A 143,588-nucleotide genomic window follows, 5' to 3' on the forward strand; every position below is an offset into this window, starting at 1 on the left:
TTTGCTATGGAATGAGTGGGTTAAATTTTGAGGAGTTGGATATAAATTCAAGGAAAAACCAGTAGCTGAAGACTGAAACTCTGTAGGGCTTGAGGTTTTCCGAGGTTTATATGAAATGGCGTATATCTTCATGGAATATGGAATATTGGTGAACTTAAGAAACAATTTCATAAACGTTTCGCATCTAAACTGGATTGCAAATGTAGGGAACTGCTTGCCGTGACAAATTAAATCGCTCTTTTCCAATAATCGGGAAGGTATATTATGGGTCGTCAAGCCCTGTGTAATTGTCAGCAGGGAAAACAAGGACCACCTTAGAAGAGGGAAGACTGGAGGAAATGTGATCGAGCAATCCGGAAAGCAAATGTGATCGAGCAATCCCGAAAGCAAAAGTCGTTCCAGAGGCACTACCTCGTCTTTTTAAGAAGACCCAAGAGCAGATGAACAGGTCAAAAGGGGTTTAATGCACATGCATCTGATAACTCTTGAAGGTAAAAAGGTTGTACAATGTCTTGAAGGTAAAAAGGTTGTACAATGTTTTGGACTTTTGGGTAGTGTTGAGTGCACTTCTTTCATCATATTGATTTTAGCTCAAACAGAAACAATGGTAGCTGAGTGCTTGGTTAGAACTTATAATAACTCCAAGGCTAGAAAGGTTGATTGGTTGGAACTTCCAGACGAAATTATATATCTGATAGCAATTTATTGTATTGTGCTCATAGTTTGGGATTTCGGAATTCTCGGAATTCCAGTAAATCCAAAAACCGAAATCCAGTAAATTTCGACCCTATAGAATTTAGAATTTCAAATTCTTTTGGAATTTCGATTATTTCGACACTATATTTAAAATTTTGATTTTTTAAAACCGAAATTCCGAGCGGAATTCCGGAGTTTCGTTCGGAATCACGAACTATGATTGTGCTATTCACTCTTGTGCCTGTGCCACAGAATTCTGGCTGGTTTAAGGCTGGAGAATGAACAAAAGAGGGGACAAACAATCCCCTTGTTTAAGCCCTCTTTCCATTTCCTTCTTGTCTTTTTAATACAATTTCGATAGGAAATTAAAAATTCATTATACAATTTGATGTTCTTTGTATATTTATACGTTATCAATACAACTTGCTCACTTAGCTAAAAAAAAGAAGCCCCTTATTCTATTAAACTAATAAGCTTAGAAGTTAGAACCAGAAATCTAAAACTATGCTGACCGGGGATTAGTAGCTGTTTTTTTTAGCTGAATTGAAATAGTGTTGGTCCTCAGATATATATTATAGCTATACCCTCTTGGCTTTATTTTTCAAGGCTTCACATAGTCTCCAATTTGTTGTAAATTCTAATACTAATTATGATAAAAAAAAAAAATTCCAAATCCTTAGATATATACTAGCCATTTGGCCCGGCCCATGGCCGGACTTGCTACATAGATATCTAAAGACCCGAGCCAAACTTCTCTCAGTGCTCGGACAAATTACACAATAGAATAGCATCCAACAGAGGAAAATAAAATCCAAACACATTGGCTTCAATCCAGATTGTGATGAACTAATTCTATTTAGTGTTACAGAATCATCCAATCAACTCAATTAATCTAATTTAACATTACTCCTCATTAAAATCTATTAATCAATGCACTTTCTCAATATTGAGATCCAAATATAATCGATTCATTAGCACAAAACCTATACTCCAATTATCCAATATACCCAATTTAAATTGAAAAGAACAACACCCAAAATGCATTACAGTAAAAACTTCAATACATAAATAAAAATATGCATATGAATCTAATAATTAAAAGGGTGTACTTGGTTAATGACCACCATGTTCTAGCTTGGGCATGTGCAGGATGACTACCAAGAGAAAATCATCCTACCGAAACAAACACGTAAAATAGACTCCTAAAAAAAATGTTTCATTGGTTTCTTCACCACATCTTCTTTGATGATAGCTTCGCAAACAACAAACTTGCCTCGACCTTCAATCCAGTTGACAATCAATTCTCGTGCAGAATGTGCACTTAAAATCTGCTTAATAGTGGCATGAGTTTGATTATGCGAAGACTTAGGCCTTGTTGTTACATCAGTTGGTGGTGACCGAGTATCAAGGATTTAAGCTCATCAAGGATTTAAGCTACTTTTTGGAGTTGCTTCTTTAAGATGGAGGGCTTTGAGATGTTCTCGATGGTACAAAAAGCCGCTTTAGCTCAATCTGCTTTTATTCTGCGACAACATCAATTGATGGTAACTGAGTATAAAGTTCTTCCAGTATTTCCTGAGTTGTTTTTTTTAAGTTGGACCGCTTTCAACTCTTGAGATATATAGTACAAGTGTCGTTTCAACTCCATCTGTTTAATTGTGTAGATGAAAGTGTCCCATGACAATTGGAGCAATGCAAAGTTGCAAACTGTAAAGAAAAAATATATTTCAAACCGTACCTCGTGACCTCAATAGCATTCAAGGGGCAGAGCCCAACAAGTTTCCTGTCATGATAACTCATGTTTGATCTTGTTGTTAGGAGCTCAGACTGTAACTTCCTCTCACTGCTAATGATCTCATCATATTTATGGCTCAGCCCCAGAAGGCAACCAGTTCTATTCTAGACATCCTTTCCCATGCGTAGATGGAGAGCTATGTAGGTGCCCTTGCTCCTCATCCTTTCTGCTAGTTTGTTTCCAAGTTCTACAATTGGTGTGGTAAATTGCATGACCTCAAACGCCACCTATCAAACAATGTAATGCTACATATATTACTCTGAACATTTCATATATATCAAAGTGAAGGGCCAACTCAGTTTCCATCCAAAAATAAAAAACCAAAGTGTTTGATCTTTGGATCAAAACACTCTCTTTCTAGATTCTACTGAATCTATTAGAGAACTATAAAATACGGATGCCTCTCATACATGTATTTGAAATCAAATTAGATGTTAAACATGTTAAGCAAAGGCTCTTAATTAGTACTAAAAAAAAAATTGATGGTTATATATACTTATGGAAGTGAGTATATAAGACTGGAACTTACCTTGCATCGAAGCTTTTGAAGGTCTGAAGGGAGATCCTTGGAGAGCCTAGAGTCCAGAATGCGTAATAGCAAGACACCATCTCTGTTTAGTTGCAAAAAATTAAAACAAAACAAAACAAAACAAAAAAAGTCAAATATGGCATCGACAACTTCATTATTAATGAAAACATGCAAACCAATCAGACACATTTGTAGGCAAACTTATCAAACACACTTGTAGAAAAATAACAACAATGATTGAAATTGAATGGCCTCAATTTTAATAAATACAATTAGGAAGCAATGCTTAACCAAATACCAACATAAGCAGAACAATAATATGTGCAAACAATTGATTTTGTGTATTTGGTCCACAAAGAAGTCCAAGACATTCATTTTAGATCAAATTCTATTACCAATGAAAACAATGACTAGACTTATTTGGTCCAATTAATTCATGTGTCTGACAACTCTTGCCTACATCTTGTCTAATTGGACTGGACGGTCTGTTCTCCTTATGTCCGAGTAAAATGACACAGATACATTCAGATGGGCAACATACAGTCATCACCGGTTGTGTTCTATATGGCCGTTAACGTTGCACTTGATAAAAGCAGACTAGGATCAATTAAAATTTATCAGAAACTGTAATGCAGCAACACTTTCTCATAGACACAAAGGCAAGATCTAGAAGATGTTAAAAAATCATTTTTTAAAATATTACTCGCCCTCTGGCCTCAAAGGAAAAATGAAAAATTTGTTAAAGCACCAATTTACCTCTTCGAGTTGGTGTATAGTGTATACAAATGTTTCTTGAAAGAGATTTCCTTGCACTATTCTAAATTTTTAATTTAAAAATCTCCGATACAAAATACTAATAGGCTCGAATATTTTAGATTTTTCAAGCGCCTCATACCAAATACAGGAATCCATCATAAAAAAATCTCTTAAGTTATATTTAAAAAATCAAAGTAGCATTTAGTCAATCAGACAGTCAACAGAATGAAACTTGAGTAGATAACACCTTCTTTTCCCCTCATACACTACGGATATGATTTTAAACTAAAAGAAACAAAAGGAATCAAATATGATAAGAAATAAAGTACTCCTAGGAATGTGTTTGCCTACGCATTAATCAATATCGGTATTGAAATGATCAGGTATTAAGTGTTGGATTAAGAAGAATTCCAAAAACTGGACAAATGAACTCGGTAATAAATTTTACACAATCTAATAAAATACTATATTTGACGGGTTATATTATGGAGTATACTATGATAGACATCAAATGATCTTAAAAAAGGAACCAAAACACCGTGCACATAGCCTATGAAAGATTGTGCAAAGATAGCTCATGAGCATATGCTATTAATGAAACCACGCACATACCCCCGTTGTTGGGGTCACCAAGATATCAACCTCCTTGAATATCTCCATGTGATAATGCATAATCCTTCGCATGCATAATTAGATAGAGGAAGGTTGTTGGAATGAACATCTTATTATTTTAATTTTGAATGCTAAAAATGATCTAGATGAAAAGACAAAAATACTTCATTGTGATAATGATCAACTTTACTAAATAAGCGTCGGTAGGTGGAACTATGAACATGCATGTTTCATCTTTTGATATTATAAGATATTTATGTATATCTAATAATATGCAGATAATATATATCAATTATCATTCGTGGTTCCTTTTAGAGGACCAATCTAGTAGCCCTTCCTCCAGTGGGGGTCGCCGGTGAATAAAAAGCGGTATGTAACACCTTCATTGCCCAAAATAATGGTGGACTTTGGACAATTTGCACTATTCTTGAAAATTTAGAATTAGCCCTCCTTGTTCCAATTATAATTAAAGACATTTTCTATTACAAGAGTAATAAGATCTTCAAAGTTCAACCAAAACTAATTTTCTCAGATTCAAATTCGAAGATGTGTTTCTTTCTCTATTCAAATTCGGAGACAAATAAGTTTATCCGGGCCAAGCTTAACTTTATATGTTAAAAGATTCTCAGGACACTATACATTTACTATGACAGGACTACTCAATACTATACTCAAAATCAAGCAGGAAACCTACTGAACAAAATTTGGTTGCACCAAATGATATAAAAATGGAAAAGACCATATGCTATTTCTCAAATATGTACTCAATAACCACCACCTATCTCTGCAAAGTGTTTCTTCATTGCCTGATCCTTCCGATAACCACCACCTCTTTTTCCATGCCCCTCAAGCTAGCTGGTCTCCCTCTTTAAGCCTACCTCAATAACATCGACGCCCGATCCTTTGCTCATTAGACATCAATTTTTTAAAAGACCCAGATGGGAGGTTTCCACCACATCCGAGACCATTAATTACTTCCTTCGATTTGATTGGTGGCGAGTCGCTTCTCTAGAATCTGCCACAAAGAATCGATCCCCGAAACTTTGTAATCTGTAGTTCTTCCCATCCTTCACATAAAACTGAGGTCCCTTCCTTGAGTTCCATCTTGGACCAGATTTATTGGGAGCGATGCTTTCTCGCCGACCCCGATGATTTCATGGGAGCTGATTTAATCCTATCACCCAAATTTTCATCATCTTCAAATCCAGATTCCACAACATTCAGACCCGGATCATCAAATGAGTCATTGTACTTCGTCTTCGTTACTCATATTGAGATGCAAGAATTGCAATTTTTGCAGAATGCCCATCACCTCTCGAAGTTCGGGCCTTTGAAGTGGGCAAGTCATGTTTGGTCTTTCTTGTATAACGCCTCAGGGCAATGATGAAGATGACAATGAGGAAGAGGTCCCCTCAATTTGTCTCTCCATCACTGTCAAACCACTTTTGATGGTGATGTAATTTCTACCAATCCTTTTCCATTATCATTCCTACTTGAAGATGAGGAAGACTTGGGTGGTGGAATCTTATCCAGTGAAATATCCATAGACTGCAGTTCCTTGTGCAGAGTGAACCCATAAGCATTACATATTCTTCCAACAACCTCTCATGGCAATATTACAACATTTGAGTTCACAAATCCGAATTTTCAGTCCTAGACTCCTAACCACATGCAACCAATTTATGAAATGAACAATCTGAACATAGTCTAAATAAATGAAAAATTCAACCTCTCACCAAACAGTATATTACTATTGGATAATAATGATAGAAACTAATCAAATTTATATTAAACAAACACGGAAAGTAAACACATAGAATAGAACATAAAACTTTACTTGGGACCAGTACAACCCATGGTTGTTCCCAAGTCTCCATTAAGCAACAAAACAACCAGTTTGTCCAAAAGCTTTCTAGTCTCCGTAGGATCTGAAATTTATAAAAAATAAACCGAAACAATTAAATAAGCATTATCAGAAATAACCTGCATTGTTGTCTTTCTCATATTTCTCTAAGTAGTCTGCTAAGAGAGAAACCTGACCACAATGAAATAAATCATAAGATCTCTAAGTAGACAACATTTATGGTAAGTGAATTGATTGAACATACCACTTTGGCTGAAATGACATTCAACTGACGGGGTCTGTTCAAGGTGATCAACCTCACATGGTTTACTTTTTCAGCAATAACAACCTAGTAAGTCAAATGACACAGTAAGTGATTTAACACACTTTGCATTGCAAGAAAAACCAAATTGAAAAAAAAATAAGGGAAGTACCTGATCATCTGGGAATGCAATATCTTATGCCATTGGGACAACCCAAAACAGTTTCAAGCAAACAAATCTCTGCAAGGAAGAAAAGGGTTCTAGTTTTGAAGATAAATGTGGTGGAACTGATGAGGTTGGTTGCAATGAGAATGCTCAAGGCTGTAATGTCAAGTGCTTTCCACCTACCACCACACCCAACTTACCACTCACTATTCCTTGCTTTGTTGGGGGGTAGGTTTGGACTTAGGACCAGGTGACTAAGTGTAAGTTATCAACTACTAAAGTAACTAACAACTACCAAGTAACCAACCAATTTTCTGTTCTTGGTTTTACTACAACACATCGCACTTTTTCAGAATATATGAAAAAATTGGGTAGATGCTCTCAGTAGTTGCAATCTCTCCTTCTTCTCTTCGCCCCAAACTCAAAACTCTCTCCCTCTTAGGCCCAACTGATTCTTATACCTTTCTAACTTGAATATTAATACGCATAGCAATTTTTAATACACATAGCCGTGAGAATTTGGTTGGAAGCCACAGTTGGAACTTGGAAGTTATATTCTATCGAGATACAAATGAAATGGCTAGCTAGAAACAACGTTGGATGGAAAACACAATTGCAAGTCACGTTCCATCCAGATGCAAATGAAATGAGCCAGTTAGAAACAATTAATTGTATCAAATAATCAAAATAACAAAATGTGGATATCAAATATCAATCAATTCTTCAAAAACATATATGATTACCTTCGGGAGTAGGTTTCAAGGTATCATAAGGAACAACAACTTCATCGGTTGGAGTCTTAATCTTACTCCACTCTACATGTTGTGCTTCTCCTTTTTTTTTGTTTTGGAGAAAAAAGGTGAGAGACGATTGGGCGAGTTGACTGATTATCAATGAAAAGAGAGAATGGAGCTAGTTTTTTTTTTTTTTTTTTTTTTTTTGTTGTTGTAAAAGTTGGGAAGAAGAGAAGAATAAGAGAGAGGGTTTGAAGAGATGATTTTTTTTCAAAGAAGAGAAGAATAATAGAGAGGGTTTGAAGAGATGATTTTTTGTTTTGCAGAGTTGGGAGTGTTTTGTAGAATTGAAAAAAGAGTATGGAAAGAGGTTTTTATCTATTTTGGGTTCCGAACAATTGAAATCCGCAAAAAAGAGCGTAGAATTCCCTTTTTTATGCCGAATTATTGTAAAATCTGATGTGTCAGTCTCAGAGAAAAAAGGAGAGCTGACGTGGGTCACTGGGAGCATTCTCAACTACTCAGTATTAATGCTCTTTGATTATAGTTATACTCTCACCAATCTAATTTTTGGAGCACTCACATAGACTCCAGTTTTTTTCTAAACTCTATTACTAATTACGAACAAGTAGGATATAAATAAAGAACCAATCCTATCTAGAGTTTCACAGAGTCTCCAATTTTTCCTACACAATATAGCTAATTACGGGGAAAAAAAGAGACAAAAAACTAAATTGCTAAAAACAATAGTTTTAGCCAAAAACAATTTTCTTAAAACTCTTAAGCCACAATGAATAGTTTTCACACTAATCTCATGTGAAGTTTAACATAATAAAATTTCTTTCTAGAAAATAACAATGAAACTATGAAAGGACAAAGGAAAAAATAAATGGAGTTGCTTGAACATTTACTTTATGCATTTGTTAACCACACATGTGAATGAGAAAAAAGGAAAAAAAAAAATAAACTAATCATAAAATAAGTAACAGTACGGGTGTACACCCAAAACAAATAAAATTGTATTATATGCACTATATATATGGGCCTAACAAATAAAGTTGGATCAATTTGATGTATCATCCACGGTGGGATTTAGACATTTAGTCATAGTTAAGAATTTCAAAAACTACAATTCCAGCAACAATAGTTATGATATATTCCAATTAAATTTATGAATTTTATAATTTCCAATTTTAGCGTAATAACGAGATTCAATTAAAGCGGACGTTGACTTAAATAAATTATATAACTATTGATTTAGTTAAAGTGGACGTTGGGCTTAAATAAATTATATACCAAACCAAACTAAAACAAATTACAAGTGGAAAACTAAATTATACAAAAAATAACATCACAAAATATATAATAGAAAATGAAAAAAAAAATAACGGCAAACCAATAATGACAAATATTTTAAAATATATATAATACTGTATGAAACTAACTTCAAAGAACAATTAACGAGAAATATAAAACTAGATATAAATGCATCGAACTAACCTCAAATAATATTTAACGGGAAATCAGAAATTGGATGCACATGCAAGTATTAAACTAATCTTAAAAAGTAATTAATGGATAATCGGAATATAGATACAACTGCATTAAACTAACCTCAAAGAATAATTAATGGAAAATCAAAACTTGGATATAAATACATCGAACTAACATCAAAAAATAATTGTCAGGAAATCGGAAACTGGATGCAAATGCATTAAACTAACCCTCAGAGATTAAATTAATGGGAAATCGGAAAATAGATGCAACTGTATTGAACTAACGTAAAAAAAATTAACTATAAATTGGAAACATGATGCAAATGCATGAAACTAATCTTAAAAAATAATTAACCAGAAATCGGAAACCGGATGCAACTACACTGAACTAATTTTAAAAAATAAACTGGATGCAAATGCATTGAACTAACCTCAAGAAATAATTAACGACAAATCAGAAACTGGATATGATGCAAATTCATTGAACTAACCTCAAACAATAATTAAAGGGAAATCAGAAAGTAGATGCAAATGCAACCTCATCAAATAATAAACGAGAAATCGAAAACTGGATGCAAATGTATTAAACTAATCTCAAAGAATGATTAACGGGAAATCGGAAACTGGATGCAAATGCATTGAACTGACCTCAAAGAACAATTAACAGGAAATTGGAAATTGGATGTAAATGCATTGAACTAACTGCAAAGAATAATTAACAAAAAATTAGAAACTGGATGCAACTGCATTGAACTAGCTAACATCAAAAAATAAATAACATAAAATTAGAAACTGGATGCAAATACATTGAACTAACCTCAAAATATAGTTGTGTTATATGTTGTGGGAATGTCTCGATAAGTATATATAGTTTTGCATTTAAAACGGTGTTTATCTTATCTTTTTTCTTATGATTGGGAATACCTTGCTATTCGAGTAGCTTCAATATGAACTTCGTCTTATTAGACAATCTCACAAACCTTAAATCAAACTTCTATTATTAAATAACAAAATGAAGTTGAAAGGTTTTATCAATGGCGAGTTATTTTTTTTTACTAGAGAGTACGTGGGGGTTTCATGTTATAAGAAATTTGGATGAATGATCAATACAATATTTGTATATAATAGTTCTGCATATATAGTTGCATATATTTTTCAGAATAATTAATGTGACAGGACCCGTTTGTAGATAATCTTTGAAGATCCCACATAGTGAGTCAGGTGTAATTTAAAAAATAATTAACGGAAAATCGAGAACTGAATAATCTTTGATGATCCCATATAGTAAATCAAGCATAATTTATTTTTATGTCATGTTTGCAAAGACACTACAGATGAATCAGTAGAAAGTTGATATTATACACCACATTGGATAGTTAAAAGGAAATTGAAAATTGGATTCAAATACATTGAACTGAGCTCAAAGAGTAATTAACGGAAAATCGGAAACTTTATGCAAATACAATAAACTAAACTTAAAAAGTAATTAATTAGAAGCCGGAAACTGACTGCAACTGCATTAAACTAACGTCAGAGAATAACTAACGGGAAATTAGAAATTGGATGTAAATTCTTGAAAAATATTTAACGGGAAATCAGAAACAGTATGCAAAAATGCATCAAACAAACCTCAAATAATAATTAACAGGGAATCGGAAACTGGATGCAAATTCATTGAATTAACCTCAAAAAATAATTAACAGGAAATCAAAAACCGAATGCAACTGCATTGAACTAACCTCATAGAATAATTGGCGGGAAATAAAAAACTAGATACAAATGCATTGAAATAACATCACAGAATAGTTAACGGGAAATCAGAAATCGGGATGAAATTACATCGAACTAACCTCAAAGCATAAATAATAAGAAATTATAAACTAGATGCAGATGTATTGAACTAACCTCAAAGAGTTATTAATGAGAAATTGGAAACTAGATGCAAATGTAATAAAGTAATCTAAAGACTAATTAACGAATCATTGAAAAATGGATGCAACTACACTGAACTAACCTTAATGAATAATTAACGGGAAATCATAAATTTGATACAACTGCATTGAACAAATAAACCTAAAAAAACTAATTAACGGGAGATCGAAAACTTGCTGCAAATGCATTGAACTAACCTCAAAGAATAATTAACGGAAAATCGAAAATTGGATGCAACTGCATTGAACTAACCTCAAAGAATAATTAACGGAAAATCGAAAACTAGATGCAATTGTATTAAACTAAAATCATATATTAACTAATAAGCCGAGAAATTAGAAATTGGATACAATATCCTTGATGAATATTTAATGAAAAATCGGGAACTGGATGCAAATGTATTGAAATAACCTCAAAGAATAGTTAATTGGAAATCGGAAACCGGATGTAACTACATCGAACTACCCTCAAAGCATAAATAACCAGAAATTGGAAGCTAGATGCGAACTAACCTTGAGAAATAATTAATGGAAAATCAGAAACTGGTTGCAGATGTATTGAACTAACCTCAAAGAGTAATTAACGGGAAATTGAAACACGGATGCAAATGCAATGAACTAATCTCAAAGAGTAATTAACAAAACATTGAAAACTAGATGCAACTGCACTGAATTAACCTCAATGAATAATTAACGGGAAATCAGAAACTTGATACAACTACATTGAATTAACCTCAAAGAGTGATTAATGAAACAATGAAAACTAGATGCAACTGCAATTGAATTAACCTTAATTAATAATTAACGGGAAATAAAAAACTTGATACAATTACATTGAATTAATCTCAAAGAATAATTAATGGGAAATCGGAAACTAGATGCAACTACATTGAACTAGCATCAAAGAATAATTAACGTAAAATCGAAAACTTGATGCAAATGTATTGAACTAACCCCGAAACATAGTTGTATTATATGTAGGGAGAATATAATGTCTCGATAAGTATAGTTTTGCATTTTAAGTAGTGTTTATTACAATTCTTTTATTATGATTGGGAATGTCTTGCTATTCAAGTAGCTTCAATATCATCTTCGCCACATTGGGCATTCTCACAAAATTTCAATAAAACTTCTATTATTAAATAACCTAATAACAAAAATTTATCGATGAGTTTTATCAAGGTTTGGTACTTTCTTTTTATAGAGAGTGTCGCAAGAAAATTGAATGAGTGATTAATATAATTTCCATATCTCATAGCTGTGCATAATTGCTAATATTATTTAGAATAATTTAATATAACGACAGCTATTCGTAGGACGGGTTCGAAAGCTAGTGTAGTGTTAATAGTGGATTGGGGACTCTGAGTAGAGTGAAAGTGTTTGCGGAGAAAGTGAACATGGGTGGAAGTAGGGGTGGGAATTTGGCCCTAACGACCCTAACCCGGCCCTGACCGACCCGACCCTAAGCCCTATAAAGCCCTCACAACAAAAGCCCTCACAGAGTTTAGGGCAGGGCCGGCCCGGCCCTAATGCATTCTAAGACAGGGCTAGGGCTAAGGTTCTGAAACATAGGCCGGCCCTAATTCAGCCCTAATTAGCCCTAACCAAGCCCTAGTTATATATATAAAAAAATTATCAACCTAATTTTTCTCTCTCTCCGGAACTCCCAATCTAAAATCTAACCTATCAGGCTAGCAACCAAGAAAAACAATGGGCACCATTACGAATTAAATCTCCTGATCCCTTCTACTCTACTCTCTCACTCTCTCAAAAAGGTATCTCTCTCACCATTATAATGATCAAAGGAAAAGGTATCTCTCTCACCAGTCACCACTCACCATTACGAACAATGAGCACCATTGTAACGAGCACCATTACAATGAGCCTAATAAAAAATAAAACTTTATTCATCAAATCTCCTGATCCCTTCTACTCTACTCTCTCACTCTCTCAAAAAGGTCTCTCTCACTTATTTCCCACTTACTTCTGCATAGAAACCAAAAAACAAAAAACAACCTTTGTCATTTGTTATGTGTTATGGTATTGTTGATTGATTATTATGCTAATTCATTTGTGTACAGGCTTCAGTAGCATTTCTTCCCTTGTGATATACGTGTTGCGCGTTTTCAAGGTTTGCTGGTTTCTGATTTTACTCAAATTTTTGTTCATTGATTTGTCATGAATGTTGATGTTGATAATATCGGTATCGATGTTGATATGGGTGTTGCTGAGGAACCAAATGTTGAACCTGTGGTTCAAATTCCACCTGAATTATCTACTAAGAAGACGTCAATTGTTTGGAAACAATTTGACCAAGTTTCTGAGAAAGACAAGGACGGAGTTGTGATTAAAAAACCTAATGGGAAAGCCTTAATGAAGGCCGTTTGCAAAATTTGTAGTTCAAAACTGGTTTTTGGGGGTTCTAGTGGGACAACCCACCTTAAGAGACATATGATCCGGTGTGTGAAGCGAACTGAATGTGTTGGGGGACAGACCATAGTAGGCAGAACTGAAACTGGTGGGATTTATTCTTTTACCTTTAATCAAGAAAGAGCTCGGAAAGAAACTGTTAGGTACATCATTCGTGAAGAATTGCCTTTCAATAAAGTTGACAAACCTGCTTTTAAAAGGTATATGCTGAAGGCATTTGGCCCTCAGTTCAAGCCTATTAGTCGTAAAACCTTAAGAGCTGATATGTTTGAAATGTTTTCAAAAGGAAAAGATGATCTAAAAGAGCTTTTGAAAAATATCCCTGGTAAGGTCTGTTTCACATCTGATATGTGGACTTCAAATCAGGTTTTAGGGTATGTGTGTCTTACTGCCCATTTTATTACTGAAGACTGGAAGTTACACAAGAGAATTATTAGTTTCTCTATGCTGCCTTCACCTCATACGGGTAAAGCAATCGGTGATGCCATCTATGCTAACTTGTTAGCGTGGAATCTATGTGACAAGATAGGGACTATAACATTGGATAATGCTTCCAATAATGATTTGTGTGTGTCTAGACTCATGGGTTCGCTTTTTAGAAATGATAAGGTGGGTAGAGAGTTGTTCCATCAACGCTGTTGTGCACATATTTTAAACCTGTTAGTGAAAGATGGATTGAAATTTGTTGAGAGCTCTCTTCATAATATAAGAGAAAGTGTGAGACATGCCAAGTCTTCTCAATCGAAGCTTGAGAAGTTCTTCGATGCTTGTGAAAGTTCCAACATGAAAAAACGAAGGTTGCCCATTGATATTCAAACAAGATGGAATTCGACTTACCTCATGTTGTTAGCTGCTGCACCATACAAGGGTACATTTGAACTGTTTTTTTATGATTCAGATTTTGTGAATATACCTTCTGATACTGATTGGCATAATGCAGCTGTCATTCGAGACTTTTTGAAACCATTTTATGAGTCGACTAAGGCGTTTCGGGATGAAATATGTCACCTCTAGTGTTTTTGCTTTCAAATTGACTAAGATTGCAATGCTTTTGAAAAGGTATGAACATGAACCTAGCTTTAGGAATCATGGTGAAAGCATAAAATTGAAGTATGACAAATATTGGAAGGACATTCCAAAGGTTCTTGGCTTAGCTTCTTGCATGGACCCTCGTTATAAGCTCACAGTCTTAGAGTTGTGCTTGGACCTTAATTATAACTATGTTGCCCCTCCTGTTACCGAAGTTAATCCTATTCCTAAAGAGAATCCAAAACTGAAAGATTATAGAGTTACGTTGTATGAACTCTTTGAGGAGTATTCACGAAAGATGAATCAAGATGGGAGTGTTGTGACTGAAGCAACTACCAGTTCTGTTGGAGATGATAACATGGTCTTTGCCTTGTTATCAAAGCGTAGGGAGTTGGCTGTTAAGACATGCAAATCTGATTTGCAGCGTTACTTAGACCAACCGACTATTGTTGATTCTAGCGAATCATTTGATGTTCTGGAATGGTGGAAGACCCAGGGAACTGCGTATCCTATTCTTGCTGCAATGGCACGTGATTTATTAACTATACCGGTATCTACTGTACCGTCTGAATCAGTATTCAGTGCAAGTGAACGTGTCGTGAGCAAATGTCGAAGTTCTTTGTTACCTGAAACAGTTGAGGCATTAATTTGTTTAAAAGACTGGTTTCAAGCTGAGGAAGGGTTACAAGATGAAGATTTGGAAGACTTCGAGGCACACATGTTAATGGAAGATCAGGACCTGTAATTTTGTATGTGCAGCGATCCTTTTTTGCGTAGGAGAATCTTTTGGACTTGGAACTTATTTATTTTGTAGCTATTTCACAAGGTTCTCCCACTTTTTGTGACTCTGTTTTGGCAGTGGAGGAATTATGAAGATTCACTTCCTTGATATTATTTTGGAGGTGAGCAATACTCTACTGATTAATTGTTTATAACTTGTAAGAATTTATGTTTATTTTATTCATGATTCATCTCATTTAATTCTTATATCCTTTATGTTATATAATCTAGTAATAATCTCATTTTCTGCTTTTCTTCTTATTATATGTTGATTTATGTTTTCTTATAACTGTTGCAGGTACTTTCTTTCACTTGGCCATGTTGCTTATTTGTTTCCTGGAATGTTTTGTACAGAGTTAGTTTCTTTATTTTCTGAAATTTTCACTGCTGCAACTCTTCGCTTAATCAATGGTGTCTTGGCTGTCATCTGTAGCCTTCTTGTATATGAGATTCTCACCCTGTCAAGACCATAGTGCTTGCTATGTACCTTGCTTGTCTGAAACAGCATTTTCAGCTTAGTGCACTGGTAAAGTGGTAAATGCAACATTCTTTATTCCCTTGGAAACATGGATAGTATACTTGTTTCATTTGTGAAGGATTAAGAACTTTCTATATAAAAAAAAAATCAAGTTCCTTCTTGTTATGCAGAAGTATGGTTATATTGGGGAGTTTGAGTATGTCGATGATCACAGATCTGGAAAGATTGTGGTTGAACTCAATGGGCGACTTAACAAGTGTGGAGTCATTAGTCCTCGTTTTGATGTTGGCGTTAAAGACATTGAGCCCTGTACTACAAGGTTGCTTCCATCTAGACAGGTTAGTCTGATCCTCTTGTTTAGTCCTTTAGTTTTAAATGAAGTTACATGTGCTGTTTCCATCTAGAGTCTAGACAAGTTATGAGTTCCTTGCATGAGCCATTAACAATACAGTGACAGAATGCTCTAGATCATGCTGTATGTGAAGCGTCTAAAATTGTTTGTCTGTTGGACACTACAGTTTGGATATATTGCGCTGACAACTTATGCTGGCATCATGGATCATGAAGAGGTCAGAAGGAAGAATGTTGGTGGTAAAGTACTTGGATTCTTTTACTAGGTGGAGTCTGTCTGAGTTTTGTTCTGGATTGGTATTGCTGTTGGAAAAGATCTTGGAGTTTTGTGGAACTCAAGTTACTTTCAGTTTATGTATTTTGCTGTAACCTTTCTGGAGATGCCCAAATTTAATTAAAGGGGTGCGAACTTATTCTTAAGAAAAAAAGAACTTTCTATATAATATCCTAAAAGCATCAAAGATGGATGGTATACTTAATTAATTTTGATTATTTTCTATAATATATATTATCCTAGTTCATTAAGGGGATCTCAAGTCTCTGTTGTTGTATTAACAGTCAACGAATTTTCCTTTAGCAGAGTGTAACTTGTCCTCTGACAAGCTCTAGCAATATTCAGTCACTTTGTTAAACTAGGCTTTCCTTTTGTCTTTGCATAGTGAAGTAGGTCATCTATTTTTTTTTTTAACGTTTAACATCACTTTACATTCAGTAATGAATCACTGTTACATTCATTGTCTAGTATGACATTGTGCGCAAATGCAAATGTCAACATTCACTGTCAAACCACGCTGGAATTGGTTAAGACCGTCGCTTTCGATCATCATCATCTTCCTCGTCAGAATCACCACTCTCCCGAAAATGTGGATTCTTTTCCGGTCTAGAATCATGATCTGAGGCTCGCCGAATTTCATTTTCAGGGAATCTTCTGGACTTCTGAGGTGCACGGCGATCGTCTCTTTGACGCTTGCGATGATAATCTCTATTCTGTCTGTGAGGAACCCCATGCCCATGGTCTCCACCTCGCCCACCATATTGAGATGGCATAAATTGCTGGAAAGAGCCCAACGATCCTGTACCATAATCTACTAGCTGCCTCTGTGTTTCTAGCTCTTTCTGTACCAACTTTCCGTAACCACCTCTACCAGGATCGTAGTCAGTGCAATATTCATCACGCACCTGTCCACCACTTCGACCACGACCCCATTGCCTTCCTTCTTGGAAACCCCAATCAAAATCAACACGAATGGGACGATCATCCAGGATTGTTCCACTAACATACTTTACTGAGTCTTCAGCATCATCTCTTGAGTAGTATAAGACAAAGCAAAATCCACAGGGAGTTTTGGTGTTCTTAATCAAACCCATTATTATTTTCTTTATCTCTCCAGCTCGAGAGAATAGCTCATAAACCTGTTCTTCTGTCGTGTAGAACGACATATTTCCAAGATAAACAGTCGTTGAGGTTTGAAGTGCATTTTCAAAATCCTCTTGTGATCCAGGAAATCTTCTATCCCGATAAGCAGAAAGCTTATTAGGGTCCTTAAACAGAGAAGCCATTTTTTTAACTTCTCAATTCCAGAAATTTGAGGCCTTTCCTCTTTTTTCCCTTCTTTCTTTTACTTAGGCCAACAGGCTGGAATCTAATAACATTTTGTAACTATCAACGAAGATAAAAATTATCTTTGGATGGATATAGATTGTAAGATTTTATATTGTGCATTTTAAATTATTGAATAAAAAGAATAAAATATAAAGGCCCGGCCCTAAAGCCCGACCCTAAAGCCCGGCCCTAAAGCCTTTAAAGAGGGCTTAGGGCAGGGTAAGGGCTTGAAGTTTAGACTTGTGACCCGGCCCGACCCGGCCCTATGCTGACTTTAGGGCCGGGCCGACCCGGCCCTAATATTTAAAGGGCTTTAAATGTTTAGGGCCGGGCTAGCCCGGCCCGGCCCATTGCCCACCCCTAGGTGGAACCCAATCAAAGTATCAAACAATTTAGAAATAGGCCCATACCAAGTTTTAGTTTTTGGCATGGGTGTCCATATAGTTGGATCCGCAGCCCCACCCACAAAAACTTGTTCAGTCCGTAGTTTATTTGGGGAAGAGAGAGAGATAAAGAGAAGAAGAAGAAGAGAGGAGAGAAGTCTTAATTCCATATTAGCCTTGCAATTATGTACACACTTCTGACTTGTATAAATCTAAATCGATTGCTTCGTCACAGGTCTTCTTACTAACAACAATGAGAATTCCAAAAAGAAGCACAAAAGCATCAGTCCCCGTGAATAATCTCCCAGACGACGTGATCCGATGCATCTTTTCGAAGATTCCCTTTATAAGGTATGTCATCTAACTTGTCCGTTCAAAGAGATCTATCATTAAGTGTATGTAATTGAGGGCTTTATCTTCAATCCATGCAGTTTTCATCATTCAGTCCACCGATACCTCACTAAAGCAGGCATGGTTGACTCGGCAAAGATCTTTCAGAAAGAGGCCAACCTCCCTTCTATAGTTCTATCCCTCATAATTTATTTGGTGCTCTTAGTTCTGACGCAGAATAAATACTAATTTACTTTTTCTACGACAGATGGACATAAGGACGATGCCCTACAATTTTTAATATCTGTTCAGAAGAACCCTAGCAGCAAGCTTATGCTTACGCAGGTATATATAACCTCCAATGTACCTAACCTCCTTTATTTTTTCCAACTACTGGATTGATTGTTCTTTATTTATACTATAATTTTGTTTTAGAGGGAAGTCGTTCTTCAAAAAGTTCTTTCCATAAGCGACTGCGGCATGGCTATCAATGGAGCAAAACCATGTTTACTGATTCCAAAAAGTAGCAAGCTACAAACACTTTTTCCACTGGTTTCAGATGCTGGAATTGAGCTTCCAATTCAAGATGAGCAAGGACAGACCTACACATTTCTGTTTTGTTATAAACAAAACAAAGTGACTTACACTATTCGTGGAAATGATTGGGTCCAATATGTAGCTCGTTACAAACTTAAGAAAGGAGATGTTGTCACCATAGAATGTGATCTAAGAGACTCGTTATTCATTGCATGTCGCCAAGTTGGTCGTCCGAGAGACTGAGAAACCCTTACTTTTGTTTGTCTTCGATCTTTTTTTGATCAGTAGCTTCTGTTTGGATGTCCCGTGCTATACAAGGAGATATTTATAAGACATTATTAAATGCATTTGTGATTGAATATTCTGTAAGTTTCTTCAACACAATGCCAGACTATGGTTTATAGTTTCGTACTATTTTATGACATGCAAAATATTCTAGAAGCATGGTAGTTGTTTCACCTAGAAGTTGCACTAGCGATCACAAGTATTTTAGCAATTTTAATAACTACGACAGAAACTCAGAAAGTACTAGTAATATTGTACACATGACTCGATTGTTTAAGAAAAAACATAGACAAAAACAAGATAGATTGCTTAAGAAATTTAGTTTAAGGAATCATAATAAAGTAAATTAAAAACTCCGCATATGAGGACCTTTCAAGTTGTTGCTAATAATGCTTTTAGCCCTCTTTTAAGTCTTCGTTAGAGAATGATTTTTTTTTTCTTTTGCTAAAAGGTAATTAATAGTAATAGCAATAGCATTTACAATTAGTAATAGCAATAGCATTTACAATTCTGGATTGGGAATTAAAATTCCCATGTTTACACTATCTCAGAATTGTATAGTAATTAGGCAAATTTTGGATTTTCGAGCTTGTTGAACCAACATGCATGGTTGTTTATGATCCCACCATTATTTACAACCGTTACCTAGTGAAGTTCCTTTGTTTGCGCGCGGCAAAGTTAACTTCCCTCCATGAACTTGTGAAATGTAACCAAACTGAACAGTGCTTGATCTTGTCCCAAAGGGCTCTAGCTTTCCAATACACATTGTCTGACTGAAATGCTTTAGCCGCAGCTGCTGAGTCTGTATCGCAATTACAAGAGTACGATAAGCAAAAGAGTGTGTTTGGTTATAGATGGTTTTTTATATGCCTTGTGAATTCCTCTATCACAAATCGGTCTAAACTCTGAACACAACGTTTGATCGAGTAGAAGGTTCCATTATCTTGATCCTGTGCGTCTTTTAGTTTAAAGCCCAACTTGATAACATTTTCCCGCTGGCAAATCGATATTTTCCCTTAAACCAGTATTTTTTCCCACTCCAAACGGGAAATAATAATCCAAGTCGGGGCTGGATATATTTTCCCACTTCAACATACGATTGGCAAATCATAATCTCTCAATTGTCGATGAGTTCTCTCAATTTTTCTTATTCAAACTAATGTTTTTTCATGTTTATGTAGATTGAATTAGATTTTGAGTTGTTCGAGTAGATCGATATGTTTTCTTTATCAAATTAATGATTTCGAGCTGTTGATTGATACTCTGCTGTGTAGGTATGTAACATTCACATTTCATATTTATTTCATTTCGTTTGTTCGATTGGGTTATTTCAATTATTTCGATTGAATAATTTTAGTTTAATCTCTGTGAGATGCTACTATTGCTAGTTGAAACAGTATAACTATATGCTTTGCATGGATTGACTGTTATTGTTAGTTGTCTGGACACTTAACTTTGAACTTTTGAATCTAGCCATACATTCTACTCTCCAATTTGATGAATCTTCCATATCAATGCCCTGATTTTGTGCCTTAATGATTTATTGCTTCATCGCTCTTAAATCCATAAAATATGGGCGCTTCGATTAAGTAGAATGTCCTGTCTTTTTATGTTTCGATTTCTTCCGTGTTGCTAAGTTAGTACTTTAAATCCATTTATATTTATCACCAACTTATGTGTAGTAGCACAAACTTTATGTTTTTCAATTTGGGGTTAAAAGGACATGTATGTGGTTGACATTTTTTTCTTTGAAGGAATTAAAGTTGGTTCATTTGTGAGTTTGATTTGTTTGTTTGGGATAAGTTCGACCTGTTTTTGTTTTAGCTTGATGTTAAGATCATTCAAACCATGTGCTAAGGGTGTGTTTATAGTTTATTAATGACTTGTTTTAATATGTAATAATTAGAGCTAAAATGGGCAATTAAAACATGCCTTGCAGTAATGATTAATCAATGGCAAACTTAGTCATGGGTTTTATCAAAGGAAGAATCATTGGTAAATGGAAGTAGTGTGTTTTTTTTCAGTGTTATGGAAATCGGTAAAAAGGTGTCAGTGTCAGTGTGTCACCATACTTACGTAATTACTTACTCATTCAACATTGTTGGTGGTGAAAATATTTTACACACCGAAGCGTTAGCCATGGATCGGATCACGGATAACGGGGTTTGGGGTTTTTCTTGTGAATTATACTTTGTTTTACCAGTTTTAAATTTAAAACAGAAAAATAGAAAATGAATAAAAACAGCAAAGAAAAAGGAAAACAGATATCAGAAATGGAAGAGACACGGTGTAAATGAGGGACAGGTGGCCTGGAAATCCTCCCGGGTACCTGCCACATGATGAACCTGTGTCTTGGCAGTGTCCATTTTCTGCCATAAGCTTTACATGTGACACAATGCATGCAGACACAAACCTTAGAACCAGAAATGTGCGCCCAGTTTTCATGGTTAGTGTGGTGAGCTGTTTATTGCTTCTGATGATATTAGGTACTTTTCTTATAGGGATTGTGACTTTGTGAGCATCATGCTTAGTTGATGGTTTCCTTGGTTCGTAAATGACAAAGAAAGTACAACCAATTATCCCTGTAATAGGTGGCTTTTTACTGTTATTTATAATATGGTGAGTGATTAATTACTTATTTTGATATTGAGTACCTTTCTTACAGGGATTGTGAGCATGATGGTTAGTGGATAGTTGCTTGCAGTAATCCCTTAAAGAAGGATTAGGGGTGAGCTGAGTTATTCAAATTTCTTTTCTATAGGGGTAGTCCTAATTCAGTTGTTAGTGCTTATAGCTGATTGGCCTTATTATTTTTGTTAGACAGATTTGTGACATGACACAAGATATTTAAAGGCCGGTGTGCAAATACTCCTTGAGCTGGATAGAACATACCTCTGGAATGATTGTAGGTTATTAGTTGCGATTACTTCAAGATTAAAATCTACATCATAGCTAGAGTTGTAGGCAATATATATGGTTGAGTTGATGGGGCATTCTTGCAATTGACATAGTTACCTACTTATTCCTTTATTGAGACCAATCAACTTATTTGATAACCCTTGCATCATGAGCTACTTTTGGTTGTGCTTACATAGTATATTAACTTTACTTATTTTAGAACTCATAGCTTCACTTCAAAACTAATCAATTTTGTGTGAATAATATTTTTTAGAAGGTTTTGGCTGTACGTGTAACATGGATGGTATTGTCATAGACTCATAGTTAATTAGAACCTGAAAGTTGCATAAGATTTTTCGTATTGCATATTGTTTCTCAGTTGCTACTTGTACTATTCCTTGATTAGTTTGTCTATGTTTGGTCTGTGAAATACAGTGGATCTATAAGCTCAAAATGACAAGAGCGCTCACATGATTGAGAGGTTGATGGTTCGAGTCTATCTGAATCCAATTAGTTTTTCTTTATTGATTTAATTAATTCTATTTTAATTTGGATATTCTGATTTGGTACTGACAAAAGTAATAGCCTCTCCAAATCTAATTTAATTATTGATTCGAATTAAAATCATAAAGAGATGAATCCTGCCTCTCCAAATTTGTCTAATTGAAATTGAAATCATAGTTAAAATGGATGGTTTTCTTTTTTATATATACAAAATTAAAAGAGAGAGAGGGAAATAGAGTTGCGGCGGCTAACCTTGGCAGAGAGAGTGAGAGAAGCAAATGAGTTGCAAATAGGGTTGAAATTGATCAAATTAAAATTATTTGCTGATGGCAAATTTTGGTGTTATCAAGCACCGGGAAACCTGGCAAATGACATTTGTCAACATTTTCCAGTTGATGCAATTTGTGTAAACAAGCAGCGACAAAAAATTATTTTCCCACTAGGTATATTCCCAACAAATTTTTAAGTGGGAAATTATTTTCCTACTATCTATTTACCCACCAAGTGAAATTTTTTATCAAGCAGGTCCTAAGAAAAAAACGAGTACGCTCGGGTCTCCTAAGAGGCTAAGACACACTCACCAAATGCTCTGACATCTCCAACGCCGAATCAGCTCCGTTTCTCTCCAGCTCTGTTTCTCTCCTCATGTGAGGGATAACACCAACAATCTCCCCCTCCCGAACAGTGAGGAGAATACCTCCATGCAATTTCCAAATCAACAGGAGGAGTCTGCTACCATTCCGGCGGTAGCACAACAAATATCAAACTTACCTTTCGGTAAGACTTTGGTCATCATATCCGATCCGTTCTTGTCGGTATGGATCTTCTCGATGCACAAATGCTTGTCTTCGAGTACTTCTCTAATACAATGATAACGCACGTGTATGTGCTTGGATCTAGAATGAAAACTCGGATTCTTGCTCAAGTGGATGGCGCTCTGACTGTCACATAGAACTACAAACTGTTTCTGCTTTAGCCCTAGTTCGTTGAAGAACCTCTTCATCCATAGCATCTCTTTGCAACACTCAGTGGCTGCAATATACTCGGCTTCTGTAGTGGAGAGGGCAACACACTTTTGCAACTTAGATTGCCAAGAAACTGCTCCCCCTGCAAAAGTAACCAGATAACCGGAAGTGGACTTCATCGAGTCTACATCACCTGCCATGTCTGCATTAGTGTAGCCTTCAAGTAAGGGCTTACTTCCACCAAAGCACAAACACGATTTGAAAGTGCCCTTGAGATATCTCAATATCCACTTAACACCTTCCCAATGTTCTTTACCCGGATTTGACAGAAATCTGCTTACAACCCCAACGGCGAAAGCAATATCCGGTCTAGTACACACCATAACATACATCAAACTGCCCACTGCGGATGCATAAGGAATCTTTTCCATCTGACTCTGCTCATGCTCACCCTTAGGACACATCTCTTTGGTCATGTGGAACTGGCCACCAAGCGGACAACTGACTGGCTTCGCTTGATCCAAGTTGAATCTCTTCAACACCTTCTCAATGTAGCTTTCTTGAGAAAGCCACAACTTCCCACTCTTTCTGTCACGAGTGATCCGCATCCCAAGTATCTGTTTTGCTTGACCCAAATCCTTCATCTCAAAGGACTTACTCAAGTCTTTCTTTAGCTTGGATATCTTGTTGATGTTTGGGCCAACTATCAACATATCATCCACATACAGCAAGCACTATGAAATCCTCATCTGGAAATCTCTGAACAAACACACAATGATCGGAAGCAGGCTTCTTGTATCCTTGCTTCGCCATAAAGGAGTCAAACTTTATGTACCACTGTCTCGGTGTTTACTTCAACCCATACAAGCTCTTTATCAGCTTGCATACTAGGTGCTCCTTGCCTTTGACCTCAAACCCCTCTGGCTGGTCCATGTAGACATCTTCTTCAAGGTCTCCATGAAGAAAAGCTGTCTTAACATCTAGTTGCTCAACCTCTAGGTTTATACTTGCGGCCATACCCAATACCACCCAGATAGAAGTCATCTTCACTACAGGAGAGAAAATCTCATCAAAGTCAATCCCTTTCCTTTGACCGAATCCCTTCACAACAAGGCGAGCTTTATGCCTTGGGTGAGGATTGTTCTCCTCATGCTTGACTTTGTATATCCACTTATTCTTGAGAACTTTTCTCCCTGTGGGTTTCTCAACTAACTCATAAGTGTGATTCTTATGCAAAGAATCCATCTCATCATGCATGGCCTTCAACCACTTTTCTTTGTCTGTACCTTCAAGTGCCTCTTGATAGTACATATGTTCTCCACCATCCGATAGTAACACGTACGTATGTAGTGGATACCTGGTTGAAGCTAGTCTCCCTCTGTCAGACCTCCTTGCCCCATCTGCTGGTGCCTCAGGAGGTTGCACTTCTGCTTGCTCTGGCGGTGGTTCATGCATTTCATCTGCATCTTCTATACCAATATGTTCTATCCCATCATGAGTAATAAGATTCTCATCATGAGCTTCAAACTCATGGTTCTCTGCATTCTCAATGCCTTCTGCACGTTCCACAGTAGGAACTTCTGGTTCTGAATCAACAAGATCATTGGTGAAAGCCTGTAGCTTCTCACCCTCCTCAAAGTCTGCTATGGTTTGGTCTTCTAAGAACACAACATCTCGACTTCGGATTACCTTCTTGTTAATCGGATCATAGAGTTTGAAACCAAACTTTTCATCTCCATAACCCGAAAAAATGCACCGTTTGGCTTTGTCATCAAGCTTGAATCTCTCATCCTTCGAATATGCACAAATGCCCCGCACCCAAATACCACAAGTATCCATAATCAACATCTCTCGCCACCATACTCTCTCGGATAATCACTATTCGTAGGCTTTTCCGGCGACAGGTTGATCACATGCACCAGATGCATTGCTTCTACCCAAGAGGCTTCTAAGTAGCTTAGAGTGAGATAGCATGCATCTCATCCTCTCTACAATGGTGCGGTTCATTCTCTCTATTCTATTCCATTCTGTTTGCGGTGTCTTGAGAACGGTCCCGCTCATGACGGAATCCCATGACTCTGGCAATACTCTTCAAATGGCCCAATGTACTCACCCCCATTATCTGAGCGAATACACTTTAACAACTTCCCAGTCTCTCTTTCCACCATGCTGTGGAATTTCTCAAACACGCCAAGTACTTCATCCTTGGTCTTTAGACTATAGGCCCATATCTTTCTTGACGCATCATCAATGAATGTCAAGAAGTACGAAGCTCCCTGGTGGGACTTTACTCTCATAGGACCACATAAGTCCGTATGCACTAGTTCAAGGACAGTGTCCTTTTCGTGAGAGACGGAATCTTTGGAAAGACACCACGTGTGTTGCTTTCCTACCAAACGATGAGTACATGTATTTAAAAGTGTACCTTTAATGTTTGGCACGACCTTTTGCTTAGCAAGAACTTCCATCCCTTTTATGCCCATGTGACCGCGGTCTCTTGTGCCACACGATTCGGATGAAGCTTCTTCTTCGCGCGTTAAACTTCGCTTTACATAAACTAGCCTGTGTTTTGTAAAGAGAGCAAGTTTTCTTTCCTCTGGCTGCTACAATGGAACCTCTGCTCAGTTTCCATACCCCGTTACCAAACGAGTTTACAAAACCATCGTCATCTAATTTCCCAGCCGAAATTAGGCTTAACCGTATGTCAGGGACATGCCTTACATCCTTGAGTGTCAAGGTGTAGCCGACATTGGTTTCTACATGAACATCTTCAATGCCTATAATTTTTGAGACTCCACTGTTACCCATCCTTACTTCACCATATTCACCACAGCTGTAGGTAGTGAAGAATCCCCTGTGCGGTGTGACGTGATAGGATGCTCCTCAGATCTATCACCCACTCACAGATTCCCGACATGAGGTACTAAGACAACACACACCACAATTTAACATAATTCCCACTAGGTCGTCGACTAGTGCGGTAGTATCTCTGCATGTGTTTCCGTTCCTCTGCACCATGTCTTCATGTACACAGTTATTCTTCTCATCCCTCTTCAGTGTTCTGCACTCATATTTGAAGTGGCCTTTGGTGGCACAATAGTAACATTGCCTCTCTGCCTTAGGAGTTCTAGCTTCACCCCTAGATTTACTTCTGTCATCACCTCTAGAACGAGATGGTTTTCTGTTTCGACCTCTCCCCCGTTTCTTTGTGAAAAGGATCTCTGAGTGAGAGGAGATGCTTCTTCCACTCCTTCTAGTCTCCTCATTCAACAAAGGCATGGTAGCTATCTCCATGGTAACAATTCCATCCTTGGTTGCTCTATGTAGAGAAACTGCTAATGTCTCCCAACTTTTGGGTAGAGAGCCTAATAGAAACAAAGCCTCAACTTCGTCTCCCAAATTGATCTTCATCAAATGCATCTGATTGATGATATTCTGTACTTCATTAAGATGCTCAGACATTGAAGAACCTTCTTGGTACTTCGTGTCTGCAAACTTCTTAACGACTAGCACTTTGTTTCCATCCGACTTCTTCTCATAAAGGTCTTCAAGTTTCTTCCACAGACTGAAGGCTGTAGTCTCTTGGGACACATGATGAAAGACACTGTCGTCAATCCACTGTCGAATGTATCCAATCGCTTTTCTGTCAAAAACTTTTTCCACTTTCGGCCCTCATCGATTCTTTTTGGTTTTACTCCCTCATTCTCAATGGGAAGTGCCAAGTCCTTGCAGTATAGCAAGTCTTCCATCTTGGCTTTCCAGATGGTGTAGTTCTTCCTATTCAGACTCATCATGCGAGTGTTCACAGAATGATCCATCTCTACAAGTTATTTAACCTCAAATCTTCTCTCAGGAATTTCGTCAAACACCTTCTGACCAAGATTCGGATAACACCCTAGGCTATTCCAACCTGGCTCTGATACCACTTGTTGGGGATTATACCAATACCAATCGATTCCCCTCTACACAGATAACTTGTATGAACACACTTCAACTCCAGACAAATTCTAAATATCACCAACTACTTACACTAACATGCCCAACTCGCTAAACAACTATCAACAACAAATAATAATGTAAAGCAGTAAAGGCAAACCACAACACAAATATTTACCGTGGTTCGGCCAATGATGCCTACTTCCACAAGAGCCAGTTCTTTATAAAGTGGGAAGGAAGATTACAATCTCTCCTTTCAGTCTCTCACCTTACTAGATCACTCTTATCTCTTTACAGGGTTGTATCTCTGTAAAGGTTATCTCTCAATCTTGATAGCTTTCAAGATTTGGTTTCTCTCTTTTTGTTTTAGTATGGATTCCAATCCTTCTGACTTGGTTGGTTAGGTTTTCCAAAACCTTGATTTTGGTTTTATCTCCAAAAACCAAATTTCAGCGTTATCTTGTAAGCGAAGCCCACGAAAATTAGACACGCGCTGGGGGTGTTTGAGCGCTGGTCGTCGGCAAACACATCGGAGCTATGAGCGGGTCGCTCAACTCTGGACTGATTCAAAGGCACGAGCGCAGGTGCGCTTACTCCGGCCTTGGTAGCTCGACATCTCCAACGCCGAATCAGCTCCTTTTCTCTCTAGCTCTGTTTCTCTCCTCATGTGAGGGATAACACCAACAATTCCTTCATTGAGACCAATCAACTTATTTGATAACCCTTGCATCATGAGCTACTTTTGTTTGTGCTTACATAGTATATTAACTTTACTTATTTTAGAACTCATAGCTTCACTTCAAAACTGATCAATTTTGTGTGAATAATATATTTTAGAAGGTTTTGGTTGTACGTGTAACATGGATGGTATTGCCATAGTTAATTAGAACTTGAAAGTTGCATAAGATTTTTAGTATTGCATATTGTTTCTCATTTGCTACTTGTACTATTCCTTGATTAGTTTGTCTATGTATGGTCTGTGAAATACAGTGGATCCATAAGCTCAAAATGGCAAGAGCGCTCACATAATTGAGAGGTTGATGGTTCGAGTCCATCTGAATCCAATTAGTTTTTCTTTATTGATTTAATTAATTCTATTTTAATTTGGATATTCTGATTTGGTACTGACAAAAGTAATAGCCTCTCCAAATCTGATTTAATTATTGATTCGAATTAAAATCATAAAGAGATGAATCCTGCCTCTCCAAATTTGTCTAATTGAAATTGAAATCATAGTTAAAATGGATGGTTTTCTTTTTTATATATATAAAATTAAAAGAGAGAGAGAGAGGGAAATAGAGTTGCAGCGGCTAACCTTGGCAGAGAGAGTGAGAGAAGCAAATGAGTTGCAAATAGGGTTGAAATTGATCAAATTAAAATTATTTGCCGATGGCAAATTTTGGTGTTATCAAGCACCGGGAAACCTGGCAAATGACATTTGTCAACATTTTCCAGTTGATGCAATTTGTGCAAACAAGCAGCGACAAAAAATTATTTTCCCACTAGGTATATTCCCGGCAAATTTTTAAGTGGGAAATTATTTTCCTACTATCTATTTACCCACCAAGTGAAATTTTTTATCAAGCAGGCCCTAAGAAAAAAACAAGTACGCTCGGGTCTCCTAAGAGGCTAAGACACACTCACCAATGTTCTAAAAATCAGTCTAGGCGGGCGCCTAGGCGGTCTCTAGGCGCCGTTGTTAGCAATTCGTCAAATTATTCGCGAATCGAATTTTTGAAGGGCAATACGTATAATAATTCCGAATGTTTCAAAGATTCGGAATAATTCACGATTTTTTACTTTGAAACGAATAATTCGGTTTTTGGTGAATTTTTCAAAAATTCGGCTAAAAAAAAAATAATGAAAATTCAGTTGCACTTTTGTTATTTTTTTATGTATTTTATATCCTCACTCTTACTTTAAGTAGCCCACTCTTACATTCTTAGTGATAAATTAATCCAAAACCTTTGCTTTTATACTTTTTGGGCAATATTTAAATTGTCATGTGATGGTGTGTGTATTTTAGAACAAATAAATGAAGGTACCTATGTAGACCGTTTAATTGGTTTCAATTTTTTCGTAGCTAAATTGCTTGGATATGTTTGTTATGTTGTAAAGAATGACAACTATTATTAATATTTACTAACATAATATCACGATTTTTTAACTTCCGAATTTTTGCAACAAAACGTTTAAAACGCGTATTAATTAAACACCGCATAATTGTCGTATTGCGAATTTTTGACCGAATATTTGACCGTAGCATTTTTTTGAGTCGCCGAATAATTCTTGAATTATTCCCGTACCGAATTTTTGTCGTATCTCGAATTGCTAACAAGGCTAGGCACTAGGCGGTGCCCAACCGACTTGCCCAGGCCCAAGTCGTTTAAAAAATCGGTGAACCAACTAGGCGAGTCTAGGCGGTCCAGTCAAGTTTGTTTTGTTTTTTTTTTGAATGATTAAATGTCGAAAATTAAAGACTCGTGTAGGCTTAAGATTTGAATGAGTTTAAAAGACTAAAGTCTAATGTAAATTATATGCCACTATAACAAAGAGTATGTTTTTATATAAAGTCGATATTCTTTAACTATTACGCATTTTTGTAATAAGTATTTTTGTTTGTATTTATTTTTTGAGTTATGGTAAATGATTTTCTTCATTTCTTACAGTATAGGTGTGTATTACTATATATATTAGGAAAAAAAAAACCACCTAGCGCCTACTCGCCTAGCCCGTCTAGGCACTGCCTAGAAGGCCTAGGTGCTCTCCTACCGCTTAGTGTTTTTTAGAACACTGACAGTCACACAGGTGACAGGCCCATTCAAATTACGCTATTTCCAATTGTAATCAAATTTTCCCTCCCTTAACTCTCTCTCTCTCTCTCTCTCTCTCTCATCCTCCCAGTATATGAGGTAGTGAAGAAATCGAAGTCTATAAACAACAGACTTTTCCAAATAAGTTTACTTGTATTTAGGTTAACGCTTCACAGAAAAACAAGAAATATACTTTTCGTTCGGTTGGTTATACTGTTCTCAGAAACCTACCTTATTTGCATCTCCCTAGTTTATCTTTGTTTTTTTTTCTTTGCTGCAACTTCGTGATGGATTATGAGAGGCTCCTTATAACATTGTAAGTCATTTTTAACCCTTTATTTTTAGCATCTTGTCTTTGTTTTGTTAGATTTGTACATTTTTTTTTTATTAGATAGTAAAACTAATCGAAACATGTAATTTTTCGTTGTTCACACATGTAGTTCCCACATGTACTTGTATGCATATATGAAAGAGAAGGGGTGGCATGAAACTGCATAGACTTTCAAACGAGACGCTGGTGTTCGTGGATCTGGAGATTTTATACTCTTCCATAAGAATCCTGATATTTTCTTCCCTTTTTTATTTGTCTATATGTAACCTTCATGTGTTGGGAAGTTTTGTTCTTCTTGTTTTACTTACCTTCATGAGTTGGGAAGTTTTGTTCTTATTTTACTTTTATGGGTCTACTTTTATGGAAGGATATATGTAGAAGCTCAAAATATTTGTAATATATGTCTATCCATAATTACATGTTTCATTTGTTTTCCATGAATATTGACATTGAATATGTCAAGCCTCATATCAATCCAAATACAATATGTTGATTCCGTTAAGATATGACACAAATTTTAACATAACATATTGGGCGAAATCATGCATTTATAGTAACATCAAATATGCCACAAAAAGTTGGATTATACAAGTATGCAGCTGATAGTAGCATACATTTTTGACTTTACTCATCCACATAGTAGAACGGTTATAACCAACATATTATATTAATGTGGTGTTTCCAGTATTCCACTCACGTGTTCATTTGACTTGGTGGTCATGAACTCCTATTAACTAGACGCAATGACAAGTTCACTAGAGTCAAATTACGACTATGTTTATGCGTTCAAGTTACCTTATTCCAATATGTTTACGGTTGTGTTTACACTTTCAAATTACCTTATTCCAATATGTTTATGGCTATATTTCAAAGATTCTTATTCCAATATAGCTTTACCAGTTTGCCATCACAAACAACTCATAATACTAATTCAATTCATTTTTTATGTAGTAAACTACAATATGTCATTTGTTCTTGGATACTAAATTATATGCTACATATCGTGGTTTAATGAGAGTATGCTACATGTAGTGGTTCAATTCATTTTTCATGTAGTACACTTAGGGTGACTTCGGATCGGATCGATCAATCAAGGGCTTTCGGAAAAAAAATTCTAATTTTTTTTCGGATGACAATATCCTTTCCAATTCCGATCCAATTTTTTTTCGAATGTGTAATTTTTTTTTCCGAATTTGGAAATTTCGGAAAATAATTTGCAAAATTCAAAAATTTAAACCGTATAATCGGATTCTCTTTTTGGAAAACCATCTTTATTAAGTTAATATATAATTATTTTGAACTAGTTAATGTAATTAATTCCATAAACAACTTAGACCTTTTAACACGTTCATTCAACATGCCTCTCTAATATGTTAATGTATTAATTAAGTAAATAGAGATGAGAGAGCAAGAGAGACACGTACAAAAATGACGGTCTATATTTCTTGAAGGTGTGAGAGAAAAGGCAAGGTTCTACTTGGTTTGGTTGATAACCTATTTGTGGTTCTGATTTAGTAATTATATATAAAATTGACTATAATATGTGTTAAAAATTCAGAAATCGGATCGGATTTTGAAAACACATCCAATTCCTATCCAATTATTTTTCGAAAAATTCGGATATCAAAATTTCAGAAATCGGAACACAAATATCCTTGCCAAATTCGGAAAAATATCGGATCGAATCTCGGGAAAAAATAGCACCCCTAAGTACACTATGATAAGAATTAAATCGGACGTCACTCTAACTCACACTTATATCAATTACCTTACTCTCAAATTATGTTGAAAGATAGCTCGAGTAAAGGTATCGTCCCATGCCTAACATTGAAGCATGTGTTGGTTTACAACTTAGCTAGACTAATCACAAGAAACCTTTAAGGAGAGAAGGCTTTTGGTGAATTTTTTTACACTACACTTACTTTTAATTCACTTTCAAATTACAATCAAACAAATTTATTCTAAAATTACTTAGAGAAGATAGAAGAGAGAAAGTTGTGGAGGTTTGATTTACCATGTGATTCAAACTACTATTAATGAAAGAAATATTTCAATTGTTAGTTTTTATATTCACTTTGATTCATAGACAAATCAAAGTGAATATTAAACTTTGATCCCTAGTAGAATGTCTAAATCTCTAAAGATATTCTACTAGCATGAGGGATTAAATTAGCACCCTATCTCTAGAGCACTTTTTCAACCTTTAGTTTGTTTTCCACTTCAACTATTTTGTAATTGAAGTAAAAATCAAACTTGTTAAATTTTAAGCAATTGAATTACATCTTCATTAGTAGAGTTATCCTCACATGGGTTTATCTAACCCTCCATAAGGGAGGAGTTAGCTCATGGTGAGATAACTACAACTAATAAAAATAAAGAAGAAGAAGAAAAAGAAGAAGAAGTTTTATTACTAAAATTATAGCTACTTCTACAACTACTTTAATCCTACTCCTATTTCCTAATTTAGAGAAGAAGAAGAAGAAGAAGAATAGAGTGAAGGGCTACAAGGCCACAAATCACAAGTGAATTGGCAAGTTTATTTAGAGCATCACCCCTCCTATTTATAGTTTCATAGGAGTGAGATGGGTGGCGAAGATTACATCTTACATTTTTAATCCAAATGTTACAAATTAATCTACTTTTATAATAGAATTTATTTAATCTAAGTGGAAAAAAGTGGGTGAAATAGTAATTCCCATTACAAGATAAATAATTAGGAGTGATTTGTGCACTTATTAAGTGGAGAAAGTGGTGATTACATAAGCTTCCACTTAATGGCATCATGATGAATAATAATTAGATTTTTACTTTGTCTTGGTTCGGACCTGTTTCAACTCCTAGTCCAGTAAATTGATGGAAGCTATATACTATTATGCAGAGCTTGTTACGCTAATCATTTTGACAGGTCACATGCCCAAAACGGAGTTCGGAATCAAAAGATATGATTTTCCGAAGTTTCGCTGATTTTTCTACAAGATTTGACCCGGAATTGACCATTTTGACCAGGCTTGCTTCATGGGCTTGATTTAAGCTTCCAATGGGCTTCTTTTGAACTTGATAAAAAGGTTTTGTTTCCAATTAGCATATTCACCTTGTTTCCATGCCAAAATACCGGTTTTGTTGAAATTTCATCGTTTATGTGTCGACACCTGCAAAAACATGGAAATACAATTATTTTGCATTTATTACACACATAATTAACCAATATGTAATGTCTCTATGGGGTTTATATTATAGTTTTGGATACTTATCAACCACCGTACCCCCAAACAACACTTTGCTTGTCCTCAAGCAAAGACAACACTAAACAGATAAGTGGCAAAAAATGTGTAGTCTACGCTAATTCTCGTTTTGCAGAGTGCGATTACATTGACCGTATTCAACAAGGCCTTAAACCACTAGGAGTTCCCTAGTGGACGAGTTATAGCCTCATGAGAGTTTTCCAGAGAAGATACTCACAAACTTCACTTATACTACAACGACTTAATAACAAGGGCTTGTTCCCTTAGTTGATCTCAGATATCTATACATCTCATTAGCGGGGAACAAGAACTAATTCCATTGAAACTTAAGTTAATAAATTCACAATAATTAAAACATCTACATATGATCATGCATGTAGTGAATTTTTACAATGAACTATACAAGCAAGGCCGTTTCTAGATCCTTTGGAGAGCGTCCTTAAGTAGGTTCTCACAGGTATGTGTCGAAACACAAGTTCTCTCATAATTTTTCCACTCAAGTTTTGCTAATTAACTCCGGTGTGTAGTAGGCACACGTTTCCTCACATACTCAATGACATTCAGAAGAGTCGAGGTCGATCGATCACAACTACTACTTATTATTACACTACCCTACTCCTAGTTGAGATAGAGGTCTTTAATAGGAATTATGGGGCTTAGGCGATAGTGTAGAAGAAAATGGAATAGAAAATATGACAAGTATGAGAGGACAGGGTCTTCAAAAAATTTAACACTAGAGAAATCCTTTGTTTGCTGCTTCTAAAATATATTTTCCATGCTTTGCCCTTTTTGGCTTATTAACTCATTTTGATTTGATCTTTGGGAGTTCTAACTATGACTTTTTACTTGAAATTTTATTTCTATTTCTCTTTTCCTTTTCTTTTTGAAGCAAATAACTGATTTTTGTTTGAACAAGTCTTTCTCTTCACTTTTCTGCATTCATCCTATTTCTCATACTCATCAAATAGATGGGTTTATTTTATTTTGGGGTTAATAGATGGGTAAAGAAATATTGATGAAAATGAAAATGGCTAAATGAAAGGTTCAGTGGGGGCGACTAGCGGTAAAATTTGTACATATATATATTTAGGGTTTATTCGATTTTGGCCCCACTTTTAATAGGGTATTCAGCGTTTGGCTCCTGTAAGTTGCTTAATTCGTTTTTGGCCCCAGTTCTGTCAGTTGACTGAGTCAACTTTAACGGTTCCGTGTCATATTTTCATAATGGCAATTTTACCCTTCACGTGACTTGCACATGGAACTTGTAAATTTCAGTTTCGATTTATTTCGATCTTGAATTTCAATACAATTCCATTTCGTTGATTTCGATTTAAATGACCATCTAAATTAAAAAATCAACGGCTTGGATGTTAGTTTTTACATATCACGAGAAGTCAAGGAGTTAGTTTATAATTAGGGTACTAAAATTACTAATTAATAATTACCCTAACAATTAGGGTTTAAGGTTACTTACAAAATTTGGGGGTTTTTTCCAATTATAATTTATTTGTAAAATTGAACATAAATTGGCCCAAATTATACTATATAAATTGGGGCTTTTGTCAAATTAGACTTCTATTGTGCATATTGTACATTAATTGGCCCAAATTACATGTACACAAATAGGGGCTTTCGTCAAATTATGGTTATATTGTGTATATTATTGAAGATAAATTGACCCTAATTACACGTAACAAATTAGGTGTTTTATCCAATTAGGGTTCTATTTTGCAAAGTGAACACTATTGAATTGTGGGATTTTAGTATATTTTTTTTAAAATTATTCAATTTAAATATATTTTTATTTTTGGCCCTCTTTTAACAAAACTTTTAAGCTTTTAGCCCCTCCTCCATTAAAGGACTATGGGAGCAACATTCAAAACTCCAACAACTAGTAGCTAATAACCCTTGGATGCTAACCGTAAGATTTCGACATGTGTCATTTTGTTTTGTTTCAAAAAAAGTCACGTGGGCACATGTGAGGGTATTTCGCCATTTTGAAATTATGAAGAGCAAAACATACTAAATAGTTAAAGTTGACTCACCAACCCATTTAACCGAGCCAAAATGAATTAAGCAACTTAAAGGAGCCAAACGCTGAATACCTATTAAAAGTGGGGCCAAAATCGAATAAACCCATATATTTATGGCTATATTGATCAAAAGAAGGCCTAAATTCTTTTCTAGGATTGGGATGGTGATCAAGTAAGTAAACATGTGATTTCTCTACTCGAAATAACTACTCTTCTGTATCAATAATTCATAAATCACTCCTGTCACGGCTTTTAGGCTAGATTCTCACTGGATTTGAAATTAAGTAGTCTAACCATGAGTCCCAGAAACTTACTGCTAAGTACAGTCAATGATACTCATTGCATGAATGTTCATGAAAAGATGTAAAAACTATTGCCTACGTATTAACCTAAGTTTCAAGGAACAAATTCTCATCCTAGTGCTAAGGTGAGATTTCTAGACAATTTTCATCACAGAAAAGGAAACAAAACTTTGTCACTAAATATGTTGAAAAGAAAAGAAAGAAAGAAAAAACTATAAACAAGCTAATAATATGCTAAATTTTTGCAAAAAAAAAAAAGGTTCTTACCACCCCCAAACAGAAGGACACTTTGTCCTCAAAGTGTAAGAGAGAGAAAGAAAATACCTGAGAAGCTTGAGCAAAGATTTAGCGAACAAACTGTAACAAAATGGTATTCGAGCACAATATACAATATACCAAAAGAAAACTGAAAATATCACACTAAGCAAAGAAAACAAACAACAAACAAAGAAACAAACAAATATCACACAACAAAAAGGGAAAAACACACCAAATACATATATATACAGCCCAATATCAGACGACATTTATATCCAGTTTTGAAATAGAGTTGTTCTGGACTAAGGCTCCGACGCTTGCAACCACATACTCCAAGAAAGAAAAGAAATGAGGGCTCGGGTACCAATATGGTGCACTCCCTTTAAATAATTAAGAATGGAATGGAGTGCACCAAAAGACAAGATGAGTCGTTTATAGTAAGATACTCGAGACTACATAGGGGGTCTTTTTAAGTCAGATTCCCTAAGACTGTGCACACCTTGAGGTGGCACTGGATGGATGATATTTTGTCAACTATACACTAATAGTCGAAAGAGTTGGTGGTCTAGCCATAAAAATATAATATAGCATGCACCCCCAAACAAGAAGAAATGGTGTCCTTGAATTTTACGGTGAATAGTAACAAAGATAAACTTATTCCACCCATCATAGAACTTATGCAAGATCTCGTCATGCAATACATCATGTTGTAGTTGATCAAGAGAGTGAGAATGTCCCAAAAGATGAACTTGTGATATTTGAGATGAGAGAGAATGGAAGTGAGGTTGTAGTTGTTCTTCATGAGACTTAGTTGATGAAAGAGTGGACAAAATAGGTTCCCCAAAATACTCAGGCAAAACTTGTCTCTCAACTATAGGTACAATGGACTCATGGGTATGTGGGCTAGGAAAAGATTTGTCACCGTGAGGATTGAAAAAGTTATACAGGACCTTTGAGGCAAAAGGCTCAAGTGCAAATTGGAGATTCATTCGAAAAGATCAAGAGATGGAATGCTTGATAGAATTTACATTTCCTACGTCAGACACCTCAATTTCGACTTGCATCAGTTTAGAATCAGTGGTCTCGATTTCCTTACCATTTTCCTATGGAATTGTAACAAGTTCCATTATAACATTATCAAAATGTTCTAGTTTGGCTATGTCATTGTCCTTTCTTCCTATAACTTCAAAATTTTCCTCAATGGGTTCGTCCATATGTGTCGATTCATTTTCCAATCCAAGGCCTAAAAAGTCCTCTGCAGGAATTTCCTCATTCATGAGAGCAGTGTGTTTTTCCAAGTGAGAAGGTTCACATTGACCAAAATCTGATGTTTCATAGTTTGTGGTTAACATGTCAATGATGAAATGTAAGGGTGATGGTGCACTAGGGTGAATGAGAGACGCTAAATTTTGAGGCATATAGTCATCATTAGAGGCTGTAGAGTTCACACAATAGTCAAATGGAGGGTCATGGGGTTGTGGTTGTTCAGCAAATGTTTTATTTATGGTAACACTTTGGTCCACTTGTTCGTTGTGGCTTGGACTAGTTGGAAGAATATTAGTCTCAGGTGGGGCATATGTTGAAGTGGATTGTAACAAAAACAAGGACTGTGTTATTTCTTGAAGTGTTTTTGCATGATTGGTCATTGCTTGCTGAATCAGGTCTGTGAAAGGTGGCGGAGCGGAAGGTGGATTGTATGGTTCTTCCCACTGAGTAGGTGTATTGTCAGTGTTGGCCAGTGCTTCTGTTGGGTATTGAAATGGATAGTCATGGCAACTGGTAAACTGATTAAACATGAATTTAGTGGGTGATTGTGTATGGAAGGATGGAATGGGCATGGAATAGGAATTGGGTAGGGGTTGCGAATTTAGCTGGGAGTTCGGTACTTCCCACTGAGTAGATGTAATGTTACTTGGGAAGTTGCTCAATATTTGGGATTGTTGGGTCATTAGTCTAGAGAATTCATGGGATTGACTTTCTGTGAACCCGTAATCGGATTGCCCAGGTGTAGACATGAATGGTCGTTGACTATTTGTGGTTGAACTCCATGAATTGTTGGGATGACTATAAAACTCTTGAGGGAATGTGGTACTACGAAAATTGGAATGTTTAGACCCAAAATTGTACGATTATCCCATAGTATTCTCAAACTCTTGATATGTTGGGCATTGAGAAGCTCAATGGTAATGACTACCACAACAAGAACAAGATTCTGAATGTGAATAGTTATTCTAGGAGGGATGTTGCGCATAATGATTGGCCATAACTACGGTAGTTACTGGCAACGGTTAGGCTTGTGCGAATTGTAGCAGTTAAGCTAGAATCGAATGCGCATATACCAACAGGCAGGGCACTTGTTAGAGTTGATGGAGGTTTTTTGTGCTTGCACGTTCCTTAATTGGATAACCTCAATCAAGCAAGTGTCCCTAGACACTGTTTGTATATGATTTTTTTTTTCAAGTGCATAAACTAACAGGCAAGTCACAGAAAAGATATGAGGGAGGGTTCCGTGCAAGCACGGTCCTAATTAAGTAACCTCAACTTTCAAGTTTCCTAAACACCGTTAGAATATGATTAAGATTTATGGGAGTCCCCGCTTTTACGTACAAAGACTATAATACACACTATTATACATATACAAGGTCTAAACAGGTTATATCATGCAAAAAGTTACTCCTCTAGCAAGTGAGTCGAGGAGTGGTAGAAAACGGAACCTGAAAAGCATCCCGCAACTCCACCTTATAGATATAGAAATGATGTCGGAACTTTCTCGCAAGATATGGAACCTGTGACAAAAAAAAACAAAACAAAAGTTATAAAATAATAGTAGACAAAAATAAAAAAAATAAAAAATAAAGAGAAAAAATGGAAGGGAGAGAAGAGGGGGGATTCCCCGTGATGTAGACGAGCTCTGTTGTCGCACTTCGGTAGATGTCAGGACGACATTGACGCCATTTGAGAAGAGTAAAATTGAAATAGCTTTTCCCCGACAGCGGCGCCATTTGATAAGAATTTTGCAGTTTTATGGAAACGTGAATGAAATGACAAACCCGACCGCAGCGGCGCCATTTGATGTTGAGTATTTTGGTGAGGGACATCGAACACGCTCAAAACAAGTGGAAAAGAAATCAAGTTGAAGACAAATAGTTGGGGATGAGAGAATTATTTTTTGTGGTTTGTTTTATACTACTTTAAACTAAAAAGATAATACATCTAATTACTAAAAAGAAAATAAAAGAAGGTGGTCTAGATTAAGGAAAGTGATAGAGATTGGAGAAATTAAACTCCACCACAAGATTCTTTCAAATGCAATAAATATTACTAATTTGATTTCAATAACTAATCATAGATAACTAGTTATAATTGATCCCTTGTAGTTGTGTTAACATCTCTACTAACCAACTACAAGCATATGGAATTCCATTAACATCATAACTATATGTATGCAATGAAATCCCTAGAATTTCTATGAGTAAAATAAAATCTCTTTTAGTTTCAAAAATAAAAATGCCATAATTCCTAATGAAATCAAACTAGCTAAATCTATTACATCAAACTTCCTCTTTTGGTTTCATTTAACTCTCCAATTGAGAGTATTACCCCATTGTTATTGGAAGTTAATGAATAACAAATGAAGAACATAAAAAGATAATAAGAATAGAAGAAGAAGAAGTGAGTTTTATCACTAAAATTACAACTATTTCTATAACTAATTTAATCCTACTCCTACTTGCTAATTTAGAGAAGAAGAAGAGAGTGATGGGCTATAAGGCAACAAATCACAAGTGAATTGGCAAGTTTATTTAGAGCACCACCCCTCCTATTTATAGTTTCAAAAGAGTGAGATGGTAGCCAAGATTATATCTTACATTTTCAATCCAAATGTTACAAATTAATCTACTTTTATAATGGAATTTATTTAATCTAAGTGGAGAAAAATGGGTGAAATAGTAATTTCCATTACAAGATAAATAATTAGGAGTGGTTTGTGCACTTATTAAGTGGAGAAAGTGGGTGATTACATAAGCTTCCACTTAATGACATCATGATGAATAGTAATTGAATTTTTACTTTGTTTTGGTTAGGACCTGTTTTAACTCCTAGTCTAGTAAATTGATGGAAGCTATATACCATTGTGTAGAGCTTGTTATGCTGATCGTTTTGACAGGTCACACGTCCAAAACGGAGTTCGGAGTCAAAATATATGATTTTCCGAAGTTTTGCTGATTTTTCTGCAAGATTTGACCCGGAATTGACCATTTTGACCATGCTTGCTTCATGGGCTTGATTTAAGCTTCCAATGGGCTTCTTTTGGACTTGATAAAAAGGTTTTGTTTCCAATTAACATATTCACCTTGTTTCCATGCCAAAATACCGATTTTGTTGAAATTTCATCGTTTATGTGTCGACACCTGCAAAAGCATGGAAATACAATTATTTTGCATTTATTACACACATAATTAACCAATATATAATGTCTCTACGGGGTTTATATTATAGTTTTGGATACTTATCAACCACCCCCAAACAGCACTTTGCTTGTCCTCAAGCAAAGAAGAGACACTAAACAGATAAGTGGCAAAAAATGTGTAGTCTACGCTAATTCTCGTTTTGTAGAGTGCGATTGCATTGACCGTATGCAGAGTTCCCTAGTGGACGAGTTATAGCCTCGTGAGAGTTTTCCAGAGAAGATACTCACAAACTTCACTTATACTACAACGACTTAGTAACTAGGGCTTGTTCCCTTAGTTGATCTCAGATATCTATACATCTCATTAGCGGGGAACAAGAACTAATTCCTATGAAACTTAAGTTAATAAATTCACAATAATTAAAATATCTACATATGATAATGCATGTCGTGAATTTTTACAATGAACTGTACAAGCAGGGCCGTTTCTGGATCCTTTGAAAAGCGTCCTTAAGTAGGTTCTCACAGGTATGTGTCAAAACACAAATTCTCTCATAATTTTTCCACTCAAGTTTTGCTAACTCCAGTGTGCAGTGGGCACACGTTTCCTCACATACTCAATGACATTCAGAATAGTCGAGGTCGATCGATCACAACTACTACTTATTATCACACTACCCTACTCCTAGTTGAGCTAGAGGTCTTTAATAGGAATTATGGGGCTTAGGTGATAGTGTAGAAGAAAATGGAATGGAAAATCAAAAATATGATAAGTATGAGAGAATAGGGTTAACACTAGAGAAATCCTTTGGTCTTTCTGCTTCTAACTTATGTTTCCATACTTAGCCCTTTTTGGCTTTGTGACTTGCTTTGATTTGACTTTGAGAGTTCTAACTTTCTTTTTCTTTTCTTTTTGGAAACTTATTTCTATTTTTCTTTTATTTTCCTTTCTGAAGCAAGTAACTGATTTTTGTTTGGACAAGTCTTTCTCTTCACTTTTTTGCATTCATCCTATTTCTCATACTCATCAAATAGGTGGGTTTATTTTATTTTGGGGTTAATAGATGGGTAAGGAAATGTTGGTGAAAAACGAAAAATGGCTAAATGAAAGGTTCAATGGGGCGACTAGAGGTAAAATTTGTATTGGTATGTATTTATAGCTATATCGATCCAAAGAAAGCCTAAATTCTCTTCTAGGATTCGGATGGTGATCAAGTAAGTAGATGTGTGATTTCTCTCCTCGAAATAACTACTCTTTTGTGTCATTACTCATAAATCACTCCTGTCGAGGCTTTTATGCTAGATTCTCACTGGATTTGAAATTAAGTAGTTTAACCGTGGGTCCCATAAACTTACTGCTTAATCTCTATTTCAGAACTGAGTATAAATGTCTTCTGATATTCGAGCAAACATTAATTCTGGTACAAGATGGATGCCCAAAAATTTCCCTCCTTCCTTCTCCACTCTTTTCTACTCTCTTCCAACTGACATTCAGCTAATCATTTGGTGTATATCTCAGCCATCTCTGATAGGTCAAGATAGTAGCTCTTTTGCTCGTAAACAACGTGCACGAAGGATGGGATGGTGTATGCTTTGTCAGACGCCTTCCTGCCCCGGTCTTCAACCACTGGGAGATGCTTGCCAGTACAAGGTGTACACTTGCCTCACACTAGCGGAGCGAGATCAACTTCGCCGCCGCGTTGTTCCTCCCATAGGATGGGAATTGTCTTGAGGATCTGACGTTAAAAGACTCACCCTATATATATATTTGGTGTGCTCCTCCCTTTTTGTTGTGTGATATATATATATATATATATATTTCTTTGTATGTTGTTTGTTTTCTTTGCTTTGTGTGATAATTTCAGTTTTCTTTTGGTCTATTGTATGTATATTGTGCTCGAATAACTTTTTGTTGCAGTTTGTTCGCTGAATTTTTACTCACGTTTCTCAGGTAATTTCTCTCCTTATCTCTCTTGATACTTTGAGGACAAAACATCCTTCTGTTTGGGGGTGGGAGAGAAATATTTTGCAAAAATTAGGCATTTTTAGGTTATTTATTTTTTTGAATTTCTAAAAAAAATCAAAAAAATAAAATAAAATAAAAAATAAATAAAATTAGTTAGTCGTATTTAGTAATAAAGGTCTTGTTTTATTTTATATGATGAAAATTGTCTAGAAATATCACATTAGCATTAGAATTAGGATTGGTTCTTAGAAACTTGTGTTAATACGTACGCAATAGTTTTTACATCTTTTCATGAATTTTCATGCAATGAGTGTCAATGACTATACATAACAATAAGTTTCTGGGACCCACGGTTAGAATACTTAAATTCCAAATCCAGTGAGAATCTAGCCAAAAAGCCTCAACATAAGTGTATCTGAGTAATGACCCAAGGATGAAGCAATTCCGAGTAGAAAAAAATTCACACGTCTACTTGCTTGATCACTATACCATATCCTAGGCGAGAATTTAGGCATTTTTTTGACCGATATAGCCAAATAAAAAATATACAAACCCAAAAAAATGTATTTCCCGTAGTTTTCCCTGTTGAGCCTTTATATTAGCCATTTCATTTTTCAACCATTATTTCCTTATCCATATCCATATTTGATGAGTTTGAGAAATATGATGAAGAGCATAAAAGAGAAGGGAAAGACCTATACAAATATGAAAATTCGTTCTATCAGTTGGCGCCGATTGATGAATCCAGTTAGCTGTGTCAAAACCAAGAAAAAGTAAATTCGATGAAAGAAAAAAAAATCAAAGTTATAAACTCCAAAAATAAAATCAAATGGAGTAGAAAGCCAAAAAGGGCAAAGTATGGAACGGTTTTGAAACAGAAGAACACTAGGTTTTCTCCAGTAATTTTATATTTGAAGACCATATTTTCTCTAACTTATTGTTTTGTTATCCATTATATTCCTTCTAAACCATTTCCTAATCCCCGTAATACCTAATAAAAGTCATCTAGCTCAATTAGGATAGGTTAGTGAGATAGTAAGTGGTAGACGTGATTGATCGACCTCGGCTTCCTTGGATGTCATTGAGAATGTGAGGAAACGTGTGCCCACTGCACACTAGAGTAAGCAAAACCTGAGTGGTAAAAATTATGAGAGAATTTATGTTTCGACACATACCTGTGAGAACCTACTTAAGGACGCTTTCCAAAAGATCCAGAAACGGCCCTACTTGTACATTTCATTGTAAAGTTCACTGCATGCATATTCATATGTAGATGTTTTAATTATTGTACATTTATTAACATAGGTTTCAAAGGAATTAATCTTCGTTCTTCGCTAGTAAGATGTATAGATATATGATATCTAATTTAGGGAACAAGCCTTTGTTACTGAGTCATTATGAAGTTTGTGGGTATCTTCTCTGGAAAACTCTCACGAGGCTATAACTCGTCCACTAGGGAATTCCTAGTGGTTTAAGGCCTTGTTGCATACGGTCAATGCAATCCCACTCTGTGAAACGAGAATTAGCTTAGGACTACACATTTTTGGCCACTTATCTGTTTTAGTGTCTCTTCTTTGCTTGAGGACAAGCAAAGTGCTGTTTAGTGCTGTTTGGGGGTGGTTGATAAGTATCAAAAACTGTGTTTTAAACCCCATAGAGACATTATATTTGGGTCAATTATGTGTTTAATAAATGTAAATTAATCGTATTTTCATGTTTTCACAGGTTTCAATAGACAAAGATAAAATACACACAGAACCTGCATTTTATCATGAAATACAACCTAATAAAGCTTGGATTTGAAATCTTCAGTATCAGCCCATTTAAAGCTCCAAACTGCCAGCAAATCTCATGGACTCAAAGAACCATGAAACAAGTTGAAGAATCCAAACTTGAGTCCCTAAGCCAGCTAAAGAAGAGATTTTGGTCAAACTGACCTAAATCAGCTCGAAAGTCAGGAGAAAACTTCAAACGGCCGTATCATCCGTCTCCTAACTCTGATTCAAGCATTCGACCAAATTAAAATGATCGGTATGAAAACTCTAATGCATAGCGGTATCTAGCTTCCAAAAAATGGTCGTACGGTTTGGAATATGAAGATAATGTCAAAGTCTGTTACTATTTAGTCTAACCCCATTACTATTCCAGAGAATATTCTCTGAGATATTATATTTTATTTGTAACCGTTAGATTTAGATTAGATGGATTGAATCTAGACCGTCAGAAAAACTATAAATAGAAGGTTCTAGTTTTAGTTTTTCGGATGGAATGGTTAACATTCCATCAGTAGGAGTAAAGTAATGAATAATTTCTTTTCCTAGAGTTGTAATGCAGAATTTCATTTGAGCCGTCCGATCTCGCCCTCTAGATCTGAAGATCTAATTCACCCAATTTACCGATATTTCAAAATTTTGGTTTATTTCAAAATAAAAAAAACGAAAATACCAAAAACACGAAATTGGGTTGGGTTCTCTCTCTCTACGGCTCTAGGCTTCTTCTTCTCATCATTTGGCAATTCGGTTTCTTCATTTGGCTTCTTCTTCTCTGACAGGTATCATTTGGCAATTCAACTATAGTGCACTTTTGGTTATGGTGCTTGCATATTGGAACGTTTTAATTGACACTTGGATTGTCATTATACCATAAAAACTTGAATTTTGATTTAATTTAGGTTGCTATGATTATAGTTATGATTGATACCCTCGTTTAAAGACGGGCGACAATTTCGGTGAACTCGTCGATTCTTCATTCTCAGATTCGTCGAGTTTTGAACTCTGTCGAGTTCGATGAACTCTATCGAGTTTTGAACTCTTCGAGTTCGGTGAACTCTGTCGTATTCTTCATGCCGTGATTCGCCGTCAGAGTTTTGAACTCTTTTCATAGTTTGGTGAACTCGTCAGATTCTCGGCCGAACTTCGTTGAAGTAGCATATTCGGTAAACTCTGGTCAGATTCTTCGAGTTTTGAACTCTTTTCGAGTTTTGAACTCTGTCGTACTCTTCATGCCTATCGAGTTTTGAACTCGTTAGAGTTCGGTGAACTCTATCGAGTTTTGAACTCTGTCAGAGTTCGGTGAAGTAGCATATTCGGTGAACTCTGTCAGAGTTTTGAACTCTGTCGTATTCTTCATGCCGTGATTCGTCGCCGAGTTTTGAACTCTGTCAGAGTTCGGTGAACTCTGTCAGAGTTTTGAACTCTTTAGAGTTCGGTGAACTATGTCGTATTCTTCATGCCGTATTCTGTCAGAGTTTTGAACTCTTTCAGAGTTTGGTGAAGTAGCATATTCGGTGAACTCGCCGAGTTTTGAACTCTACGTCGTATTCTTCATGCCGTTTTGAACTCTGGCCGAGTTCGTGAGTTTTGAACTTCATGCCGTATTCTATCGAGTTTTGAACTCTGAAGTTCGATGAAGCATATTCGGTGAACTCTCGCCGAGTTTTGAACTCGTCGTATTCTTCATGCCGATTCTCGTCGTGAGTTTTGAACTCGTCGAGTTTGGTGAACTCTATCGAGTTTTGAACTCTTTCGAAACTCTTCGGTGAAGTAGCATATTCGGTGAACTCGTCGAGTTTTTGAACTCTGTTAGAGTTCGGTGAACTCTATCGAGTTTTGAACTCACTGAACCTAGCATATTCGGTGAACTTTGTCAGAGTTTTGAACTCTGTCAGAGTTCAGTGAACTGACAGAGTTTAGTGAACTAGCATATTCGGTGAACTCTGTCAGAGTTTTGAACTCTGTCAGAGTTCGGTGAACTTTGTCAGAGTTTTGATGTTTGAGTTATTTACACTGTTTATGTACATTGGGATTTTTGACTATTTAAGTTATTTATATTTTTAATTTTTTCGATTTATAGAAATGGAGACAGAGACATCAATCAATATCGAAGAAGACGTGGTTGGGTCTTCGCCTACTAAAGCCCCTCGCTCAAGGCACGCAAACATTAGTCTGCTCCTTATATAGGAATGACTTTTACAAGTGTTGACGAGGCAAAGACTTATTACAAAGAGTATGGTCAACAAGAGGGATTTGAGACTCTTGTTCGGACGACTTCCAAGCAACAAAATCAGGTGGATTTGGTTAGTGGTTGTTTACCGGTTTGCTCAATGCGGAAGGGGTTAACAAGAGAGATGAAGTCCGATCAAGAAATACATCAACTATCCGTGTGGTTGCCAAGCTAGAATTCAGATTAAGAAAAGAATGCATGAAGAGATATATGAGGTCAGCATTGCTCATAATGACCATAGTCACGGTCTGGTGACCCCATCAAAGAGAATTTGCATGAAAACTAACAAACATATGCCTGAAGCAGCGAAGTGCTTGACCGAGATATTTAGTGATAACAGTTTATCTGTTGGGAAAGTGGCATCTGTTTTCCATGGAGAGGAAGTTGGGTTTACATAGAAAGATTGTTAGAACCATTATTATGGTTTGACCAGAAAGATGCCTAAAGAAGGTGATGCAACTGCCGTGCTGCAATATTTTATGCAGAATAGTGCTGAGGATCCCCGGTTCTATTACGCTATTGATTTAGATGAAAATGGGACTCAAGGTGAACTTTTTTCTCGGGTTCATGGGAGGTCTCGATGCCGATGAATATTTCGGGATGTTGTGTCTTTGATACCACATATCGCATCCAATGCATATTCCATGCCTTTTGCCCCTTTTACCGAGTCAACCATCATTATCGGTCGATTCAGTTTGGTTGCGCATTGTTGCTTGATGAGACAGAAGATACATTCATATGGCTATTTAAGGCCTGGCTTGCAGCCATGGGTGGTCGTGCGCCAACTGCAATCATCACTGACCAGGATAGAGCGATGACATCAGCCATTGCCAAAGTGTTTCCTAATACTCGTCATCGTTACTGTCTTTGGCATATTATGCAGAAATTCCAAGAGAAGATGTCATTTACCAAATTTGAGACATTGGTAACTGAGTTGAAGAACACTATTTCTTTTTCGTATAGGATTGTTGATTTTGAGAGAAGATGGTTGATAACCGTAAAAATAATAGAATCCTAAATATTAATGCTACAAGAACACTAATACGTAATCCTACCGTTCTTACGTTTAAATCAATATTACTTACTCTCAAAACATAATCATGCAATACAACGAGTAAGGATTTCGTTCCACTCTCAATCTATCAAGACTAAATAGAATTCAACTACTCAAACCCAAAAGGAACAATGGTGAGAGTGATGTGTTTGGTGTGAACTTTCTATACTACCATTCTCAACACAAGAACAATAATAACAATAAGACATAATTAAATTAATTGAATTTAAAACTAAGATTGTGAATAAAGATAATTAACTTTATTGATCTAATAAAAAATAACAATGATATGATTGAATGAATAACAACTATTTTATTTATCTAATGAATGATATTCAATGATTTAAATAACTAATCTAAAACAAAGAATGAAACTAATTAATGGAATGAAAACTAAGTAATTAACTAATCTAGATCTAACTTTTTCTAACCCTAAACTCCATTAACATTAGCTTCCTAACCTAACTGCCATTAACAAAGATTCAAGCTTTTGTTTTTATACTTCCAGATCCAAAAATCGTGCATGGGCTTGGAGCCATGTTTTGGGCCGGAAAATCGGGCCCAAAACCCAATTTCTTTAGTCCAAAATGGGCTCTTCAGCTGCAGTTGGCTTCGACAGATGTTTCGTCCACTTCTGCTCCTCTGATTGGGTCAAGGCTTGGACCATTGCAAAGCTCTTTCCGAGCCGGTCGTTTTGACGTAAGGTAGGCCCAATTCCGAGGTCTGAGTCCAAAGATATGGCACTTGGAAGTTCTGCTGACTTTTGCTCCTTTATCTCGCTAAAGTGGGCACATTTCTCGCACATAATGGACTTTGAAGCCCCAAATGTATAAAAACACGTGTCGGTATTAACTCTTACTTATTATTCACATAATTGGTCTAACAAGATGATTATTAAGGGTTAAAACTACAGTTTTGGGCTCTTATCAAACCACCCCCCAAACAAAGATTTTGCTTGTCCTCGAAGCAAAGATGAGAAATTAGAATAAGTGACCAAAATGGAGTTCTAACTACTCTCTTTACTGAGTGGTGCATTGACCATATGCAACAAGGCCTTAAACCACTAGGAATTCCCTAGTGGGACGAGTTATAGCCTCGTGAGAGTTTTCCAGTGAAGGTACTCACAAACTTCATCTATACTACAACGACTAAGAAAATAAAACTATTGTTTCCTTATTCATGCTCAACTATCTATACATCTCTAGCAATTACATAAGAATAACCCAAATCAAACCCTAAGCTAATATATGCATAATAATCAATCATCTAAAATAAACATATAACAATGAGTAATACTATGAAATGTAATAGCGAGTCCGTTTAAAACTTCTAATAGCGTCCTTAAGTAGGTCCTCACATAAATGTCAAGACAAAACCACTCTGATTTTTCCACTCAAGTTTCTACTCCGAAGTGCGGTGGGCACACTTTTACCTTACAATCTCAATGACAACAAGGAAGCCGGGTCGATCAAACACATCCGCCACTTACTATCACACTAACCTATTCCTAATTGAGCTAGAGGTCTTTATTAGGTGTTCATGGGGATTAGGAGATGGTTTAAGAAGGAAGGAAATGGATATTCTAGAGGACAAGTCTGAGATAATAGAGTCTTCATATTATGTAACTAGAGAAAACTTGTTATTTACTTTTGCTTCTACACTTTGTTTCCATCCTTAGCCATATTTTTCTTTTCTTCGCCTTTGACTCCTTTTATTCTATTTTTTTGGAGTTTTTATTTATTTCTATTTTTTTTTTTTTTTTTTTTTTTTTCTTTTCTCTTTGGATGGAAACTTCTTTCTTTATTTTCTTGAAGCAACTAACTAATTTTTGTTTACACGTGTTTTTCTTCTTCTTTCTTCCTCATTCTATTCTCGGACTTATTCTAAATTGGGTAGGTTGATTTTTTTTATTTTTTTTTTTTGTTTTGTAACAGTGGGTAAAGGAATTGTGGTTTATGGAAGGCTAAAGAAAGGCTCGAGGGGCTTAACTAGCGAAAATAATTCATAGGTTTGAATTTCTCGCTATATCGATCCAAAGAGGGCCTAAATTCTCGCCAGGATATGGTTTAGTGATCAAGCAAAGTGGACGTGTGATTTCTCTATCCGGATTTTACTTCTCCTCTTGTGTCATTTCTCAAATGTTTGTCATATAAGGCTTTAGGCTATATTCTCACAGGATTTGTAGAATAAGTACTCTAGCCTAGATTTCAGAAACTTATCGCTAACAATCATAGATACTCATGTAATAAATTTATAGATAGATGCAAAGATTATTACCTACATATTAACCTAAGTTTCTAACAATTATTCCGATGCAACAAATACGGAGACTTCTAGATTGTTAAGAGCATGGAGAAAGAAAACAATACCAATATCCCTAAGTGTATAACATACTTTTTTATTTATATTTTTGAATTTTTGAAATTTTAACTAGAAAACAAGTGCATATTATACATATCTATATCCTAACAGATGTCTTAATTACACGCGTTTCTATGCCCCCCAAACAAAAGCATGCTTTGTCCTCAAAGCATTTAAATAAAGAGGGTAGAAAAATACCATGGAAATGCGTGAAATTCGGAACATCCGCAAAAACAAGGTGAGAACATACTAATATAGGAAATTAAAAAAAGCGACGCGAACTCTATAAGAGTTCCACCCATTATGGGGTTAGCGTAATTAAATTGCTTGGGACATAAGCGCACACTAATTGAAATTAAAACTACCTCCACTCCAAATATGTTTTCATCATCATCCTCCTCTTCTATAAAGAAGTGAGGTTCCTTTGCATCCCCGCCATGCCATTATAATTTGCCAAGCTTGCCGCCATTTATCATCTACGGATCCTAACTCGTTAAAAGCCACTTGGTCGAATGGGGTGTAAGGTGCAACCCCGATGAGGTTGTATCCTCCACCCTTGCCAAGTCATTGCACGGAAAGATCGAATAATAGAATTGGTGGGTCTCACAATGTCGACCCCAACCCAACCCGCGGAAACGGGCACAAAAACAGGGAAGAAACATAGTATAATACGGCAAACTAATATAGGCATAAGAAGATACTTATGCCTCATGCTATGGGCTCGTGCTAAACTAGACATTAAGGTCTTAGGAAGGTCATATAGCAGGCGTTCCTCAGCTAAAGCAAGGAAAACATCGCATAGTGGCATCATTCGCAAGAAGAAAATGCCACTCCCCCCTAATATGTTTAGCATGATAAAGAACATTACCGTATCACATTAAAGGGACAAGCTACCAAGGGGCTACGTTATATGTCCCTTGGTCCTCTACACCCGAAAAAATGCGGACCCATAAGCCTCATGCACAAAGTCATAAGTGTAGACATGCATATTATCTACCCAATAGCATCATGGGTCTTGTATTTCAAATGGGCATGGCAAGTCCAAGAACAAATGCTAGCAAGAACCATAAGCGGTTCCTAGCTACGTGTGTGATCACCTCAAAACCAAGCACCATAAGTAGTGCTTTGAAACAAATCTTTGAAAGACTGTTCGGTATTATTATAGGAGATGTCATCTCGAACTACGCTCTAGAACAACTGCTGAATGAACCGAACAACCCGCTGAAAACCGGAATTTTTCTCGTCGGCGGAAGTCAGTATGCGCTGAAAGGCCAAACTAGGGCGCGCCGAAATCTCTTTGTATTTTGGAATTCCAGTGTTTGAGCGCTGGTCGCGACTTTGACTTGGCGCCGCGCCAAGTTTTAGAATTCCGTTTGAGCGCTGGTCGCCAACTTGTATGCAGGCGCTCTAGTCCAATAGATGAGATGGTCGCTCGGCTTCAGCTGCGCGGGCGCTCTAACTAAATTTTCCAAAATGTGAAGCAGCGCAGCGCTCGATGGCTGGCGGCCTCGGGGGTTGAAACCGAGTTTAGATGAAAAAAGAAAGTAAAACTTGGAGTGGAAAACGCGTTTTTTTTTGAATGGAGCGAGAAAGGGGTAAGAATAGGAAGTTTAGTGATCAAGCATGGAAAAACCAAACACTTTATTCCCCAAACAAATTTTTGAAAACAGGTTTGTAAAAATTTGTTTTAAAAACGCTGGTCTTTTAAAGTCGATTCCCTAGACTTAAAGTGATATATATGTATTTACATGCGCTTTCCATATATCAATAATCTAAAAGTTGTGGGTCTTTCCACAAATAATTAACATGGAATACACCACCAAACAGAATCAAGCTCCAAAACTTTCTACGACGCAACTTAGTTGAATAAGAAGGTGTCCAAATGAATGATCGTGAGTAAATGAATGGTTTTGGAAAATACTTGGAATGTGGATAAGTGTGAGAAGGAAAAAATGGAAAAAATGAAAAAGTGTCAGGTGGCTTGTCCTTGGGTGTTACTTCTTCACCAGTTGGTTTTAGATAGTTATGAAGCATAGAGAAACGCCAAGGTCAAGTACAAACTCAATGGTTCTTTGAAAAGGTAGGGTGAGGAACATTCGCGATGGAAGGTGAATGAGTGACACGAGGGATGTGAGGTGGGTGAATGGTGTTCAACTAGTGTTCTTAGGTCTATGTCATCGAGGGCTTTGAGATATGCAAGACATTCCTCAATAGGTGGGTAAGAAGAATCACCGGGATAGAGGCTTAAAAATTTTTCTTCCGCCATGGCGTCAAGAGATGAATGGATGTCAATAGAGAGAACTCAAGGAGTCGAAGGAAATCTTCCTCGATGTTATCTACGCCTAGGGAGTAGAAATTGTGATCCTTGTCTTCTTCCATAAGATGGGTATCTACTAGTGTGGGGACTAAAGTGTCACCGCGACTAATGTGAGGTACAAAACTCTCAATGGACTTCACTTCTCCTTCTATAGGCAAACCTAGTTGTCCCCTGTTTTGTCTAAACATGTTAACTTCTACGTAAAGATTTCCAAAAGAAAGAGTCATTGAGCCATCCCGACAATTGATTTGGGTATTTGGCGGTTGCCAAGAAGGGACGCCCTAATGATGATGGGAATGGAATCATGAGCAACTTCGGTCGAAATAACAAAGTCGGCAGGATAGTAAAAATCCTGAACTTTAACAAGAATATTTTCAACTACACCCTTGGGATACTTAATAGAACGATCGGGCTAACCGCAAAAGTCATTTTGGTTGGTTGAAGTATTGTTAGACCCAGTTGTTTATATAAATAAAAGGGAGTAAGTTAACACTCCTCCCCCGTGTCTAATAAAGCAGTTGTTATGAAGGTATCACCTAAGGTGCATTGTATGAGAGGATCTAATTGTGGTCCTTTGTACTTAACAATTCCGCTATGTTCGGATAAAGAGGGATATTGTTGGGCTAAAGAATGCTTCGTGGGGTATGTTGGTTTTCCTCTTCTTGGTGCACAACTCTTTTAGAAACTTAGCGTGTCCAGGTAGACTTTTTATAGCTTCTAGAAAAGGTAGGTTTATAGTCAAATTTTTAAACACTTCCCTAATCTCATCAAAATTCTCGTCCTTTTTAAACACAACTAGTCTTTGGGGATATGGTGCTTTATCGCTATTTTTAACAGAAGGGATAAAATTATTATTAGGCTTTGCTTTATCTCTATCCGTTTTCCATCTAGGTATCCATATTGGAACCTCTACAGGTGTAGGGTCTTCACTTTCTATTATTGGATCTTGTAATGTTTTCCACTTTTTGGTTGTAGTTTAACCGGTACTTTCTACAAATTGTAGGTCTTCAGTTTCTATTATAGTATGTGGTATGGTATCATTTTTAGTTTGTGGGTAATCTTTAGGCATAGTCACTTGGTTATCAACTACTCACCGAACGGGCGGGTAGCGATCATCAGGAGTCCCCTTGGTTTATATTACCATTACAATCAATACTTTTTATTTCGGAACTTAGGATTAGGCATTGCTTGACTTGGAAACACGGGTTTGGTTATTATTTTTTGTTAGAAGACATGTCAATAACCTTTTGGCACAAAGACCGCATCATTTGCATTGTTTGTTTCATCATATTAGAGTTTTGATCATGTTGATCTTTCATTAAGTTGGAGTTTTGTTGCATAATTTGATTTTGTTTCTCCAACAAGGTCACGACTACTTTGTCCGTAGATGGTTGTATTGGAATTAAAGCTTGTTGAGCCGTTCATGTCTTGATGTTGATAGTTACGGTTATGGGTACTAAAGCTCTATTCGGTCACCTAAGTTCTCTTTGTCCTTGATGTTGAAGTTAACTGGTTGAAAATGTGATGGTTGTGGTGGTGTTTGTGCATAGACAAGAGAGACAATAGAAGTCGGAATGCTCAAGACTACAAATGCATTACAACGAAAGAGAGTTAATGTTCATGACCGGAGTGAGTTGTTGTTGAACAGAGATAGCATCTACCTTCTTAGTGAGGGCATCGATAAGAGTTTTAAGCTCGGATCATGTTTAACCTCAAGAGAAGAAGGAGAGGAGCCGGGAGGAATCGTTACCTCCCCAATTGTTGTTCCTCTTAGATTGATCTTCTAAGAATGTATAAGCCTCTAAGGCTCCTTTACTAAGAAAACTACCCCCTACCATGATATCTAGAACCTCCTTATGACGATGTAAAAGCCCCTTGAAGAAGGCACGAACAAGCGTGTCTTTTCGCAAAGATTATGATGTGGGCATTCAATGAGAAGATCGGTGAAACGATTCCGTGCCTCCTCAAAAGGATTCATGAGGATTCCGGGCGGAAGAAATGAATCTTTTGAAGCATTTCATCCGTCTTTAGTGGTGGGTAAAATTGTTCCATGAACAATTGAACAAGTTGAGCCCATGAGTCCACGAGTTTGCGTTTGGGGCAGTTAACCAAGACGCCTTGTCGGGCTAGGGTGAAAGGAAACACCCTAAGTTTAACTTGATCCGGACTTACGCCAGATGATGGAATGTAGTGAGAACTTGGTCTATCCCACGCATGTGCTGGTAAGGCTTCTCGTGGTCTAAACTATGAAAACCGGTAACAAGTTAAATATATTAGGGGATTCAAAATCCCCCACTAGGTTTGCAAGAACGATGCACCCACTTAGGGCCATCGTTTTAGGGCTTTATAAAAATCGAGAGAGGAGTCTCTTGTTCTTTAGCCATTGATGCAAGTGTAGTGTGTGAAATTCTAGATAGGCGTGTTGTATTTATTTCTATGAAAAACAAGCCTGATTATACTAGAATTAAAACTCCTCCTCGTAAGAGGCGAGGAGGGAAGAAGGAGTACCGAATGCCTCCTTTACTACGCAGCGTTTGAATAAGCGTCTTGTATCGCAGATTTCAGTGTATTTAACAAGTTAGAAACACTGAATAACTTTAAGGAATAAAAATATGCATTTACCTATGAAAATTGGGCTGTTCGGATGAATTTTCCTTGTTGGGCGCGGGTTGGGCGCGGGCGCGCTCAAGGTAAGTTGAAATTACAAAGGAATAAGGGCGGGTCGCGCTCAACATGGGCGCGGGCGCGCTCCAGGGTTTTCAAGTTTTAGGCCTTTTATCGTACTCCAAAAATCTGAAATTTTTACAGTAATTTGCTAAGACGTCTATCAAGTAGCCTGTAAAATTTCAGATCGATCGGAGCAGTGAAAGTCCCTCTACAGCCCTCCAAAGTTTGCGAAACCGTTTTCGGACACAATACAAACAACCGAATGGTTAACCCATCAAAACAAATCCAAAATTTCCAAATTTTTACTGGAGACTCCTGAGAGATTCTAGTTGTTCCTGTAAAAGTTTAGAGCAATTGGAGTTCTACAACCTCTCCTTATTGGATGGTGTTCCAGATATTAAGTGTTTGCAACACTGCAGAAACACACTGGAAACACTCTACTATTTAGGAGGTCAAAACAAATCAAAAACTCATCAAATTTTTACTACAAACTCCTGGATTAGGATAGATACTCCTGTAAAAATTATAGAATTTTAGAACTCCCTAAGTAACCTTATTCGTCTGTTTTTCAAGAACATACGGTGTGAAAACTGAAATGCAGCACTGTAAAGATCGTATTTTTTCACAAGGTAAACCAACTTTGAAAAATCTGAAAATATTCTAGTAAATCAACAACACATTAAATATTATGTATGAATATTTTCAGAATTTTCGAAAATTTAGAAATACCTTCACCGCAGTGTTTTTCTCTGTGAATCCACAGCCCTATGCCCTAAACAAAGGAACGGCCCGAAAATTCAGGAAATAAGAATGAAAAATTAAAAGGGTGGGTGGGTAGAGAATGGGGATTGCCCCTTGATTCAAGCAATTGAATTCTTGTCTTGAACGAGATTAAGATGGCAGCAGCTTTTGATAAATGTAAAATGAATAGAATCCTAAATATTAATGCTACAAGAACACTAATACGTAATCCTACCGTTCTTACGTTTAAATCAATTCTTCTTACTCTCAAAACATAATCATGCAATACAACGAGTAAGGATTTCGTTCCACTTTCAATCTATCAAGACTAAATAGAATTCAACTACTCAAACCCAAAAGGAACAATGGTGAGAGTGATGTGTTTGGTGTGAACTTTCTATACTACCATTCTCAACACAAGAACAATAATAACAATAAGACATAATTAAATTAATTGAATTTAAAACTAAGATTGTGAATAAAGATAATTAACTTTATTGATCTAATAAAAAATAACAATGATATGATTGAATGAATAACAACTATTTTATTTATCTAATGAATGATATTCAATGATTTAAATAACTAATCTAAAACAAAGAATGAAACTAATTAATGGAATGAAAACTAAGTAATTAACTAATCTAGATCTAACTTTTTCTAACCCTAAACTCCATTAACATTAGCTTCCTAACCTAACTGCCATTAACAAAGATTCAAGCTTTTGTTTTATACTTCCAGATCCAAAAATCGTGCATGGGCTTGGAGCCATGTTTTGGGCCGGAAAATCGGGCCCAAAACCCAATTTCTTTAGTCCAAAATGGGCTCTTCAGCTGCAGTTGGCTTCGACAGATGTTTCGTCCACTTCTGCTCCTCTGATTGGGTCAAGGCTTGACCATTGCAAAGCTCTTTCCGAGCGGTCGTTTTGACGTAAGGTAGGCCCAATTCGGTGTCCGAGTCCAAAGATATGGCACTTGGAAGTTCTGTGACTTTTGCTCCTTTATCTCGCTAAAGTGGCACATTTCTGCACATAATGGACTTTGAAGCCCGAAATGTATAAAACACGTAATCGATATTAACTCTTACTTATTATTCACATAATTGGTCTAACAAAGATGATTATTAAGGGGTTAAAACTACAGTTTTGGGCTCTTATCAATGGTGTACAATCATTGAGAAGTATGAGTTGTCCGAAAATCCTTGGTTGACAGAGATATATTCAATGCGGAGAAATAGGTTCCTTGTTATCTCGGTGGCACCTTTTTTTGGTATGCACACGACCGGGTCGGCTTGAATCGATGAATGCTCATTATGACCAGTTTGTCAATTCGGCGACTACGCTTTATGCCGTTTGTACATGGTAATGAGAAGTCTTTGGCTTTGCTTGCTAGGAAAGAAAGAGATTCGATTACGCATCGACCGAGCATAGTTCACTTGATTGTGCCTAACGATGCTTTCATCCTTATGCATGCCGCGAAGGTCTATAATGATCTCAATATTCAATAAATTTAAAGAGCAACTAGAAAAGGCAAAGATGGAGTACAAAATTGATGGGGAACAAATTGACAGTATGGAACCGGAAGCTACATGGTGAAATGGAGAGACCCGCTGAAGAATTCTGTTTGGAGAGTGAGTTTCGATAGAGGAACCTTAGAGGGAGACTGCGAATGCAAGTACTTTCAGTTTATGGGTTTGCTTTGTGGTCATATCTTAAAGGTTTTATGCTACTCTGAGATTGAAGAGATTCCAAACCATTTTAGATTGACGCGGTGGATGCAAAAGTCTAACACTTATAGAGCGGAGTTTGATACTGGATTTGTGGTCGGGAATGTCTCAAATGAACCTTTGAGAGTGGCTCATTCTATCAAGGTTGCTTCTCAAGTGGCTTACGATGCGTCGCATACTTTTGAGGGTTATTCATATTTTATTGAAAAGATTGGTGAAATGGCTATTGAAATTTCAAAGTTTAATGAGACTTCCTACAAAGGAGACGCAGAAGTTGCAGAGCCTCCAGTTGGCAGAGCCTTCGATACCTTCGGTTAATACATCACGTGTTTTTTTATTTGAATGTTTAATTTGATATAAATTTAGTGTTTAATTCGGTGTTTAATTTGATATAAATATTTATTTTAATTCGGTCTTTATTTCAGCTATTGATTTTGAATCCTAACATTTCTCAAACAAAAGGGAGGGGAAGAAAAAGGATAGATGGAAATCCCCAAAGAGATAGCCCCTAAACAATTCAGAAGAAAAGTGTCACGGATGTGGACAGATTGCTAACCATGACTCGAGAAATTGTCCGGAGAAAAATAATACGTAATCTGTCGATTGTAAGTATAGCTTTATTCAAAACTCTTTGATTCTAAATGTTCACTAGTTCTAATGATATTTTATCTGCGCGTCATGGACTTCATTGATGTCTGGACTTGTTAAGAGTGGTTTAGATATGGCAGCCTTGTTAGAGTTTTATCAAGTGTTGTTAAGTTGAACTGCGGTCGGGGTTGTGTTCCATTGCATCATTATGTCCATTGGATAGTATCTAATGTTGTCTGGCCGGCTAGGCTCTAGATAGGAAACATCATAATGATAGACCGGTGCTTTTTTTGATAACTTCTTTCTCCTTTTTATTTTCAAAGTTCAATATTGCTGGTTTAGGTTACATTTGGGGAGTTTAATTAGACCGAAGTTCTAATCTCATTGATGTTGTAGAAAAGAGAAGTATGGCTCAAGGAGAAATGGAGAATCGAGGCAAAGCTTTGCTTTAGGTAAAAATCGCCTACTCATCCGTTCGTTTCCAGCCCCGACTTTGCATCGGTCGATCTTCAGGTCTTTTCATCATTCTCTCAAGTTATGTTTCGACCGCTACAGTTCCACAAGATGCCACAAGATCACCGCCACCTTGACTATGCACCATTCAAGAAAGTCGTCAAAATTGAGTTATTAGCTACAACGGAGAAATTGTCGGAAAAAGAGCGAGAAGAAGCGTAGTGTTGTTGAAAGAAGGTGGAGAAGTTGAAGAGAGCTGAAACTTGGAGTGAAAGGCTTGAACAAGCCAAAGCTAGGTGCAGCGTGGCTATACTTGTTGCTAATTCATTCCGATGTGCTTAAATGTTGTAATACGAACAATAATATTTGGGATTGCATAAAGCATTTTGATGTGCTTATTATAAATGTTATTGTTGTTACGTAAGCGTGCCCACTTGCAATTTTGTTTCGTAAGTTGATATGATGTATTGATGCGGATACTATACCACCAAGATAAATGCCAACGCTTGTCAACAACAAATTTACCTCAACTCATATGATCATCAATCAACATCAACACAAACAAACCAAAACGATAAATTGCCAAAACATCAACATCAACGATATGGACTTAGTAATGCCATATCGTTTGGATTTGAATTTGGACAAAAAAATGGTGTGTTGTTTTGGACTAAGTCCAAACGGTATGGCCATGCCGTTTGGACTACTGGTTTGGGACAAAAGTCCAAACAGACCGCCATTTTTTGCAAGTTCAAAGTCAACGGCATGGCCACACCGTTTGGCCTTAGTCTCAAACGGTGTGGCCATGCCGTTTGGAACTAAGGCCAAACGGTGTGGCCATGCCGTTTGGACTTTGAACTTGCAAAAAAAAAATGGCGTGTCTGTTTGGACTTTGTCCCAAACGGCATGGCCACACCGTTTGGACTTAGTCACAAACGGCATGGCCACACCATTTGGAATTAGTACCAAACCTCTACGCAAAGTTTTCCGAAGTGCCCAGGAATCAAGTAGACTCGCGGAATGGGACATCTACTTAAGTGCTTATAGCATCAATTTTGAACCTTGCGTTTCAGAAAAGGGTCATGCACTTGCATCCCTAATGGCAGATTTCCCTATCGACGATTTTGTCCCCGAAGTCAACCAAGACAGCAGTATCTATAGCGAAACGGCTATAGTTGGGGGCGAGGAAGCCCTGCCAAAGCATACTGACCCTTCATCCGATTCATGGATTGTTTACACGGATGGCTCACACAACAAATCCGGCTCTGGATTAGGATGTGTTTTTATCAAGCCAGATAAATCAACCATTGAGCGCTCAGTTCGTTTTGGGTTCAAGGCATCCAATAATGTAGTAGAATATGAAGCTGTCATGTACGCAATGCGCACAGCTTTGGACTTAGGAGTTTGAAAATTACAAATTTTCACTGACTCATGGTTGGTGGCAGGGCAATTCTCCGGCTCTTTTGAAGCCCGAGACGATACAATGGCAGCATACCTAGACTTAATTCACAGACTTGCTCACCAGTTTGAAACCATCCAGATTATACAAAGGCCTCGGAATGATGTTCAACATGCAAACGCCTTAGCATATCTATCCGCAGCAGTAGACATTGATGGACCAAGACAAGTTAACGTTGATTTCCAACAAGACCCGAGCATGCATTGACTTGTCATTAGAACAACTCGCAGACATTTACATCAACGCGTGTTGCTTTTTCAGTATGGATAGGGAACATCTACCATCGGACATTAATATTGTCAATACGAGGAAAAGGAAGTATGATATTCCCCTACAAGACAAGCCCAGTGAAGACGCTTCCCAGAAAGATAGAAACAGGACTCTTCAAGAAAATGATGCAGACTCCTGCCCTATACCTGAAAGTAACAATCAAGGTGACGATGAAATTGCAGAAGAGCCCGACAAGTTCACTTACCCAAATTTCGTGACAGACATCGACGATTGGCGCACACCAGTCATTGCATTTCTACGCAATGGCATAGTCCCTTCAGAACCCAAGATCGCATATAACGTCAAAAGAGATGCATGGAAGTTTATACTCGTATCTTCATCCACAGGAACTCTGCAATTGTACATGAAAGGTAATTCATTGTCTCCTATGCTTAGGTGTCTCACAACACAGGAAGGAGCAGTCGTGCTACAAGAAATCCATGCAGGGATATGCGGAAATCATTTGGGTGGTCGAAGTTTGGCTCATAAGGCAATGACGCAAAGATATTGGTGGCCTCATATGCAATTGGATGCAAAAAAACATTTCCCAGACATGTATTCCTTGTCAGAAACACTATCATTTGGGTACTCTTCCAGCCACTGAGCTACACCCGATTTTTTCACCATGGCCATTTGCAAAATGGGGTTTAGACATCATTGGGCCCCTACCTAGAGCTCCAGGGAATGTTTGTTTTCTCCTCATAGCTACTGATTACTTTTACCAAGTGGGCGTAAATACAACCTTTGGTGCACATACAAGCTTCGACGTCAAATGGTTCCTATGGAAGGATATAATTTGCCGATTTGGTATCCCCACCGAAGTTAATATCGGACAATGGAAAACAATTTGATGCGAGAAAATAATACACGGGCTTTGTGCTAGTCTCCATATTCAACACAATTTTTCTGCACCCTATCACACCCAAGCAAATGGGCAAGCCGAAGCTACAAATAAATCCATCTTAGCAATCCTCAAACGTCAACTCGAACAGGCTAAAGGCAAGTGGACAAGGGAGTTACCAGCCGTTCTATGGGCGATAGAACAACTCCAAAGCGCCGACAAGAATGTCACCATTTAACTTTGGCGCGATGGAGCGGCGGTGTTACCCACGGAAAATTTTGCTGGGACGACCCGCACCGCTGCCTTAAATGATGGCCATAATGACGAATTAGTAGCTCATTCAAATGCCAATCTAGATGAAGTCCGCGAGGAAAGTATTGCTCGTCTCCTCCATTACCAAGCTGCAATGAAGAAGCAATATGACAAGAAGCTTCGCTTGAAAGTTTTTCATCCGGGCGACTGGGTCTTGTGTAGACAATCAAAGATCATCAATGCAGGGAAGCTAGGCGAAAACTGGGAAGGACCTCTTATCATTGGTCGTACTGCCTCGAAGGGCGCATATTTCCTTCGCACAATTTCAGGAACCCCTCTCCCGAAACCATGGAATGCTCTCCATCTTAGGCGTTTTTATCGTTAAATTCGTTTCCTATTAGTACATATTGGTAGCTTGAGTGACAGCTCCTTAGTGCATGTCCATGAGATAAACTAGCTATGTTGTTTCAAATTTCAAATCATCAATAAAATTCCATTCTTCCATAGTTGACTTCTTTACTTCCATTCAGCAAGGCACGCATAGTGTATATAAATTCCTTAAAAGCAATGTACAGCAAAGCACTCTAGTTCAGTCACCACCACCTTAGTTTAGGTGAGGTTGGTGTTTAACCTACACAAATTCAAAGTTGTGGAGTTTGCGTTTGCAAAACCTTACTCCACGCATCAAAAAGTCGTGGAGTTTGCGTTTGCAAAACCTTACTCCACGCATCAAAAAGTCGTGGAGTTTGCGTTTGCAAAACCTTACTCCACGCATCACAAAGTCGTGGAGTTTGTGTTTGCAACACCTTACTCCACGCATCAAGAAGTCACGGGGCTTGTATATGCAATATCTTGCCCCACTCACCCGAAAGTCGTGGAGTTAGCATTTACAATACCTTACCCCACTCATCACAAATCACATAGCAATCAAGCGGGAATGACTATATAAATGCAAACTGGTTTATCGTGTCTATCAACAATACGAAATTTCTGTTTCCCAAATTTTACATTATCACCTAGGTGTTCTTCACTATAAAAGAGACTGAACACACAAACGCATATAGAACACGATATATTAGTATACAAGAGTATACTTTTTACGGTGAAAATTCAACATATGGGCAAAGGGAGCAAGCTGTTAGATTGCAATAAAATATCCATGTTTTTCTACCACATGAATATAAGTTGGTTTGCGGTCCAACGGCTTGTACCCTTGGCTAAAACAAAACTCTTACTTGCAAGATGAAGAAACCAGGCCAGCCAAACAATGCTTAACCAATTCATTTTCTCCCACACAATTACATTATTTATGGTCTCAGAATTACATTACATATCAATTTCATGATACTATAAATCTCCATATGCTTATACTGTTGGTTGAAAAGTATAGGTTAAAATTAAATATAAATACATCCTCAATGAAGCAATTGACCAACCTACCACTATTGTACTCAAACGAAGTCATGGAAGGTCGACGAAATGGTTCAAGATTTGAAATTAGCTCCATCTTTCTTTGTCTTTGCAAGAGATGTTCATACACTCAAATATCGTACATGAAGTTAACTACAATGTTTGTGACCTATAACCGTCCACTTATTCTGCATAACTCCAAACTAATATCCCACTGGACGGCATAACATCCAACTTTTCCTACAAAACAGAAAACACTCTAGTTGACATGCTTGCCATCTTTTACTAAATTACCCTTACTAATGTAATTAATTGCACATGGTCAAAGTCACTGAGGTTATTGGATCCGAGTTACCCGCTAGGTCAGTCGATCTCACGATTACAAAGCATTCTAAGTTAAGTTAACCTTAACTAAGTTATTCGAATGGCATCGTAGAAATTTCGATCACACTGTTTCATTCTTTTATAGTAATATGATGTCTATTATTTGCCGCAAGGAACGAATTCCATCCGGCAAAGAGGGGGCGGTGTATGTACCACTGTACTTGTACCCCTATGAACGACCATCATTGGGTACCACTATAAGAGCCGCCCACTAATAAGGCGGGCTTGCTTACCCGCTACTGTGGCAGTCCCGCTTGTCTACTAATGTGGCATTCGGGCATGCCCTCTATTGGAGCAATGACATTGCCCACTAATATGACACCCAAGTTATATATAGCAGGTCCGGAGGTATGTCAAGGGATTTTTTCCATATGAAGCTTTTGGAAAGATTTTATACAAAGAGGGAAATATCTCGTCAAATAAGGAAGGGGTATTTTTAGCAATAAGATTCCTATAAATACCCAACAATCATTTCAAACAAAGAACTACGTGCATTTTTGAGACTTGATTCAAGAGAACAATTTGGATACGTAGGCAGCCATTGGTGGTATAGTCTCTTTCACTTTCTATCAACCTCTCCAACAAGATCATTGGTGTGTTTGTGTGAGTCATTACCCAAACAAGATGTATAGATATATGATATCTAATTTAGGGAACAAGCCTTTGTTATTGAGTCATTATGAAGTTTGTGGGTATCTTCTCTGGAAAACTCTCACGAGGCTATAACTCGTCCACTAGGGAATTCCTAGTGGTTTAAGGCCTTGTTGCATACGGTCAATGCAATCGCACTCTGCGAAACGAGAATTAGCTTAGGACTACACATTTTTGGCCACTTATCTGTTTTAGTGTCTCTTCTTTGCTTGAGGACAAGCAAAGTGCTGTTTGAGTGCTGTTTGAGGGTGGTTGATAAGTATCCAAAACTGTGTTTTACACTACACCAAATTGGCCAAAAAACAATAGGTGTATTCGGCTGTAAACGACGGTTAATAGCTCACGTAATAAAACTTGAGCCCATAGCCGTGGTTGTCTAACTCAATAGCCGTTGTCCTCTTATAATAGAATTTGGAGCTTTCACGAGCTAATTCTCGCTCTACTATTTCGTGAAAAATTAGACTTCGCGGCTAAATTTCGATTGGGCAAATAAGAAAAATATAGCAGAGAGAGAGAATTCGCCTTCGTCAAAACAAATCAGATAGTGACTACTTCTCTTCCGGCTCATTCTTAAACAAAGTGTGAGAGAAAAATAGATATTGAGGTTCGTTTGAAAATCTTGATTGTTGTTTTCATCTCGTTCTGTCGCCATCAACAGCTTAGTTTCAGGTAATCATGTAATCTCATTTGCAACAATTAACACTTTATTTTTATTTTTTTGTATAAATTCTTCAGATTTTAATTATTCTATTTGTTTTCCCATCAGTTTTTTCGGTTTCAATTTGGGGGGTTTTGGTGGAATGTGTTTTGCTCAATCATCCAATTAGCAGGTACTACATATTTTGATCTTAATTCTTTGATTAATATCTGTTATTAGTCGAAAAATTGAATTTGTTGTTGTTATATTAAACCAATTGCAATTTATTTTTAAAAGGTTGAATTTTTCCTCAAAGATTACAATTTTTTTTTAAAAGGTTGAATTTTTCCGCAAATATTACAAATTTAATGTTAAGTCACTGTAAAAAATCAGTTGGGTTGCTCAAAAAAAAAATCAGTGGTAGTAACGCATACAACTAGGATACCTTTCAACGCCCCTCTTAGTTAATCCTTGGGTATACGTGGTATCATAAGCATAGCATTCCATCTTAACGAGATGTTTTAGGACTAGCTGAAACTGGTAGTGGCAAAACTACTACATTCGCGCTACCTATATTACAAAAGTTAGCTGAGAATCGTTACGGTGTTTACGCGTTAGTTATAACGCCTACGCGTGAATTGGCATTTCAGTTAGCTGACCAGTCTAAAGCACTTGGGTCTAGTTTGAGTTTGAGGTGTAGTGTTATTGTTGGTGGAATGGATATGATTGAGCAAGGGAAAGTGTTGATGAGTAGGCCTCATGTTATTATTGCTACGCCAGGGGAGGATTAAGGTTTTGATTGAGCTGAATCTGGATATTGAGGCTGTGTTTAAGAGGACTAAGGTATAAAATTGTTTTTGTTGATGATATATGTAAATTTATTAGTTATAAGTATATGAAGAAAAATGTTAAAGCAATTTGAATGGTTAAAGTATATGTGAGAAACTGAGATATGCAATATGTTTCATAACCATGTTGGGATAGAATTTCTTGCGATTGGCACCTTGATGTGGTGTGTTTTAGAGGATATGTGTAGTGGATGGTTGAGTTTTGTATCTATTTTAATTGAATGGAAACACTTAAAATTTATGAACGTGTAGTTGTGTATGGCTAAACCATACAAATCTTAGGATACTTGGATGTAGAGACTTGAGGTGTTTAGAGCGAGACTTGAGTTGTTCATACACGTTTCACTATTGGAAAAAAGTCAATAGATAGCACTCAAAAAATGCTATGAAATCAGTTCGATAGCATTTGTACAAACGCTATGAATCAACATGTTATCCTTTGTACAATAGCATTTGTGAATAAAACACTATAAAATCGATAGCGTTTCTAAATAGATGCTATGAAATTCAATAGTGATTTTCGTAAACGCTATTGTAATTTTTATAGCGTTTTTGAGAAAAACGTTATGGGGCCTCGATAGCAGTTTTTTCAGTGCTATTACATTTTTATAGATTTTTAAGCTTAAAATCGGATTCAGATGGATCCGAACCACCAACCTCTCAATTAAGAGCGCTCTTACCATTTAGAGCTTATGAATCCATTAGATAACACGCATCAACAACTATAGTTTTTGCCATTAAACAAAGCTATGAGAAGAGAAAACACTTGCACGACTAAACAAATTACTTAGACTATAAATTAAGTAAATTAAGGGACATGCAAACAAATTGGACTCGAGCAACATACACATTTAAACTGCACCCTCATCATCATTAACAGAAAAAATCTTCTCAAGTATTCACTAATTTTACAACATGTCGAGAGTAAAACCATAAGAAGTAACTCCCTTCTACAAAAACTACTTTCAACCCACCACATAGTCATGCCCTGAAACCATTATCACCATACAAAATGGTAATCCAGAAGAAATTTCACTTACCCCAAAGTTATCCCATTTTACATCGGATGTAATAATCTTGTCTTTTAGCAGAGCGGTCTCCTGGCCAGCTAGAAAAGAATCACCTACCTTTGTCCTCAGGCAGACCGAGAGGAGAGAGGAAATAGCAAAGAATCATTCGGCGTGTAGTGAACTGCCAGATAGATCAGCACAGCTAGGGAAGCCTTTAAAACCCGATCATTCGAAGCAACACAGACGGACTGAGGGCCTGGTGCCTATGATGCCATCGTCAAAGAACACTCGAATGGGCAAAACACAGAGAAGAAAGAGACCCTTCCACCCAGCTTTCGGGTCAAGGAAGATCCCCAATAATAGGGCGTTCCCTTGAGTGAGGTCGAAAGCAAGATTGACAGCAATGATTGACAGTTGGTATGTCAAAGATTGACAGCAAGAGAATGGCAAGATTTTCTTGCCTAAAGCTCCATTCGCTTTGTCTAAATCAGAAAAACAGTTGGTATGTCAAACTCTAGTTGATCTGAAAGTTCCCAAAGGGTATAGTTCAAATTGGAAACATCATGTGAATATGGAGGAGCTTCAACTCAAGAGCATGAATTCACATGATTACCACATCCTCATGCAACAATTGCTCCAAGTTTTACTAATGCATGCATACAAAAAGCATAAGCCTTTGCGTGCTGCTATCTTGCAATTGTCGCTATTCTTCAATGTCTTGTGCTCAAAAGTTATTCACCGTGAGACGCTCGAGATCATGAAAAAACGTGTTGTGGAAACTTTATGTGTGTTTGAAAAGTATTTCCCTCCTTCATTTTTTGTTCCCATGATACACCTTGTTGTGCACTTGGCGGAGGAGGCATTAACTAATGGACTTGTTCCATTTCGATGGATGTACCATTTTGAGCGGTATGTGATATATATTTATCTCATTTTATGCTATTCATATATGAAATTATTGTGTCTCTGATTTATTTTATGTAACAGGATGATGAGAATATACAAAGGGAACGTGATGAATAAGACACATGTAGAAGGGTGTATCGCGGAACGGTACATTATGGAAGAATCAGTAAGCTATTGCATGGAGTACATACCTAAAGCGAGAAAAGGAAGCCATAAAAGAGGAAAGTTCACTACTAATAAAAAGGGGACAAGGTACATTTTGTCCAATTTGCAATACGAACAAGTGCGCAAATGGCTTTTGCAACATTGTCCTCAAAATGCTGAATGAGAGGCGTAAGTAAAATCTGATTTTTTTTTCTTCATTACTTTCAAATTTCATGTAAATTTATTCAAATCTAAAGTTGTTTAAATTACAGGAAGTACCAGTTATACGTTGAACCCTATACATCTCAACTGAAAAGCCATTGGAATACGTTCCTTGGTTAAGACAACAACTATAAAATCAGAAGATGACAACCTTGAAAAGGCTTGCTATGGGTCCGAGCTTTGAAGCCAAGTCGTATGACAGATATGAGCACAATGGATACATGTTTTGTACTGCAGGGTCCGAAATGGCCAAGTCAACCCAAAATAGTGGGGTTTCAATGAATGCTTTTACTAATTTTAGAGCAAGTGCGAAGGATCAGAACCTCGTGGAGAAACAAGCTACTTATTACGGCATCATTAGGCAAATACTTGAAGTGGATTACTCTGATTTCAAAGAAGTGGTGTTCTATTAAGCGATTGGGTGCTGATGGGAGATAAAGTAAATGGATGTGTGGTTGATCCAAAACAAATTTAGTATTTGTTAACCTTGGGAGGTTCAAAGGAAAATATAAGGAAAATGACGAGCCATTTATTTATGCATCCGAAGCTTCTCAAGTTTTTCTCTTGCAAGGATCCAACAAGGGACAATTGGTATGTTGTCTTGGATGCTCCAAAGAGGTTGAATCAAGGTGTGGACGCGTTTGAGGATCCTTTGGTTTTTGAGGCAAGAATGAGTGAAGAGGAAATGATATCAGAATTAGTAAATGACATTGTGGAAGAAGTAGATACCACAGATGGTTCTTAGGTTTAGATTGTTCTTGGGAAAAACCTATATATATATATATATATTTTTTTTTTCCTGTTATAAGTTTCTTTTGGAGGAATTGATTGTCACAATTAGTAATAGTAAATGGATGTTTTGTTTTGAGCATGATATTAGGTATACATGTCGCATCCGACATTTGATCAAATGCTAATGTCGGAGGAGCAATCTAGCGAGCATGAGCATGAGCATGAGCCTGAGCCTGAGGGTGAGATTTTTAATATTTGGAAGTTTTATCACTCTAGTTTATTTTATTTCTTATGTATCTGTATAATTAACAATCTATTATATTGTTATGTAGCCCCACCTCCTGTGAGAATAGAAGTTCATTTCAATGTTGATGGGAAGGCAGTTGGACCAAATGCAGCGAAATATGCTTCATGACTAGGGAAACTTACAAGGTAACATTGTCCTCCACACTACTCTGAATGGACCCTTGTTCCTGTAGAAGCGATAAATCTTTTGTGGAATGGTATCTTGGTGAGTATGTCTTTCATTCGAAATTTTCATATATATATATATATATATATATATATATATATATGATTTCTGAATCTGTTTTGGTAGAGCTGGTTCGATGTCCCAAAGAGAATATCGGGCCAACAACTACACAAAGCAAATAACATGTGGAGGAATTGGAAGTCTAGTCTTCGGAAGCATTGTGACCAATATGATACAATCCTAGAGAGAAAGCGGAATCGTAAAAGTGGTGTGAAGAAAGAAGAGTGGGATCTATTTGTTGACATGGAGTCAACTGAGCTCGCATGCCTTTGTCGTGAAAGGGGGAAAGAAAACAGAGAAATGATGAAGAATCCACACACGACGGGTAGGCGAGGATCAGCAAGGACTGTAGAAGAAATGGTAAGTTATAGTCAAATACTACTATGAATCCTTAAGGATGATCAATAAGGTATACGGAAAATGCTTTAGCCCATTCTTTTTCTTTTGTTATTTCTTGGTCATAAATAAGCAAATTGCTTGTTTTGCTTGTCTACCATCCTTTTGTCTTCCTTTTAGTTGGGTAAGATCCAAGTTTTAACAATTAAACATATAGGTCACAGTTGCGGATATTAGGACATGTGCCTCTAGATGTTCTCCTTCATTCTCTAGTCGACAGATGCACTTAGATTCTGTGAGAGGTAAATATGACAAGAGGTCCTTATATGGAAGATGCCTGATTAGTAAACTAAAGCAAAGTAAAATATTCACTCGCTGAGTTTTGATTAAACTATGGGTATTCTATGATCAGTTGTAGTAAGTGTTGTTGTGGAACAATTTGTGTTTTATTTTATCTTACTGAATTTCTATTCGCAGAAGGATGCATTTTTGTATGAGCTATAGAACTAATAGCTCTTATTCAGGTGACTAAAGGGATGATATATTCTTATTCATAGGTTGCTAATGATCCTGCTAATCCCCCCTCCCGAACTGATATATTCGTGGTGACTCATACTAGAAAGAATGGAACATTTGTTTCAGAGGAAGTCAGACAAAAAATGGTATGAAATATATATTTACTATTCTTATAGTCAAGAGAAGTAAGTTTAACTGATTTTACTTTTGTTCTCACTTTATAGATAAAAATCAATGAAATTGTTGCTCGTGATCCGAGTAGCAAACACAAGGATTTGGACCATGACCCTGTTGCAGAGGTGTGTTTCTTGTTTAATATATACTTTTTATATATTAATTTTACAATTATTCTTCTAAAATTAATCCCAATGTGGGTAAAAATGAGTTTGTAGGTCTTTGGAAAGGATGGAAGGGGTCGAGACTAGGCTTGGGTAGTGGTGTCTCCAAGACCACTCTTATGGCTGCAGCTCCTTATAAAAGGAAAGCCGAAGAAGCGGAGAGATCAAAGGTGGAATTCCAAAGCCAAATAGATGATTTGAAACAGCAGGTGATTGATGGGAAAAAGACACAAATGGAGATTTAGTCACAAGTGAATGCAATGCTCACAATGCAAGGAATTAATGAGGGAGCACCAACGCGAATCTCTACGAACTCTCCATCTGATCAGGTATTTGGTTAAAATTAGTGTACCATTTTAACTTGTAAATTGCAAATCGTAAAGATGCTATCACTACATAATCCCATATGAATAATTGGCTTACCGTTAATTATAGTTGGTTGCACATAACTCAATTCATCTCTTCCTACTGTTGTGTTCCCTATCACCTCTGCCCAAGTGCTTTTAGTGATATTACTTTTACTTTTAGTGTTGTTGTGTTCCCTTACACATAGCTCATTCCGGGTAAGGTAGGCGGGAGACCAAACCACCATTCCACTGTGCGTCGTTGGCCTGGATGAGACTTTCATCCCAAATTCCATCGCCGTGGCCATCTGGTTTAAGTGACCCCCCGAAGGGCTATTCTGTTTGAGTCATATCCGTGTGCAGAAAAATCCTTGTTCCTCTTCTTCGAGCCATGGCTGATTCGATAGCCTGAGAAAGATTGACCACGATTGTAGTGGATTAGGCTAAAACCGGATGTTAGGTCTCGTCTGAGTCATTCCCCGTGGTGTATAAGTCAAGCCTTGCATGCCCTCCATTGCTGCCATCTCTAACGTTGCTGTAAAAGTGGAGTCTTGGTCATCCTCCACTGCTGGAAGTTCTTCAGCATGGTTTAGAACAAGGTCTAAAGCCTCCTTGATCTTACGGTCTTCTTGGTTTGTCCACCTCTCATCAGCTCCGACTTCTTTAAGCTCGAGTTTTCTCCTGAATCTCTCCAGCATGGTTTAGAACAAGGTCTAAAGCTAGTCCATACTTCTTTACCGTTATTGTTTCAACTAGGGCATATGGAGCAGCAGCTTTATATTGCTCAGTGCTTGATCTTAGGGGAGATAATTACTTCTCTGTTGCTGTGGGAAGAAACCGCTCAAATGCACGATATCGCCTTGGTTCAGTGGAGGAAGTTGTCACATTCTTGAAGTTACTAGCAGCAGCATCAAGGACTTGAAAAGCAATATATCTTTCTAAGTGGTGTTGTAAATCCAAAATCTTTGAACTTGCAGTAGCTTTTTATTGCCTGCTAGGGGTCGTAGTGCGCTTGTTAGGAACTGGTTGGTTTACCTGTGGACCCAAAACAAAATATAAAGTAAACCTGCAAAGTAACTATTACCTAGGAACATAAATGATCCAGTTGGTTAGTTTGATACCTTCTCGTAAACCTCAATTGGAACTGATTTAGGGTGAATAGAGACAAATAAGCCACAACTCTAAGGTTGTACTTGTGAATTGAGGTCAGTGATGCGATAAAGAAATATCAGGAACTCTTAAAACCTGAATGCTATCAAAAAAAGAAAAGAGCTTCGGATGATGTGATCTTTTAAAATTATAAAATGTACTTCATCCTTTTTTCCTAGCTTGATGAAAGAATAATATTTTTATGTTGTTTTAACATAGATAATAACAACCAATCAACCAACCACTAATTCTAGCTAACTAATATTTTTAGTAATGCTTGCTTTTTCTACGTTATCCTTTACCAAAGTCTAAAGTACTTAAAAGATTTTGTAACTAATGGTAGCTGTTTCTAGTTAATCCAATGGTTGGTTTGAAGTTTTGAACTTCTTAGATTGGACTTTGTCAGCAGTAAGTTTAACTGCGCTTCCGCGCTGGTATAAATTACATTTAGTCATTTATCGACAAAATCTTGACCAGGACTCATGCCTCGGTGCGCTATCAACTGAGTCAACCATACCAAACGATTGTTTTATTTTAAGTCTAACACGATATGTTGCCCATGTTGCCCATCAAACAAAATTCTTATATAACACACAACTCTTTGTTGGTAGTCTGTATACCTGACCAACATCATCTATTTACATCTTTGTTGGTACTTGGCAGTCTCTTATATCATTCAACTGCCAAAAGATAGGGTCGGTTGAAATGAGGACTGGATCTTATTGGGTATAGATGCCATCTTATTATACTCGAGCTAGCATTCAATAAGACTTATTTATGTTATCCGCTTAAGATTTTGAGATGAAAATCTAAGTTGTAGTATATTGTATAATAAGATGGCATAAAGATACAAGTGTGAGAAGATAATAGAACAGCCAATAAAATAGTAGGACTAGAAAGAAATAAACAAGAGAAAGGAATATAAATTGTGCATCCATAATATGAGGACATGATCCTAGCAAATTCCTTGGTATTGGACTAGTAAATCTTGTAAGATGGAGCCGTGAGAGTACAATATGGTTTCTTTTCTTCTTTTTTAGCTTTGAGCAATGCCAAATGAAATAATGAAGAGCTCCTGTATTAGTTCCGACATTATAGTCAAGGCACCAGTGATTAAGAAGCATATCATTACACATTTATACATGAAGATGCCACTTGTTGATGTCTGCTTGATGTTTTGTAATCATTGGATTTCTTCCTTTTTCTTTTAGTGTTTGGGATGTTGTAAATGACTTGGTTTCTTTTGCTTTAATTCCCTCTTGCTTATATATAAAGCTGCCAAGTTTACTTATTCATTGTTGAGTCTACTTATTCATTGTTGAGTCTGCAAGAAGTTATCAACTATAAATATATAATATTGCTATATATTTGTTATACAACTCTTGATTTTACACATGAATCTGCTAGTTGACATGTTTGTCGTATTGAGATTTTCTTATTACTTTATATCTTGTTCATCGCAGACAACTGGTCATTCATTATCTAGGCGACCAATGGTATCACATTCTGCATAAACGTGTGAGCTGCAAAGCATGGGGGGAAGAGTGGTTGCCATTGGAAGAATGCTTGGTGATTGAGAGGATGTGCCTGAGAATGCATATCGGATTATAGTGGACGAGATCCTAGAATTTAATGCTGAGTTGTTTGGTGCTAGAGGAAAGACCTTTAGTGACATTGACATGGGATCTTCTATTACATGGCCTAAAGCCTTTACTAATGTAATATAAACTATTTTCTTAAGTTATATGAAAGATTTGGTTGTGTACAAAGTTGTAGGATAGGATTTGTTCAAGTTGTTGGATGGGATTTTTTTGTTGAAGTTTCAAGTATCCAATGAAAATATTTTGATTTGATTTAGGTTCTTGTTATTGTTTTATATTTTGTTATTGTTTTTCAGTTATAGCTTTATAGGAATATATTTTGTTTCTATCAGGTACCCAAAAAAAAAAATGCTAAATAAATAAATGACAGCAAGAGCCAGGGAAACATTTCTCCCATAAACAACGGCTTGAGTCTGTTGTTCTATTCCAAATGTAGGTGGGACGAATTTAAAGGGAAACATGTGCTGACGGTCGTCGTTATTTTACAAGTGTTAAAAGCCGTCGTTGTTTTTTAAACTTTACAAGTGCCCCGGGCTGTTGTATTTCAAAAACTACAGCGGTTTTTGTGACGGCCGTAACAACCGAATATAGCACATGTTTTCTTCATAAACAACAGCTATGGGCCGTTGTTTCTTGATTGTTTTTTTGTAGTGTTAAACCCCGTAGAGACATTACATTTGGGTCAATTATGTGTTTAATAAATGTAAATTAATCGTATTTTCATGTTTTCGCAAGTTTCAATAGGCAAAGATAAAATACACACAGAACCTGGATTTTAGTATGAAATACAACCTAATAAAGCTTAGATTTGAAATCTTCAGTATCAGCCCATTTAAAGCTCCAAACTGCCAGCAAATCTCATGGACTCAAAGAACTATGAAACAAGTTGAAGAATCCAAACTTGAGTCCCTAAGCCAGCTAAAGAAGAGATTTTGGTCAAACTGACCTAAATCAGCTCGAAAGTCAGGAGAAAACTTCAAACGGCCGTATCATCCGTCTCATAACTCTGATTCAAGCATTCGACCAGCTAAAATGATCAGCACAGAAAACTCTACGCAACGGTATCTAGCTTCCAAAAAATGGTCGTACGGTTTGGAATATGAAGATAATGCCAAAGTCTGTTATTATTTAGTCTAAGCCCATTACTATTCTAGAGAATATTCCTATAATATTCTCTAGAGAATATTCTCTAGAGATATTATATTTTATTTGTAACCGTTAGATTTAGATTAGATGGATTGAATCTAGACTGTCAGAAAAACTATAAATAGAAGGTTCTAGTTTTAGTTTTTCGGATGGAATGGTTAGCATTCCATCAGTAGGAGTAAAGTAATGAATAATTTCTTTTCCTAGAGTTGTAATGCAGAATTTCTTTTTAGTTTAAATAATTTTTAGTTTAGTTTTATTTTCTTTTAAATTAGAATAAATTCTTAAGTGTTGTGATCTCGGAGCAGAAACTCTACCCGAGTGAAGACTATCTCTGTTAGGGAGTATGTCTCGACAAGTTTATAAAAGACTAGGAATTGAGTAAGTTCACCCATAGTTGAGGTTCTTAGTCAATTCCACGTGTTAATAACACTCACTCAAATATGACGAGTCGTTATTAGGGATCAAAGTTGAGATAGACTCTTTTACGGAGATGGGATTCGCTCGTGGGAGAGATATATTTTGCAATTTTATGGAAACGTGAACGAAATGACTAACCCGACCGCTGTGTTACAAATAGATCAATGGCGCCCCTGCCTTTTCCGTAAAATTTGCAAAATAAATTAATTTGGTCACAACACTCCCATAATCATTTCTATCCCCTCCACAATTTTTCAATTTTCCCTAAACAATAATTCAAAAAAAAAAAAAAAAAACCAAATTAGCCATTTTGTGGTTATGGGCCTATTTTTGGGCCTTTCTTTATACAAAAACAAAAACAAAAATCGCACCCATCTCCTTCTTCTTCTTTTTTCTCTCTTCTTTTCTTTTCGCTTTCTTCACTTTCTTTTTCTCTCTCCTTTGTCTTTCAGAATGGCGGCTGGAGAGTCAAAAAAAAAAAAAAAAAAATCCTTTTTTTTTATTTTTTTCCCACACGCCTGTGAGAATGGCGGCTGGAGAGTCCCAAAAAAAAAAAATCCTATACGCCATATGCACTGGCGGTTGTGAAAGTGGTTTGGCGGGATGGTGCACCGAACCATTGGACTTAGCCTTAAAGCAGACTCCTATATAATTCCCTTCCAACTTCAAGTCTGCTTAGTATATGCAATTCTAATTCGTAAGGCGGTAAGGGAGACCAATAAAAGACTATATTTCTAAATTTGAGTTTTTTTTTTATCACAATATATATAGGTATCTTCATTGATATCAAATACACTACCGAGTATGCTTATTCTGTACAATTCTAATACGAACAAGAAACTTCTTTGCAAACTTATAAAAACCAATATTTCTGTGTTTATTTGATTGACATTAATACAACACACATATTATGATGAAGACAACAGTAAAGCAAAACAAAAGTTTTCTTCCACTTGCTCCTACACCAGCACCTTGGCTAGTTTTCCCTAGTGGTAATCATGCCAGGAAATTGAACTTCTTCAATGTATCCGATCCAAAGAAAAAGAGTTATATCAGAAGCTGTGAAGAGAATCTAGAGAAAATATGTTTGGCATCGATGCATGGATGGTGGGTTATGACGGATTTATGGTTATCAGCAGAAGTTCACTGTTTCTTGTGGAATCCTGACACACGAGAAAAGGTTGACCTACCATCCTGGAGTGTCGAGCGCCCTGAAGATATTGGTATGTGTATCCTATTGTCTCCGCCAACCAACCCAGATTGTATGGTTTTGTTTCGGGGAAGAAATTTTTTCTAACATGGCAACTAGGAGATAAAAACTGGACAAAACACAATTATGAACTTGTCCGAAAAGACCCGCCTGATGATACGATAGACTTCATTCATGAAGTCATTAGTTGCAAGGATGGAAACATCTATGCCTTAACCTTTCAATTGATGGTTGCTGTTATTGATAGGGAAAGTTGTGGCAACCTGTCTGTAAGGGTGTTAGACTTTGAGAGTCCTCCAAACTCAAGATCATTCGTTTTCCATAATTATCACTTGGTGGAGTCGTGTGGGGAAATTTTTCTTGTTTGTATAATGTTTCTAGGCGAGATCACTATTCGGGGAGTCCACTATGTTGAGATTTTTAAGATGGATTTATCTAAGGAGGTGTGGGTGAAAGTGGAATCCCTTGGCGATCATGTGTTCTTTGTTTCACAACGTGGCTCTATGTCTCTCTCCGCTACCAAATTTGGATTAAAAGGAAATTGCATTTATTTCCCTATTCGGGATAAAAACCGTTTCTACGTATTTGATCTAGATGATGGAAATTTATCAAACTGTATGCCTTGTCGTCCTAACTTGCTAGCACATTCGTTCACACCCTTTTGGTTTCTGCCTAATAACTGGTATATCTCTTCTTTTCTCTTATTTTTTGGCCGATGTTTTTTCTCTTTTTTCCCTTGGTTCTTTTCATACTTGTTATGTAAAGGCTGATATAATTCTGTTTTCATTAGGTACATTGGAATTCAGAAAGAAGATTATACAGACACTAAGAAGGAACTGATGATGGAGATGGCAGGTAATGAATATGCAATTTTAAAGGAGCATGTGGAGGAGTATAATAAACCTCAGTGGAATGACCTCCCCATGGATATTCTGCGGTTAATAGCACTTTATCTCCCGTCGACTGCTGATTACTTGAACTTTGGCCGTGTTTGTAAGTCATTTGCATCATCTATTCCTCAAATCCCATTGACAACTCAATATCCCCAATTCATGTTTTCAAATAGAATAAATAGTGTATGCAGTTTCTATGATCCAATGGACAATGTTACTTACTGCTTTGATATACCGGAGCTGTTGGGTGCTAGAGTTCACTTCTCAAAGGACGGTTGGTTGCTAATCTCGAAAAATGATTATACGATGTCTTTCTTCAACCCTTTCACTAAGGTCACTGTTGAACTTCCAGATTTACCACCTGAACATTTTACAATGAATGGTTTATCGTTTACACAGGCGCCGACTTCTAGAGATTGTGTAGTTTTTGGTATTGCTTGGGCTGGTTCCGGAGCTCAGATATTATATTTGCATTTGGGAGAAGATGCTTGGACACTCGAGTATCGTCAAAATGAAAATGAAGTTGATTTTTTTCCTTCTAACAGCAATCCCGTTTTCCATGATGGTGCATTCTACTGCTTGGGTGCAGAGAGATATTTGGGAGTCTTTGATCTAAGGGATGATACATGGACTATTCTTCTTACACCCGAACCTTGTTCATCTATTTAACAAAACTTTTTGGTTGAGAACGATGGAGAACTTTTATCAGTTTTTGTTGGGCAGGAGGGAGAATATGTTCATCTGTACAAGTTGGATCGTTCAAACATGTATTGGGAGGTTTTGAGTAACTTGGAAGATCAAATGTTGTTCGTGAGTCGCTCAACATCTTTATTAATGAAGGCGACTTCAGAAAAAATGCAGAACAAGATTTATTTTCCTCTGTCATACGGTGACAGGAACAATTATCTATTCTATTCACTTGAGACTCACAGATGGCAATCCTCTTTGGGCGGCTACTTCAGCGAGGAGATCTACAACACAGAAGAGAAACTGCATTGTACTTGGATTTAACAATAATAATACTTGTTGTTCCCCTCCCTCTACATGTATGATATGCGCCAGGAAATTTTTCCATGTAAATATGAGCTACAACTGGGATGTTTTCGAAAATATTTCCTATAGGCTACGAGTTTGAATGTCGAGGTATATGAAAATTGAGGTAATAGCATTTCCAGGACATGGTATTAAAAAACTCGAAAAGCTACACAAGCTTATATGATTCTTCCAATCTTCTCTGTAACAATTTCCTATAACATAACGTACTTTTAGGATTCACAAATTTGTTCGGAGGATTTCCGGAATATAACATGATTTCTCCCCCAATATGGTTCTCTTGATGTTCAGTAAAAACTTCCGCTTCTTCATCGGTAGGGTCGTCTGCCATCTTCATAATCGGATCCTGCTTCTACTTCTGAATCTTCCTCACCCTCTTATGAAAAATGTACCAAAGTGATAAACACAAGGTGATACGTCCAAGAAAGTTGATGGCCCATAGGCCATACTGTAAAACGAAAACAAAATCATGTACTAAAGTGACAAACCAAAAAAAATCATATCCACAATTTTTGCTAAGAAGAAGAAAACAAAAAACAATATGAGAACCAGAGAATCTGAACATAAATATAAAGAAGTTATTTATTCACCAATCCCATTACGAAAAATTAATTTATAAAGTATTTAATCCAAGTACTCAAAAGTATTATGAATCCAAATAGTCAAACAAGAACCATGTTCTTCGAGAAAATAAAACAGAACACTGTTCTTCTCATTGAGTGTCATCGGAAAATAAATCCTGTTTTGCATGCTTTTGATGTCGCCTTTTGCAATATAGACGTAGAGGGGCTCACGAATAACGTTTGATCACTCAAGCTACTTAAAACCTTCCAACTCATATTTGAACGATCCAATTTGTAGACATGAGCGTATTTTCCCCAATGACCGAAAAAATAGATATCAATTCCCCATTATTCTCAACCAAATAGTCTTCACTTAAATCAAAGACTCCTATACAATAGATAGAACGCACCATCATATAAAACAGGGTTGGTATTAAAAGGGATAAAATACTCTTCGTGCTTAGTCCATTTATCTTCTCCAAAAGACGTAGAAGTAATATTTGTGCAAAGCAAAGGCAGTGGTACCACTGCCTCTCGCCCCACTTTCGTTCATCAACAAACGGTTTCTCTATGAACCGTACGACCGACTCTAGCACTGCTATGTGTGTCCTAAAGGTCTACTACGTTACTACACTGTCCTTTCACCTTTTTTTAATTAATTTCTTCATCCCTGCAATTGCTGTTGGTTGCTCAATTCCGGCTAGCTGCTTATCCTCATGATATATATACTGGAAATTGGTTTAAACACCGAACAAGCTTCTCCTTTTGGTCGCCTCTATCTCTCGCCCTTATTCTAAATGATTTCTCCTTGAAGCCTTGCATATCAGGAGGTATATTTTCCAACTAAATTACTTTTATTTGTTTTAAGTTCATCAAAACCTTACTTCATGATTTTTATCATTTTCAATTCTTTTCATGTAAACAAAACTATGTTGTGCTGATGTGAAATTTTTTATGTGAGCGTTATTGAATCGGAATTGGTTTCTGTCTGATGTATGTGTGACAGAAATTCGTTATGTATGTGTTTCCCAATTCACAAAGTTATCCTTAAAAAGAAGAAAAAAACGAGGATTAGTTTGAAATGAGTTTCTGTTATGTATGTGTGACCTGAGTTTCAGCATTGGCAATTCCACGTTGGAAGAAAATTGGTGCAGCATGAGCGAAAACGCGACGGAAGCCGTTGAGTTTCGCCATTCGGAAGTTGATGAGTTCGGGAAATGTACTCCTCGCGCTTTTTCCTGAATTTGGAAGTAAAAGATAATGGATTGAGACATGGGATTAGTGGATTATAGAAATGTGTGTGTTAAGACTTAAGAAAGTGTACCTGATAAAAGAGAACCTATTCCTTCCTTAATAATGAGACAGAGACAATACTAACTTCTCACTTGATGATCCGGCTTGTCGTAACAAGGTTGATTGTAGCTCATGAAGCCATACAGGATGCGAGGTAAGAAGGGTACTACTTTAGTCATGCATCAAGAAGTTGCTACATGGACTTCTAATTTGCTCATTTCCTACTATTTTACTGGTTGCAGGAAAAGTGGGGATCAAACCAAAGCAATCTCTTACATAAATGCTTTTTCTAAATCACGTTTACCATCAACAATGGTTAAGTGGGCAACTACTCAGATTGGCATGGATAAAGAAGCAAGTAAACCTAATGCCAGTACTCCTCAAGCCCTTCTTAGTAAGTACTCATACTCTCTTCTGTTATATTTTTGTCGAAGATTGTGTTAGAATTATATTTTGAGTTTAGGAAATCTTCAAATCAGTTTTCTTGCTAACTGCTAGATATATGCTAATTTATTCTACAGAGTGGTTACTGAATTTTGAGCAGCGGGGAGCAGAGATATTCAATAACAATGCCTTAAGACTTCATGCTAAGTCAGTATTTGATGAGTCTAAAGCGGACTTTGAGCAACGGTTACTGCAGCCATACAACAAGGTGGAAGATGATCTTCTTTTCGACATTGACAATAAGAAAGAAGAGGAGGAAGAGAAAAAGGATGACCAGGAGATGCTTGAGTCTATCAATGATGCATTTACAACAGCTGCACATATGATGAAGTTCACAGCTAATGATGAGAGAAGAAAACGCAAAGAAAACAGAAAGAGTGGAGACATAGAGATGCGAAATTAGATTCGTTGTTGAGTTGGGTCCAAGTTTTGGTAATTGAAATTGATTGTGGACTGTCGGATGATGCCATGCTGATGGTGGGGTGTGCTGATTTTTTGAATTTCAGTGAAGGAAATTGCTGGGTGGTTGGAGTAGAGGGAAAGAAAGGAAGTTTGGAAGGAATTGGTGGTTTGTGGCACGTGTGTTGAGCATATGATATATTTGAAGGAAGTGGTCAGAGAGAATTGACATGGATCATTCTTTTCTCTATTGGTTGCAGCTTCAGGGAGTGAATTTTAGTAGTTACCATTTCAAAGCTGCTGCTCATATAGTCATATTCTCATATGTAGCGAGTAGCTAGGTGGCAAAGAAGTGAGAATTACGTTCTTGGAATTTTGTAGAACCTAGGTCCTCTAAAACTTTCGATAAAATTAGGCAGTTTTCAAGGATGGTAGATATTTCAAACAATTTTCAAGTGAATCTGTCTAATGTGTATTCGCTGATGCTCTTTTCTTCCGTAAAAAGCACTGCCCATTTCTTTCTTTGCAAAATCAAATGCTTTTAATGAATTGCTTCCTTTAAAATCAATGTATGATGATTAGGTTCAAATGCTTATGCATCAAGGTATAATAACTCTCTTTCTTTCTCTTGGTGTTTAAATATTTGAATATTTGGATAAAAATGATTGCTTTTTGTTATGGGTTTGAGTTGTTAGCTACATTTGGATAGAAATGAGGAGACCTGTATTAAATCTAGATGTATTATGAGCTTTGGAACTGTTTTTAGATTTTAAAGTTGATTGGGCATGTGATATTGTTACTTTGATTTTGAAGTTGTTATTATAGGAAGGGTCCGGTTCCTGGGACTCAGGAATTTTTAACTCAATTTTGACTCAATTTGCTGGCCACTAGATATTCTAAATCTAAGGGATCTAATTAAAGTTGTCTACCACGTTTATTTACTCTTTTAAATGATCTCATGTAGGACCAATAAAAATAAACTTACGGTGTTTTTCCTCCTGGGTCTTTCCTCCTACGCCCCATTCTCTAACTTCTCCTCTAAGTTTTGGTGCGAGACTCTTCTTCTTCTCCAACCCACACCATTCTCACAACTCTCTCAGTACCTCCATCTCTAATTAAAATTCTTGAAACAACAAAAAATTAATTCCTAGTTCAATGGAAGATTCTAATGTATCTCCCTCTCACCCATTATCATTTGTAATGGTAGATTGTGAGACACGTCCATCTTCTTCGGTTGTTGCTATCACTCATGTCCCTTTTGTAAGCTTTTAGACTCATCTCATTTGTCATTACGAATAAACAGTGAAAGTGAAAGGAAATGCAATATGGCTAACTGCTTGAGATTTTTTCAGGTTGCAGCACAACCTGAGATGGCTTGTTTGTTAGGAGACGATCCCAACTTCCATTCACTCGTAGGTTATCTTTTCTCTTACATGATATTTTGCTAGAATAAATAACACTTCAACATTCTTTATTTTTTACTATTTTATTTTTGGAGTTGCTTGAAGTCAATTTATAAAAGAATCTTATCGAGCTTTTGTCATGTTCTAACAGCTATATGATCTCAATGAAACAAGGTCGTCGGAGGTTCCAACAACAATGCAAGAATCAGAACAGGTATATTTTTTTTTCGTACTGTTGCATTTTCTGTTTCAAACGATTTTGTATACTTCTTGTTGTGTTTTCTAAAGGTTATTTTATGCACTTTGTTTAGATGGATGCACCATCTGTTGATTCTATAGTTATAGAGGAATGTGATAATTTTGGTGGGAGTGGGGTTGGTGGTAATTCAACCCCTAATAAGGAGGTCGTTGAGAAGCTTGAGGCACCACATTTAGGGATGTTATTCAACTCTGTGGAAGAAGCACATAACTACTATCAAGATTATGGTCGACAAAATGGTTTTGTTGTGAGGATAAGGTCATCAAATAAACCTCAAGCTCGTGCAGATGAAGTAACAAGTGTTAGATTTGTTTGTTCACGCGAGGGAAAGGCTCAGAAGAGAGTTGAAAATGATGGTGATGAAGGAAGAATTCGTAGTACATCAACAGTGAAATGTGAATGTCAGGCACAAATGCGGATTTTGCACAAGAAAAAAAATTAAAAAAATGGATTATAAGTGTCTTTTTTGATCATCACAATCATAAGTTTGTCACTCCCCTAAAGAGAATGAATATGTCGTCCAACCGACACATGCCCGCTGCTGCCAAAGATCTAACAGAGATTTTTCAGAGGGAAAACATGAAAATTTCCAAGGTGCTTGACCTCTTTGCTGGAGAATATGTAGGGTTTAGATCAAGAGATTGTTACAATTGTTTGAGAACGATAAGACTTGATATATTAGAAAAGGGTGATGCTGCTTCTGTCATATCTTATTTTTAGAGAAAACAAAGAGACAACCCTCAATTTTATTATGATGTCCAACTAGATCTAACCGGGAGGGTAGTGAACTTTTTTTGGGTTGATGCAAGATCTCGTATGGCATATGAGCAGTTTGGAGATGTTGTTTTCTTTGATACCACTTACAAGACGAACAAATATAAGATGCCATTTGCTCCATTTACAGGGGTTAATCATCACTACCAGTCCATACAGTTTGGATGTGCCCTTCTTCAAGATGAGACAGAGTTTACATTTTTATGGTTGTTTAATACATGGCTTGAGGCAATGGGAGATCGTGCTCCAAAGTCCATCATTACTGATCAATGTGCTGCCATGTGCTCGGCTGTGAAAACAGTTTTCCCTAGCACACGCCACCGTCTATGCCTTTGGCACATAAAACAGAAATTTCCACAAAAATTACATGTCTATACTATGAATGCGAGCTTTAGGAACCGAATTGAGAGATGTCTTAAGTTCACATATAAGGTTGAAGAGTTTGAGAACAAGTGGAATGATCTGATGCAAGAATTTGGGTTGATAGATAATGAATGGCTAAATGGTTTGTATGCCATTAGAGAATCTTGAGTTCCTGTATACCATTGCATCACATTCTATGCTGGTATGAATACAACTGGACGCAGTGAGGGGATCAACGCATTTTTTAATGAATTTGTCAATAAGGATACAAATCTAAGAGAGTTTGTCACAAGATATGAGCAAGCATTGAAGAAGATTGTTAGAAATGAGTGTGACGAAGATTACGTTTCAGAGCACAAGAACCGTATTGTTAATGACTATGATTTTCTATTGAAGCATGCAGCATGTGTGTTTACGAGGAACATTTTTGAAAAATTTTGTGGTGAATTCTCAACGGTGAAAAACATGAAAATATGTCGATCAGTAGGAGATGGTGTTTATGACAATTATATAGTCGAATCAAAATCTGGTGTGCATGAAAAATTTACAGTGAGATGGAATGATATAACACTTGAAGGTTATTGTGAATGCAACCATTTCGAGTTTACAGGTATAGTTTGCAGACATATGCTGAGAGTATTTGATCATCTCGATGTGGATAAAATTCTCTCATATTTTATTTTAAAAAGATGGACAAAGGAGGCAAACAAATTTAAAGTGATGGATGGGGAAGCAGTGCAACCTAATGACCAGTGTCCTAAGGCTTTCCGAATGAGCCATTTATGTAGAAGATCTACGCAAATGTGGAGTGTTGCTTTTGAAGATGAGAGCTTGTACAAAATAGCATTGGATGGACTTGAAAAACTTTTCATAGGTGTTTTAGAAGAGCACGACAAATTATTTAGAACTCCTAATATTATTGATGCTTCAATGGAGGCTCAAAACATTCAAGAAGATGCTACTACTTCATGTCAAATTCCTATTCTTGATCCGAATATCTCAATAACGGTGGGGAGACCAAAGGATGGTAAGAGCACACATGGCAGATGGAAGAATCCTGTTGAAATTGCAGTGACCAAGAAAAGAAAATGTAGCCAGTGTAAATCGCAGGATCATGACAAGTGAACATGTCCGGAATTGAAAAAAACTTAGGTATTGTTTCATCTCTTTTGTCTGTAAAACTTTTTTATAGAGTTGCTTCATCTATTTGTTTATTTTCTTCTCGGTGAATATTATTTATAGAACACTAATGTGTCTTTAATTTCAACAGACACTTTGGACGAGAAGCTACATGGATTTGTGGTAGTTGAAAACTTAGGGAGGAGCTATATGGCAGTTTGGGATTTTTCAAAGAATTTGGAGTTGAACTATTTTGAAGAATTTGAATTGCATTTTGCAAGGGGTACCCTTTTGCAAGAAGAGGAGGAACTCTAACAGAGGAGAGGAGTTTTTTTAGGACCCTTTTCATTTATTTTGTAGGTTTTGAAACTGTGTACGTTGTATTGTATCAAGGACCCTTGTATCAAATGGTTAATTATATTTGTAAATTTGTACTCGTGGACAAGTCATTTTAATGTTGAAAACTGGTAGAGTTAGTTCTCTGTCACAATTTCAAGCAAATTTACCCTTTAAGTTATATATGTTTTTTGGTCATTTGTTTCAGTTTTCTATGAAGCTCATTATTAGGTGTCTTCCTGTGGATACTCCTCCTTAAGGTAATGAGTTCATCTTGTAAAGATTGTGGAAGTCGTTCCAGTTCAATAACATTTTTCTTTGTTGCATCATCAACAACCTGGCATTACCAATACAAATTTTTTCCACAACGTACAGATAACTAGACGTAAGTATGTAGGATAAATTTTCGAGCTAAATTTAGTGAGAGTTAAATTGTGGAGCAACTAACAGCAAGACCAACCAAAAATTGCGTTTCAGCTAAACATATCTTTGTAAACTGGAACAACTTCTCAATCTCCCATTTGTGGAGCGTAACATTGGCTTGTAGTCCATTCTTCCAAATGACAAGGTTGAACCTTGACACAGACGGGTTATGTCGGGCTATTTCAACAATTCAGACCCAGGGGTTCAGAATATGTAGCTAAAACTCAGAAAAAAATACCAAAACCTTTTATCTGTCTTACCCCAAATGCCAAAAAATACTCTTACAAACATTACATTCATGCACATCAATGTGAACTAAAATAAAGGACACCATTTCTTTCATTGCATATTAAAAACAAATGCTAATACATTAAGTGTCCTGCTGCCTGGAAAAACAGGTTGAAACTGTAATATTTATGACAAGATAAACTATCAACCTACATGTGGTTCACATCACAACCACAAAACCTACTCTTATCATGGAAGCAGAAACTGGCCTATTAAGCCTTGTGCCTGCTCCATGTTGTACAACCGGAGATTGCTACGCTCAGAGAATTGAACAGATACAGAAGGAAGACTCATACAAAGTTGTATGCCCTCTTAGAAGAGCTGAGAGTATTGGATAGAAGCATGGCTATGGTCATTGGACCCACTCCACCAGGAACTGGACTAATAGCAGAAGCTACCTTACAGGCCTCTTCATAGCAGACGTCTCCAACCAACCTATACCCTCGAGGACTTTCTGGATCCTGTGACATAAAGAACCACTTGTCAACCAAATGCATCAACCTCTTCATGTTGTAGGAAAAAAATTAATGTGGCTAATTGTAACTAAAGGGTACTCCATTTGGTACCCACTCTGAGTTCTGCCTAAGTTTAGCTAACAATAACTTGAATTTATATCAAAATTTAGATATCTAAAACATCTAAATTATTACCTAATAATGTACTTTGAAGCAAAGAAATATTATAATTCAAATGGAAATCATGCATTCCCATGGGGGATAAGCTCTTTTAATTTCTCTTTTTCCTATTTGCCCTTTAATATCAATAAATAAACCCGACAGAAAATCCTAGCAGCGACAAAATCGAAAGTGGCACATAGACGGACAAAGACTGAACCAACTTACATCAACTAGATTAATTCCAACATCAATAATAACTGCACCCGGCTTTATCCAACTCCCTTTCACCATGTTTGGTTGCCCAACAACAGCTATTATAATATCTGCATTTCTTGTCATTTCCTCCGGATTTTCAGTTCTAGAATGTATGATACTCACCGTAGCATCTTCTCTCTGCAAACAACATCACAATGTCAAGTTCATATGAAAAGGTAAAAAACGAGCAACAAGAATCGCCATAATAATAAAATGCTACATATATAACAAAATTTTTACTTGCAAAAGCAGGGCAGCAGGCATTCCAACAATGTTGCTACAACCAATTACAACTGCTCTCTTTCCCTTGATAGTGATCCCATACCGATGCAACAACTCTATGCATCCTTTTGGGGTGCATGGAACAAACAACGGATCCCGACCTTGCGTGGCAAGACGACCAATGTTTAAAGGATGAAAGCCATCCACATCTTTTCAATCTTAACAGCATTCAAGATGTTCTCCTCATTCATATGCTGGCATGAAATCCATTAAAACAATAAGAAGCTTCAATTTCAAATGAAACATTGTTAAACAGAAAGTAATTTGGCAAAGAGAACATATAATTACGCGAGGTAGAGGTAACTGAACAAGGATGCCATGAACAGAAGGGTCATTATTATACTCAGCAATATATTTAAGCACTTCTTCTTCCACACAATCTTCAGGCAAATTAGCTTCATAAGAATTAATCCCAACAGCTTCACAAGCCTTCTTTTTATTCCTTCCTTACATAAGTCGCAAAATCTTTCCTATCACCAACTAAAATAACAGCTAACCCAGGAACAACACCAGTTGCATCCTTCATTCTTGATATCTCACTTTTAACTTCCTCTCTTATTTGCTTTGAAATTAACTTCCCATCAATTACCTTCGCTGTAGCTTCAGTACTCATTGAAACTGTATAAAAATAATTTAACACGTGTATGATAAAATGCCTGAAAGAAAGAAGTAAAATATACGTACCTTTAATAGGTGTAGATGACACGTGACGTTGAGTATGAATGTGGAGCTTATTAGGATTGAAATGAAGAAAAGGAAGGAGACGAACAGCTGTTGTTGAAGAACAATCTGAAAATATCGTTGATGCCATTGTTGGGTTTAGTAGCAGCGAAAATGGGAGAATCTTCACAATGAAATTTCAGTCACATACGAGCTCATACAATGGAAGCATCTTGCATTCTTGGTTTCAATATATCGAAACTAATAGAAGTTAAATCATGAGACGATTTTTTTTTTCGAGGAATCAATGGAGCCCTTTTGAGTTTTTGAGAGGACGAACGGAAAGAAGAAAAGAAATGATAAGAGGGTCTACATGACGTCATACTTTAAATGACTATCATGTAGAAATTTTGTATCGTTAGATTAAGATGATCTAAGAGTCCAAAAATTGAGTTAAACTTGAGTCAAATAAATTTGAGTCCCTAGAACCGGACCTTATAGGAAAACTTAAATTGGACTTTTAGTAACACAACTTAAAGTTAAAAGGACTATAAGTTACTCTCTATAACAACGCCTGATGTTGCACTAGCCCAGCATGTATCTCTTCTGTTTGACATTGCAATTAGGTCTGTAGTAAACTTCATTAGCTGTTTGTCTATGTTCAAGGACTCCTGCCACACTAGGAGCATTACTTGGCTATGTTTGATTTTCATTTATATTGCATTGGGTCCGTACCGAATTTTACCACTGTGTACTTTCCTTTGAAAACAAAACTACAGTAAACTGCCTTTCTTCCATATTTTGAGATTCATCATTGTAAGTCCATACTTGATCCTATGCTATATGGCTCAAAGCAACACAAGAATTCTCAGGTATGGCCTGTACTTTAAACAATTGTTCTTATCTGGGGGATATGAAGATTGATGGGTCTTGGAAACTCATTATCTTGGCCGATGAGCTTTGAAAGTATTGTATTGTGGTTGCAAAATTTCCTAAACCTTGCTATGAGTGGATGCAGTAGGGGTTTAGAAGCCGATTGGTTTAAACTTGCTTCTTTTGTTTGGGGACTGTTTTCTTGGTAGTTTCGATTGGAGGAGTTATAGTGCAATTTGATGATTTGAACTGCTTTGGCATTTCAGATTTGTTGTTTAAGTATGGGTAGTAAGTTAATTCTTCAAGGCTAGAGTTCGAGATCGGATCCTTGAATTGATCGAAGCAACAAAGGGTATTTGATTGAACGTGTAATTTCCAATAACTTCTCTGATTGGAAAGATGGAAGCTTGAGATGTAGCAGAAACGAAATTGAAAGAGCTGGATGCTTGTAAGGATCACTGCAGGCGTAGATGGCGGCAATTGTGAACTTGGTCCTCCAGTTGTGGGATTAGTGGCCCACAACCTACTACAATAAGCACGTCTCACTTTTTTGGCAAGACAATCTGACGTGATTTAACCAACTAGGACTCTAAAAGTCTAAAAGGCTTTAATATAAAATTGCTCAGTTTGTTGGTTGTTGTGCCATCTGCTAAACCTTAGATTGGGGTGATAGAACTCTCACCTCATTTTATCTGAACAAGGTAACATGCCTAAGGCTAAAGACCCCATGTGGAATCATGTTACAGAAGCTGGATCAAAGTTGAAGTGTAATTTCTGCAAAGAGGAGTACAATTGTTCAATTACAAGAATAGGGAGAGTTGTTTTTCGATTCAAAAATATTTACATCCATGTAAATCTGCACCTGAATCTGTAATGCAATTTGCAAGAGCATCAGTGGAAGCACTTTCAACACCAATGAAAAAACTAAGTTCCATTGACCCACGCCTACGAAAAAAGAGTCTGACATGGCTAATTTTCAAAATTTTTTAGGTGTGTGGAAATATATCACATATAATGGATTATGGTCCGATATGTGTCCCACACGGATTATTTTTTTCAAAATATGGTGTCCATATTGCATAGGAAAAAAGTAAAAACTAGAAAATGGGAAGGAAAAGCATTGATGAATATATGAGGTCATCAAATCGAAAATCGCCACTCTTCACTTGCTGGTGGTTCAAGTTCCATGTAAATCTGCACTCATTCTCAAGTTCCTAGGGCCATGGTGGTTTTCAAAATTTGAAGTAACAAACATTAAATTGTGTGTTTAGGAAAAAAAGAAAAAAGCATTGATAATATATGGCATCAGACCTTTCACTTGAAATATCAAATGATTATTATAACACCCCGAAAAAAGAAAAAGATAAAGTTTTTATTTAACACCCGCGGTTTTATTTCTTATATTTTCCTAATAATAATAATAATAAAGATAATAATAATAGATAATAGATCAAATAATATAGGATAACTATCAGCTTACGGATAAAAGCCCGTAAGTAATAGATAAGGGTTGTCCTTGTTTTTCGGGAGTTTTCTCACGTAGAGTTTTTGGGAAAAAAACACAGCGAGGGTTTTAGAAAAAAAAATGGGAGTTTTACCGGCGTGAGAAAAAGGAGATTTTTCCCGTAGTCGGTTGATAGTCGGAGCTAAAGGTGAGTAAAGGTTTTGCTATATTTATAGTTTTCTAATATAAGTGTAAACCGCCTAATGTTTTTATATAATCGTTTGAACCGGACTTCTCGAAGAAGTCGCCAATGGCGCCCGCAAGTCCAACAACAAGGAATCGTCCCGTAATTTCATTTGAACCTTTATGTTCATGTTTACTGTGATACTGTGGGGGCAGTGAAGCTCGGAGAAGAAGCGTTAATGGTGGCCGGCAGTAAATCACCCATTTTTATTCAAACCTTATTGTTTGTGTTTGGTTGTGGACTGATGAGGGTTCGAGTGGGGGCAGTGAAGCTTCGAGGGAGGCTTTAATGGCGCCGAACGCCATTACTGTGATACTGGGACTTGGGGTTTATGCGTTTTTAAAATCGTTTGAACTGTTTTTGTTTGGATTTGGTGGGTTGTTGATGTTGGATTGTGTGGGGCTGTCGATTGGAGCTTGGAACAAGCTTTAATGGTGGCGTAAATTTGTGTCCGTGATCTAGTTTTGGGGAAGGTTAGATTTAAGAATTGAGTTTTTGGTGTTTGACAAAGTTGTAGGGGTTGTTGCAATGAGTCAAACCGATATAAGGGAGAAGGGATTAGTGGTGGCCGGCGTTTTGGTGGCTGGTGGTGGAGCTGCTGGTGAGAAGATGATGAACAGTAAATTTCGGGTTTGGGCTTTGGGCCGGTTTAGATGGTTGGGCTTTGGGTTGGTTAGTTCGTTGGGCCGAAATGTTTTAGTTTTGGTTGGGGCCTAACTTGTTTAGTTGGTTGGGCCGAAATCCAATTTTTGTTTTGGGCCGATATTAATCTTTTAAGCTTTGGACCAGTTTAATTAAGTTTTGTTTGGGCCAGACTAATTTGGCTTAGTCTATGGGCCGATTCGGTTGATGTTGGGCGGTTTTGTTTTAAATTTGTGGACCAGGTTTAATTTAAAGTTTTAGGTTTGGTTTTCAGTTCAATTTTGGACCGAACCACTTAACCGCTTTGGGCGGGCTTCTAATATTGCTTGGGTCACCCCATAGGACTTAAAATAGATCTAATTGAGTCTTTAAATGTTTAGACTTAGGGTTCTAAGGTTTGGGCTTTTAGTTAAGGTCCAACCATTATCTTAGTCATGAAATGAGCCATGCACTTTTGACCTTAGCCATGAACCATGGCTATGACCACAACCTCGCTGAATATAGAAACGCACGACAGTTTTGACTTTGACAATGAGGTGTTGACTTTGACCAGAGTTGACTGTTGACCAGGGTTGACTTTGACCAGTTGACCCAATTTGACTTTTTAACTCGGATTATGATTTGGGCTATTACGATAGGTCTAGGGCTTTTTGCATGCTTGGCTTTAGGCTAAGACCTTTATATATACGTGTGTATGGGTATTAACTACTATGTGTTTTTGTGGTATTTTATGATATGCAACGTTATGACACTTAGACATCCATATAATTAATAACGCGTAAACAAAAAATACAAGAAATCAAGATACTCCTTCATTCTCTGAAATGATATATGTAATAACGTTCAATAATGCATAAACAAATTTACCGCACTCTTTTAGAACTCTCCACGCCTCATGTTTTGGAATTGAGTTTTATGACTGTTGATGCCATATGTTAGATGGGCATTTATTGAATGTGCCATAAATGGCCCGTTAGCGTTATCTATGGGTATTCATTGAATGTGCCATGAATGACCAGATTATTTGGACTACCCTAGAGAGGAACTAAGGTATTCGCCTTGCGGGTTAGTTGTATTCTTTGATTATGCGAGTGTTTGGGTTTACGTTTGAATACCTAATATAATATCTACATATGGTATATAGAAGTTCTAACTTTCTTTTGCAGGAGGGTAGGACTTAATAACATTTTGTGCAGGGACGCGGTCCTACCCTTATATAGCGGTGGATATCGGTAAGTTTTAATTCAATGATTTAGATATTAAAATGAGTTAAGATAATGGAAGTTTTTCTTGGGAAGAACTATGTCGGTTGAGATGACTGAAACCACCCGCCTTCCAAGTTCGAGAATGATTAGGTTATGATAGAATTAAAGTGTTAGTGGGATAAGAAAAGTTTTGAATGTTTATATGTGGTTAGTCTATTCATACCAGCAAATTCCATTTTGCTGACCTATGTTTGCTTTGTTTTGGCAACGTGGGTGTGTTCTTGGGAACATAGGTGGAAGGCAGTGGAACCGCGGCGTGTGATTAGGATTCTCACCGAGCGATCCGGGAGTTTAGTTTATTAGGTCTGATCTTTTGGAAGGATGTAATAACGTAGGTTACTTTTTCATATGATATGAAATACAATGTTGAAGACCTGTTATTCTTAAAGTTTGTTTATGTTTGTATTGGGATGGAAGAAAGTTTTTAATAAAGTGATAGTTGAGGAATTTGGGGACTATTGTTGTTAAGTTGATTCTTTATGATGTGGGTTTTCGGGTTTTGACATGTGTAGTATCCACCCCGTCATAGCCTGGGTTTCTAGACAATTGAACCAAGTGATGTTTGAGATATTTATATTTCAAATATTCATTTTTTTTAATTGTTTAGAAATTCAGGCTGTGACAATTATTGTTAATGGTATAGCATTCAATGTTTTAAGGTCTCCAGAATTTGTAAGTGCAATGCAAGCTGTTGCAGATTTTGGGCGTGGGTGTGTGCCTCCAAGTAGTGAAGCTGTTAAAACTAAGCAGGTGGGTGCACTGAAGGAAGAAGCATCCGATTGTTGGCAAGACACCAGAAATAGATCTCATATAAGTCCTGTTGGTAGCTTCTTCAGTGGGAACGGTGTTCTTATGTTCGGAATCTACCGAAGGAGAAGTGAAGGATGCAAAATTTATTTTTAAATTTTAAAAAGAAAAGAATAAATAAACACGTGGGGTAGGGAAAATGTCGTGCAAATAATTGCCAACAACACTTCAAATTATACAGCTGCGGGAAATTATTTTGAGATTGAGATGCCTTGTGTATAAGTCGAATTGTGTTGCTCACTGCATTGATCTTATTTTAGAAGATATATAGATAAGTTGCTGTCATGACAAAAAATTATTCCTGATGCAAGGGGTGTTGTTATGTTTTTGTATGGCAAGCAACATGCAATAGATGTCTTGAAGAGGCACACAAATGGAAGAGAATTAAAAAGAACTTTTGCCACTCGATTTGATACAAACATTTTGATGGTGCAGTTTTCCTTGATGAATTTTGGACAAGGATTAAGATTCATGTTTGCATCACAAGAGTGGTGAAATTTGGTTAGGCCTACAGATGATGGAGGTGGATATGTGGCAAGTGTGATTAATAACAATGAATTTTGGGAAGATGCAAAAGAAATGATCACTGCAGTGGATCCTCTCATTAAACTATTAAGAATGGTTGATGGAAAAGGTGGAACACTTGGGTACGTATATGAAGCCATGGGTAGGGTCAAAGAGCCAATTGTTACATTTTTTAAAGACGAGAGTGCTCGATATGAAGTATACTGGGACATAATCAATTTTAGGAAGAAAAAACAGCTTGATAATCCTCTCCAAGCTGCAACAGCTCTGTTGAATCCACGTTTGTATTTTGACAAATTGGCGAAGCAAGATGAACACACAAACAAAGGAGTTATGGACGCTCTTTATAAGATGGTTCCTCTCGGGGATCAAGATGCTTTTGGTGATCAACTTGCACATAAACATAGCAATGAAGCCCGATATCTTTACACAGTTCACACGAGGCCTCCTTCATAAAAAGCATCCAAGTAAGTGATAAATATTTAGCCTTACATCACATGTAAATGATAAACTTCTAGGTTCGTTTTTCTTCCAGCGGCTATGGCAGCTGCACTTATTTACTCTCCACCTGATTACGCTACAGAGAAGGACGACACCCCCACCAAAAATCCAACAAGTGATTCAAAGGGAACAATTTTTTCCTCTCTCTATTCCAGATTTACAGCTGTCTCCTTTTTTTAGTTATATTAATTTAACCTGATGTCGTAACTAGGGTTTGTATTACTGTTTGGGTGAATTGGGGAATCGTTTTAGTCTCACTTTGCATTTATGATGTGTTAACTTCGGTTGCCGTTTTAGTTGTATAGGTTGGGCGAAATCAGGTTCCACTTTTAGAAAACGTCTCAGAAGTGGTCTAGCAAATGGAAATGACAAACCTTCTCTATTGGAAAACTTTCATATGGTTTGGTTTAGCCTGTAAGCTAAAAAGTGAGTTAGGAATATTAAGAGACAGTTTCTTGGTTTGCTGGTTAGGGAGATTAATAAATGGTTACATTAGTAATACCTTTGAGGAGAGTTTGTAGTATTATATCTTGAATTCGTTGCATTGTTTATTGTAACGAGAGTCAGAAAATAATCATCAAGTTATTAATATTTTTGATACAGTAAGATGCTGTGGGCGCTTCTTCAAAATGGTCAGTGTTTAGATGGGGGGCTGTGGTTTGGAAGTATTCTTCTTTCTTTTCCGTGTTTTTTGTTAAAAATGTAGGAATGCAGATTCTTGATAGAGTGTGGTCTAGGATAGAGTTAAGTGTTGAATAACATGGTGAGTTCGTTCATCTTTACATGTCAAGAATTTCAATGAAGTCACTTTTACATGTTTATTGGTCATGTTCATTTAAGATGATTCCATATTAAACCTTATGTTCAAGCTTCGGTTCCCTTATATTGTCCTGTTTTTCTTAAAATAGTTGTAATAACAAAACCTGTAGTTTTACTCATTTTTTGGCCTGCCTGTCACCCTAGCTCACACCTTTGCAGCACACCCCATGGTAGAGATGTACCATAAGATGGTCTTTTTCATTGAATTTGATCGGATATTAGTGTTGTGAAGTCACAGAAGTTGATACATGTTTTTGTTTTTATATTTCATATGAGCAACCTTGATTTGTTTACTGATGCACTACCGTAGCCCTTAAGTGTGCTGATTAACAGCAATTAGGGTATTCTATAAGATAGTAGATATATAGTACTTTCTTTTCCATTTAGGAATTTTGACTGCATGTACTCATGTGTGTTTCTAGACGGAACAGCTCATGATAAAGGTTGTTTGGTACTTAAGTTCAACTATGGATTAAGACTTAATTATATGCCACAACAAGGTGATGCAAGCACCAGAGACTCTGTCGGATATGTTATTCTCAATAGCTTAATGTGTTTCACTTCAGAGTTCAGATAAAAGTAGATACATAAGGACATAAGTATTATGTAACATGCGTTTAAGTGAGGATTAGAGTTCATTACTCGGAAACTAATGGTCTTCGTTCTGAGAAATTATGTGGCGTAAAGAAGTGGATTATTATTATATCGATGACAAAGGGTTGCAGACTTGTAGGCAGTAGGCCTCCTCATATTGATTGAGAATTATTGAAGCTCCCTGTATTGTTAAGTCAATATGCTTTAGTTTAATGAGACCTGACGATGTACATGTTTTGAGGATGCAAAGATGTTATACATTTTCCTAAATTACCTGCGCTCAAAACCTATAAAGATGATTGATATACAATAGGTTGTTGATATACAGATTTCAGAAACATTGGAAATATGCCAAACGCATCACAAGTTCACAACTTGTGAAAATTTACACTTCAAATATTCACCATCTGCCCGACCATTTTTTTTTATAAACAAAACAAACATGTTTACAACATTCAGTGTTTTGCATTCAAAGACTTTCGGAGGTAGGAGAGGGCACATTTAGATTTCAGCATTCAAAAGCTAAAAAAAACCAAACTGGTCCTTAACTCTAAATTTCGACACGCCCACAGATAAATGAGAAGCACATTGCATTTAGAGGCTAAAAAACCAAACGGCCTCTGACTCTAATTTTCTGACACGTCTATAGATAAATGAGACGGTATTCATAACAACATACCTTTCCAAGTGATTAGAGAATAATATCACAACTACAATTACATTCAGATGGCAAACATTTGTGTGGTGCAAATGTGACTTATCTTAGCCCAACCCGGTCTCGAAAATAACTGCCTCAAGGACAAGCTCTTAAAATTGCATCTACTTCGAAAGACTATAGAATTTAGCTATCATGTATAACAGTTTCCTGAAGTAGTCTTAAGTATAAGGAATTGATGAAGCAAATGTCAATCTCCAAAACAGGTAACCTAAATGATCAAATTGACTTGGAAATCTAAAGAAATTACATTTTTGTTGTGATAACTATTATTTGTCTCAATATTTCAATATTGCAAATGGTGCAATATAGTGTATAAACAAACATTCATTGTCACCTATATCATGATATTTGAGAGCTTGCGATAATCTCTTAACAAAAAATAGAAAAATATAAACTCTCCAAACAAAGTATGCAATGAATCATTAGCTATCAATATACATATATTATTTATTTAAGTGGACTTTAGGCTTTTGAGTCATTAGCTATCTATATAGCAAGTCCGGCCATAGGCCGGGCCAAATGGCTAGTCTCATATAAAAGAATGAGTTAAATAAATATTTGGATTATGATCTCACTCATGTTTACAATGACTAGTTATTTAATATATTAGATTATAAAAAAAATAAATCGGAATTTCCAATTTTTTCAGTAATTGCACGTGATCATGTATCTATAGTTCATTCCGAGTCCATCTATTTTTAAATCATATCAAATAATTATGTCCGGGTATAGGTGATAATTACTTCCAAGTTCATTAGAAGTTTTATTTTGTTTGAAAGATTGGTGGATAGCCGAAGAAGGAATATAATGTAGATATATATTTCAAATAAAATTTCTTATTGTCTTATTTCTTCATTTATACCGGGTTTTATCCTACCCGAAATCCGAACCTGAGCCTGATGGGTACCCGAAATATAAGGTTAGGATAGGGTTTGGTCACACTTCGTTCTCAACAAAATATCCGACTCTGAACCCGACCCACTGAAAACCGGTTCAAGTTCGGATAACCCGATATCGTTTCAAAACCCAAAAAGTCGGGTTTAGGCCGGGTCGGATACCCGTTTGGACATCCCTAGTTGCGCATTAGGACAGAATTACTATTTTTTTTTTAATTATGCACCTTTACTTTTTAGTTGTTACGTCATTTGAAAGAATCTAGAATACGGTCAATGGTCCGTTTTTTAATGTTGTAAGAATAAAAAACCATTTAATTTTGTGGTTCCGGTTTTTTGCAGTTCTTAATATTATACAACCTTACCCATAACCATTGGTTCGTATCGGGTATTTTTGGGTCTGGTTCTTTATTTTGGTTCTTATAAAATTCACTATTTACATACATTTTTTACCGGTCTTATTAAAAAATGTGTACTAAAAACACAAAAACACAGCATGAACGAGTCGGTTTTTAAATATTACACTACCAAAAAATTGATATCTACCAACGGATCCAATTTAGATACGCCAACGGACCCAATCTATAATTCTATTCCTGAGGCACATTATCTGTCGGCAAAAAGCCTTGGCCCCGTCATAGGCAACTTTTTGCATATTCCAACCATAGCGACAGTCTTCCTAGGGATTTAATCCACAACAAACTTCAACCCTAAAATCCCAAAATTTATTCTTGATGGCCGTATTGTTATTTCACAGCTAAATTTTTCAGTAAACCGTCGGCTTAATTTTGGGCGCCAAGGTGAAAATGTTCCCCCCCAAATTTCTATTCTAAAAAACATAAAAGAAAAGGAAGAAAACCTTTTGCCCTATTATTATTTAAAACTGAAAATGGTGGAGAAGGAAACCTTTAAGCTTAGAGCAGGTACATTTCAAATCAAAACTTTCCTTTTTGTTTATGTTAGTAATTTGTGTCAAGTTCGAATATTTTCTTCATATTTGAAAATGTTGGATTTTTCTTGGGTAATTTGTTACAAGTGAAGAAATAATCAAACAAGAAGAACACTTAACTTTGACGAAGAAGATAATAAGGATGTGAAGAAGCTATTAGTTAGATTATTTAATAAAAAGAGGTTTAAGAAAAGAAGAAGTGGGGTTTGAAAGAACGGTTGAAACTAATTGAACAAGGGTAGAGTTGAAAAGGAAGAACCAAACTCGAAATGCTACTTTCAATTCTCTCTGAACTTATGAACTCACCTTTTTAGTAAGTGGTTTTCAGCAAAAAATATGGTTGTTAGTAAGAGGTATATAACTTACGAACTCACCTTTCTTTATTTTCTATTTTTCCTTTTTCTGATTGACATGCTTTGGCTACTTAGTCTAGCTTTATACTAGGTTATCGAAAAAAAAGTCTAGCTTTATACTCTTTGATTTCATAGGATTTGTGTGCATGTGCGTGTGTTTTATTGCTGTTGTTTTTGTTTTCCTCCGCATATAATGGAACTTTGGGTTGTTATTGGAGAGAGGCCTTTCGTCTCACTCTCGTTATTCACATTCCTTTAAGGAGTGACTTATATATGTTTTACATGTATGTATTATATGTATTGCTTCCATATAGATTTTATAATTTTTATTGGCCTTGCAAGTGTCGAATTTTTAATAACTTTGTCGACTAGCATATAATTTTTACTATTTAGCATTTAACCTTTTTACTTGCTTGCTTGATGGATAAAATCACTTGGCCAACTATGTTCACTGTGTATGATACTTGAACAGTAAAATGTTATTATTCTTTTCTTGAAATGATTTGGCCAGCTATCTTAGATACCCTGTTTTGTTTCTAGCTCAACATCCATTGACATGTCTAGGACTGTACTTACGCATTAAGTATCATTGCTTATATTTCTGGGTTTTGTATGTACCATGCATAGCCATGTTGAGATAAGTTATATCCTCACTTGAAACCAATCCTTATTCCTTAATGAAGTAATTGACTTGATTGTATCCTTTCTTTCTCAGATTTGATTGGAAAGTCTGGTTTCTCAATTGCACGCTTGCTTTTGCTTAAGGTATGAAAGACTTCAACCTTTCTTTTACAAATTTTAGTAAACTTTGTTATTGGTACACAAATATGAGTGAAATGTCAATTTACATGCTGATTCCTATGTCAGAAGACCTCTCTTTCTGTCTTGAGTAAAATGATTGTAATATAACTTCATTAATGTGTCTGAAGTTTTTGCTAGTTTTGTGTTTCGATTGGGGTCTGATTTTGATTGATGCTTGTGTAATTTTCTTTATCATCTATAGTCACACCTAATGGAAGCCTCCAGTTCCTTGATAGACAAGAGTTGGATTAATTTGAGATACCCAGATAAACGTTTCATATCTGATTTAGAGAAGTTTGTGGAGTTCACGAAGATACACCATCGTAATAAGGTCGTCATACCTTGTCCATGTGGTACATGCCAAAACCAAGGCCCGACCAAGACGCATGATGAAGTCACTGTACATTGTTTCAAATATGGATTTGATAATACATATCACTTCTGGTTTGTGCACGGTGAAGTAGTAGAAGAGCATAACACGAAACCACCTTCAAATTTTCAGGATGAAATCCATGATGAATGGGACATGGCAGATGCCCTTAATACCGTGGTGGGAGAACTTAGTGCTAATAACTTGAACACACTCCTTCAATCGGATCCAACGGGTTCCACTGAACAAAACGAGTTATTTGAAGATGTGAAATTTAGTTCTAATTTGCGTGAGGCCATGAGTGAATTATATCCAGGAAGTGGGGACTTCACTATTCTTAGGTTTGTTGTGAAGTTGTTTAATCTAAAAATCACACATGGTTGGACTGACCAAAGTTTCACTGCATTGCTTGAACTATTCAAGCTTGCTCTGCCAAGTGGGAATAACACGCCAAAAAACATGTATCATGCAGATAAAGTAATTAAGGATTTGGGACTTAAGTACGATAAAATTGATGCTTGTAGAAATGATTGTATGCTTTACTGGGGAGACCACAACTCTAAGGTATCTTGTCATATTTGTGGGACCTCGAGGTTTAAATCTTTAAGCATTGACGAACGAAAGAAAGGGGTCAGGTCCACTGCTGCAAAGATCTTAAGGTACTTTCCACTTGCAGATAGGTTAAAGAGATTATATAGAGTCAATTGGGTGGTGAAAGCTATGTGTTGGCATTCAACTGGGAAATCACAGCCAGGTACAATGGGGCATCCAAACTTCGGGGGTATGGAAGCTAATTGATACGTAATTCCCGAGTTTGTTTGTTTGAGCCACGAAATGTTCGCTTGGGGCTAGCAACTGATGGCTTCAATCCCTTTGGGTCTTTAAGCTCATTACATAGTTCATGGCTTGTGATGTGCGTGACTTACAACCTTCCACCTTGGTTGTGCATGAAACCCCAGTTCACCATACTCACAGCACTCATTGAAGGTCCAAAACAACCAGGTAAAGATATCGGCGTGTTTTTGCAACCATTGGTCAAGGAGTTAAATGACTTGTGGCGTGAAGGGGTAATGGTAAGAGATGCTTCAAAAGGAGATGTATTTAAAATGCGTGCAGTTTTGATGTGGACAATACATGACCTTCCCGCATATGGAAACATCTCTGGTTGTAAGACTAAGGGGAAATTTGGTTGTCCAGTTTGTGGTCCAAATACTTCTTCTTTTTGGCTTCGTAATGGAGGTAAACATGTGTACATGAGAAGTAGACGTTGGCTGCCTTTGACGGATGAAGCCAGAAATGATACAAGAGAAAACACCTTTGATAAAAGTCGCGAGCTAGAGGAGCCACCAGCAAGGCTAACGGGGATTGAGGTTGATATCATGACGAATGAAAGCGAAAATTGGAAAAGGCAAATAGAAACAGAATGTTACCGAGTGTGATAATGACCAAGAAAATGATGGTGGCTTGTGTTTTACCAATAGGTCCATATTCTTCAAGTTGGATTATTGGAAGTATATTGAAGTCCATCACAATCTTGATGTCATGCATATCGAGAAGAACTTTTGTGAAATCTTGACTGCAATGATGATGAATACAAAAGATAAAACGAAGGATAATGTCAAGGCACACAAAGATTTGAAGCGTTTGAAGATTAAAAAGAGGTATTGGCTGTCCCAGGTGAATGGAAAAACAGTTATGAAGCCAGGTATTTTTTGGCTTAACAAAGTGGAGAAGAAATGTTTTCTTGATACCTTGCGTGATCTGAGTGTGCCTGTTGGTTTTAGTGGCAATTGGTCTAATATTGTCAAAGCCGATTCAGTGGATTTAAAGGGGTTGAAGTCTCATGACTACCACATTTTGATGCAACACTTGCTCCCAGTGTTGATTCAACATGCCTATAGAGATAGTAGGAGGAAGGAAGCTCGATCCATCATCAATGGCATTTGTACTTTTTTTGTTGCTTTGTGTTCTAGAAGAATAGACATTGAAACTCTCAATGTACTTGAAAGAAATATGATCAAGACGTTATGCACGCTTGAGAAGCACTGCCCCCCATCACTTTTTGTTATCATGATGCATTTGCCCATTCACCTTGCCCACGAGGCTCGTGAATGTGGGCCTGTTTGGGCTAGATGGATGTATACATTTGAAAGGTACTCGTTTTGTACTTATTATCTTCTCAATTTTGTTTCTTTACTTTATGTTATTTCTCTAATGCACTGTTTGCCGTTTAAACTTTAAAGGATGATGAAGACTTATAAGGATTATGTCTCAAACAAAGCACATCTTGAGGGTTGTATTGCTGAGCACTTCTTGAAAGAAGAGACCCTTATTCATTGTGCAGGATATAAAGGAGGGGGTGGTATTCTAGAGAAACTTGATAGGGTAGTAGAAAATGAAGCACCGGTTTTGCCTGATTTGGTTGATAGTATTCCTAATCACACAGTTGACGAGGTTGGGCCGCTTGGTGTGGGCCATGGCTATGGGTTGGAAGGGGTTGAGTATGAACAAGCACGTGATTGGGTATTAAAAAGCCATGTCAAATATGATTATTGGCATAGGTACGTATACCTTCATATTGATTGAAATTACACATTAGCTAAAATGAATGCAATTTCTGATTTATTGAATAATTTGTAGGAAGTACACCAAATTCATTGAGGGCAGTAGACGAACTGGAAGGAGGAGGGCAGGCCAGTCCAGGGTACCCTTGTCTAATGATTTCAAGACATGGTTGAAAAAACAGCCCGAGTTTTTAGAATCAAATGATGTCCAGTTCAAAGACATTGTTAGAGGACCTACAGGATTTGCAACAACGTATGCAAAATATTGTGTGAATGGTTTTCTCTTTGTCACCAAAGACCATGAACAAATGCGAAGGAACCAAAACAGTGGTGTTAGCATAAAAAGCATGACTACTCTTCGGTCTAGTTCTAAGGACAAAAATCCAGTTGAGGATGATGTCGAATACTATGGTGTTCTTAGGCAAATTGTTCAGTTACAATATCGAGAGGGGTACAAGCCTGTTTTGTTCAAGTGTGATTGGGTTAAATGCACTCAAACTGGTGTGAAAATGGATTTAGAAGCAAACCTTAAGTTGGTGAACTTGTCTAACCTGATTAGTTCAGACCGCATGGCTAAAGAACCATTTATTTTTGCAGAGCGTGCTGCACAAGTTTTTTATTCGAGCGATCCTATGGATCCTGACTGGCATGTAGTCTTAGAGGTTCCAAAAAAGATGTATTCAGATCAAGATGAAACGTGTCTCCTATCAGATGATAGACCGGTGAATATTAATATAGATGTATGCCCTTCCAATGTCGATACCATGGAGGATGAGGTGGTACCAACTGACCCAGAAGATATGTTTGTGGTTGTGGAGAACAAGAAAACTAAGAAGAGAAAGAGATTCAGTAGACCATGACTTAGTCGAGTTCTTTTTGTACTGTTTTGTTCCCATGCTATATATTTTGTTGAATGGTCGCCATGCCTTACAAAATTTTAAGTGGTTATGTCCTTATATATAAATGAACTACTTAGCTTGAACTATGTATTGATTATTTAGTTGAATGGATGCAACCTTGCACTGATTTATTCTTGTCTTCATTGGTTATTTATTGTTTTGTTATTTGCTTCATGGAATGTCTATTTGCTTTAGTGAACATGGACTCTCACTACTCAACACCAAGTGGTTCAAACTCACTGGACGATAGTCAGCTTAATGAAGGAATGGGTAATGACTTTCAGTTTTACATTTAACATTCTTCTTAATATTTTTCGCAATGGACAGACTTCATCGAATATTGTTTGTTTGTGCAGATGATGATGCGCCAATATCAGGTTCATCAGTTGCTTCTAAAAAGAGAGGCCCTTCAATTGGCATCGAAGAAGTTGAGGGTTAGCCACGTCCGAAACTCATAATGCAGACTAATAGAAAAGGCCAACCAGTCACGCCCATAGAAAATGTCACTGAATTTGGCACAAGATTGGGATATATTGCTCGTCGAGACATTCCAATATGTCATAGTGATTGGCGAAATATTGATAAGGAACTCATCAAGAAAGTAGTTAGTACTTTGGGACGCCAATTTGAGTTTGAATATGAGAAGACAATTGATACTGATTACACATGGCAAAAACTGAATGAAGCATGGAGGAATTACAAGCACACGTTGTATGAAGATTTTGTCCAAGATGAGGATCCTTCCTTGGTGAAGGAAGTCACACCTCATAATATTCCATTGGAGGATTGGCACCAATTTGTTGATTATTGCAATACGGATAAGTTTAAGGTATGTGTATGTGTTTATAAATATTGTTTTATGTATTGTCATAGTTGGTTAATTATTACTTTTCAATGTACGTGTTCTTGGTTTTTAGTAATTTTCAGTTTTTGATGATTTGTCATTACATTAAAATATGAAGGCCATGAGTGAAAGGAATAAAAAGAATCGCGAGCAACAAATTATGCCTTCATGTCTGGGAAGAACTTCAGTGGCTATAGCTCGGAATGAATTGGCTTTGGGGAAAGGTATTCCTGAATCAGAAATTACTAGGACTGAATCATGTATGCTTATTCACAAACCTAAGGAAATGACTCCGCGGAGACAAGAATTAATGGTTAGTGTGTTATACTAGTTTTAATTTTTTTAGTACATAGTTAATTCTTTAGTACATAGTACATAGTTTTCAACTGATTTTGTTAATCTTAATAGAATTCAATTAAGAGTCATGTTGCCGAGCATCCCGAGTCCCAAAATGATTTGGCTGGAGATGCTGTTGCCAAGGTATAGTTATTGGCATTTCATGGTAACTTGTTATTTGAGTTTATCTATTTTCTCAATGGTGTTCACTGAAAACAGGTTGTTGGGCGAGATAGCAGGGGTCGTTTCCGGGGTCTCGGTACAGGGATTTGTAAAACTGTGTTGCGAAAGGGGGACTCTTTGATGAAAAAGAATGATGGTTTGATGATGGCAAACTCTCAATTTGAGAGGAGGATCGAGGCCATGGAGGTGAATATGGATGCTAGAATGTTGAGGCAGATGGAAGAGGTTAGAGCCATGTTCATGAGCCAAAGAGGAACTTGTACTAACAATGTTACATCACCTCATTCTCGTGCTAGTCATCAAAGCCCAAGTGCTCTGGTAAATATTTAATTTGTCATCATTTTATTGAAAGTAGGTAGTTTAAGGGAAATGTGGTATGAGACCATAAGCACAAAGTATATGAGTGAGTGTCTAGTTTGAGGATGTGGTATGAGTTTGTAAGTACAAAGTCTGTGAAATTGACATAGGGTCTTGGGAACACTTAGAAGAAGCAGACTTAGACCTAGTTTCCTTTGGCTGCCCCATCTGTACTCGTCCTAGCGAGGTGGCATTCATTTACATTGTTGGGTGGTTGGTTCTCTTGGATGACTTTACCAATGCATGAATATTCAGGGATATTTCTGACTACACTTATAGTTAAATTTTTACTTTCTGCATTTGCATCTGCCTAGGATATTTCTGATTGTAGTGCTTGTAGTTAAATTTTGATTTTCTAAATTTGCATGAGCCAGACCTATCTCTGAACACTGTTGCCTTCCTACTTCCGCACGCCTTTCATCTGGATAGTAACTTCACACCTTTAGCTCTTATTGTTGTGAGCCATTGTCGTATAGTTGGAAGTGTGAACGAAGGACACCTAGACAAGCTTTGTGACCAGATCTCTGATGTAGTTCTTGATGCATGTCTTGAACAAGACCCTGACAGTAAGGTGGCTTGTGACCTTAAGAGGTGAAAATGGAAGGTTTTTGAAGACAGCAACTATTGCTACAGGCGCGCTATGGCTTGACTAAGCCTACTTCTAGATAGTGGAGTTTAGGGAGGCTGGTCGAGCTGTCGCTTCCTCTGCCTTTGGTCCTGATTCAACAAGATCAACAGACTCAACAGAAACAACAGAATCAACAGCGACTGAATCTGCCCTCCTAACGTCAACTCTAACGGTACTAACCTTTAGTTTAAGCGGATTTATCAGGTAATAGACCACTAAGACATAGAGAGAAGGGTTTAACGAGGCGCCAAGCCCCAACCAAGACTCTAAAGGATAATCTGCCCCGGGCAAAGATGGAGAATTTCTTATCACAATCTTGATCTTGCACCGCCATGAGGCCGAAGCCAACACGTGCGCAACAATCTCAGCTAGATTGGAGACAGATCACATGACGCCTTGACACAAAGTCTCGCTTAGCAAACTAGACCTAGGAAATTTAAGAGTTTTGGAGGGAAAGAAAGACTCCCAACGATTCCAAGAGGGACTTAGACTCAGCAGCCACCCTACTATCGACAATGACTACGACATCACCAAGAAGAGCATAGGCCAGGAATTGACTCGTACCGAGAGAAAGGTGCTCCTCAGCCAAGCAAACCATGAAATGGTGGGATAGTGAGAAAAGAGGCCCCGAGGACTAGTACCCTAATAGCTTACCTGTAGTGAAGTAAACAGAAGTTTCTTCATTGACAATACGTGACAAGAAAAGTACTCCCTGTCTGTTCTGTCAAAGTAGTTAGCTGCGGGCTGAGGCGCAAGAGGAGATATGATCCTTGGTTACCGGTAAATAGTCCCACCCCTGTGCTTCCAACTTTACTTAGTTTTTTAAGTCAGGTCTCTCGAGCTTAACAAGTTGCTGAGTCCGGCTTTCGGGCTACCTACTTGAATATCGCTTCTTCTTTTTTCTGGTGGGGAAAGTCACTCTGCGGTACCCTTTGAGGAATGAATCATGACCTCAACTATAAAGCTTCCCACTGATTGGGCAGTAGCAAGAAGGACAGGAATGAGGTAGTAGAAGCGGAGGTATATCGCCCTATCGAAGCGGCTTTCTCCTCTCCACAGTGTAGGCTGAGTTTGAGGGTTCGCAGTACCTCTCCAAGTTTCATAATGTTTGGAGCAGCCTATGGTCATTTTGGTAGGGATGAGGCTGATTTCACATGGGAAGTTGTTAAGCCCCTCAAGTGAACAAAACCACCAAGCCTAACTATCTGGGAACTTGATGGTAGCTGTCTCTGTTCTGGTTCTCTTGTCATGAATAATGTGTTTGCAACTTGCTATTATTTAGATACTATCTTTTGTCTTTATTTGACAACTTTTTACTTTCTTTTTCTTTCGTTTTATGTTGCATGTAATATATACCAGCTAGTGAAATTATTTGGATTGACGGGAGTAAAAACTAGATAAAGACTGCATTTGTATGGCATGTGGTACATGGTTCTATGGCTTTATGTATACGGTTTAAACTTGAAATCAAGATTTTTAATTAAAATATTTTCTTTGCAGCTGGGAAATGTGCACTACATTGGCAAAAATTGTGAATTGCGTGGAGGTTGGCCGCTTGATATTGTTGCTAGAGGTGTTGTACAAGACGTCGATCCTAACACAGAATATGGGGAAAGGACTTTAGAAGAAGGGAACTTCAAAATTTTTGTCCAAGTTGTGCGTGACCATAACGCAACACTACCATTCCCTCATAATGGATGGGTAAGGACGCTTGGTCAGGTTGTGCAAGGAGGTTTTATATGGCCCAAGGAGTTGTTGGTGTTTGCATCCCATAGTTCGTCCTATTGAACTGTTTATTGAATGAATTTTTTTGTCTAAAAACAATATGTGCTCTTAGGCTTTTTTTGCATGGTTAGCTGTTGGTTGTGGATGTATGGCTAGCTTGTTGGGGATGTGATGTGAATATTTTGTAAGTTCAAGATGTGAAGTGAATATTTGGTAATTTCAAGATGTGAAGTGAATATGTTTTTTGCCAAAATGAATGTTACTTGAGATATATGATTTGTGTTTGCAGATTTTGTAAGTTGGTTTGGTGTTATATAGGGATCTGTATCAGTAGGAAAACACTTTTCAATTTTCATGATACAATTTGAATTATGCAAATATATATAGAAAAAGAAATTTGAAAAAAAAAATTATTGTAAACCGACGGACATTATCCTTGGCTGATCTCATATTTACAAAATGGACACGTCAGCTCATCCTTGGGGACATTAACCGTATGCGTAGGTAACCAATACCTACAGACTAAATCCTAAACCAAACCGTCGGTATGGGTAACCAATGCCTACAGATTTTAACCCATATAAAACCGTCGGCGTAGTTAACCAATACAGACGGATAAGATCCCTAATTAAACCGTCCCAATAGATAACCTATGCCGACGGATAGTGCCGACGGATTTTATCCATGCCATAGACTATGCCGACAAAACAAATTAGGACGGCTGTGTTACAGATGAAGTCCGTAGGCTTAGATCTAATGCTACGGCTCTTGTCCGTAGGTATATATCAATTATTTTGTAGTGTTAATACAAGTAATTATGTCATTCAATAATAATGTTAAGTAAAACCATATATTTAAAGTTGTAAGCTATATTTTTATATTATTTATAACATTAAATACTACATGTTACACTAATAAATATAATTTAGTAATATATAAATGAACGTTTTGAGTTTTTATTTACTCTATTTAGATATTTTTTATGTTAAAAGTACGATAACATTCGGTTCTGGTCTGGTCCTGGTTATGGTCCTGTCTTTTGTTTATAAAACTATTCGGTTCCAGTTCTATATTATCTGGGTTTTTTAGTGCCCATTTTTAAATGATTCCTAAAATTAGGAACTATAATAATCATGATTTTTCCTACGATTCCGGTTAAACGGGTACCCATTGACACCCTTAATCTAGAATTCTAGATTATCCAAATCTGTTGAGAATTGAGAGAAAAGGTGGAAATAGAAAACATGGCGCACAATGTTTGATGCCACCAAGGCATAGTACAAAATATTAGGATATGACAATATATCAACTTCTAATTTATAGATATGTATCATGAATATATCCCCCTATGTGGGGATATTTTACACTATGGCATATGCAAATATCGTGAATATCGCAATATATCAATAAATATCCACAATACATCGAAAAATATCGTGATATCATCGATATTTTATTTAAATGTAGTGATAGTTCTAATATGAACTACTCTAGTGCTAAAAAATGCTAACTAACTTATTTACACATATTTTTTATTAATATATACCATAATAAAGTCATGTCCTAAGTTCAAATACTTTAGAAAGTACAACAAGTGAAAGCAAACAAAGAAAACTTACAAAAACCGACAGATGAATATCCATAAAGCAAGGAGATAATCCAATAATCCACTGTTTTAGGATTGAGAATTTGATGAATATTGAAGGAAGAGAACTTACTTTTTTTGTAGCCTTGAGAATTTGCCGGTTTACAATCAATTTTGGTCATCAACTCTCCTTTTAACTCAAGTTCCACTATCTTCTACTCATTTTAAATAAACTTAATAATTATCACCATTTTTCTTAACTTTTCAATATCTATCACTATCACTACCACCACCATCACCACTATTTAATGTTATAAAACCTAGCCTGGATCTCTGTAAAGGGATTGAATTATTGAGTTGTTCGTTATAGATATAAATTTAATAGACTGATCTAGATATAATAAAGTTGTTAATTCTCTAGTGGTTAGTGGGCATTCCATTTTCCCTAAAAAATATAGGTTCAATCACACACTTAGTTGTTATTAAAATCTCTATATATATATATATATATATATATATATATATATATATATATATATATATATATATATATATATATAAATTATTGATATCCCCATGCTATATCAATAATTTAAGAGGCAATAGTTATCAAAGCAAACTCTTGGCACTAGTGGTAGGCTTGTCACTGTGCAACTTGAGGTAACAAAGGTTTGAGTCCACACTAAAACAAAACAATTTTACATTTCGAAGTTTAGCACAACTGCCACCTATAAAGAAAAATATTGTTTATAGACATAATAAATATTGATATCGTAGATATATCGTCATAAATTCAACTAATTAGTGAGATATTATTATATTGTCGACATATTGCGATATATCAACAAATATTGCCGATATTCACACTTGAATATATCCAACGTGATATCGTGATATTTATATGTCGATCACTGATTTGTTGATATATATTGCGTGTGAAATATCGCAATATTTTATACTATGCAAGGTACCAAGCATGACTAAGCGTCCAATTTGAAAGTTAAAAAATTAATAATTCATTAGGCCACTAAAAAAAATTCAATCCAATGATAGAACTACCAAGAGACTATTACTCATAGGTCATAAATATATTTCTGGCCTCCAATGGAGTCCAAATAGCCTCAATTGTCCCATAGATAGAACCATACAATCAGAACTAGTAGGTGGAGACAATAACGCCCAAGTACGTATATACCCAATGTAGGGTTTTTACCGATATTGATAAACATAAAATGAATAGTCTACCTACGAAATGAACGATAAATTCAAATGCGTAAGTAAACTATAACTTATCTTTTACAAGTCTATTATCAAAGCTTCTACCTCGATGATAGAATTGCACTAAGTGGAGAGGAAGTTCGCTCCACTCCTAGTTCTCTAGCACGGATTGTTCTCTAAGTCTAAGAAATCATTAAGTCAATGAGAGCTTTACTTAAATATTATACTCGATACTTAATTAAGATGATTACTAGAAATTAACTACAAATACTATGGAAATACTATTGTTTGACTCTAGATAAAGGAATTAGTCCCAATCCACCTCGAATCCAACTTAATGACCTAGTACAATTGTGGTATCTCGATTCTTACGCTTTCACGGTGGAATTCGACTAATCCCTAGTGTTCATGGCATTTCTACCAAGTACTAACTAGCATGTGAGGTCCCCATTCTCATGCATGGTGGAATAGATGCTACAACGTTTCTATACTAAACAACTAAGTTTTCATCAAGGCTTCATCAACCCCTCTAATGGAGGTTTAGCCTTGAATCATCAATCTAACATTTCCCATTGAATCTAAACTAAACATAATGTAAGAAATTTAGATTTACTTAATTTGAACAATAATGAATCTAACTTAATGGCTAGAATGGAATAAGAACAAGAATTGAATTTAGATCTATAAATGGAATGACAAAATTCGAACTTGATAAAAATACTACTTTATTTATCTAATCAATCAAGAACAATGATTCAGAGATTTAATCTAAAACAAGAATTTAAATGGAACTAAAACTTAATTTAATTAATAAAACTAGATCTAGAATTCTATATCTTAATTTAGGTCTAACTAGCTACCATTAACAAAGAGCTAAGCTTTTGTTTTTATACATCCAGATCCAAAATTCGTGCATGGGCTTGAGCCATGTTTTTTTGGGCCGATGAAAACCCAATTATTTCAGTCCAAAAAGGCCTCTTCAGCTGCAGTTGGCTTCCACAGACTTTTCGTCCACTTTTGCTCCTCTGATTGGGTCAAGGCTTGGACCATTGCAAAGCTCTTTCCGAGCCGGTCGTTTTGACATAAGGTAGGCCCAATTCCGAGGTCTGAGTCCAAAGATATGGCATTTAGAAGTTCTGGCGACTTTTGCTCCTTTATCTCGCTAAAGTGGCACATTTTCTAATGGACTTTGAAGCCTCAAATGCATAAAAAACACGTAATTAGTATTAACTCTTACTTATTATTCACATAATTGGTCTAACAAAGATGATTATTAAGGGGTTAAAACTACAGTTTTGAGCTCTTATCGATATCTCATGCATGATTCCTACGATATGTATAATTACACTATATCACATGCATAAAATAGCTAAAATGAAATAGAAGATCGTTACCTTGGTCACAGAGGAAGTTCCAAGCTTTGATCTAAGAAGATGATGTTCTTGGCACACTCAAGATCTTCTTCTTCTCAACTTAGCCGAGTCAAGTTCCAACCATGAACGGAAGCAACCTTTGCTCACTTAACCAAGAACCGACAATGGCTAGGAGGTTACCACCTATGGAATCTCCACAAATTACTAGCTTCTTCTTTAGAAAATGTTGGAGGCCACCATTAAAGGAGAGAGAACTTTTCTTTGTTGGGATGATCAATATGTGAGGGTTGGGGGGTCTATTTATAGAGCTCTCCCACCTCCTCAATATTGGATAGGATAAAGTCCTGTACTCATCTAATATCAGATAGGATAGAGTCCTATACTCATCTAATCATCTAATATCAGATAGGATAGAGTCCTATACTCATCTAATATTAGATAGGATAGAGTCCTACACTCATCCTAATACCTGGTGGTTATCCTTATCTTGGTGGTTTATCCTTATCCTGGTGGGCGTTTATCCGCCTTATTTCCAACATCTCCCACTCGCCCACAACGGCGAAGAAGGTTTCTAAGAGAAGCATTTAAGTAGAATGCTCAGCCATTTGTGTATCTCACACGGCAAATGGTTCGTGTGACCCTAACACACGTATCATGATATCTATGAAGTAGCAAGTCACAATGAAAAGCACGACACAGTGATCTACCATGAAAGTGATCTTAAAGAAGACGAATCCGGAAACCTAGCTAATATCTGGAGAGTGTGTGTATACCCCAAGATCTGTTTGTTTCATCACTTTTACAAATAGCACTCATCCTTATGAGTCCACACCATAAAATCAAAAAACGTATCACATGATTCACAATTATCATCAATTGTCCTAGCCAGGTAGAATCCCAGTGATTGTGTGATAAACCTTCAGTTCTTTTACCCTTTGCACGCAAGTCATTGTCGTTAGAGTTCTACCAACTTCCAAGTATGCATCCAGTCAGCCTTTTAGTAAGAGCTTGTGGGAAGCAAACCAAAGTTACGAATAGTCCTCTTATTTTCTTGACAAGGTCAAAAGTTCAAGGAGGGTACCATTCGATATGTCTTAAACAAAAAATATATCAATAGAGCTCACATAGCAAGAATTTTTAGGGATATTTATTTTCTTGCTCTCAGGTGGGCAACTATACACATGTTGTGTGAAAACATGTCATGGCAAGAGTATCTAATTTGTTTACTCAACAATAGATATTTGTATGTCCACTCATACCATGCAAGTGTTGTCATCCCTAATGACAATTCCAAGGATACTTTGCTCCCCACTTGGCAACAACCGCTTGTAGGTTTAGACGAATCTTCTCTATGAAGCCCTTTCTTCTTATCTAATTATAAGAAGGGGCATGACTCGGCACTAGGTCCACCCTTCCCATAAGGTTTAGTGACTTGTCAAGCTAAACTCCCACTGTTTAAAATGGAAGTGACTGTTCATGTGAGTGAACCAGTGAACCCTACTGACATACATATGAGATGATAAACAGTATAATGAGAATGCAATCGATCTGAAAAGAATGCACGTTTATTCATTAAACCATCAAAGTGCTCTTAGCATAATCACATCCTCTTTAACCCAAGCATTTTTACATGTGCAAGGAAGAGTTCCTTTGGAATAGGTTTGGTTAGTGGATCCGCAACCATCTGATCAGTGGATATATGTTGTAAAACCACTTTCTTCTTCAGTATCATTTGTCGTACGTAGTGGTACTTTAACTCTATATGCTTGGTTCTTCCATGGTACTTTGGATCTTTAGCATATACAAGAGCAGCCAATCCAACCATGTTTGTCGACCCGGATGTGAACCGGTTCGGCCATTCTTGAGAACACTGACAAGTGTTTGATGAATCGTCCCGAGCCACACAGACCTCATGTGGCAAAGCAAAGATGCAATATACTTTCGGGCTCCATAGTTGAAAGTGCTATGGAAGTTTGCTTTTCTTCTTTGCTCCGGATATAGCACCTCAATTCATTATGTAGGTATATCCCGTTGACTTCCTCTCATCAAGGTCTCCACCGAATCGACATCGGAGTACCCAATCAGCTTAAGATCTTTCCCTTGGTAGACAAGTGAGTAGTCCACGGTGCCTTTAAGATACCTCATTATTTTCTTGACAGCCTTCCAGTGTGCGACCCCAGAATTTGTTTGGAACCTTGATACTAACCCAACTGCATAGCAGATGTCTGGCCTTGTACACAACATTGCATAGATAAGGCTTCCGACTGCGCTTGAGTATGGTACATTTTTCATAGCCTAAGTTTCAGTAGGATTCTTGGGAGACATTTTAGAACTCAAAGACTCTCCTAGACTTACTGGGAGATCCACTTGCTTGCAATTAGTCATGTTGAATCTTTTCAAAATCTTCTTGATATATGTCTCCTGAGACAAAGATAACAAGCGTTTGGGCCGATCCCGAGTTATTTTAACTTCTAAGACATAACTAGCTGCACCCATGTCCTTCATTTCGAAGTTTAATGACAACCACTCCTTAGTGGAATTTATCAATGCCTTATTGTTACCTGCTAACAAAATGTCATCCACATATAGAGATAGAATCACAAAACCATTTTTAGATGTCTTGACATATACGCAATGGTCCTCATTTACCATTTCGAATTTGTCTTGAAGCATAGCTTCATGGAATCTCAGATTCCATTGTCTAGAGGCCTGTTTTAAACCATATATGGATCTGTTCGGGTTTACACTTTTGTTCCCCGACCCTTGATTGAAAAACCAGTGGGTTGATCCATATAGATTTCCTCTTGCAATTCCCCATTGAGAAAAGCAGTTTTGACATCCATCTGGTAAAGCTCTAAATCTAAGTGGGCAACCATTGACAAGAGGAGACATATGGAGGCAAATCTCACTACTGGTGAGAAGGTGTCCTCATAGTCTATTCCTTCTTTTTGGGTGTAACCTTTTGCAACAAGCCTGACTTTGAATTTTTCTATGTTCCCTTCCACATTTTTCTTGATCTTGAGAACCCACCTGTTCCCAATAGATCTCCTGTTTGGAGGTAGATCAACTAAGTCCCATACTTTGTTTTTCTTCATCGACTCCAATTCTTCCTTCATAGCTTCCATCCACTTACTTGTATTGGACCCATAAATAGCCTCCTTGAATATTTTAGGTTCATCAGATATTTCTGTAAGTGCATTGGTCATATTTATCTCCCCTTCAATCTCAAACCGACGTTTGGGGATATGGCCTCTAACACTCTTACGAGGTTGGGATTGATCAATCAGTTGACCAATGCCATTGTCATTGGAATCAGGGTTGATGAAAGTTTTATCTTCGCCTTGTTCATCAGCAGTTATAAGGTTGTCAACTTCGTAAAGTTGTATATCCTTATCAACCTCACCCCTCATTGGGTATTGATCCTCTAAGAATCGGCGTTACGTGCTTCTATTTACGTGACATGCCCTTGAGTATCCTCCCCCAGAAGACATACCCCTTAGAAGTCTCAATTGTATCTTATAAAGACACACTTCTTTCCAGGAGCACTCAACTTCCCAAATTCTCGATTTTGAGAAGTGACAAAGGCTGCACACCCTCATGGTCTAAGGTAGTTCAAAACGGGTTGTCTACCAGTCCATAGTTCATAGGGTGTTTTGTCAACAGATTTTGAAGGAACTAGGTTAAGTATGTGCGCAGCTGTTAACAATGCATCACCCCAAAATGAGATGGGCAAGTTAGCCTAAGCCATCATAGATCTAACCATTTCCAGCAGGGTTATATTCTTTCTCTCAAAGACACCATTCTGCTGAGGGGTATAAGGAATAGTTAGCTGTCTAGCTATACCCTTATTTTCACAGAGTTCCTTAAACTCATCAGAAAGATACTCACGTCCGCGGTCAGTTCTTAAAGCCTTTATTGTCCTATCAAGTTGATTCTCAACAAGGTTCTTGTACTTTTTAAAACAGTCCAAGGCGTCTGATTTGTGAGATATCAAGTAGTACACGGTCCCATAACGTGTATAGTCATCTGTGAAGGTAATGAAATACAAAGCCCCATGCATTGCTGTTACATTCATTGGTCCACAGATGTCAGAGTGAATAAGTTGTAAAGGATAAGTTGTCCTTTGGGCTTTCCCAAAAGGTTTCTTGGTGGCTTTTCCAAAGAAGACAACTTTCCACAGTTTCCATTTTAACATAGGTTAAGTTACCTAACAACCCTCTCCTTGCTAAGCGATGATCTATCCTAATGTGTCCAAGATGTCCTAGTCTAGCATGCCACAATTAGCAACCAACCATTTTAGAGACATAAAACTTCAGTTTGTGCTAAGTGTAATGTCATAAAAGAATTCATTAAATAAGCATGACCTATCAAACTGTTATTTAAAGATATCTCAAGCGAAGTTAAGGAAAAATTAAACACATAGAATTCTTGAAGTAATTTCAAAACTAATAAAAGATTTCTCCTAATTGAGGGTACAAAGAGTACTTCTTCAATAAGGATGGATCTCCCACTCGCAAAATCCAACCTACAAGTGCACGTGCCCAAAACATCACTACACTTTGGTTTCCCATGTGGACTCTCCGAGTTCCTTGTGGAAGTTTCGTGAAATCTTCAAACAGAACCTATCCCGCTTATGTGGTGCATGCATTTGCTGAATCTACAATCCAATATTGTGATGAATCGAGATAAAGATGACAAGATTTCTATCACATTGACAAGATCTTGAAAATAAAACTTACCTCGGAGAAGGACATGCCCTAGCATAGTGTCCCATCCGATGACAACGGAAGCATTCAACACTAGTCATGTCTATCGACTTTCTAGGTTTCTTTTTTCTTTGGGTCAGGGCTTGGCCTTTTCCTTGCCTTTCCTTTTTCCACTTTTCTTGTTCCAAAGAGCCTTCCTCTTTTTGGAGTTGACAACATTTGCTTCGTTTGAACAACGGGCTTTTCATTGAGAAGCCTTTGTTCCTCAAGTTCACATTTCCTCTTTTTACCAAAGTTTGTGATCTTGTCGTCATGCGTTAAGATAAGACGAAATTGTTCCCAAGTTTTAGGTAAAGACCTAATGACAGCTTGAATTTGTTGTTCATTTGACAGGACCTGTCCTGCTTGGGCAAACTCAGCAACTATGTTCCTCATCACCATGCAATGTTGTGTCATAGAGGTATGGGGCAGCTTGATAAATTTGTCAAAGCTCATTTGTAGCCTCCTCAACCGCGGTGAGTCGTGCATTCCCCCAAGGTCCGCCTTTACTGCTTCCCATAGCTCTTTAGCCGATCCAAGGCCATCATACCACATCATGAAGTCATTCCTCATGGTGCCAAGTATGGCGATTCGGGCAACATTGTCTCTGCTTGTATACTCATTGTACTTCCTAAGTGCAGCAGTATAAGCAGCTTGTGTTATTCCTTCGGCGGTAGGTTCTGCTACTGTCTTAGTTATTACGTCAATGACCTTCATATCTGCCAGAATTAGCCTAACTTTCCTAGACCAAAGTTCATAATTTTTATCGTTTAACAAGTCCTTTTCAGGTAGCATCGTAAACATGGATTTTCCATCGGGTGCCATTCTATCAAGTTTGAATTCCAAAAATAAGATACTACGAATAAGAATCATCTCTTAAAATAAATCTAAGTAATCCACATTTTCACATATAAGATGATCATGATAATCTACTGGCATGATTCTAGCCATTAAATAAAATCAATGCATTTGACTATCAATAGCATAGAATATGCAAAAAATCTACTACTTAAATTTCTATTTAATAAAATTGTTTCTACACAAAGGAGTTTTTTATCTTTCAAAACAATGTGGAACTAAAAGAGCCACCAACCATGAACATAGAAACGTCCCGGGTGCCTGTGGAGTCATCCTCATCCTCCAAATCACTATCGGCTATTTGAAAATTACTAGCCACTTCCTTTGTTTCCCTGTGAGGTGGGAAAATAAACCCTGATGACACATCATATGGATTTGGTTCCTCAGCATTGTCCCATAATCGATGTAGGAGAGATTTAAGTGGTCGAGCCTCATTCCTATCCTGAATAGGACTGGGGCTCTTTGGTGTATATTCTGGTGATGGTGGCTCTGTCTTTATCTTATCAGATTTCAAGACAGTACGCTGCAAAACTCTCCTATATTAATTGCTTTGTCATGCGTTTCTTGGAAGTCCGTCTCCCAAGATCTGGTTCAATTTTCCTACAAGTCTCGGTCTATACGACTTAGGCATTATGCCTTAGTTTTCATATGACCGTTGATAGAAAACATACAATTTTATTTACATGCAATAGTAAAAATCCAGATTTAAATAATTACTGCATGGTAAAAATAAACATCCTAATGTCAATTTTTAATCGTGGAAAAATAAAAAATTTAAAGGAAAAAAATTTCCTAAAAAAAATTCCACTAAAATAGCCAAATTATTTCCCATAAATAATTTATTTTGCAAAAAAAAATTAAGCAATTTCTAATTAATTTTAAACAACCTAATTATTTAAAAATTAATTAAAAGATTTTGAAAAAAAACAGTTTTCCAAAAAAAATGTAGATCACAAGATCAAAACTACAAACAAAAGCATGGAAACCATAGAAAACCTGGCTCGATGCCAATGTAGGGTTTTTACCGATATCTCATGCATGATTCCTATGATATGTATAATTACACTATATCACATGCATAAAATAGCACAGCGGAAACAGAAGATCGTACTTTGGTCACAACTTTCAATTTGAAGTTCCAAGCTTTGATCTACAGGAGAAGATGATGCTCTTGGCACACTCAAGATCTTCTTCTTCTCAACTTAGCTGGAGTCAAGTTCCAACCACGAACGGGAAGCAACCTTTGTTCACGAACCAAGAACCGACAATGGCTAGGGAGGTTACCACCTATATGAAATTTGGGGGGTCGCTGCCCCCATAGTGTAATGATAACATAATGAAATCTGGGGTGTCGCCGCCCCCATAGTTTAATGATAACATAATGAAATTTGGGGTGTCACCGCCCCCATAGTTTAATGATAACATAATGAAATTTGGGGGCTCGCCCCCAGTGTAATGATAACATAATGAAATCTGGGGTGTTGCCGCCCCCATAGTTTAATGATAACATAATGAAATCACGGGGGTCACCCGCCGCTGTAATGATAACATAATGAAATTTGGGGGTCGCCGCCCTCACAGTGTAATGATAACATAATGAAATTTGGGGGGTCGCCGCCCCCATAGTGTAATGATAACATAATGAAATCTGGGGGGTTGCCGCTCCCATAGTATAATGATAATAAAATTTGGGATATTTGATCCCTAGTTAAAACGAAAGATGGATCGAATTTTATTGAATTATGAAATGATTACAATGAATGAAAAACAAACATTCAACGATAAAACTTTTTCAAATGAAAAGCATTCCATGGCTTAGCAAATTTTTCTCCGGTGATTCGACGAAGGAAATAAGACCCTTTGGATGTTGGTCTATCAATAATGAACGGTCCTTCCCAATTCTCGACACTTCCCCGTTGATTCAATGAGCTTACTTTTGCGGCTAAGTACCCAATCTTCTGGTTCAAAACTCTTGAGGCAAAGCTTTCTATCATATTTGCGTTTCATGGCTGCTTGATATTTTATTAGACATTGTAAAGCTTCTTCTCGAGTTTTATCAATTGAGTCTGCCACCAAAGTTAGAGCAGCGTCATTGTTTCCGGTTTATCTTTAACTACGTCCTTGTAGTTGGTGCAATTAATTATGTCGGAAGGACAGCATCCATGCCATAAGCTAGATTGAAAGGGGAAAGATTGGTAGAATGCTTTGGAGTTGTGCAATAAGCCCAAAGCACTGCTGGCAACTCTTTAACCCAATTTCCTTTTGCTTCATTAAGCTTCTTCTTCAAAGTCGAGAGAATCGTCTTATTGGTTGCTTCTGCTTGTCTATTTGCTTGTGGATAATATGAAGCGGAGAAATTATGCTGAATTTTTAGTAAGGTGCAAAATTTGTGAATTTCTTCCGCATCAAATTGTTTACCATTGTCAGAGACGATGTTAGATGGAATTCCAAAGCGACAAATGATGTCTTTCCATACGAAACGTCATACATCTGTTGCTGAGATGTTGACAAGCGGTTGAGCTTCTACCCATTTAGTGAAATAATCAGTCTCAACCAATTAGAATAGTACACTTCCAGGAGCCTTTGGTAGGGGTCCCACAATATCCAAGCCCCATTTCGCAAAAGGCCAAGGGCTTAGAATTGGGTAGAGTTCCGTTGCGGGAAGTTTGCCCATATTTGCATGTTTTTGACATGGTATGCATTTTTGGGCAAATTCCGCTGAGTGTCTTTGCATGCTAGGCCACCAGTATCCTTGAGTCATGGCTTTATATGCAAGACTACGTCCCCCAGAATGGTTTCCACAAAGTCCGAAGTGTATTTCTTCGAGAACTAGATGACCTTGATCTTTGGAAAGACATCTGAAAAGAGGACTGAAATTATTTGCTTTCCTATAAAGTAGGAGATTTCCTTTAGAATTTGGAATTATGACAAATTTCCAGGCATCTCTATTAATTTTGTAGGAAAGCGACGAATCCTCAGGTAGAGTTTATCTGCTTCGTGGGACTCATCTTCCATATCAACATTGACTTGGTCGACATCATGTGTGAGTGGAGAATCACTCTCAACACGATGATCGGCCAAACCTTGATGGTCGGCTAAATCTTCTTGAGCTGCTTCCTCTGAGTGAGATTCTGAACTTGTGCCGGCTGATTGAGCTAGCTCTTCTCTCTTTCTTTTCCTTGTTGTTACGACATTGACTTGCTCGAATTCGAAATTCCGATATGTCGTCTGGAAATAGCATAGATGAGCAATATATAAGTTTTGAACATGTTCTTCTATAACAGTTATGCTTGGAAAAGGTTGGAAATCAATATAGATTTTTCTTTCATTGTTAACATCAATCAATTGGCGCGGAGAGATAGGCTAAAGCATCGGTAGTGGCGATTATCATTCTTGGGTAGTAAACAAAGAATGGATTTGAAATGAATGGATAGCTCATGCATTTTTGGACATATGCAACCATCCTATCATTTCGAGCAACAAAAGATCCGCCAAATTGATTCACAACAAGCTTTGAGTCAGTGAATAACTTCGATCTTTGTCGCCCCCAGGTCAAGTGCCATTCGCATTGCATAAAGAACCGCTTCATATTCAAATTTCTTCATTGTTTGATCGCAAAATCCGAGGCTAACAGATTTTTCAATTTTCCAACCAAGGCCTGAACCTGATTTGTTCTTGGAACCGTCCGTGTGTATAGTCCATAAAGAAGGGTCAGCACTTGTGGATGGATCGGACGATCCTTGTTGTGGACTGGGATGAGGTTCGTCAAACTGCTCTTCCATGGTCGGTATGTCATCGACAGGAAAATCGGACATAAGTGATGCAATTGCGTGGCCTTTCTCAGATGATCGGGCTTTGTAGATAATTTCGTAGGCACTCAAATATGTTTTCCATTCTGCTAATCGGCTCGAATCAACATTTCGAAGAACTTTTCTCAAGGGGTATTCAGTGTAGACATTGATGATACATCCTTGAAAATAAAGCTTCAATCTTCGTGCACTATGGACAAGTGAGAGAGCTATTTTCTCAATCTGTGAATACCTTGTTTCTGGAGTAGCTGTAAGGGTCTTACTTATGAAGAAAATTGGTTGTTCATTTTCATCATCAATGAATAAGGCGACACTCCAACAGCGGCTATTTACGATCTTTGCCAAATAGATGCCAATTGTTTGTTGGTGGTCGGACTAGCAAGAATTGGCGGCTGTACTAGGTATTCTTTTATTTTCTGAAAAGCTACGTCACACTCATCTGTCCATTTTGGGGATCCCTTAATGGCTTGGAAAAAGGGGTGGAGCCGATCTGAATATTTTGAGATAAATCTACCCAAAGCGGCTATCCTACCCGTAAGTTGCTGGATTTGCTTATTGGCTTTTGGCGAGGGCATTTCAGTAATTGCACGGATTTGATTAGGATTAGCTTCAATGCCTCGTTTGGTCATAAGATATCCAAGAAATTTTCCCGATGCTAACCCAAATGCGCATTTTGATGGATTTAGACGCATTCGAATATGCATCAGCCGATCAAAATATTTTTGCAAGTGATGAAGGTGTGATGACTCTTCATACGACTTGATGACCATATCGTCAATATAAGCTTCCATAAACTTTCCTAAGAAGTCTGAAAATGATGTATTAATGAATTTCTGATATGTTGCCGGTGCATTTTTTAGACCAAAAGGCATTACCTTATAGCAAAATAAGCCTTGGTCTGTTATGAAAGTTGTAAGTTCTTGTTCATCTTCGGCTAATGTAATTTGATAAAATCCCATTGAGGCATCCATAAAAGAAATTCGTTTAAACCCTGAAGTGGCATCAACCATTTTAGAAATACGAGGCAAAGGATACCGTGAATTGAAACGGGACATTTTTATTGACATCGATAAAATCAACACGCGATTCTAAGTTTCCCATTTTTCTTAGGGATTTGCTACTACATTTGATATTCATTTTGGATATAGTACAGGCCTAATAAAATTAACACTTAGAAGTTTGTCGATCTCTTCTTTCACTCTGAGCTTTCGATTGGAAGCCATTCGTGAGGCTTACGACCGCTTTTTTGTTTTTGTCGATATCCAACTGTGACATGCAAGTGAAGGATCAATCCTAGGCATTTGTTTGACCGTCCACGCAAACACTGTGCAATTTTTCTTCAAAAGCTCAATGAGATCATCCTGTTCCTTCTTGGAAATTTCCGCATAAATAAAAGTGGTTTCTTCTTCCTTTATGCCGATCTGTACTTCGAGAAGTCTGTTGATGGTCGGGGGTCCACCTAAACACTGCTCCATAGCATTTACCTGGCCAATGGAATTCTGTAATTGCTACTTTTTCCCATCGACATTTAGGATGGTGTTACCCTTGACTTCCGAATCTTTATAATCTTCGAGTACAGACTCATGGCACTTCAAAGCTGCTATTTGATCACTTCGAACTTTGCATACCATACCATCACACCAGAACTTGATAGCCTGATGGAAAGTAGAAACGACAGCTCCCATTGAGTGAAACCGGTTTTTGGTAAATGTAAAATGAAATGAATAGTTTACCTACGAAATGAACGATGAATCCACAACGTAAGTAAACTAAAACTCAACTTTTACGAGTCTATTATCAAATCTTCTACTCTCGATGCGAATTGCACTAAGTGGAGTACGAAGTTCGTTCCACTCCTAGTTCCCTAGCATGGATTGTTTTCTAAGTCTAACTAGTCGCTCTTAAAGTCAATGAGAGCTTTCAAGGGTGTTATCCTACGATGAAACTAAAATGAGTCTCGTTGAATTTAACTCACGAATACTATGGAAATATGCTTGTTTTGAATCTAGATAAAAGGATTAGAGGGGAATTGAATCCACCTCGAATCCAACTTAATAACCTAGTATAGATTCTTGTATCTCGATTCTCACGTTCTTACGGCAAGAAATTCGAGTTCTAATCCCTAGTGTTCATGGCATTTCTACCGAGTACTAACTAGCATGTGAAGTCGTCCACCCATTCTCATGGCGAAACACGACTTTCTAGAGTGGAATAGATTCTACAACCAATTCTATACTAACCACTAAGTTTTCATCAAGGCTTCATCAACCCCTCTAATGGAGGATTTAGCCTTGATTCATCAAACTAACAATTCCCATTAAATCTAAACTAAACATAATGAAAAGATTCTAACTTTATGCGATTTCACTAAACAATAATCGAAATCTAATTAATAACTATGAATTAATAACAAACAATAATGGAATTTAGATCTATAAATCGAAATTGACAAAATAACTATTTTTATTATCTAATCAATCAAGAACAATAATTTGAGAGTTTAATCTAAAACAAGAATTGAAATGAAATTAAACTTAATTAATCTAATGAAAACTAGATCTAGAATTAAGGTTTAATGGAGGCTAACTAATCTAATTTATTTTCTAACCTAACTATCTACCATTAACAATGAACTAAGCTTTTGTTTTTATACATTCAGATCCAAAAATCGTGCATGGGCTTGGAGCCATGTTTTGGGCGGAAATCGGGCCCAAACCCAATTCTCTTCGATCAAAAGGCCTCTTCAGCTGCAGTTGGCTTCCACAGACTTTTCGTCCACTTCTGCTCCTCTGATTTGGTCAAGGCTTGGACCATTGCGAAGCTCTTTCCGAGCCGGTCGTTTTGACATAAGGTAGGCCTCAATCCGAGGTCTGAGTCCAAAGATATGGCATTCGGAAGTTCTCAGCGACTTTTGCTCCTTTATCTCGCTAAAGTGGCACATTTACTCGCACATAATGGACTTTGAAGCACGAAATGCATAAAAACACGTAATCAGTATTAACTCTTACTTATTATTCACATAATTGGTCTAACACTATGATTATTAAGGGGTTAAAACTACAGTTTTGGGCTCTTATCAAACCACCCCAAACAAACATTTTGCTTGTCCTCCGAAGCAAAGATGAGAAATTAGAATAAGTGACCAAAAATGGAGTTCTAACTATTCTCGTTTATTTGAGTCGCGATTGCATTGACCATATGCAACAAGGCCTTAAACCACTAGGAATTCCCTAGTGGGCGAGTTATAACCTCGTGAGAGTTTTCGATGAAGGTACTCCATGAAACTTTATCTATCTTCTGGCGACTAAGAAAATAAAACTATTGTTTCCTTATTCATGCTCAACTATCTATACATCTCTCTAGCAATTGAATAAGAATAACCAAGTCAGAAACCTAAGTTAATATATGCATAATAATCTATCATCTACAATAAACATATACCAATGAGTAGTACTTATAAAATGTTTAGCGGGGTTTGTTTATGAGAACTTCGGAATAAGCGTCCTTAAGTAGGTTCTCACAATAATAGTCAAGAAACAACACTCGATTTTTCCACTCAAGTTTCACTACTCGATTAATACGGTGGGCACACTTTACCTTACAATCTCAAATGACAACAAGGAAGCGGAATTCGATCAAACACATCGCCACTTACTATCACACTAACCTATTCCTAATTGAAATTAGAGGTCTTTATTAGGTGTTCTGGGGATTAGGAGATGGTTTAAGAAGGAAGGAAATGGATATTCAAAAGGACAAGTCTCGAGATAATAGAGTCTTCATATTATGTAACTTAGAAAACCTTGTTATTTTCTTTTTGCTTCTACACTTTGTTTCCATCCTTAGCCATATTTTTTTTTTTTCTTTTCCTTGGCTTTTGACTCCCTTTTATTCTATTTTTTTTTGGGAGTTTTATTTCTATTTTTATTTTTTTTTCTTTGGATGGAAACTTCTTTTCTTTATTTTCGAAGCAACTAACAATTTTTGTTTACCGCGGGTTTTTCTCTTCTTCTTTCTTCACTTCATTCATTCTATTCTCGGACTTATTCTAAATTGGGTAGGTTGATTTATTCTTTTTTTTTATTTTGTTTTGTTTTGTAACGAGGTAAAGGAATTGTGGTGTATGGAAGGCTAAAGAAGAGGCTCGAGTGGCGACTAGCGGAAAATAATTCATAGGTTTGAATTTACTGGCTATATCGATCCAAAGAAGCGGCCTAAATTCTCACTTAGGATATGGTTTAGTGATCAAGCAAGTGGGCGTGTGATTTCTCTATCCGGATTTTACTTCTCCCTTGTGTCATTTCTCAAATGTTTAAGCTCATATAAGGCTTTAGGCTATATTCTCCACAGGAGTTTGTAGAATAAGTACTCTAGCCTAGATTTGAAAACTTCTTGCTAACAATCATAGATACTCATGTAATATATTTATAGATAGATGCAAAGATTATTACCTACGTATTAACCTAAGTTTCTAACAATTATTACGATGCAAAAGACTATGTGAGACTTCTAGATTGTTAAAAGCATGGAGAAATAAAACAATACCAATATTCCTAAGTGTATAGCATAAACTTTTTATTTTTATTTTTAAATTTTTGAAAATTTTCACTAGAAAACAAATGCATATTATATATTTATATCCTAGCGGATGTCTTAATTACCGTGTTTCTATGCCCCCCCCGAAAAAAAGCATGCTTTGTCCTCAAAGCATTTAAATAAAGAGGGTAGGAAAAATACCATGGAAACGCGAAATTGTGGGAACATCTACCAAAACAAGGTTAGAACATACTAATATAGGAAATACAAAACTGGCCTTGACTCTATAAGAGTTCCACCCATTATGGGGTTAACGAATGAAATTGCTTGGGACATAGCGGACACTAACGAAACTAAAACTTACCTCCACTCCGGGACATGCATATTATCTACCCAATAGCATCATGGGTCTTGTATTTCATGGGGCATGGCAAGTCCAAGAACAATTGCTAGCAAGACCCATAAAAGCGGTTCCTAGCCTACGTGTGTGATCACCTCATGAAAACCAAGCACCATAAGTAGTGCTTTGGAACAAATCTTTGAAAGACTGTTACGGTATTATTATAGGAGATGTCATCTCAAAATTACGCTCTGGAATAGCTATGAATGATCTGAAACTACCCGTAGAAAAACTGGAATTTTTCTGGTCCACGGAAGTCGGTGGCGGCGCTGGCGCTTATAGATAGCGCGAGTCGCTCTGAAATTTTAAATTCCGGTGTTTTTAAGCGGTGGCTTCAACTTGAAGCGTAGCGCATTAGATCGATAGATGAGAGGCGGTCGCTCGGCTTGAAGCGCGGCCTCGAGAAAAAATTCAGAACAAAATATATCTGAGGCCTTGAGTCGCTCTGTAGAAGCCTTGAAATCTTCGGAGTTTCTTGAAAATTGAAAAATGAGGCGAAATGTGGGAGTGAAAGGTGAGTGATGGAAGTTAGGTGTAGTGTGGGTTGTGAGTGTAGAATGAATGAAGTTTATATAAAATCATCTTTGGAATAGATAACACCACCCCAAAACAGTTTGGGAAGGTGGGATCAACATTAACTAATCACGCTTGATGAAAATAGCGACATTATATTCATATTGTCATTCAAACAACATTTCACTACAAAAGTCAAAATTAACTACGAAATTTAACAACGTAACATCCTATCTACTAAAAATAATAAAAGACAACATCAAAACAACAAACAAGTAGAAATCTAGCTACTCTTCCAAGGGGCGAGGTGGGGGTAAGAATAGGAATTTGAGTGATCAAGAATGGAAAAACCAAACACCCCCCCCAAACAAATTTTTGAAAACAGGTTTGTAAAAATTTGTTTTAAAAAATCGTCAGTTCTTTTAAAGTCAGATTCGAGGACGTGCTAGATTACTATTTTTATATATCTTTAAACTTTTTTTACTTTTTATGAATTAGGTTTAATATAAAGGAAAACAATAAGCGATAAAGACATAATTCACACCATAGAAAACATGACTCAAAACCGAGAAAACATGCAAGAGTGGAAAACGTGAATTATGTGAAGCGTGGACTTAGGATCCGGTACTTACAGCCCACCACACTCCATAGGGAGGGCCGGTTACCTGAATGGTGCACTCAATAATATATTGAAATGAAAGGAAGTGCACCAAACACAGAAATTGAGTGGTTTATAGTCGGATATACTCGAGACTTTATCTAAACATATGTATGAACATGCGGTTTATCATATATCAACAACCCGAAATAGTTGTGGATCATTCCATAAATAAATATCACAGCAAACATATCCAAACACAATCAAGCACCAAGATTTCCTAGGACCATGACCTAGTGGAATGAAAGCGAAGCGGATAGACCTATAACATAACCGAGCATACACCTTAGGTTTCATCTTTGAGCGAGAGGGTGTCCTAGTGAATAAATGTGGAAAAGTGAATGGTTGTGGAAGATATGGTGGATTAGGATAAGTTTTAGAAAAAGCATGGAAAAAATGAGGATGTGGGTTTAGCACAAAACTTCATTCATGGTGTAGTTAGGGACTTTGTCTCAAGTCTGAAAATGAAAGTGTCAAGTGGTTTATCCTTGGGAAGTATTTGTTTACTAGGTGGATTTAAAAATCATGAAGCACAGGAGAAACTAAAGGATCGAGTGCAAACTTCGAGGTTCCTTTGAAAAGGTGGAGGGTGGGGAATATTGGTGATGGAAGGTGAATGATTCTCATTAAGCGCTCTCAAGTCCATATCATCGAAAATCTTGATATATGCAAGACATTCCTCAATAGGTGGGTCAAAAGGATCAACTGGGATAAAGATTGAAAAATTCATCTTCCGTCATAGCATCAAGGGATGAATGGTTGTTGGCAAGGGGGACTTCGCTTGAAGTGGTAAAGAAGTGGTGCAAAAGAGTTGCGGGGAATTCTTCTTCGATTTAGATCTACTACCGACCGGGAGTCATTGTTAAAGTCGAATTTCGAAGGAAAGGAATTTGTTAAAATTTGTTTCTCGGAAACATGTTTTGAAGTAATCTTGAGCTAAGCTCGATCATGCTAACCTCTCCATTTGTAGGTGAATCGGGATCTTGTGTCCTCGTTTTGAAAACATTTACCTCAACGAGAAAGATGGCCAAAGGACAAGGACATCGAACCATCGCGGCGGTTTATGGCCAGCGTTGGCGATGCTACCAAAAGGGGCGCCCTAAAATGATAGGTATAGAGTCGTTAGTGACTTACTGTGTCTGTCTAGGACAACGAAGTCGGCTGGGTAGTAAAATTTTGGACTTTAACTAGCACGTTTTCAACCACCCCTTAGGATACTTAATAGACCGATCGACTAATTGCAATGTCATTTTAGTAGGTTGCATCTCCTCTAGACCTATTTGTTTATACAAATAAAATGGGAGTAAGTTAACACTAGCCCCCGGTCTAATAAGCGATGTCGTCGTGTGTGAGAATCTCTAAGGTGCATTATCTGATAGGGACGACCGGGGTCCTTGTACTTAACAATTCCATTATTTTTTTTCGGATAAGCGTTGGGAATTGTTACGTTAAAAAGGCGTCTTTTGGTATATTGGTCTTCGCCTAGTAGTACACAACTCCTTAAGAAACTTAGCATGGTGTGGTAGCTTTTTAATAGCTTCGAAAAGGAAGGTTTATAGTTAGATTTTTGAAAACGTTCTAATCTCCTCATAATTTGTATCCACTAGTTAACATGGCTAATTTTTGGGGAAGCGGTGTTTTCTCTCTATAATTAGCATATGAATCAACAGGATGTTTAACCTTGGCTTTTGTTTCTTAGGTTGTGGTTTAACTGGTACCTCTACGGTTGTAGGCTCTTGAGTTTCTATTTGGGTATCTAGTTAGATATCCGTTGTAGGAATCTTGATGGGGTAACTATAGGCATAGTTACTTTGTTATCAACCACTCTTCGAGCGGAGTGGTGATGGCATTTAGCTTCGCCCTACGTTTGTAGTTTACGTACTAGTATTACCGTTTACCTCAAAGGCTGTGTTTCTTTGTTCTAGGGTTGGGTATCGCTTGCACGGAAACCGCGCCTTTTGGTTGGGCTTTTCTTGGGCAAACTGTTGGTTTAAATTATTAACAGTTGTAGAATGTGTTGGTTAGATTGAGCCATGGTTTGGAAAAGTTGTTGGCTCACTTGTATGAAGGTGTCAAGGCGATCGGTTGTGTGGGTGTAGTAGTCCGCGGGTGGTGTATTTGGAACTATCTCGCGTTGATTATTTATAGGCGGATTGTGATAGTTATTATTTCGAGGAACGATACCTCTATTAGCATTATAATTATTATAATTATATTGACCTTGTGCTTGACCTTGTCGAGGTTGTGCTTGGTTGTTATAATTATTATAATTACCACGACCACAATCCTTGTCACGGTGTAGCTTGGTTTATAAGCGTGTGGTGGCTTTAACATATTGATTATTGTACCACTTGAGGTGTGACTTGTTGGTTATTTCTCCAACCCGAAGTTGGGATTTTGTCTCAAAGGCGTTAGGTTCACTATTAATTGAACAAGAATGTTCATAGGCTATAGGGCGATTGGGAAGTCGGGATGCTTTCGGGACTCAACCAGAAACTACATGGATTTGAATTTACATTCATGGCGGGGATAGGCTTTTGTTGTACGAAATGGCCTCAACCTTTTTAGTTAGAGATTGATTAAATTTTTAAGTTCTAGATCGGGTTTTATCTCAAACATACCGGTGCCTTAAGCTGTTGAAGAAGAACTAGCGGAGGCGGGGGGATATCATGACTACCCCCCATTGTTATTACGTTTAGTTTGATCTTCTAAAATTTGTAAGCCTCACGAGGCTCCTTTACTTAGGAAACTACCCCATTCATTATGTCAGGACTTCTTTATGGTGATGTTGAAGTCCTTTGAAAAAGGCACGAACTAAGCGTGTCTTTTGCTAGGTGATAGTGTGGACACTCTATAAGGAGATCGGTGAAAGCGATTCCAAGCCTCGAAAATGATTCATGAGGATTACCGTGAAAAAAGTGAATCTTGGAAAGCATTTCATCCGTCTTTAGGGGTGGGTAAAAATGTTCCATAAACAATTTGAACAAGTTTGGCCCGAGTCCCGAAATTAGGCTTGGCGCTTAACCAAAGGCAACGCCTTATATCGGCTAAGGTGAAGGGAAATACCCTTAGTTTAATCTGTTCCACTACCAACGGTAGGATGATGGAATGTTGTAAGGACTTGTTCAATCCTACGCATGTGTTGGTAAGGTTTTCATGGTATAGACCATGGAAAGCGGGTAACAATTAAATATGTTTGGGGAATTCGAAAATCCCCGTTAGTTACTATTAGAGCGATGCAAGATTTAGGGCTATCGCTCAAAGCTTTATAAAAGTCGAGAGAGAGAGTCTCTCTTTCTTCACCATAATATCGGTGTAGTGTGTGAAATTCTAGATAGAGCGTGTTGTATTTATTTCTCTGAAAAACAAGCCCGATTATACTAAATTAAAACTCCTCGACGACGAAGATCGCGGGAGTGGAAGAAGAATACTGCACGAATGCCTCCTTGCTTTTCAGCGTTTGAATAAGCGTCTTGTTTACTGGCGTGTTCAGTGTATATAAGAGATTAGAACACTGAAAAACTTGACAACTTCGAAGTTCGAATCAAACTGTGGAAATCCGAATTTTCAGCTAAAGCGAGCGCTGGGGCGCGATTAAAAATTCCAAGATTCGAAACTTAGCGGTCATCTCTTTGAAGCGGTGGGCTCGGTGTTCGATAACTTAATGGGCGGGTGGCGCTCTCTTTGAAGCGGCGCGCGCTTCGGTTGTATTGCGAAAATTCCAGTAAGATAAGCGGGTGGTCGCGCTCTCTTTGAAGCGGCGCTTCGGTGTATTTTCTCGCCGAAATTTTTCCAAAACTGAAAGCGGCAACCACGGTATGAATCAAACAAGGGTGGGTGGGTTTAATGGGACTTAAAATAACTACTTCTACAAAGAAAACAATGCTAAAGTGCAACTAAGATGGCGAATAATTATAAAATGAGTAGTTTACCTACGAAATGAACGATGAATCAAAACGTAAGTAAACTAAACTTGCTCCTTTTTTGAGTCTATTATCAAATCTTCTACTCTCGATCGAATTGCACTAAATGGAGTCTGAAGTTAAGTTTCACTCCTAGTTCCCTAGCATGGATTGTTTTCTAAGTCTAACTAGTAAACTCTTAAGTCAATGAGAGCTTTTACGAAGGGGTGTTATCTACGATGAAACTAAAATGAGTCTACGTTGAATTTAACTACGAATACTATGGAAATATGCTTGTTTTTGAATCTAGATAAAGGATTAGAGGGGAATTGAATCCACCTCGAATCCAACTTAATAACCTAGTATAGATTCTTGTATCTCGATTCTCACGTTCTTCGACAAGAAATTGAGTTCTAATCCCTAGTGTTCATGGCATTTCTACGAGTACTAACTAGCATGTGAAGTCGTCCACCCATTCTCATGGCGAAACACGACTTTCTAGAGTGGAATAGATTCTACAACCAATTCTATACTAACCACTAAGTTTTCATCAAGGCTTCATCAACCCCTCTAATGGAGGATTTAGCCTTGATTCATCAAACTAACAATTCCCATTAAATCTAAACTAAACATAATGAAAAGATTCTAACTTTATATGCGATTTCACTAAAACAATAATCGAAATCTAATTAATAACTATGAATTAATAACAAACAATAATGGAATTTAGATCTATAAATCGAAATTGACAAAATAACTATTTTTATTATCTAATCAATCAAGAACAATAATTTGAGAGTTTAATCTAAAACAAGAATTGAAATGAAATTAAACTTAATTAATCTAATGAAAACTAGATCTAGAATTAAAAAAGGTTTAATGGAGGCTAACTAATCTAATTTATTTTCTAACCTAACTATCTACCATTAACAATGAACTAAGCTTTTGTTTTATACATTCAGATCAAAAATCGTGCATGGGCTTGGAGCCATGTTTTGGGCGAGAGAATCGGGGCCCAAAACCAATTCTTCGATCCAAAAGGCCTCTTCAGCTGCAGTTGGCTTCCACAGACTTTTCGTCCACTTCTGCTCCTCTGATTTGGTCAAGGCTTGGACCATTGCGAAGCTCTTTCCGAGCCGGTCGTTTTGACATAAGGTAGGCCTCAATCCAGAGGTCTGAGTCCAAAGATATGGCATTTGGAAGTTCTCACGACTTTTGCTCCTTTATCTCGCTAAAAGTGGCACATTTCTCGCACATAATGGACTTTGAAGCCCGAAATGCATAAAACACGTAATCGATATTAACTCTTACTTATTATTCACATAATTGGTCTAACACTATGATTATTAAGGGGTTAAAACTACAGTTTGGGCTCTTATCGGTTTTAGATCATGAGATCTTTTGTGAGTTGGTGATCCCTCATAGGGTGGTGGCTGGCATCAAGGTCGGCAGAGGAGTTTGTGGATTAAACTACGATTACACCGAAAGTGTAGGCTTTTGGCGTTGCACATTTTGTTTCTTGTGAAGCCTTTAAGTAAGCAACTTCGCGGTTTCTCTTGGTGCGGGAGTTTGTACTCGAGTCTTTGATAGAGATGCTTCGTTCAAACGATCCCAAACACTTTTGCCGTGGACCCTGAATCATCTTCGAAAGTTGACGCAACTGTTTTTCAGATTGTTATTCTTGCTCTCCAATTGCTCCGGAGACGCGGCGGCCTACCTGAGTTGATGGATCGGATACATGAATACCCACTCTCTCAGTCGTAGATGGCCGAGGACCATCGGACTTGGAAAGTGAATTCCCAACAGAAGGTGAATGCTAAACTTGTGCGGTAAAAGGGATACTTTCACCGTTGTTTGTTTTTCGAGAAGCCATTGACGTAACTTTTGTTTTGTGGTTGAGGGTAGGACCACAGACGGCGACCCCCCAGATTTCATTATGTTATTATTACACTATGGGGGCAGTGACCCCCCAAATTTCATTATGTTATCATTAAACTATGGGGGCGGCGACACCCCAGATTTCATTATGTTATCATTACACTATGGGGGCGGTGACCCCCCAAATTTCATTATGTTATCATTACACTATGGGGGCGGCGACTCACCAAAATTCATTATGTTATCATTAAACTATGGGGGCGGCGACACCCCAAATTTCATTGTGTCATCATTAAACTTTGGGGGCGGCGACACCCCCAATTACGTTATCCTTAATACTTATATAAATTTTGCCGAACTACCTCAAGGCCAGATTAACAACCCAACAATTATATAGATTTTGCCGACCCTATTCCAAAAAAAAAAAAAAAACAAGAATATTGTTCTAGCCATTTAATTATCGCTGGAGCTGAATTGCCGCTCGAGTTTCCGATCATTTAAATTGCCGCTCGAGTTGCCGCTCGCAATCCTGCCGCTCGCACCTCTCGCATTGACGATACCATAGAAGCTGCCCGCATTGCTTCCATTGCAAATCCTATGAATTGCAATTGTCGACCCAAAGTGTAAGACATGCCGCTCGATCTCTATGAGCCATTGCTTCGATACTATTGCCGATCACTCGAATTGCCTAAAGCAAGTGCCGATCAAGTTGATGGGTAGAAACCCTTCCAATTTAATCCTTTTCCGCTCAATGTCGCTAGTTGATTTCTGCGGGCTGTAGTAAAGTTGAATTGCCACTGTATGCCGCTGAATGCCGCTGCTATTTCTTCAATCCAATTCACTCTCATTTCTTCATACACATTTTCAGTGAAAAACAGAGAGAGAGAAAAAGTCAGCGAAGCATGGTCTGTTGGTGAAAGGTTCTTTTCTTGCTTGTAGAATGGGTGTGGAAGACAGTGAAGGGAACGATGAGAGTAACAAGAACAACAGTCATGAAGCATGGTGCATTAATATGCATACTATGAAATGCTACTGGACCTCCAAAACGTGTTTAAAGAACCTAATGTTGGTCTCTCCGGGCTTGCTGAGTTCTGGGAGCTGGTTTGAATAAAACACGGCTTAACAGCAATTGGGAGCACCGGCCTTTGAGTCAAAATCAAATGGAGTATGCAGCCCTTGATGCAGCTATACTTGTTCATATATTTCGGCATGTTCCCAATCAAACTAATTCTTGCAATGTTAATGATGGGGAAACCAAACTCGAATGGAAGTCACACATAATTTCTCACATGGATGACAACCTTAAAATGCCCAAGAAAAGAAAAAGCCCAAAATTAAAAAGGAGCTTGGAGGTCGGACCAATGTGTCTTCACACATCGCGAGATAGCATATACATGCAGCATTATGCAAAGACACTAGTTTCTACTATCTGAAACTTGCAGAGATGACTCTTTCACTGTTCAATTAGCAATTATTGCCATTTTTGACTTAAAAAATAAAAAAAATAATTATTTCTTTGCCACACAGGCTTTTCCCATGTAACAAAGAGAGGGCGATGTTCCGGCCCCTACAAATGTGGCCCAATAAAAGCCTAATTCAATATAAAGCCCACGCTCAGAGTCCATGTTACAAAAAAAACCCACGCTCAGAGCCCATGCTCAAAGCTTATCTACAAAAAGCCCACGCTCAGAGCCCATGCTCAAAACGTACATACCTACACAACTTCATCCACACCCACCAACTTTCGCCAGTTCTCCAGCTTCATCCCACGAGCTGACAGTTCTCCACCTTCATCCCACGGTGATGGTTCTCCCCCAGTTCTCGACTTCATCCCACGAAATGACGAGTTCTCTCGCCAGATTCTCGACTTCGTCCCATGAGCTGACAGTTCTCCCGCCAGTTCTCCAACTTCATCCCACGAGCTGACAGTTGTCCCGCCAGTTCTCCAACTTCATCCCACGAGCTGACAGTTCTCCCGCCAGTTCTCCAACTTCATCCCACGAGCTGACAGTTCTCCCGCCAGTTCTCCACCTTCATCTCACGAGCTGACAGTTCTCCCGCCAGTTCTCCACCTTCATCCCACGAGTTGATAGTTCTCTCGCCAGTTCTCCAACTTCATCCCACGAGCTGACAGTTGTCCCTCCAGTTCTCCAATTTTATCCCACGGTAACAGTTCTCCCCCAGTTCTCAACTTCATCCCATGAGTAGCGGTTGTCGCCAGTTCTCTAACTTCATCCCATGATTGTACAGTTCTCTCCCCAGTTCTCCAACTTCATCCCACGATTGGAATATTGGAGAACGAGGAAGTAACTATCACCAATCCTACCTATAAAATCCAACCTTCGTCATTTTTCCGAACTACGCTTGATCGGTGGCTTGATCCCAAGCAATATCTTTGGGTACGTAGGCAACTTCAAAATCGAAATCCAGTCTCATCTTTCCCCAATCACCATCTCCAAAAAACATTACTTCCAACCCTCAACTGGTGTGTTTTGGCAAATCCTGCTGAAACAACTTCCTCATCACAGGCGAAGATCGAGAATTCAACAAGGTAAAACCTTTTTTACTGGTTGATAAAGATATCAACAATTATCCCTCTTCTCATGGGAGAGGTTGCAAGTTCGAATCTCTCCAAGCGTTGATTGAGATTTATTTCTTGTGTAATTATGTGATGGGCCTTTGGGCCAGGTGAGCCTTCGGGCTAGCGACAAGGGGTACTGATACTATGATAGGTTAACCAATGAACGAAAGCTTCTTCATGAACAAGGTGGAGGCGGTTGGGTTTACTCAAAATAGCACATTGGCGAGAGCCTCTGGGCTAAGTTTCCCTTCGGGGGGTTGATGAGCCTTCGGGCTAGGGTCCTTCAATGTAACCGGTGTAGGTCTACCTTAACCCTCTAAATATTTAAAAAAAAAATACAATTATGACCCGATTGAGCTTGAGGAGTCGAGGAAATGGTTGAAGTGGCGTTGTTGTGCACCCACTATCTTCCAGGAAGACGACCAAATATGTCCGGAGTTGTTAGGATGCTTGAAGGTAATGGACTATTAGTTGAAATGTGGGAAGCTTCTACCATAGATGAACCAACCAAGAGCAGAGCTGCTCATGAATTCTTGTAGCAAAAAATAACACAAACACACAATGGCAATATGATTTACGTGGTTCGGCTTTATATAGCCTATATCCATAGAAGAAGGGGAGAGATATCTTATTTATGGTCGCTCATCTCTAGAGGTTGGAGCTCCTCAATAAATAGGAATACAGTTCTTGCTAATCAAGAAACTACAAAAAATACAAGCCCATATATAAATGGAATAGATCCTCTATAGAAATCATCCTCCTTGCAGTACGTAACTGTCATTAGTCCCCTCAAGTTGAAGAGAAGATGTTGATTGAACCCAACTAGGATAGAATCTCACAAAACTTGGCCGAAGGCAATCCTTTGGTAGATATATAAGCCAATTGATCATTGTTCTGAAATCGGTGTACCATTGTACAAATAATGTTGGTTTGAACCTTCCCTAATAAAATGACAGTTAACTTCTATGTTGTGTTCTTCACTTCTTCGTTCACAGAGCAAAGAATGTTCTCGTATGTAAAAAGTATGTTAGAAACGAATTTGAGATAGATTTGGGTTAATTTAACCAACATAAGGGAGTTCAGTAGAAAACTGCATGAGCAGAAAACGTGATAACCTCAACTTGATGAAATCGAGAAAGTTCACTAGAAGGAATGTTGTGTTATTTTGAATAAAACAATAGGTGAACTTGGGCTTGGGCTTGGGCTCTCTTTGATCCCTTATCTTCTTTTTGGTAGACCATTTTCTTTAAACTGTTTTCGGATAAGTTTGGAAATAGAATTGGATATGGATTGGGAAACAGATGTGATAGACTTGTAGAATCCAATTCTTATCGGGAAACTGGATCAGTGCCCTATCTGGATCTACTAAGTGCTCCACATTTTCCTCTATAAATACTCCTAGAGCAGCAGCTAATAATGTGTGCAAAAACTATTTTCTATACTAAGTTGAGGGCTTTCATAAGATCAGAATCGTGGTTCTTCTTTTCTTCTTTGGTTTATCTGCAGTAAACAAAGGAGAGTCTATCTGGCTGTTGTATCCTGGAGGTTGACGCGCTTTGTTTGCATAAAGAGGAACAGACGCGAAACAACCTTAAAGAAAGCGTTTAATCCGTGGCTCAGCCAGCCTTCTTATTCACAGTTTGTTCTTGTTGCAGCAATTGTTACCAACAATTTTAAGGTTGTTATACAGTGAATACGAAGAAAGGTTAAGGTTTGTTTTCTAGTTTTCGTTTATGGGATTACAAGGTATTACACTATAATAGTTTCTATGAACGGAACTCTTCATTGGATGAACGAGAAACTTTTCTATTGTTCGCGGTTGCTACCATTAGAAAATTATTGCGTTCGACTTTGACAAGTGAAGAATTTCGAGTGGTTCCATCACCACCTTGTTTCAAACCTTGCAGAAAGAGCATACGGTGAGAAGCCCAATACAGGTACAAAGTTTTTGCTCTTACCAAAGGGCAAAGGTGGTGGACTTTTACGATGGCGCAATGAGGTGGTTCTTGTTTCTTATGACCCCAAAACTGAAAGTTTAAAGGACATCAGATGTCATGAAAAATTAAGAGCACATGGAGAAGGAACCAATAAGAAGTGATGTGTAAGCACATGTCGCACGTCAAATGGAAAATCTAGTGAGCTTGTTTGAACTTTGAATATATAGTTTGTTCGATATGAAACCAAATTCGGACTGCTATGACACGCTCAACGAAACCGGCCATAACTTTTTGCTCAAACGTCGGATTTACAATCCGCTTTTTGTATTAGAAAGCTAACTCAGAGATGTTTCCAACGGTGTATGGCTTGAAGCTTAATTCGTCCAGAACTGATTCAGTTTTACAATTTTTTATGGGCCAATTTCTAGTCGAATAGCGAAACGTGAAAATCCGATTTTTCAATCGGATAGGTATCGTATTCCTTACTAAATTTATGAAATTATTTGTTTTATATTGTGAGATGGATTAAAACATAGAATTACATGCTAGGGTTTTTAATTTAAGGAAATTTAAAACCTAAGTCTATATATTCTGGTTATTTATCTAGTCAATATGTTGTGGCACTAGGTGTTGGTTAACATGCTTTGAAAGTTTTTTCATTGACTAGATATAATTGTTTGAGATTAATTTCTCTTTTGTACATATATGATCACCAAGGTTGGTGTCTTTGTTGGTAAGGGATATGCATGTAAGGAGATATTGAAGTTTGTTGATCCTACATCTAGCAGTAGTGGAGCTACACTTCTATTGATATAGAACTTCACACCTTAAATGAGGTCCAACTGAGGTTTGGGCCAAGTGATGGCTAAGGTTGGGGACAGTATCAGTCTTGGGTGATACATCTGTGAGGGTACCATGGATGGTCCCTAGACTTGGCCCCCGGTCATGCCTTTGGTGAGACAAAAGCCGATGGTTCGGTTAGACCGGTTTCGGTCCAAGGTGGAGATTGTTAGGTGTATGGACCGGAATTGGATGTTCTTGATCTTAATAATATTTTACTTCTACTTACATGATTTCTTGTTACATTAATGTTGGCATGGTAGATTATGTCATATTAATAGAAAATATGTTAAGAACATGAGCATACTTGGTTTAATTCCTAATTTGGATAGTGATGATTTTGTACACGGTGGATCTTGCACTAAGGCCAAAATCACAAATGAAGCGTCACAAGTCAGTTGAAAGAAATACAAATCTGCTAGACTTGGTATACACCGATATTTGTGAGCTTGAAGGTGTTCTAACTAGAGCTGCTCCTTGTTCATATGGAATGAATGGAGTAGATAAACGTAAGAACGTAAACACTTAAAGGGATTAATTGTTGCTATGTTGCTTAGTTAAGCACCCTTCAAATTTGTGGAGGAAGTCGTTTTGATTATTAGCTATATATGTGTTGGATAAAATTGCTAATTCTAATACAAAGATTACACTTTATGAGCTATTGAAGAATAAGAAACCTAATTTGAGTTACTTCAGAATATGGGGATGTTTGGCTTTTGTAAGGAAGCATGATCCCAAGATCTCAAAGCTTGAGAGCAAAGCTTATGAGTGTGTCGTTTTAGGCAATGCTATGGAGAGCAATGCCTATGTTTTTCTAGATATGAAGAGTAATGTTTTTGTTGATCATCTTATATTGAGTTTCTTGAAGATAGATTTCCATATTTATCTAGAAATAGTGGGGGTGCTAGTGGGAGTAGTATCCTCCAAGGCCCCTAATAATGATGTTTCTGACACTAATCCTGACACTGACATATCTAGATTGCATGATAGAATCATGGACACAGAAGATGAACCTAGAAGATATAAAAGAGCTTAGGGTCACTAAGGTTTTGGGACCCGACTTTGTCACTGTACTTTGGAAGGAGATTCCTCCTCCATTGAAGAAGCTCTCATATCTTTTGTTTTCGAAGTTTTGGAGAGAAGTCATTCGAAAGGATATTGATTCTCTCATGGAAAACAAAACTTGGAAACTTGTTGATTTGCCTATTGGTTGTAAAACTATAGGAATCAAATGGGTTTTAAGGAGGAAGTTTAAAACCGATGGTTCAAATGGACAAGTTTAAAAGCAAGGTTGGTTATCAAAGGTTTTAAATGAGAGAGAGAAACTTTGATTTCTTTGACACATATTCACCGTTACACGGGTAACATCCATTAGAGTATTACTTTTTGTTGCTGCTGTTCATAATCTTGTTATTTATCAAATGGATGTTAAGACAGCCTTTCTAAACGGGGATTTAGAAGAGGAGATTTACATGGATTAGCCAACAGGTTACGTGGAACCAGGTAAGGGTAAAAAGGTATGCAAATTACTTAAGTCACTTTATGGGTTGAAACAGGCACCTAAACAGTGGCATGAGAAATTTGATAACTTTATCATTACCAGTGGGTTCAAGATAAATGAAAGTGACAAGTGCATTTATTATAAGTACTCTGATGGGATATGTGTTATTATATGTTTATATGTTGATGATCTACTAATCTTTGGTTCCAATTTACATGTTGTAAAAGAAACCAAGAACCTATTGTCTTCTAACTTTGATATGAAGGACTTAGGTGAGGCTGATGTAATGTTGGGAATCAAAATTACAAGAATGTCTGATGGCATATGGCTGGATCAGTCAAACTACATTGAGAAAATGTTGAAGAAGTATAACTACTTTGATTGTGTGGATTTGTGAGTACTCTTTTTAATTCCCCGTTAAATTATTTGCGAATAATGGTGAACCCGTGAATCGAAGGAATATGCAAGTATCATTGGTAGTTTGAGATATGCTACGATTGTTTAAGACCGACATTGCCTATGTAGTAGGTGTTATTTGCGTATATACTAGCAAGCAATAGATTCAAATTGGAACATCCTTTCAGAAAACTCGAGGGTCACCAATGGCTATGTGTTTAGCATTGGTGGAGGTGTTGTATCTTGAAGTCCAAGAAACATACCATGATAGCACAGTTTGCTATGGAGTATGAGATTATTGCTTTGGCTAGTGCAAAGTGAAGAAGGCTGGTTGAGTACAAGGCCTTCTTACTCATATACTAGTCTAAGATAGGCGGTATTAATTACAATGATACTTTGTTGATAGCATTATAGCTATTCTTGGGAGAGTCCATATTATTTTGATTTTGTGAGATCTCAAGATAATCTTGCGGATTCACAAACCAAAGCTCGGCTAGAGATACAATGTGGACTTTGCTTCTACTAGCATGGGACTGAAGCCAATTGAAATATGAACATCTATGATGGTAACCCAACCTAGGGACTGGAGATCCCAAGAACTAGGTTCAAAGGGAAGAACAAGTCATAGAATGTTAGTTGTGAGACATACATTGTTACTTATCCGTCCCGTGTAGTTGGATAGTAAAATGTATGAAATCTCGCGTGATAAATAGAGGTTGAGGTTTTACGGGAAAAACTCTTAATGAAGTTCTATGGTCCTTATGGGCGGAGTGCATAGCTCTGAGGAGCACTCTTGATAGACTCACCTAGTGAATGTGAAAGTAGAGGCCGCTTTCTATGAGAATGAGGGCTGATTCTCTAGATCATTCACCTAATCCAGGAGAACACGGGGCCTTTAATGTGCGAGAACATGAAAGGAGAACACCGATATATGTTGTGCGTGATTATAACTTATTGTATACTCAAGACCTAAGTTTAAGACTTAGTCACTTATGGTTCTTATACTTTGAGTAATTTTCACTACGTAAAGGTTTAAGTCTTGGACACCTTTATCTATGCATAACATGTTGATACTGATATTGATTGCCCTTAAGTATATTTTCTATTTTGTTTTTATCAAAAATAAGTGGGGGATTGTTGTATTATTTTGAATAAAACAAGAGGTGAACTTGGGCTTGGGCTATCTTTGATCCCTTATCTTCTTTTTGGTAGACCATTTTCTTTAAATTGTTTCCGGATAAGTTTGGAAACAGAATTGGATATGGATTGGGAAACAGATGTGATAGACTTGTAGAATCCAATTCTTATCGGGAAACTGGATCAGTGCCCTATCCGGATCTACTAAGTGCTCCACATTTTCCTCTATAAATACTCCTAGAGCAACAGCTAATAATGTGTGCAAAAACTATTTTCTATACTAAGTTGAGGGCTTTCATAAGATCAGAATCGTGGTTCTTCTTTTCTTCTTTGGTTTATCTGCAGTAAACAAAGGAGAGTCTATCTGGCTGTTGTATCCTAGGAGGTTGACGCGCTTTGTCTGCATAAAGAGGAACATACGCGAAACAACCTTAAAGAAAGCGTTTGATCCGTGCCTCAGCCAGCCTTTTTATTCACAGTTTGTTCTTGTTGTAGCAATTGTTACCAACAAGGAATGAAAACCCCATCCTGGAAAATTTTATCATTTCTTTCTAATTATCAACACTGAAATACTGCACGAGGAAAACTTCATGAAGGAACCATGATGTTTGACATAGGGAGGAGTGTTTGGCATAGCATATGCTTTAGTTAAAGTCATATGGTTTGCCTAGAATCCAGCAATGAATGTGACTATTGCATTGGTTAATTTGGTCAAAATAGCTTGGTTCTTAACCTTTTTACTTCGAAAGAAACTCGTTAGCCGTTACAAATAGAAGGACTGGAATCCGAAAAAAATAAACAAAACAATAACGAACATAGTTCATCAGAAGAACAAAAGATTTCAGAATTAAGTTTTCTATCAGGTTGTCGGGTAATCTTGTATGTAAATGATTCCTGCGGTCCTGCCTGCTTAGAAGCTCTTGGAAATGGCAAGAGCTCTATCAAGATATCACATGCTCCCTGAACAGTGCTTGGCTTTATAGTCATCGTCTTCAGGACTGGTGGCTTAGCAAGCTGAAACTGGGTGAATTCCACTTCATCTGGTATGGGCCGTACGGCTGACATATCTGTCACATTCACAATATGCAGTCGTTTGAAAAAACAATCTAATGGATGCTGTTTAATGTTTATCCCAATAACGATATCATGTCCTATGCAAACTTCATTGTCTGAGGAAGCCTAGACAAGCCAAGAAGATCCAAACATGGATTACATTAGGAATTATATGAAGTTATGAACTGCATGTACTGTAAAGGTTAGATTTCGTTAACCTTACTGACCTAGGTAATTTCTGGGGAGAAAGGGTTTGATAAATAGAATTGACTGAGTTCGTATAGACGAACTGCCTACGTATCAAATTCTCTCTGCTGGGGAGAGACTTGAATCAGTTCAGACGTAGTTCTTCATCATCTTTATATAGGCAAGGTGTCTGCGCCTCCCACTTTCCCGCGTCAGGTCAGATCCAGGTCACTTGCGAGCCATGATGACGAGTTATGGGTATTTACTGTGATGCGTACCTGAAGCTTCGGTCTTGATGGCAGTCATAAAGACATATGTTACTAGCAGTTGTGGGATAGGGAGAGTGAGCACTGAGGAGATCGTTTCTAGGCAAGATCGTTTACTCTACTCAAGTCGCTTTGAAGCGAGCTCGCAGGACGAGTACCTGAGATCAGTTGATGATGACATCATTCTAGGTGCGAGTTGCGTAGGTTGCTTGCCTGAGTCGAGTCTCTATGAAGTGAGCTTGGAGGACGAGAACATGAGATTGGTTGGTAGTTCTGTATATGCTGGACACGTGTGTGATATTCATTGAATGTGAATATTACTCCCTCCCCAGCCCCATCTCAGTAGGTCACTTTGTGCAGGGGAGCGACCTGCTGAAAGAGATCGATAGCGCGTGTTTAGCACATGTGGGGATGTGAACAGTTGTGAGCAGAAATAGTAACCGCCTCGTTTTGTGGAATTTGAAAAGACAACGGTTAAAGAGACGTGTCGATTGGTTTTTTGGTGTAATGATTATCTGCATTGGAAACTGAAGGGTTTTTTTTCACAAAACGTTGTTAGAGAACTAAAGGGGTACTGCTTTGTCATTTTTCAAAACTTTGCCAAAGTTTAGAGCACTCAAGTTAGTTCCAATTAGGGCTAGAAATGGTACGGGATGCGACCCGAATCCGACCATATCTAAATCCATTTTAACGGTTATGGTTTCTATGTTTGTGACTAGAATCTGACCCGAATATCTAAAAACCCGAATCATTTTAACAAGATTTATATTTTGATGCCTAAAAATTAATTTATATCTTACATTAATATATGAAAATCATTAAAATAGTGTATTTTTTGTGTTTTTTAATGGATATGGATATCCGAAATCCGACCCGAATCCGGATAGATCCAAATATGGTAAAGAGTTTTGAGTGAAAATCCGACCCGAACCCGCTCCATTTCCAGCCCTAGTTGCAATTTTCCTTCGCCATTTTTCCTTTCTTGTTCTCTGTTAGGTAGGTTTTGTACACGTTTTGTTTTGTAAAAAGGGAGATAAAGGAACACAAGCATGTCAGATTCCGATGATACTCGATCTAAGGAGGTGAGAGAGGAGTCGGTAGGTTTGGAGAGTGGGGATGAAGATGTTAGATCTCCGTCTGTAGTTGCTATAGATAGTAGTATGAACTCTGCTACCGTTTCTTCCTCTAGTGGTCTGCCGGCCTCCTTGGATTGTTGATAAAAACGTTGTAAATAGCTTTGTAGAGTTAAGGGAGGCTTGTGGTATTACTATGAGTGAGCTGGCTATTTACGATCTGGGTTCTGTACAGAATGTTTTTAGTACTGAGTTCGTTCCAAGACACTATGGTGTTGTTATTTGTGAGGGACAGCTGAGGGCTGGGATGAGATTACCGTTCTCGAGGTTAACCTGTAATTTTTTGAATTTTTGTGAGAAAGCGCCCTGCCAATTCGTTAGCAATAGGTGGCGTTTGTTAAGGGTTTTTGACCTGTTAAATGAGAGTGGTGAGT

The 143,588-nt window shown here is 37.2% G+C and overlaps 9 protein-coding genes, 4 long non-coding RNA genes and 2 pseudogenes across 24 annotated transcripts; 11 read left to right on the plus strand and 4 right to left on the minus strand.

The window, feature by feature from the left end:
* Positions 1-6,331: 6,331 nt before the first annotated feature.
* Positions 6,332-7,040, minus strand: LOC147512007 (uncharacterized). Its single transcript, XR_015217119.1, has 3 exons — positions 6,666-7,040; positions 6,497-6,580; positions 6,332-6,423 (listed from the first exon to the last, which is right to left on the minus strand). It is a non-coding gene; the product is annotated as an uncharacterized LOC147512007 (long non-coding RNA).
* A 5,958-nt stretch (positions 7,041-12,998) lies between these two features.
* Positions 12,999-14,264, plus strand: LOC147512008 (zinc finger BED domain-containing protein RICESLEEPER 2-like). The gene has a single exon (XM_086598628.1). The coding sequence runs from the start codon at positions 12,999-13,001 to the stop codon at positions 14,262-14,264; it is 1,266 nt and encodes a 421-aa protein (XP_086454754.1).
* An 83-nt stretch (positions 14,265-14,347) lies between these two features.
* On the plus strand, positions 14,348-16,353 carry LOC147512009 (small ribosomal subunit protein uS8-like). Of its 2 annotated transcripts, none has more exons than XM_086603591.1 (4): positions 14,348-15,181; positions 15,358-15,585; positions 15,708-15,875; positions 16,056-16,353. In XM_086603591.1, the coding sequence occupies exons 2-4, from the start codon at positions 15,541-15,543 to the stop codon at positions 16,152-16,154; spliced, it is 312 nt and encodes a 103-aa protein (XP_086459717.1). In that variant the 5' UTR covers positions 14,348-15,181; positions 15,358-15,540; the 3' UTR covers positions 16,155-16,353. The 2 variants fall into 2 exon arrangements, with proteins under 2 accessions (XP_086459717.1, XP_086459716.1); XM_086603590.1 differs by having other exon boundaries at positions 15,493-15,585.
* A 178-nt stretch (positions 16,354-16,531) lies between these two features.
* Positions 16,532-17,735, minus strand: LOC147512010 (nuclear cap-binding protein subunit 2 pseudogene; annotated as a pseudogene).
* A 236-nt stretch (positions 17,736-17,971) lies between these two features.
* On the plus strand, positions 17,972-19,100 carry LOC147512011 (uncharacterized). The gene is made up of 3 exons (XR_015217120.1): positions 17,972-18,225; positions 18,306-18,549; positions 18,640-19,100. It is a non-coding gene; the product is annotated as an uncharacterized LOC147512011 (long non-coding RNA).
* A 635-nt stretch (positions 19,101-19,735) lies between these two features.
* On the plus strand, positions 19,736-22,086 carry LOC147512012 (uncharacterized). Of its 4 annotated transcripts, none has more exons than XR_015217122.1 (4): positions 19,736-19,847; positions 20,208-20,300; positions 21,692-21,754; positions 21,847-22,086. It is a non-coding gene; the product is annotated as an uncharacterized LOC147512012 (long non-coding RNA). The 4 variants fall into 4 exon arrangements; XR_015217124.1 differs by having other exon boundaries at positions 19,840-19,959; XR_015217123.1 differs by lacking the exon at positions 19,736-19,847 and adding an exon at positions 21,528-21,617 and having other exon boundaries at positions 19,858-20,300; positions 21,851-22,086.
* A 46,909-nt stretch (positions 22,087-68,995) lies between these two features.
* On the plus strand, positions 68,996-71,655 carry LOC147512013 (uncharacterized). Its single transcript, XM_086599436.1, has 4 exons — positions 68,996-69,251; positions 69,785-69,889; positions 69,968-70,042; positions 70,136-71,655. The coding sequence occupies exons 1-4, from the start codon at positions 69,015-69,017 to the stop codon at positions 70,166-70,168; spliced, it is 450 nt and encodes a 149-aa protein (XP_086455562.1). The 5' UTR covers positions 68,996-69,014; the 3' UTR covers positions 70,169-71,655.
* A 3,566-nt stretch (positions 71,656-75,221) lies between these two features.
* LOC147512014 (F-box/kelch-repeat protein At1g57790-like) lies at positions 75,222-77,674 on the plus strand. Of its 3 annotated transcripts, none has more exons than XM_086603593.1 (4): positions 75,222-76,633; positions 76,742-76,944; positions 77,027-77,118; positions 77,244-77,513. In XM_086603593.1, the coding sequence occupies exons 1-4, from the start codon at positions 76,179-76,181 to the stop codon at positions 77,511-77,513; spliced, it is 1,020 nt and encodes a 339-aa protein (XP_086459719.1). In that variant the 5' UTR covers positions 75,222-76,178. The 3 variants fall into 3 exon arrangements, with proteins under 3 accessions (XP_086459719.1, XP_086459720.1, XP_086459718.1); XM_086603594.1 differs by having other exon boundaries at positions 77,036-77,118; XM_086603592.1 differs by having other exon boundaries at positions 76,742-77,674.
* Positions 77,675-77,998: 324 nt separating this feature from the next.
* LOC147512015 (uncharacterized) lies at positions 77,999-79,691 on the minus strand. Its single transcript, XR_015219561.1, has 2 exons — positions 79,568-79,691; positions 77,999-78,345 (listed from the first exon to the last, which is right to left on the minus strand). It is a non-coding gene; the product is annotated as an uncharacterized LOC147512015 (long non-coding RNA).
* Positions 79,692-79,768: 77 nt separating this feature from the next.
* LOC147512016 (uncharacterized) lies at positions 79,769-83,035 on the plus strand. Of its 2 annotated transcripts, XM_086603597.1 has the most exons (6): positions 79,769-79,907; positions 79,996-80,147; positions 80,275-81,856; positions 81,949-82,008; positions 82,151-82,213; positions 82,311-83,035. In XM_086603597.1, exons 3-6 carry the CDS (start codon positions 81,752-81,754, stop codon positions 82,698-82,700), a joined length of 618 nt encoding a protein of 205 aa, XP_086459723.1. In that variant the 5' UTR covers positions 79,769-79,907; positions 79,996-80,147; positions 80,275-81,751; the 3' UTR covers positions 82,701-83,035. The 2 variants fall into 2 exon arrangements, with proteins under 2 accessions (XP_086459723.1, XP_086459724.1); XM_086603598.1 differs by lacking the exons at positions 81,949-82,008; positions 82,151-82,213; positions 82,311-83,035 and having other exon boundaries at positions 80,275-81,127.
* A 446-nt stretch (positions 83,036-83,481) lies between these two features.
* On the plus strand, positions 83,482-84,990 carry LOC147512017 (protein FAR1-RELATED SEQUENCE 9-like). Its single transcript, XM_086603595.1, has 2 exons — positions 83,482-84,547; positions 84,666-84,990. The coding sequence occupies exon 1, from the start codon at positions 83,600-83,602 to the stop codon at positions 84,518-84,520; it is 921 nt and encodes a 306-aa protein (XP_086459721.1). The 5' UTR covers positions 83,482-83,599; the 3' UTR covers positions 84,521-84,547; positions 84,666-84,990.
* A 594-nt stretch (positions 84,991-85,584) lies between these two features.
* LOC147512018 (bifunctional protein FolD 4, chloroplastic-like) lies at positions 85,585-87,679 on the minus strand (annotated as a pseudogene). Its single transcript, XR_015219562.1, has 5 exons — positions 87,400-87,679; positions 87,004-87,333; positions 86,674-86,909; positions 86,404-86,571; positions 85,585-86,022 (listed from the first exon to the last, which is right to left on the minus strand). The product of XR_015219562.1 is annotated as a bifunctional protein FolD 4, chloroplastic-like (transcript).
* Positions 87,680-92,473: 4,794 nt separating this feature from the next.
* Positions 92,474-106,980, plus strand: LOC147512019 (uncharacterized). Of its 4 annotated transcripts, XM_086603601.1 has the most exons (9): positions 92,474-93,642; positions 93,759-97,623; positions 98,718-98,767; positions 102,832-102,906; positions 102,993-103,465; positions 103,599-103,793; positions 103,889-103,960; positions 104,036-104,317; positions 106,485-106,980. In XM_086603601.1, exons 5-9 carry the CDS (start codon positions 103,094-103,096, stop codon positions 106,770-106,772), a joined length of 1,209 nt encoding a protein of 402 aa, XP_086459727.1. In that variant the 5' UTR covers positions 92,474-93,642; positions 93,759-97,623; positions 98,718-98,767; positions 102,832-102,906; positions 102,993-103,093; the 3' UTR covers positions 106,773-106,980. The 4 variants fall into 4 exon arrangements, with proteins under 4 accessions (XP_086459727.1, XP_086459728.1, XP_086459729.1 ...); XM_086603602.1 differs by lacking the exon at positions 93,759-97,623; XM_086603603.1 differs by lacking the exon at positions 92,474-93,642 and having other exon boundaries at positions 93,661-97,623; positions 103,014-103,465.
* On the plus strand, positions 97,590-99,971 carry LOC147512020 (uncharacterized). Its single transcript, XM_086598629.1, has 3 exons — positions 97,590-97,623; positions 98,718-98,767; positions 99,006-99,971. Exons 1-3 carry the CDS (start codon positions 97,590-97,592, stop codon positions 99,969-99,971), a joined length of 1,050 nt encoding a protein of 349 aa, XP_086454755.1.
* On the plus strand, positions 99,003-102,825 carry LOC147512021 (uncharacterized). The gene is made up of 3 exons (XM_086603599.1): positions 99,003-101,326; positions 101,417-101,734; positions 101,814-102,825. Exons 1-3 carry the CDS (start codon positions 100,716-100,718, stop codon positions 102,595-102,597), a joined length of 1,713 nt encoding a protein of 570 aa, XP_086459725.1. The 5' UTR covers positions 99,003-100,715; the 3' UTR covers positions 102,598-102,825.
* Positions 106,981-143,588: the final 36,608 nt, after the last annotated feature.

The sequence above is a fragment of the Coptis chinensis genome, chromosome 3 (genome assembly GCF_015680905.1).
Source record: "Coptis chinensis isolate HL-2020 chromosome 3, ASM1568090v1, whole genome shotgun sequence".
Classification (NCBI taxonomy): Eukaryota; Viridiplantae; Streptophyta; class Magnoliopsida; order Ranunculales; family Ranunculaceae; genus Coptis; species Coptis chinensis.

Excerpts from the sequence above, each read along its gene's own strand:
- LOC147512008 (XM_086598628.1), top strand. The coding sequence starts at position 12,999 with ATGAATGTTGATGTTGATAATATCGGTATCGATGTTGATATGGGTGTT.
- LOC147512009 (XM_086603591.1), top strand. The coding sequence starts at position 15,541 with ATGTACCTTGCTTGTCTGAAACAGCATTTTCAGCTTAGTGCACTG. Across the intron at positions 15,586-15,707 it reads ATTTTCAGCTTAGTGCACTG|AAGTATGGTTATATTGGGGA; the intron begins GTAAAGTGGTAA and ends CTTGTTATGCAG. Across the intron at positions 15,876-16,055 it reads GGTTGCTTCCATCTAGACAG|TTTGGATATATTGCGCTGAC; the intron begins GTTAGTCTGATC and ends TGGACACTACAG.
- LOC147512013 (XM_086599436.1), top strand. The coding sequence starts at position 69,015 with ATGTGGAGGAATTGGAAGTCTAGTCTTCGGAAGCATTGTGACCAATAT. Across the intron at positions 69,890-69,967 it reads AGGAAGTCAGACAAAAAATG|ATAAAAATCAATGAAATTGT; the intron begins GTATGAAATATA and ends CTCACTTTATAG. Across the intron at positions 70,043-70,135 it reads ACCATGACCCTGTTGCAGAG|GTCTTTGGAAAGGATGGAAG; the intron begins GTGTGTTTCTTG and ends ATGAGTTTGTAG.
- LOC147512014 (XM_086603592.1), top strand. The coding sequence starts at position 76,179 with ATGGTTGCTGTTATTGATAGGGAAAGTTGTGGCAACCTGTCTGTAAGG. Across the intron at positions 76,634-76,741 it reads TGGTTTCTGCCTAATAACTG|GTACATTGGAATTCAGAAAG; the intron begins GTATATCTCTTC and ends TGTTTTCATTAG.
- LOC147512016 (XM_086603597.1), top strand. The coding sequence starts at position 81,752 with ATGGAAGATTCTAATGTATCTCCCTCTCACCCATTATCATTTGTAATG. Across the intron at positions 81,857-81,948 it reads CTATCACTCATGTCCCTTTT|GTTGCAGCACAACCTGAGAT; the intron begins GTAAGCTTTTAG and ends AGATTTTTTCAG. Across the intron at positions 82,214-82,310 it reads CAATGCAAGAATCAGAACAG|ATGGATGCACCATCTGTTGA; the intron begins GTATATTTTTTT and ends CACTTTGTTTAG.
- LOC147512017 (XM_086603595.1), top strand. The coding sequence starts at position 83,600 with ATGAATACAACTGGACGCAGTGAGGGGATCAACGCATTTTTTAATGAA.
- LOC147512020 (XM_086598629.1), top strand. The coding sequence starts at position 97,590 with ATGGTGGAGAAGGAAACCTTTAAGCTTAGAGCAG. Across the intron at positions 97,624-98,717 it reads AACCTTTAAGCTTAGAGCAG|ATTTGATTGGAAAGTCTGGT; the intron begins GTACATTTCAAA and ends TTTCTTTCTCAG. Across the intron at positions 98,768-99,005 it reads CACGCTTGCTTTTGCTTAAG|TCACACCTAATGGAAGCCTC; the intron begins GTATGAAAGACT and ends TATCATCTATAG.
- LOC147512021 (XM_086603599.1), top strand. The coding sequence starts at position 100,716 with ATGCATATCGAGAAGAACTTTTGTGAAATCTTGACTGCAATGATGATG. Across the intron at positions 101,327-101,416 it reads TGGATGTATACATTTGAAAG|GATGATGAAGACTTATAAGG; the intron begins GTACTCGTTTTG and ends TAAACTTTAAAG. Across the intron at positions 101,735-101,813 it reads AAATATGATTATTGGCATAG|GAAGTACACCAAATTCATTG; the intron begins GTACGTATACCT and ends AATAATTTGTAG.
- LOC147512019 (XM_086603601.1), top strand. The coding sequence starts at position 103,094 with ATGCAGACTAATAGAAAAGGCCAACCAGTCACGCCCATAGAAAATGTC. Across the intron at positions 103,794-103,888 it reads CGCGGAGACAAGAATTAATG|AATTCAATTAAGAGTCATGT; the intron begins GTTAGTGTGTTA and ends TAATCTTAATAG. Across the intron at positions 104,318-106,484 it reads ATCAAAGCCCAAGTGCTCTG|CTGGGAAATGTGCACTACAT; the intron begins GTAAATATTTAA and ends TTTTCTTTGCAG.